The sequence below is a fragment of the Ambystoma mexicanum genome, chromosome 6q (genome assembly GCF_040938575.1).
Source record: "Ambystoma mexicanum isolate Mex_15411 chromosome 6q, UKY_AmexF1_1, whole genome shotgun sequence".
Classification (NCBI taxonomy): Eukaryota; Metazoa; Chordata; class Amphibia; order Caudata; family Ambystomatidae; genus Ambystoma; species Ambystoma mexicanum.
The window spans coordinates 1,639,031,019-1,639,175,197 of record NC_090937.1 but is presented as its reverse complement, the minus strand read 5'-3'; the positions used below and the strand labels follow the sequence as shown (position 1 = coordinate 1,639,175,197).

The 144,179-nt window shown below is 46.5% G+C and overlaps 2 protein-coding genes across 2 annotated transcripts in view; both read left to right on the top strand.

Annotated features, from left to right (window-relative positions):
* LOC138516940 (zinc finger protein 84-like) overlaps positions 1 to 7,717 on the top strand; it is a 19,417-nt gene extending 11,700 nt beyond the window's left edge. The window contains exon 2 of the mRNA XM_069632416.1: positions 481 to 7,717. Coding sequence (XP_069488517.1) covers positions 1,320 to 3,023 — 1,704 coding nt within the window. The 5' untranslated portion in view covers positions 481 to 1,319 and the 3' untranslated portion in view covers positions 3,024 to 7,717. The remainder of the gene's footprint in view (positions 1 to 480) is intronic.
* Positions 7,718 to 67,182: 59,465 nt separating this feature from the next.
* Positions 67,183 to 137,615, top strand: LOC138516939 (zinc finger protein 845-like). Its single transcript, XM_069632415.1, has 2 exons — positions 67,183 to 67,352; positions 134,751 to 137,615. The coding sequence occupies exon 2, from the start codon at positions 135,443 to 135,445 to the stop codon at positions 137,471 to 137,473; it is 2,031 nt and encodes a 676-aa protein (XP_069488516.1). The 5' UTR covers positions 67,183 to 67,352; positions 134,751 to 135,442; the 3' UTR covers positions 137,474 to 137,615.
* The last annotated feature ends 6,564 nt before the right edge of the window (positions 137,616 to 144,179 follow it).

Sequence of the window (144,179 nt, the reverse complement as noted above, 5' to 3'; positions counted from 1 at the left end):
CAGAAGGACCTGAAAGTCTCGTTCTTATGGAGTAATGAGATATCTTCCTAGCATACCATGTGCCCTGGTCTTTCTCCAAAGTAGCAACCAAACTGCCTTTTCACTTGGTCTCTTTCCCTGGCACTAAATCCATGAACCTGACTTTATTATAGGACACTGTGGTGAAAAGAAACAGTGGACCCTACCGTCACTCCAAACCCAGATAAGAGTGGCTAGAGACTGGCCGAGTCAATCCATGATGTGGCACAGTGGGTCACACTTAGCTTGGTGTGTGTGTTATACACGCTGTTGGAGTATGGGACACCAGCATGTTGACATGTGTATCAATTTGGGACATGTGCATGCTCACTGTGTCACATTATCTTTGTGCCTGCATTAATCCTAGTTGCATGTCAACGGGTCACAATAATTCTCTATTCTGCGTATGCCATCCACCATTTTAGTTTATGTAATTCTAAATTTCCTTTTTCACTTTCACAGGGCAAAAAAAGGAGCAAGAATCAAACAAAGCAAACTGCTTTATGAAAATGCCGGTCAAAGAATGTCCTCTCCATATCTGCATAAAGTCTTCTTTGCAGATTCCAAACTTAAAGATGAACGCACCAACACTGACTAACCTTTCATACAAAATACCCATTCAAGGCTACTCCATTGAGTCCACTCTGGGGCGAATGGAGAACGGGGATGACTTTGACTGCCACTTGGAGGTCCCATTGGAGTACCTACATTGAATGCACCTGTGCTGAAAGCCTTTGCCCCAAGTGAAGATCCTGGATCGCTGCATCATGTTGAAAGGTCCACAACACTTGGCTGATGTGGCTGCTGCAGTGCAAATCCTTTAGACTCAATGGTATCCCCGTTGCAGTCTTAGTCTGTTGGAAATGTTGATGATCCCACCGCTGCATCCAAAGACTCACAAGCCACAAGGCTGGAAATTGTGCCCCGAATATATGATGGTTAACAGGACTTTTTTATTACACCAACAGTGCTGTACATTATCCCGGCCTGCCCTGTAATCAATGTTCATTGTTGTCATTTAGTGTATGCCAACATGTCGGTCACACTGACCCAGGGCAAGACTGTATAGATTGAATTGTCCTACCACAACAGCTGCACACATATCTGGTGTGCCCACGTACCATACTACACTCACTCTACTGACTTGAACTGCGGTTCCCGAGGGTCTTCAACCTACCAGCGCTTTGAGGTCATTCCAATAATACATAAGGCACTATATAAATACCAAGTAACATAACATAACATATATGTACTTACCGTGAAAAGGATTTGCATCTAAGGAGCAATTATTCAAACATACTATGCTCAAAATGGAGAGTGAGTATGCATTGTCTGATCATGGCAAGGCTTTCAAGCAAAAGGTTCCACTATTGGTGCATCCGAGAAATTACACTGTGGAGAAACCATATAAATGTTCAGAATGTGAAATGGCATTCACTAGAAAGGGTGTTCTAATGGTTCATCAGCGAATTCACACTGGTGAGAAACCATATAAATGTTCAAAATGCGACAAGGCCTTCAAGCAAAAATGTCATCTGTCGCAACATGAGAGAATTCACACTGATGAAAAACCATATAAATGTTCAGAATGTGACAAGGCTTTCATTGCAAAAGGTCAGCTATTAATACATCAGAGAAATCACACTGGTGAGAAACCATATAAATGTTCACAATGTCATAAGGCTTACAAGCGAAAGGGACATCTGTCGCAACATGAGAGAATTCACAGTGGGGGGAAACCATATCAATGTTCAGAATGTGACAAGGCTTTCATTACAAAGGGTGAGTTATCAGTACATCAGAGAAATCACACTGGCGAGAAACCATATAGATGTGCAGAATGTGGCAAGGCTTTTGTTACGAAGCAAAACCTGGCACAACATCAAAGAACTCACACTGGCGAGAAATTATACAAATGTTCAGAATGTGACATGGCATTCATTAGAAAGGATGCTCTGTTGGTTCATCAACGAAATCACACTGGGGAGAAACCATATAAATGTTTATCATGTGATAAGGCTTTCAAGCAAAAAGGTCATCTGTTGCAACACAAGAGAATTCACAATGATGAGAAACCATACACATGTTCGGAATGTGTTAAGGCTTTCAAGCAAAAACATCATCTGTCACGACATGAGAGAATTCACACTGATGAGAAACCATATAAATGTTCAGAGTGTGACATGGCCTTCATTCAAAAGGGTGAACTATTGGTACATCAAAGAAAGCACACTGGTGAGAAACCATATAAATGTTCGGAATGTGACAAGGCTTTTAAGACAAAATGTAATATGTCTCAACATGAGAGAATTCACACTGATGAGAAACTATATAAATGTTCAGAGTGTGATAAGGCATTCATTCAAAAGGGTGATCTATTGGTACATCAAAGAAAGCACACTGGTGAGAACCCATATACATGTTCAGAATGTGACAAGGCTTTTAAGAGAAAATGTAATCTGTTGCAACATGAGAGAACTCACACTGGTGTGAAACCATATAAATGTTCAGAATGTGACAAGGCATTCATTACAAAGAGTGAGCTATCAATACATCAGAGAAATCACACTGGTGAGAAACCATATAAGTGTTCAGAGTGTGACAAGGCTTTTGTTGCAAAAAGTGAACTATCAGTACATCAGAGAAATCACACTGGTGTGAAACCTTATAAATGTTCAGAGTGTGACAAGGCATTCATTCAAAAGGGTGATCTATTGGTACATCAAAGAAAGCACACTGGCGAGAAACCATATAAATGTTCAGAATGTGACAAGGCTTTCAAGCGAAAAGATCACCTGTCGCAACACGAGAGAATTCACACTGGTGAGAAACCATATACATGTTCAGAATGTGACAAGTCTTACATGCAAAAGTGTGCTCTGTTGGTACATCAGAGACATCACACTGGTATGAAACCATATACATGTTATGAATGTGGGAAGGCTTTCATTACAAAGCGGGACCTATTGGTACATCGGAGATTTCACACTGGTGAAATCATTTAAATGTATAGATTGTATAGAATGTGACACAATGTGACAAGGCTCTCATTACAAAATGTGCTTCTTATGCACATCAGAGAAATTACACTGGTAGAAAACAATCTAAATGTTTTGAATGTGACAAGACTTGCATGCTTAAAATTGGTTTCTAGTATTACCAGGAAATGTACCCTAGTGAGTTACAACATACATGTCCACACTGTGACAAGACATTAATTGAAAAGGAAACACTGGTGCACCATTAGCTAAATCCCATTGATGAGAAAACATGAATAGTTTAAATGTAACAAGGGCTTTTTGTAGTCTGTTGGTAGACCAGGATAACTGCACTGATTTGAACCCATATACATATTTTAAGAAAATGTGAATCTATTTGTGCATCAGACACCTCATACTAGCGAGAAACCACATACATCTTCTTCATGTGAGAAGTGTTTCACGCCTAGAAATGCTCGCTTGTAGCATCAGAAAACTCATTCTAGTGAGAAGCCACATACATCTTCTTAATGGGACAAGCCCTTCACGCATAGTAATGCTCTTTTGTAGCATCTGATAACTCATTCTAGTGAGAAGCCATATAAATATTCTGAATGTCACAAGGCCTTCATTGTGAAGCAAATCATAGTACAGCAACAGAGAATTCACAGAGGTGGCAAACTTTTCAAAAGTTAATGTAACAAGGCTGTCAAGCAGAGAAGTACTGTCACATTGAGGACATCCTTGGTCAGCATCAGATAAATCATACTAAGGTGAAACCGGAACAAATAATCTAAATGTGACAGTGCGTTCATGCAAAATATTAGGACACACTCAGGAGAAACCACATATTGCAAATATTGCAGCATTAGAGGATTCACACTGGTGAGAGAGCACATACGTGAACTATTGCAGCATGAGAGGATTCACACTGGTGAGAGATCACAGAAAGGAACTATTGGGAACTATTGCAGCATGAGAGGATTCACACTGGTGAGAGATCACAGAAAGGAACTATTGGGAACTATTGCAGCATGAGAGGATTCACACTGGTGAGAGATCACAGAAAGGAACTATTGGGAACTATTGCAGCATGAGAGGATTCACACTGGTGAGAGATCACAGAAAGGAACTATTGGGAACTATTGCAGCATGAGAGGATTCACACTGGTGAGAGACCACATGAAGGAACTAATGCCACATGAGACGTTTCACACTGGTGAGAGACCACATAAAAGAACCATTGCAGCATGAGAAAATTCACACTGTTGAGAGACCACATAAAAGAACCATTGCAGCATGAGAAAATTCACACTGTTGAGAGACCACATAAAGGAAACATTGTGACATGAGGCGATTCACACTGGTGAAAGACCACATGAAGGAACTATTGCAGCATGAGAGGATTCAAACTGGTGAGAGACCACATAAAGGAACTATTGCAGCATGACAGGATTCACACTGGTTAGAAACTACATACAGGAACCATTGCAGCATGAGAGGATTCACACTGGTGAGAGACCACATAAAGGGACTATTGCAGCATGAGAGGACTCACACTGGTGAAAGACCACATAAAGGGACTATTGCAGCATGAGAGGATTCACACGGGTGAGAGACCACATAAAGGAACTATTGCAGCATGAGAGGATTCACACTGGTGAGAGACGACATAAAGGAACTATTGCAGCATGACAAAATTCACACTGTTGAGAGACCACATAAAGGAAACATTGTAACATGAGGCGATTCACACTGGTGAAAGTCCACATGAAGGAACTATTGCAGCATGAATGGATTCAAACGGGTGAGAGACCACATAAAGGAACTATTGCAGCATGACAGGATTCACACTGGTTTGAAACTACATACAGGAACCATTGCAACATGAGAGGATTCATACTGGTGAGAGACCACATAAAGGAACTATAGATGCATGAGAGGATTCACACTGGTGAGAGACCACATAAAGAAACTATTGCAGCATGAGAGGATTCACACTGGTGAGAGACCACATAAAGGGACTATTGCAGCATGAGAGGATTCACACTGGTGAGAGACCGCATAAAGGAACTATTGCAACATGAGAAGGTTCACACTGGTGAGAGACCACATAAAGGAACCATTGCAGCATGAGAGGATTCACATTGGTGAGAGACCACATAAAGGAACTATTGCAACATGAGAAGGTTCACACTGGTGAGAGACCGCATAAAGGAACCATTGCAGCATGAGAGGATTCACATTGGTGAGAGACCACATAAAGGAACCATTTCAGCATGAGAGGATTCACACTGGTGAGAGACCACATAAAGGAACTATTGCAGCATGAGAGGATTCACACTGGTGAGGGACCACATAAAGGAACCACATAAAGGAACTATTGCAACATGAGAAGGTTCACACTGGTGAGAGACCACATAAAGGAACTATTGCAGCATGAGAATATTCACACTGGTTAGAAACGACATAAAGGAACTATTGCAGCATGAGAAGATCCACACATTCTTTTTAATTCTTGAGGATCTCACCCCTGTCATGTCTGGCCTGTGGATGGGTCTTTGATTTCTTAATGAACCGAGCCTAAACAGTGTAATTAGGAGGCCAAGTATTCAAGTGCAAAGGCTGCATTAAGTACAGTTTGCTGCTGCCTGTCGGCTATCACAGAACCTGAATAGACGTCCTTTCTCACAAGTCATAGGATGAGTGCATTACATATAAAGCATGTTCCATCAGGCTTTCCATAACTCTGCTCCACCCATGCTTTTGAAGAGATAAACCAAGCCTGTCTCACTTACTGCCCACACATGTCATGTGGAGCGAGATGGGTGAAAGGGACCTCTGCTTTCAGGCCTTGCAACTGTGGAACTTGCATCCCCATCACCTGAGAAACATCTGGTGCAATCCTCTGTTGTACACATCATTATATACCTGGTCATTTAACCAATTAAAACCAGCATTCCAATTATGCCAATCAGCATCCGACAGCATTATGAGGTCATTAATTTAACCATAGTATGTTCCTGAAAATGTCATGCACCACTTTCTCACCTGGCGTCTTTGGCCCCGCTGCCGCTTACGGACTTCCTGATTTCCGTCACGCTCACGCTACGTTCACTAAGCGGTCTAGTCTTTTTCCGCTAGGGTGTCCGTAGCGTTATTTAACCACTCCTCTCCCATAGTCCAGCGCGTTGCAACCTTCCACGGTCAGCTGCTTTTCCTCGCGGCCGCGGTCTTGCTACACGCTGTTTTCCTCTTGCTCCTCGAGCCTTTCCTCTTTCACCTCTCTTACTCTTCACGGTCCTTCTCCGGTCCCGCCTTCTGTTCTCTCCCCCCTTTCCTACTTTCCCTCCTTCGTGCCCGGCTTACTGCCTTTGGTTTTGTTTACTTTCGCTTCCTGTGTACTGCTGGAGTTTACATTTCCTACTGGGTCCTGTTGCTGCCTTCTCCCATTGTTCATCTGCTTACACGCCCAGCTGCCATCCGCATACCTGCCGGTTCCAGGTTTTTTTTTGCCTATTCTGGCTTTTTTCCCCCTCTTTGTCCCTCCCGGGAGTGGGACACGGTCAGGGCGCATTTACACGCTCTCACTGTGGCTTCCTCTTGTGGGAGACACGCTCAGCCTCGGAAAAAAGAAAAGGACTACACGGCACATCGAGCGCTCAGCCCAGTTGAGGAGGATTTCGACTCCACAGGTGAGGAGGTTGAAGAGATAAAAAAGGGCACTACAACTGTATTTAAAGAGGGTGCTGACAGAAAACCCCAGACATATTAAAAATGTGCATCACCACACCTTCTAATGTTTAGCGTGAGTATGAGAAGAAACAAAGGCAGCCACAGATGGGAAACAGAGTGGAATTGCTCCTTCCAGTGCTGTTATTTTGGTGTCAGAATAAGGAATTATGTACATGCATCTTCCTGAATGTTTAAACAGATGCTTGCGTGCTACTGGTATGTTGATTTGCACAGTTCCTTCTGGCAAAGAAGGAATTTACTTTGACATAAGAATCCTTGTTGGTAAAAGGTCCCTTGCTTTAGAATTTTCTTTTAAAATGTCCCTTACTATTGTGATGAGCTGTTCATTGTTCACAAAATTAATAATTCCTAATAATTCCTAATGCTTCAACATACAGTTTTTCTTCCCACAAGGTATTTCTGTTAGTGCCACACTGGTTATGTCCTTATTCTTATGATGTGCTCCCAATTGTTCTTTCCTAATTTCTCTATCGGAAAACATGTATTTATTGGATATTTATACTGCACCATCTGTAATCCTGTCACTTCATTGGAATTAAATTGGAATAGTAGAAAGGAGAAGGACAAGATGGAGGGGGCTGGTCCTCGCAGCCTTGCAATATTAAAACCAGATAATTGCAAGAGAGGACGAAGGGGAACAGTAACCAAGACATTAGTGCAGGTAGGAGCAAAACCTGCAACACAATAAGAGTCCTTAAGTGCTAGGGTCTCTGGACATGTATGCTGGAAAGAGTACACATTCCTGATGCAGTCATGGGACATGGAGATGATGAGTAAGAGCAAGGCAGACTTCGGAGCCCAGAAGGCTGGCCCTGCCATTGTTATTTATCTAACAACTTTCTGTTTCTTTCATTTACACGCACAGAAAATGCTGTTTTTAACTATGAAAATATGTACCTTAAGACTGTGCATTGTGTTTTTTATATGTTGTAGACAAAGGCAAAATAAACACCTTTCAAAATGTGTGTTACTGCCACTTTATCAGGCCATTATTCATATTATTCATATCATACTGTTACCTATAAAACCTGCCTGATGGGTCTATCGTTTGCAGTAATGCTCGCCTGATGGACCATTGTTACCGATCTTGCAATATACATTTTTTAAATTCTTTTCATTGATATTTCATTCTGCAAGAAAACCCCAAAACAAACACACCAAAGTTGCCAATGTGTGATGGCAGTTTGGCATTTTAGAAAGGTGGCTACTCTTCTCATTTCCTCAATCTGGACCCGTTGATGACCCCTCATTTTGATTCCCTTGATGTTACATCTGAAGCCGGTGTCACATGACACGATGGGGTCCTAAAGAGGGTGACACAAGCATAGAGTTCTCAAAATTCTATGTTTATATAATAAAAGCAACAATGTTATTCCTCAACAACAAAATGGAAACGTCTTTTACAGGGTTATTCGGTCATGAAGCCTCAACTGTATAGTGTCTAGGGAGAGCCCTGTGTGTTTCACTAAGTCTTAATTTCTCTTCCTGTAAGTGCAGTCCAGCAACGTTTTTTAAAACATAGGTCCACTTTCCCAGGACTTTAGAGACTTTTGGTCTGAAAGAGCTTCCATGGCTCGGACAGGAGATTTTGTTCAGAATACAGGCCGAGAGGTGACCTATGGTCGGATTTAATGATGGAGCTATCTCTATCTGGCGAATGTATTCCAATAGCAGAGGACATAAGGAAGACGTGGCAATTTTCAGGGTATTTTTCTGGAGTAGAGGCCCTGAGGGGCAAAGCATTAGCACCATCAGGGAAACTGCCCATGTCCAAGGTCAGTCCTGGGAAGGTTTGGGCAGGATTAGACACAGAGAGTAAGGCTATGTCATGTTCAAAGCCTTTAGTAGAATTAGAAGGCAGTGAAGTTAGCTTGGCTTGAAGTCTCTGCCTTCTACGTAGGCTAAGGGCCAGTACCGCAGAAATGCGGTTCTTACTAGGTACGGGTGACATTTCAATAGTTGATGACATTTCAATAGCCTTTGAAATTGTGGAGCCCAATTTAAGGGACGTTGGAACATGTGAAGCTGAAATCCCAGGATGTGGCCTTGTGGACATTTAAAAATATGGAAAAGCAGAGAACACTGGTAACAGAAAAATAGAAAAATACTAGCATGTGTATCGGTTGATTGCTACAGCGGAAGGTACCTGACAACTGGCATTCTATCCTTCAGCCGAGTGCCACAGAGAAGACAGGCAAGGGCGCTGAACAGCACAATGATAGGGAAGTATAACAGCCAAAAGACTGGTGGGCCTGTTCCCCCAGGCAGCAGGGTATAGCAAAGGCAGTAGTGGCAGCCGCAAAATGGAGATCCGTCTTGTGCCGAAAGGTCCGAGCAGCCTGGAAAGGATTAGAGGAAAGGACCAACTGCCGAGCATTAGGAACGTCAGGCCGCACTGAAACATGTGGCGTTAAAGCCACCTCTGACATCCAAATGCCGTGTCTACTGTATGTTACGGTATGTTATCCATAGGGATCTCCTCCATTTGCGCTGATAAGCTCAAAAATACTCTCCTCCTTCTTCAATACAACTCTCACCAGTAACACTCGTCCTTCAATACAACTGTCTCTATATGACAACCATCCTCCTCCATTGCCTATCTATATGGTAACATCCCTTCCTTCAATACAACTCTCTGCCTCAATTCTTCAACAATCTCTTCCCAACTCTGCTCTCAATAACCCTATTGCTTTCCAGACACCTCCAAACACATTCCTCCAGCACCTTCTTGTACACCCTACACTTTCTGATTGAAAAGGTTGGCATATATAGTGTACCTGGAAGACCCCGCGGCCAGCCCATAGAGTCGGGGTTTGCTCCGCAGTACTTTAAGACGAGATAGCTGCACCTTTGAGATGGATGGGGGTGCAGGTATATTGCTCCAACACCAATCAATAAGGACAACTCAATAGTTTGGCAAAGGGGAGTCCGTTTAATGACAAGTACAAAAACGGGGAAACTTGGAAATCAACAGTGATGTGATAGTCCGTCTTGTTTCAATTCCCGCGAACTTCATACAAACAGTAACATTTATACCCAAAACTCGTCATCATTGACGTGTAACGCTCAAATGTTAATATGTAATTCTATTGGTCAGGAAAAGGTCACTTTACTATTGGTACTATATCTGTATGTGGTAACGGAGTGAGGGGATTGGATAAACACTATCAGGTGGGCGTCTAAGCCCTTCCTTCTAACATTACTCTTGTAGACGTCACTAAGAGTACGACCTCCCATTGGTTCTACTATCTATAGGACCCTAGATTATTTGGTCCATTGTGATTGGGTTTGCTTCAACCCCATGCATAAATCTCCACTTTACTTAGCAGCTCGCAGAATGGTCAACAGGTGCAGAGTGCCCCAAGATTCACGTGGCCTTCCTTTAATCCATCATTACTTTAGTGGCTATATGTCAATTAGTTGGCTGTGGTCGGCCTCGAAACTGTATCTTCTTGTCAGAAAAAGTTATGATATCTCTGTCTGGGCGTAGGTGTGAACCCATGCCTCTTCTTGCTCGGATGGTCACGTGCTGCTCACACCGTGAATCTGCCTAGTTTCCTTCAATTTGTGCATTTAATTCTTATTCGGCATGCCACCTGCCTACGCCTCCTTATCTCGGCCTTCCTGAGATAGGCTATTCTGGTCTTAAGTTTCGATTCCGCGAAGCTACTGTTCGCTCCTTCCATTGGTCTGACCTTGGCTCTTCATGACTCACGTTGCCTCTGCTAAGTTTTGATTCAGCCATCTCTTCTCGTTTTAGCTGGAATACAAATCCTGTCCTGTTTGACCTCTAGTAACCTGAGTTAATTCTGCTTTTGTGTAAAGTGGACTCACACTTGTATAGTGTGCTTTGTTGAGGTAGATATGTATAGGTGTCGCTTGCCGCGATCTATCTTCTACTAAGCATAGCAAGCCGCACTGTTTTCTCAGCTTTCTTGCGGTTTCAAGCATATGTACAGGCATTAGCTGGTTGAATGACTTCATCCTGCTTTATAGCTTAGGTTTCTTTATATTTCAACATCGTCTCTCCTTCTAGGTTCACGATATCCTTTTTCATGGCATTTCGTCTCTGTGTGTCATTTTTTGGTTCTGCACGTTAGTCCGGGCCCTCGTGACTTCACCATTTGTCTTCCATTAAGGCCTTTTGAGTTTCTTCCGGGACAGTGTTTAGGCTATCTTCATTTTGTCTTACTTGCTGGTAGGGTTTTCTCAACGGATACCTTACTGTCCATGGTTTTCTACGTATCGGTACTTCTACAGGTGTTGTTCACCCTACTGCGGCTCTCTGCTGGTTTATTTGCTCATCATACGTCACATATCTCGGTGTGAATGTTCCTGGTACTTCAAAATGGGCAACTAGAGTGCAGGCTTTGTTTGGGACATCCTCTACACTCCCTCCTCTGGTTGATTCATCAACCACTTCCGCTTCCTCTATTGGATTCATCTTATTTGGTTTTTCTGTATTCATCTTCACTTCATCTTCTGGGTTCATTCCTTCTTCATCTTCTGGGTTTGTACATGATGGTTAGAAGAAGTGTCTCTTTGGAGTCCATATTTGTATCACTCGTCTCAGGCTTCCTGCCGTTTTTACATGTTTGTCTTTATTCCATGCCATTAATTGGCATTGTCCATTTGGGCTGCAGTAAATCCGTTTCCCTTCATAATTTCTGCGTTTCCTGGGATAAAGAAACTTTGTACCTTCTGGTGCATGCTCGCTAGCCTTCACAAAGTCTCTAATTTCATCATCAGTTAGATCTCTAGGCCTCCATCCTGGCTTGACATCAATCATGATTTTCATCCCTACGGATTTCTTCGCAGTTTTCTGGCATTGCGAAATTATTGTCTTGATGACACAAAATCCTAGTAATATCATCAATAGCAGGGCTCCCAGAAACTTGAATATGTCGCCATACATTGCGGAACCCATGAAAACAGTGATCGATACCAGCTGTCATCATCAACTTCGTAAGTTTCATGTATCATCTGATTCTGTAGCTTCATCAGCATTCGTATGGCCTCTGTTAACGTTCAATTTTCTTCATTGTGAGAAGGTATAAATGTGCAACATGATTCTCCAATTTTTGCACAAACTCCTCCATCCATAGCTGTGATCATGTCAAGTACATATCTGTTCTGGAGAGTCATCAGTCGGATGGCTCTTAACTCTTCCTTGATTACATTGAATCCTTTTATTGTCGTGTTGATTGTCTGTAGCAATTCCCATCTGGTTATCTGCAACCATTTAGTCTTTACTCCAACTTGGATTCGTGGCATGAAAACCATTGTGAACACTGATGAGGTGAGGCTGAACAGCCTGTGTTCATTTGGGATTGCATGAAATGCTTCTTCTGCTTTGGCAGAGAAGTAATTCTCTCTCTTCATTCGAGTTATCAGTTCCACAGATCTCTTCTTCCTTAGGTAAGCATCTGCTTTCGGGAAACTGTCAATGTTCAGGTCGCTTTTCGGGATTCCTAATGCTGGAACGTGGACATTCACTATTGTGCATATGCCTCCCCAGTTTTTCGGCAGTCTGATGAATGCTTTGGGCCTGCATGCCCAATAATGATCCATGATCACTGCAGTCCTGTGATCCGTTCCTGGAGCATCAAAAATGTGTCCACAGTTCTGATTCTCTCCCATCTTTCTTGTGCCATTGTTCCTAAAGCACAATTTCTGACTTTCTAGTGGCACTATCTGCAAAGGTCCTCCTCTGTCTTCGACCCATGTCAGTAGTTTTGCAAGTTTTGGCCATACTGGCTTGCACAGTCTTTGTGAGTTTTTGATGGCTTCCTTGCAGGCTTCGAGGACCATCCATGCTCGGCAGATCACTACTTCTTGCTCCCATCCATTTGGTGAAAGTACTGTTCCCCAAATCTGCATTTGGCCTCTGTTTTTCCAAATTTGAGCCTCTTCTGGAGTTTTCCCTTGGACGTTCAGTCTCGGGTTTACTTCCCATCTTATTCCTGCTCCTTTAACCTCAGGTTTCTCGAATCTAATCACATGATTCCTATTGTGAGCTCTGTTTCTTGTTTTAATGTCCTGGACATAACATCTTCATCAGGATAAACTGTTTCAATTGCCCATATTAATGAGGTGTCACTTCCCATGAATTGGCCTCTGGTCTTGCACATTGCTATGTGTGAGAGACAGTGTGCTGTCGGGACATCAATTTCTACCGCTACGAAGATCTTGGACTTCCCCATGCTGTACGGTAGAAGTGCACAAACAAAGCATTCTCCTTCTGAATTTCGTCTTCCAATTTATTTCATGTGCTGGTACCAAATGTTGTTTTCCAGATGTGCTGTGCTGTCCAGTTAGTCGTTTAGTTCATTGTCATCTTCATGCATGCTTCTCTTGATTCTTAAGGTTTTCCTGTAGTTCGCTATAACTACATCTCTGAATGCCTTTGTATGGCTTTTTCTTGCTGGAGGATATTCAGGTATCCCGGTCCATGGTGCAGGTCTCCTCATCTGTGCCATTTGAGTGGACAAGAGTCTGGCAGCTCTTTCCTGGTCCTCATGCATCTTTTCTCTGCTGCGTGCAAATGCCCTTGCCAACAAGCCTGACACTGGTCCGGTATATGGCTGTATTGTACACCTAGTACTTGTCCCCTTTGTTAGAACATGTGTGCTTGGCAATACAGTCTCTGCTGTTTTGTCCTTCATTTCCTTTTTTAGTTTCCTTGCTCTGGCTATGTGCGGGAATAATAAGTCTACTATAATTTGTGTGCAGACAGTTTTTCCGAGTTGGCTTTTGTTTTCTCAAGAGTTTCTGATATGACTGTTTCTGTTGGTCTTTCTCTTAATTCTTCTTGTTTTCTCACACTATCTTCTGTGAAGGATTTTATGGCGTGCAGTCTCATCTTCTCTGCTGCTTTCGTTTGTGGTTCTGCGGTCACTGATACTAGGCCTGTTTCGTGTGCATTCAGTGTGTGTGTGCATGTAGTTGCCAGTGTTTTTCCTTCATTCATTTCATGCCGACCCTGTCTCTGGCTTTCCTGCTCATTCATTACCATAAGTGTGTGTATATCACTATTAATCACTTTCATTTCAAGTTCATTTACTCTATCATCAGATAGGGACTGGAATGACTATGGGTGCTTTTGTGGGTTTCATGCATGTATTATCAGGTGGGTGCACTGAAATTGAAACGCTTCGTGCACCAATAAAGAATGCAGTTCTGATCGTTAATGACAGAAAAATAATGACAAATATGATGCATAAGTACATTATGGTTCTATGGGCCTCATTCCGAGTATGGCAGTAAGGGATAGCGGCCACCGGTAACGAGACCGGTGGCGGTAATCCCTTACCGCCATACTCCGAGGTTCCCTTTGCGCACTCGCCCTTAACGCCTGCTTTGAGCAGGTGTTAAAGTCGAGGGCGCAAAGGGGCCTCCAAGCCAATAACGGTGACCGTAATGAACGGTCACCGTTATTTGCATCTTCCCCATTCCCATTGAGCCCTATGGGGGCTCATTTGGGAATGGGGAAGAGCCTTGGTGAATGGGGAATTACCGCCCTGCCAACCTTGGAATGGGGCGGTAATTCCGCCATCCACCAAGGCGCTGCCGGTCCGGGTACGGCGTCAACCAAGGCGTTAATAGCGCCATTGGTTAGCGCCGTACTCGGAATGAGGCCCTATGTGTTAGGCGACAGCATTTCCTTTCAGAGAAGCAAGGGTGCCTCTCTGCTTGTGGGAGGACCAGGTTGCTGCTCTGGACCCCATCTCGATTATTTGCCAAATTATCAAATTTTTTATATTCCCTTAACTAATATCGTCTTTCAGATTTTATCGTTATGAATGTCAGGTGCTTCACAAGTGTCCCCCTTTTTGTGAATGACAAATTGTCTCTTAATTCAAGATGCAGTTCCTTTGCTAGACTATGGGGAAAAATCAAATAAAATAATACTTCAGTAAGTCCCTTTGTCCCTTTACTGTGCATGTTCAAAGTAGATAAGCTCCCAGTCCACCCCTCAAATCTGCTTCAGTCCTGAGGACATATTGGACACTGATCAGCATGAAGAAATATGGAAAAAATAACAAGTATATCAAGTGAAGTTTTTGAATCTGCTCCTTCGATATGTGCCACGGCGGAAGGCTTTTTTAAAATCTCTGCAGATAATCTCTCTGATGGTTGGAGAGTTCCACATGGAGTATGATTCCATGCAGGAGCATTCCCATCTGTGCGACATTAGCTGGATCTCTGATGAAGGTGAGGACGTCAACCTCGATAGGTCTCCCCACAAGCTCTGGAAAGTCAGTGACTAGGCGAAAAAGGACATTGTGCGCCAATTTGCTGTTTTCTGGTGACAGGGACATCTGTCCTGTCTTGCTGGGTTCAGGATTATGTTTTTTCCTTGATGTAAACAATTGGCCTCATCACGACTTTGGCGGTAACCCTTAAATCCGGCGGTCGCGCTATTACCGCCGGATTTAAGGGTCCGCCAAATCAGGGCAACAGCGGATTTCGCCCCAGCTCTGAGCTGGGGGGAAATCCGCCGAAATTTCACGCTATTACCGCCGGCGGGCAATCCGCCGGCGGTAAGAGCGCGAAAATTCCCCATTGATCCCAATGGGGAATGGGGCATTCCCGAATGGGCTCAATGGGGAATGGGGATTAACATTACCGCCAAACTCGTGATCTGGCGCTATTAGCGCCGGGGAGTTTGGCGGTAGGGCTAATACTGCCAGCGGTAATACCGCCGGCGGTAACGCCTAAGTCGTGATGAGGCCCATTAATGACTGCACTGTCCGGTCGCGTGGAGTGCGACTAAAATGACAATCTTATTTAAAAGATAGCTTAAATGTTCAGTGCTTTCTGGGTCTCGAAGAAACGTGAGTGTGGGCCTCATCACGAGTTGGGCGGTAACGCCAGCGCTATTACAGCCGGTGCTATTAGCCCTATCGCCAAACCCCCCGGCGCTATTAGCGCCGGATCACGGTTTTGGCGGAACGGTTAGTGCCCATTCCCCATTGGGCTCATTCGGAAATTACTCATTCCCCATTGTGGCCAATGGGGAAAATTCACGCTATTACCACCGGTGGATTTCCCGCGGGTGGTCATAGCGCCGAAAATAGGCAAATTTGCTGCATATTTTCCCCCGGGTCAGAGCTGGGGGAAAATCCGCAAAGGCCATGATCTGGCGGACCCTTAAATGCGGCGGTAATAGCACTACCACCGCATTTAAGGGTTACTGCCAGACTCGTGAAGAGGCCCTGTGTCTGTTGTTCTTCCAATAAGAGTTGGACAATCTTTGATTATGAGAAAGAACAGTGTGTTGACAAGCTCATTTATTTCCGCCTGCGTTGGGAACATTTGATTCTTTCTCACTGTACTCGGGGAGTAGGATGAGTTGTTTGGCAATGACAGTGAGGAGTTGTCTTATTGTGTTTTTTGTTCGCAGGATCTTGTAAAAAGTCTGTGACACTGGTGAGCCTCCCTACCAGTGACGGGTATGACCTCAGTACTAAGTCGAAATAAGTGACTAGGTCCTTTGTGATGTCTCTACTGTGGGACACCATAAGTGATTCAGAATAAGGTCTCGGTACTGAATGAATCAGGATACTGTATGTGCTTCCAATGTAAATATCCTCGGTCAAAAATTGGCATAGTCTTTTTCTCATCAAGGCTTAAGTGTGCCTCAGTTCAAGGTTCAAATCAACAGAATATGTTGTGGCTTATACATGCAATTTTCCTCTTCACCCTGCAACTAGGATGCACAGAGTGTCCGTTTTTATGTCATTATCCCCTTTTTTGTTTAGAGGGAGTGTCCAAGTTAAGCCACAACTTTGCAAAAAGTTCTTTGGGCCTCATTACGACCCTGGCAGAAGACCATGGTCCTATTAGCACCATGGTCCATGCCGGTAAGTTAACGACTCCGCCATGGAGAAATGGGGGAATTACCACCCCATTACAAGGTTGGCGGGGCGGTAATTCCCCCTTCCTCCATGGAACTTCCCCATTCCCATTTTTGCCCCATAGGGCATAATGGGAATGGGGAAGGCGCTAAGTATGGTGCCGCAATTTGCACCAAGGTCTCTTAGCGGGTCTACACCAGCCGTTAAGGTCGGGCCCCGCAAAGGGACCTCGTAATAAGGCGCTAATAGGTTAACGGCACCGCAGACTTTTACGGTGCTGTTAACCCATTAGTGCCTGGGTCGTAATGAGGCCCTTTGTCTTTACTTTGCTGGTCATGCGTCCTTCTTCCTCATCATGGACCTCGTCTGTACGTGCTGTGGTTCTTCCCCGTCGCTCGTTGCTTCCTTTCATTGGGGTGAAGGTAGGGGGCCTTCTCCGATGTAGGGTTTGATATCACAGAGAAAAATCCATGCTCTCCTGCCCTGTAGCTTCACAGCGGATGGAGTGCAGTCCTCTATGGTAAAAGGACCGTTGAATCTTGGCTCGTCCCACCTTTTCCTTGTATGGATTTTCACGAAGACGGCGTCTCCAGGGAAGACGAGTGGAACACGTAGACCTTGAACCGAGTCTGATGCAGTGTCTCCTTCTGTGTTTTATGCTGCGCTGCACCCTTTTTGTCGTCGCTGCAGCTGGTCTGAAATTACAGTAAGGCAAGATGTCATGCAGTTCAGATAGTTTTGCATTTCAGACCCTAAAACCTCTCTTTTTGACTGGGCATCACATCTAGCTCTATCTCAGCGTGTTAGGGGAGTTCTCATTCTTCTTTCTGTGGCTATCTTGTGTGGCGTAAGATGATGGTCGGAGCCTGGTTGGTTCCGAAGTACATACAGTGCCAGTGGGAGGCAGTGCAACCATCCCCTCTTTAGAGTAAGCTTCAACTTGGCTATCCTTTTCTTCAACAAGCCGTTGAGCTTCTCACAGATCCCATTACCTTGTGGATGATAAGCCGACAAGAGCTTGTCCTTTATACCAAGCAGCAAGTTAATCTGTTCAAATACTGTATTAACAAAGTGAGGGCCATTATCTGATCTCATGACTTCGCATACCCCCCACCTTCCCTCACTAAAAATGTTCCCGCACAGGTAGCGTTTGGGTGTGTACATGGACCTGCCTCTATCCCTCTAGAGAATGGACACACCACAACAATTAAGTATCTGTACCCATTACATACTTGAATCATGTCTACTTAATCGACATGCAAGTACTGAAAAGGCCCATTTGGCCTGGGGATGACTCCTCTCATAACTTTTAATGTGTACCCAGCAGTGAATTGCTGGCAAATTATGCAGTTTACCATAAAGAATGCAACATGCTCAGCTAAATTTGGTATGAACCAGTCTTCCGCAAGCATTGCTGGTAGATTGTCATATGCGCCGGGTAATGTAACTGCTCCAGCGCTATTTTTAGTAGGGCTACAGGCATTACTGGTTTACCAGTGCTGTCTTGTTACCACAAGCTGTCAGAGGGGTTTAAAGAACACCCTCGACGTTTCCACAGGTTTTTCTCTTCCTGTGGTGCCTCCCCTTAGAGTTCCATTAGCTGCGTTTGCCTAAGATTGTGATAGGCTTCAGGTGTTGTTCGTGCAACCAACATTTTTTCATTGGTACAGGCAACTTCCACTTCCATAATCATCTCACTTTTGGATGCCATACGCTTGGCTTCCGTGTCTGCTGCTTGGTTTCTGCGTGAGACAAAATCTGTCCCCTTGGTGTGGGCGGTGCATTTCATGACCGCTATGCCCACTTGGAGCTGTAGTGCCTTAATCAGCCTGTCCAATAAGGCTGCGTGCTGCACTGGTGTACCGTCCGCTCTGAGGTAGGCCCTCCTTTTCCAGCGCGCTAGTCCTGCGTGCACTGTTGACGTCACATAGGCGGAATCATTGTACACTGTTACTTCCTGGTCTGCGTGATTCTCAATGGCGACTATCAATGCCAATAAATCTGCAGCCTGTGCTGAGTACTGAGATGGTATTCATGCACTAAGAAGCACTTGAAATTCTCCATTTGGTATGTGTTTTACCACAGCGACACCTGTGTATCTTTGCCCATCACTTTGGTCGATTCTAGAAGACCCGTCAATAAAGACGATCTCTCCTCCTGCCAAGGCATTTTCTTTCACCCTGGGGATTTCATCATAGAATTCTTCGTAATTTGCACAGTCATGTATCAGCTCTCCCTTAGTGACTGGCTCTGCGATGAACATAGCTGGGTTTACTATCTTACATCGGACTATTTTAATCGATGGGTTTGATATGATCACTTCGTAAACTGAAGCTCTCTGAGATGTCAATGTGCCTTTTGGTTTCTCTAGAATGGCAAATAGGGAGTTCTCGACGTACTACGTAATTGAGCATCCCATTACAATGGTTGTTGCCTTCTCTTTGGCGAAAAATTTTGTTCACATGGGAAGTGGCCTCTCATTACTGGGTCCAGAATCCCATTGTAATAAGTCAGGGGCTTGTACCCCAATGCGGTTCCTTGGGCGAGCACTGCCGTCATGACGCTGCCATTTGTGTGTGAAAACAGGTAAAATTCCTCTGCATAATTGGGGATCCCTAGAACTGGAGCTGTGCAAATAGCTCTTTTGAGTTCGGCAAACCCTTTCTCTATGGCCTCAGACCATTCAATCTTTTCTTTCATCACTTGGGCCTTCTTTAGAGCATGAAGTAAAGGCTTAGTGTAAGAGCTGTAGTCGAAGACAAATGCCCAACATAGTTGCATAGGCCTAAAAAGCTCTGCATCTGCTTTATCGTGTGTGGCTTAGCTGTGTTCAATGTGGCTTCTGCCCTTTCTGTGGTCACTTTCTTTCCTTCATGTGATATCAGCTGGCCTATGTATAGCACTTCCTGTTGACAATATTGTAACTTTTCCTTGTCAACTTTATATCCTTTCTCAGCTAGTAAAGTCAATAGCTGAATAGAATCGTGCCTGCATTGCTCTTCTGATGTGCTGCAGATTAGGATGTCATCGACATACTGCAGGACAACACTTTTTACTGAAATATTGCTTATGTCCATCTGCAGGACTCTGTTGAAAAAAGAAGGGGACTCACAGTACCCCAGTGATAGCCTTGTGCTTTTCAGACACATTTGTCTGAACGTGAATGACGTCAGATCTTGTGAGTCATGGTGCAACGGGATTGAGAAACATGCATTTTTCAAGTCAAACACTGTGAAATATTTTGCCTCAACAGGTATATTAAATAAAAATGTAGCCGGGTTAGGGACTAAAGGAAACTCGGCCTCAACAATATAATTTATTGGGCGTAAATCCTGAATTAAATGCCAAGACCCTCCCTTTGATCAGGATACACTACTATTACATGGTGACTCTGACGTCACTAAGATGCCCTGGTACATCATGGCGGAAATTGTCTTGAAAATCCCCTCATCTGCTTCTCTGGACATGGGATATTGTCGGGCTCTTGGTAAAATTGCTCCTGGTTTCAGTTGAATCCTTACTTCTCCAACCCCCTTCAGGAGACCCACGTCATAGGGTCCGGTAGTCCACACTGAAACAGGCACTTTAGCTATACCGTCATCAAAATATTCAGGACGTTTTAGTGCCAACATCATTCTCTGAGTTACTTCTCTTTTAATCATCTTTACCCAAAAGGTGAGACTTACTTTCACCATTGTCTCTCCCATTTCTGCTTGTTCTTCAAACAGATCGTCATCAGTGACGTCAATCACTCCATATCCTTCTTCAATGGCAATTATTGCGCACCATTGTCTTCCTTCATCATCATAACCATCAACCAAGACCACTTTCCCTCGCACTTCAGCTATGTGTATCATCAAGGGAAATACTTGTCCCTCCTCCTCATGCATAGGTATTCTTGGTCTGAAAAAAAACTCATCAGGGGTTCTCATGATCCTGCCTGTAAGGCTTGGCAATCCCGGCATAAGCACACGCATGCCATATGCGAAGATTTCTGGCTATGATGGTATGGCCCTCATGGCTATGTGTCCTGAGTATGCTCTAATCATTTCGCATACATTTGAATAGTGCATTCCTGGAGTGGAGCATACTATGCCCTCCTCCGTGAACGAAATTGTCATGTTCAACTTTGTCATTAAGTCTCGACCCAAAATGTTTACTGGGGTCTGACGTGAATATAATAAAGGTACATTCATTTCGCACTCCCCTATGGAGACTGGGAGTCCATTTGTAAAGGGAACTCGACTGTGAGCTCCTGTAAAACTCTTAGGGCCTCATTACACGGAAGGCGGTAATGGTTAACGGCCACCTTTAATGGTAACGGTGACCGTTAACCATTACCGCCTTACTACGAGGTCCCTTAGCGGGTTGGTGCTTTAACGACTGCTTTTTGCAGGCATTAAAAACCAACCCGTTAAGGGACCTCGGAGCTAATTACGGCACCGCAAAATTGCGGTGCCGTAATTAGCGCCTTCCCCATTCCCATAGAGCCCTATGGGGCAGAAATGGGAAAGGGGAAGGGCAATGGCGGAAGGGGGATTTACCGCCCCTCCAACCTTGGAATGGGGCGGTAAATCCCCTTTCCGCCAAGGCGGTGTCGGTATTTTACCGGCATGAGCCATGGCGCTAATAGCGCCATGGCTTACCGCCTTCCGTGTAATGAGGCCCTTAGTATCTATGGCCTCACCAGACAAGGAAAACTTGCCTTCACGTATGCACGAGCGTGTCGCACCCATGTCAACTAGGAAGGAATATTCTTTACCCCCTATAACGACATCCAGCCTAGGTTCCCTGTGAGGGTCTGATGTCACTGATAGGATAGAGCACATCAGGGCTCCCAGTGAGCTGTCCTAACTTATATATAAATTCGGCCCACCGTGTGCCGGTAGATTTCCCCCATTCCCATTGTTTCCTACCATTCCAGGGTTCATGGTCTGTGATAGTTGAGCGGTGCCCTTTGAGATTGTCCTTGTGGAAAATTCTGCATGCTTTGTGGTTGCACCCCTTGCTGCGCTCTTTGTGCTTGTTGTTGCACCGTGTGATTCTGTGCACCACGCTGCTGCAAACCTGCAGGTGGATTTGTCATGCCTGTTCCTGTTCCTTGGCCGTTCTGCATCATGCCTTGACTTCTGCATGTGTGCGCCAAATGCCCTGTCATTCCACACAGCCAACAAACTGTTGGTGGTCGGCCTATTTGCCCATTTGACGTATCTTGGTTACCATATTGCATGTTTTGGAAGCCTCCTTGATTATTTTGGAAACCTCCCTGATTGCTCTGCCATCCTCTTCCCCTAAATCCTATTGCCCTGGGATAGAATCCTGTATTGCCCTGATTATTTTTCTGTGGATTAGCCACCTGCTGCATGCCTGATTCAGCTGTGCTAGTTATCATGGCTCCCTCAAGAGCATACTTTGACAATTTCCTTTGCACCAACTTCGCTTCTTCACCCTTACGAGTCACTTCCTTTTTGCAGTTCTTTTCCTGCAACAGTCTACAATAATGTGCGATAGTCAACTGTATTTCAGCCCAAGGTTTAGCCTCAACTCCTACCAATTTCTTGAGTTGTTTCTACACCGGTTCTGGCAACCCTTGGCACAATGGGCCTCATCACGACTTAAATCTGGTGGTAGCGCTATTACCGCCGGATTTAAGGGTCCGCCAAATCAGGACTTCGGCAGATATTGCCCCAGCTCTGAGCTGGGGGAAATCTGCTGAAAATTTGCGCTCATACCGCCGGCGGGAAATCCGCCTGCGGTATTAGCGTGAAATTTCCCCATTGAGCCCAATGGGGAATGGGGATTAACATCACCGCCGAACTCGTGATTCGACGCTATTAGCGCCGGGGAGTTCGGCGGTAGGGCAGATAGTGCCGGCGCTAATAGCGCCGGCGTTACCGCCCAAGTCGTGATGAGACCCAATATATAGTAAAACACAGGTATTGATTTCTTCCAAGATTCATGCGTTTCGAGCACCCACGTTTCTTGGAAATTCTGTATATAAATTAACGGATCCTCAGAATCCTTCATTTTTCGAGTCAGTATAGCCCCCATATAAGAAGTATCTGGGTAAAGTACTCGTAGCGCTTTCCATACTGCGGCTCTACAATTGTTAAATGGAGCGCCATCACGCGAGGTATTAATTCTGGTTACACCAGGGTAACCTGCTCGTGCCCACACATCGTCTGCTCTCTCACCAAGTATGGCGATCAGGAGACCTTTGATGTCCCCTATAGCTAGCGTGTTGCCTCCTGTAATTTCTTCTAACTCATGTATCTATTTTCCGGCTCCAGATGTCAGCATTGGAAGCTTGTTTTTCAAATTTTCTGGATGCATGTCTGGCTATGGAATATATTGTGGTCTTACTCCCCCTTCTCTAGTAGCAGAAATTGGAATGCATAGCACTCTTTCTCTTCTCTCATTGTTCTTCTGTCTATTGCAGGGGTAATATTCCCGCATCGCCATCTACTTGTCCTTAGTCTTTCTACATAAGGTGGCGAAGACCCACCCCTCTGACCGTGAGATACTTTTTCATATCGGTCAGGCTGCGTGGCCGACTCTGATGCTCTTGGTGCAGACTCACTAGCGTCTGACCATCTTATTTCTTTTTCCCTTGGGAGTCGCCTTTCACTTTGCCTCCCTTCTTCATTTTCTTCAAGCTCTTCCCTTTCGGAGTCGGACATTGTCTGTCCCCAATTCACGCAACTTCTCGTATCCTCCTTGTTCCTGCTTATTTCTAATCTATCCAGGGATAGCTCTCTATTCCCACTACCTCGAGTGAGCTCCTCAGTGTCATACAGCTGAGTGCTTTCCTGGTGCTTGTCTTCCTCCTCCCCTTGGGGTATTTGTTCTAGCCCCATTTCATCATATATTCTATGGATCGTTTCTCCGATGCTTCTGGTGTCGAAGTCATCATCAATGTTTGCCCTAGATGTGCCTGGTACTGCATCGTACACAGGAAAGAATTCTTCGATGTCTTCCCAATCTACTACTGGAGCAGGTTTTTTAACCTCTCTCCCCAGATATTCAAGATCGCGTGCTCTCTGTCTTCGCTTACGTTCTACGTCATCAAATTCCTTGTGTTTCCTCGCCTCTTCTCTGACCCTATCTTCTTCCTTTCTCTTTTCATTTCTACATTCATCTGCCTTTTGAATTTCCTCATCTCTTAGGGCCTCATTACACGGAAGGCGGTGAGCCATGGCGCTATTAGCGCCATCGCTCATGCCGGTAAAATACCGGCACCGCCTTGGCAGAAAGGGGATTTACCGCCCCATTCCAAGGTTGGAGGGGCGGTAAATCCCCCTTTCGCCATTGCCCTTCCCCATTCCCATTGCTGCCCCATAGGGCTCTATGGGAATGGGGAAGGTGCTAATTACGGCACCGCAATTTTGCGGTGCTGTAATTAGCTCCGAGGTCCCTTAGCGGGTTGGTTTTTAACGGCTGCAAAAAGCAGGCGTTAAAGCACCAACCCGCTAAGGGACCTCGTAGTAAGGCGGTAATGGTTAACGGTCACCGTTACCATTAACGGTGGCCGTTAACCATTACCGCCTTCCGTGTAATGAGGCCCTTAGTCTCCTTATTCTTTTCTCACGTATGTTCTTCTAACCTTTGCTTTTTCTGTCTGTCTTGATCGTAGGCCGCTCTTGGGTTGCGATTGAGCTTTTTTCTTGCTCTTCGCGATATAGCTGTTCTTGCCTTTGTCTGTCTTTCCTTCTTATCCTTTCATCTCTTAACTCCTTCTCTTTCCCCTTTCTCCTTGTCTCATCTAACCTCTCCTTTTGTCTTGTGTCATCAATGCCTTTCCCATCGAGTTTCATTCAAATTTGTCCTCACATCCATTCGCCTTTTGCAAATGCTATCTCATTAGTTCTGTCTTCCTTCCCTTTCTATCGCGTCCCTTCTCTCTCCTTGTCGAGAGAAGCACTTGTCTGTGCCTGATCTTTCCTTTCATCATCGCGTCTCCCGTTGTCCCTTCGGACTGCGGAGATAATATTCTTGTCCTCATCTCTCCCTTGATTCTCATCACTACTATGTGTAGGTGACCCATATGTGGGGTTGCTGTACCCCGTGGCTGTTTTAAGTTCCCTTAACGGGTATAATTCCTCGTCCTTACTTTCTTCGATTTTCGTTTCTGTCGGGGCAGGTGGCCCGGTAGATGTCTCCCCCCACTCTGTCCATACATTAAGTATCCAATCTGTTGACGGCTCTTCCTCCTTTACCTGTTCGTACATTTTCCACAACTTGAGAACAGCAAGGCGTTTTTCTAACTTCTTTGCTGTATATGTGGCATGCAAATATGTCGTCATATGCTGTAAGACGGCTTTGGATAAAGACCCATTTTGTGCCACGACATAAACATGTGGGCGGTACCCTTAACCCACTTGGTACTATACTTCTTTAGTTTGGGTACGTGTTTTGGCAATTGCTTGCATAAGTGTGACAATGGAGTTATGTCTCCCATGCTTAAATCTGCTCCCTTTCCTCTTATATAAGACTTGTCAATGCTTTGTGTGGTTTAAACAGCTTCTAACGATATGAGCGAGCACCATATATCGCAAGCTCCAACCCAAACTTTCCACAAAAATTTTATACTACCGATTTGTTCAAAAAACATCAATTCATTTGCGATTCTGTCTCAGCTATCAAATTGCAAACATTTTTAAATCAGTTTTCTCAACAAAATGTTCAATACATATGTGTGATGTCACAACAGAGAAACATGTAAGACAGACACTTAACAGACTAGACGGACATCAGCTGGACACAAATATCTCTGCCTCTAATCATTACCCCCTCATGGAGTATAAACATACCCCTTTCATGATGTCTTTAAACGTTGTGGTAGCCTAGTCGTTCCCCATTATGTGGGACTCTGGGTACACGTTTCTTCTAGCCGCTATATTAAAGCACAGGAATAAGGTGAATCCTCTCTCTTCTCGGGTGTCTACCTCGGTAACCTCTCTCTTCTCGGGTGTCTACCCCGGTAACCTCTCATTTACCTTTTATTACTCTTGAGTCTTTATCCCCTTATATATATACAGTCTTCTCTACTTCTAACTATATTTTGTTTTCCCTCCTCCTTCCGTTACCTTTTCCTTTAACTTGTTCTAAGGCGTGCACTATTTGCCAAAGCATTACATTTTTTGCTTCACTCACCATTCGCATTGGTTCGTCTCTGGACCGTCGGGATCTCCGCCTTTGTTACCGCCTTGTTCAGCTTTTCGCTCGCTCGGCTGCCCATAGGATTGGGAAGGAAAGTGTGGTAAAACGGGTCCCTTCAGGCCCTTTCTGCAGACTCTTGCTTATGCTACCATTGTCTACGGGGAGCTTCATGGTCTACTCGGCCGAATGGCAAAGGACTCGCGATATTGCTGAAGACTTTGAGTTACTTTATGTCGACAGTCAATAGATGTCTTACTTTAGCCAAATAATCGATAGTCAATAATTATCAAATCTCTGCTACCAAGTGTACTTGGAAGACCACCGGCTGGCCCATAGAGTCACGGTTTGCTCCGCAGTACTTTAAGACGAGATAGCTGCACCTTTGAGATGGATGTGGGTGCAGGTATATTACTCCAACACCAATCAATAAGGACAACACAATGGTTTGGCAAAGGGGAGTCTGTTTAATGACAAGTACAAAAACAGGGAAACATGGAAATCAACAGTGATGCTATAGTCCGTCTCGCTTCAACTCCCGTGAACTTCATACAAACAGTAACATTTATACCCAAAACTCATCATCATTGACGTGCAACGCTCAAAAGTTAATATGAAATTCTATCGGTCAGGAAAAGGTAACTTTATTATAGGTACTATGGGCCTGATCACGACTTTGGCGAACTCGTGATCTGGCACTATTAGCGCCGGGGAGTTCAGCGGTAGGGCTAATACCGCTGGCGGTAATACCTCCGGCATTACCGCCAAAGTCGTGATCAGGCCCTATATCTGTATATGGTAACAGAGTGAGGGGATTGGATAAACACTATCAGGTGGGCGTCTAAGCCCTTCCTTCTAACATTACTCTTGTAGACGTCACTAAGAGTACGACGTCCCATTGGTTCTACTGTCTATAGGACCCTAGATTATTTGGTCCATTGTGATTGGGTTGGCTTCAACCCCATGCATAAATCTCCACTTTACTTTACTTTACAGCACGCAGAATGGTCAGCCAGGTGCAGAGTGCCCCAAGATTCACCCGGCCTTCCTTCAATCCATCATTACTTTAATGGCTATGTGTCAATTAGTTGGCTGTGGTCGGCCTCGAAACGGTATCTTCTTATCAGAAAAAGTTATGATATCTCTGTCTGGGCGACAGCCAGGCATAGGTGTGAACACGTGCTTCTTCTTGCTCAGATGGTCACGTGCTGCTCACACTGTGAATCTGCCTAGTTTCCTTCAATTTGTGCATTTAATTTTTATTCGGCTTGCCACCTGCCTACGCCTCCTTATCTCGGCCTTCCTGAGATTGGCTATTCTGTTCTTAAGTTTCAATTCCGCCAAGCTACTGTTCGCTCCTTCCACTGGTCTGACCTTGGCTCTTCCTGACTCACGTTGCCTCTGCTGAGTTTCGATTCAGCCGTCTCTTCTCGTTTTAGCTGGAATACGAATCCTGTCCTGTTTGACCTCTAGTAACCTGAGTTCATTCTGCTTTTGTGTAAAGTGGACTCGCACTTGTATAGTGTGCTTCGTTGAGGTAGATATGTATAGGTGGCGCTTGCCGCGGTCTATCTTCTACTAAGCATAGCAAGCCGCACTGTTTTCTCAGCTTTCTTGCAGTTTCAAGCATATATACAGGCGTTAGCTGGTTGAATGACTTCATCCTGCTTTATAGCTTAAGTTTTGCTATATTTCAACATCGTCTCTCCTTCTAGGTTCACGATATCCTTATTCATGGCATTTCATCTCTGTGTGTCATTTTTTGGTTCTGCACGTTTGTCCGGGCCCTCGTGACTTCACCATTCATCTTCCATTAAGGCCTTTTGAGTTTCTTACAGGACAGTGTTTAGGCTATCTTCATTTTGTCTTACTTGCTGGTAGGGTGTTCTCAATGGATACCTTACTGTCCATGGTTTTCTAGGTATCGGTACTTCTACAGGTGTTGTTCTCCTGATAGGCACTGGGCAGAGCCCTACTGATGCTCTCTGCTGGTTTATTTGCTCATCATACGTCACATATCTCGGTGTGAACGTTCCTGGTACTTCAAAATGGACGACTGGAGTGCAGGCTTTATTTGGGACCTCCTCTACAATAGCCTGGTCTCTCCTGCCCTTGGATTTGTTCTTGGGACATAAATATCTGCTGTGTAATGTAGGCTGGAATGGCTTGTGATTGGACCAGGTACCTGTGGTTATGTGCCCTGAAAGAGGGTTGACCTGATGTTATAGCAAAGGCTGTAGACATCGTTGATACCAAAAAAGGCACTGGACCTGTGTGTGATCTCCTTTTCTTACCTCTGGAGACGTGTTATGTTGTAATTTGTCCCCCTGAGCCCTTTCCTATGTTCAAGTGTGGAAATAGTGTGAGTGCTCCTGCGGTGTGTCTTTTTGCGATGACTCAGTGAGGATGGTTTGGAGATACCTCTTATACCTCCTGCAGCTCCAGCAGCAACTAGCTGGGGTGGCATCCAGTCCCTTTTACCACCCCCTTATTGGTACCCAAGGTTAGGCAAGGGACTTTGTCACACTGCCTACTTGCATTGGTACATTGCAAACCACCTCCCCATGTTTTCCCAAAATTAGACTTGGTAGCCATGTCTGTGGTATGCCACCTGTTCAATCCTCTCATCCATTGCTCCAAGGAAAGGCCATCAGCACTTGCCCAGTTCATCAGCATGTCTTGTTTCAAAACCATGGCACTGAATAAGATCAAAACCATTTTGTAACAGTTATGGTGTCAACCCATTATCTTTGAATGTCGAGTGTGACTTTGTTAACTCCCAGACTCCGAAGGATGGTTCAAGGTTTTTTATTGTACAAGTAGTAAAGGCTTGTTCAGTATGGGTCGGCTGTAGCAGGGGCACTCCCAGGGTGGACCATCTCTCTCTAGTATTCCCATGCAATCCCACCAACCTAGCCAAGTCACCCCTACACCGCACTATGGGCCTCATTAGGACTCTGGCGATAAACCATGGTGCTATTAGCACCATGGTCCATGCCGGAGTCCGCCATGGCGGAATGGGGAATTACCACCCCATTCCGAGGTTGGTGGGGTGGTAATTCCCGTGCCGCCATGGCCCTTCCCCATTCCCATTTTTGCCCAATAGGGCTCAATGGGAATGGGGAAGGTGCTAATAACGGTACCGCAAATTGCGGTACCGTAATTAGCACCAAGGTCCCTTTGCGGGTCCCTACTTTAACGGCTGGTAAAACCAGCCGTTAAGGTCGGGTCCCGCAAAGGGACCTTGTAATTAGGCGCTAGGTGTTTAACGGCGCCGCAGCCTTTTAAGGCGCCATTAAACACTTTGCGCCTGGGTCATAATGAGGCCCAATGACTTTGAGAGATCGCTAAGCCTTGCTGTCTAAACTACTCTGGTTATAAATGAGGGCCAATGCCGTATCTATCTTACTCTTAGTTTTCTAACGGTTCCTTAGCCTGTTAATTTTTCCCCAAAATTTCAAACATTTATGTAGTTTGGTATTGTGCTGGTATCAGACAACTTGCACTCTTCTCCCTCTCCACACGCTTTTTATTTTCCTGATCGTATTGTTTCTGTCCATTCCTACTACTCTAATCTAACTTAACACTTCTCCCCCTTTCTCCCCTTTCTGTCTGTTTCACACTCTCTCATCTTCTCTCTTCTTTTCTCTACTCACATCTCTCCTCATCACTCCTGCCCCCCCATACCTCTCCTCTACTCTCTAATCTCATCCTCCCACTTTCCTCTCACCCCCTCAACTCACTCCCAAACCCTGCTGCACTCACTATCCTCCCCAGTCTCACACTTACAAACCAGTACCACTCTCTTTCACAATCAATAATCTACATCAATATCTCCACAAGTTCCTTAACACTCTGCTACGCTGTCCTTTGACTACCTGGTATCTCGGTTTACCTCCACTGTGCCAGACCTCAACCAAACTCCTTTCACTCTTTTCACCTTCTACAGGTTTTTTAAACCGGTGACTTCTGGCGGTTTATAGTGATTGCATCGAAAACAAAGGGTCGACACACAAAAGCATCGAGAAAAAAGATCTAATGGCAAAGCATCGACAGTCTATCTTTATCATGGAAAAGTGCCTTTCCATCTAAACCAGTCCATCGAAAATATAAATGTTCTGGTTTCAATGGAAATGCACTTTTACATGTAAAAGATAGCATTTCAATGCATTTTTTGTAACCTTAAAACGTTACATGGAGCTGTCCAGTGCTGAAATTTCGGCACTGGTCAGCTCCTTGTAACGTTTTATTTTATTTTTGTATATTGGGGGGGGGGGGCTTGCCACCCAGCCCCCCAACCCCTGTAACCACCCCCTCACCCACCCTCACCCTAACGAAACCCTTAATCTAACCCTAGCCCCAACCCTAACCCTGAAGTAACGCTTAATCTAACACTAGCCCCAACCCTAACCCTAACCCTAATGTAACCCCAACCCTAATGTAACCCTAACCCTAACATAACCCATATTCTAACCCTAGCCCCAACCCTAACGCTAATGTAACCCTAACCCTAATGTAACCCTCAATCTAACCCTAGCCCCAACCTTAACCCTAATGTAACCCTTAATCTAACCCTAGCCCCAACCCCCACCAACCCTAACCCTAATGTAACCCTTAAGCTAACCCTAGCCCCAACCACAACCCTAACCCTAATGTAACCCTTAATCTAACCCTAGCCCCAACCCTAACCCTAATCTAACCCTAATCTAACCCCTAATCTTAACATTACATTTCGATGTATCCATCAAATTTTATTCAACGAAATGGCCATTCTATGGAATTGTATTTTGATATTTGTCGATGCAATGACTGGATACCCTTCTGGCACCTTCCTTTCTCTCCCCTTTCCAATGCTTAGATTGTTGACATGACTCTACAGGCCAATGTAGGTCTACTCCTGCCTCGAGGGCGTGTCACAATATGTAGAAACTTCAAGAACCCTTCTTAGCCCTGCCACCTTTCTGCATGTGGAAGCCAAATCAGTGTCTATGATACTGGCAGAGTGCTTGGTCAGTGTGCTGTCATCTCAAGTTCAAGCGTTTCACTGGATCTGGAAGACTCTAAATGTATATTAGTTCCAGCGGCATTGCTCTGCCATCCACCGTGTCTCTCAGTTACTGCATTGCCTTCTGGGACTGGTAGTTCTGAAACAAAACAAAAGGGCCCTTTGCCACAGTGCAGCAGGCATTGTGCGATTGCCATTGGTGCCACTTTCAGCAAGCCGGGCACATGTAGGCGACTGGGCAGAGATTATGGCACTCCCACCTGGGCAGGACTGGCTCTGGCAGATGCCCTGGTAGGCCTCCTGCCCCAGTTCAGGGGGCATCTTGGTTCCCCCCTGACAGGGTCCAGGCATTCACCCTGACACATACGCGAGGCACAAATTGAAGAATAGTTACTCTTTCTGTTTTCAAATCTAGGGCACATTGAGGTATCACAACTGCCTACATGGTTTACTTAGTCTTCCTCGTGTCATGTAACGACCCCAGTTCAGTCTTCCATTTAGCTCTTAACCTTTCTAAACCAACTCTCATGTGTGTAGCAACAACCCTGTATACATTCCAGTGGTTCCTTATGCATGTGTGCCCTTAGTGGCGAGGAATCTGGTACCACATGTTTTAATGAGAGCCGTGCTCTCGTCCTCTCTTTAATTCATACTTGTTTTTTATTTGTATCCACGCAGTATATCCAGTAAAGGTGTAAAGCCACGGTTTCCTTAAACTTGCCCCTGGACAGTGATTCCGTTACTCCACTTCTCCCGGAATCCCTGAAATAGGTTGATCTGCAGGAGCCAGTCCCTCTCATCAGTGGTACCTATGCTCTTATCTTCCCCTTCCATCCATCTTCAGTTACACTGCATGCCACCTGCAGCATAGGGAATTCAGGGCAGCTTCCATACAGCATCTGTAACACCACAGCAATCTAACTGCATCCTAATGTTATTTATTTTTACCCTTATAAAGCGCTCACACAGCCCGCAGGCATCGAGGCGCTGTTACAGAAATTGTTTGTTTTTCTTAGTTGCGTAATTGTGGTTTTTTTTTGTCTTAGTTACGTATTTATAACGCGCTTAAACACTCAGAGGTTTCTAAGCGCTCTAATGATTGGGTTATCGCCTCACCTTGACAACCAATAATCAGCAGTCATTCTTTGTCATTCAGAAATACTTGTGTATGTCAGGCTGGCTACATCTACACCCCAACACCGATGTACATGAAGTAGCCAGTGCTTCTCGTGATCTCTTGTATGAGCAGATCATGCTTCTCAGTATTCTTGATATCGTGTGGAAGTTGATGTGAGGTTTATGACTGGATATGTTCTGAACCAGGTACAACATCCTGGGAAGAATAATTATTTTGAGGGCCACCCTTCTCATAGGGCCTCATTCCGAGTATGGCGGTAAGGGATAGCGGCCACCGGTAACGAGACCGGTGGCGGTGATCTCTTACCGCCATACTCCGAGTTCCCTTTGCGCCCTCGCCCTTAACGCCTGCTTTGAGCAGGTGTTAAAGTCGAGGGCGCAAAGGGGCCTCCAAGCCAATAACGGTGACTGTAATGAACAGTCACCGTTATTTGCATCTTCCCCATTCCCATTGAGACCTATGGGGGCTCATTTGGGAATGGGGAAGAGCCTTGGTGAATGGGGAATTACCGCCCCGCCAACCTTGGAATGGGGCGGTAATTCCGCCATCCACCAAGGCGCTGCCGGTCCGGGTACGGCGTCAACCAGGGCGTTAATAGCGCCATTGGTTAGCGCCGTACTTGGAATGAGGCCCATAATATTCAATGGGAGAGCAGCCCAGGACCTAATGTTGTCCATGAAATGGGACAGAAAGTTAGTTTGAAATAAAACTGTACGTTTGGCTAATCAGCAGTATTCCGGTATCTAAAATGGCCTTCTGCTTCATAATTGAGATTTGGCAGTCTGCCTTCTGCCTCATAGTTTAGTTTAGTTTAGTTTATTTTTTATACCGCACACCGAACCCTGAGGTAACCGGGCGCCGGAGACTTAGAGGGGGTTACAGCAGAATATAGACATACAATATAAAAACAGTAAGTGCAGTTGACCGGGTTACATGGTCGTCGAGAGGCAGGACTTCACTTTAGCTCTGAAGGTCCAAGAGGAAGGTTCTGCTCTAATGTTCAGTGGTATAGCATTCCATTGTTTGGCGGCTAGGACCGGGAAGCTGGAGCCACCTGCTTTTTTTAGGTATAATTTGGGGATGGATAGACAGTGAGAGACAGTGTTTGACAAGGTTTGGGGGCTTCATTTGATAGGCATTTGTGGACGATGATGAGGGATCTAAGGGTGATTATGTCTCGTACAAGGAGCCAATGGGCATCTTGTCTGAAGCTGTAGATGTGTGAGTGCCGCGGGATACTGAGAGCTGCTCTGAGGGCATTATTCTGCAGCCCCTGCAGTTTGTTCAAATTGTGTTCTGAGGTGCCAAGAAAGAGAGTGTTGCAGTAGTCAATTTTTGAGAGGACTAGCGCTCTGGCTAGTGTAATGCAACTGGAAGGCGAGAGGAAAGGTTTGCAGGCATTGATGAGCTTATTAGTATAAACTGTGGAGGAGGCTGTGGCGTTCACCTGTTTTTTGAGCAAGAGTGTGGAATCTAGATAGACCCTTAGAGTTTTAATTTCTTTGGCCACGGTGATAAGGTCACTGTCTATGTTGATAGAAGCGTAACAGGGGTCCAGTTTGTTTAGACGTGGTTGGGAGCCAACGGGAAGGAGCTCAGTTTCCTCGTCGTTGAGGCATAGGCCGTGTTCTGCCATCCAGGCTTGGATCTCCAGGTAGAAGTTGTTGATCCCTATGGAATCTTCTTCATAGCAACCTGATAGGGTGATGAGAACCTGGGTATCGTCAGTATAATTTGTGTAATTGACACCCAGTTTATCAAGGCGGTCGAACAATAGCTTTGTGAAGATATTGTATAAGGTCGGCGAGACACACAAACCTTGTGGGACGCCACAGAGGATGGGGATGGGGTGGGCTGAAGCCCCAGTGAGAAGATCTGGGTGGTTTGGTCGGCTAGGAAGGATTGGACCCAGGCAGTCACCTGGCTAGAGAAAGCAGCTGAGGATGTCAGTTGTTCCGTGAGGATCTGATGGTCGACGAGGTCAAAGGCTGCCGAAAGTTCAAGCAACAGGAGAATGGCTAGATTGCCCTTATCCATTGCCTCGTCCATCTGGATTTTTAAGTCCAGGGGGACTATCTCTGTTCCATGCCTTGGTCTGAAGCCAGATTGTCTAAGGCCCAGGAGGTTATTCTCTTCCAGATGCTTCTGGATTTTCAGGTAGGCCACTCTGTCTAAAATCTTTAGGATGCAAGGGACGATGGTAATTGGCCTGTAGTTGTTTGGGTTGTTGGGGTCTAGGTTAGGTTTTTTTTAGAACGGGCATGACCCAGGCTTCTTTGAGGCTGCTAGGGAGTGAGCTTGTTTTGAAGGAGGCGTTGATAAGGGCTGTTATGAAAGGGGCCAGGTCGTTGGCGCCTTCCTGGATGATGGGAGCTGGGCAGGAGGTCCCTTGGCATCTGGAGGGCTTGAGGCCTTTGATGATGTTTTCCACTTCTTTTGTTGACACCGGGTGAAAGAGAAGGGGAGGCATGTTGGAATTTTTCGAGGAGGGTGGTAGTGGAAGGTTTTCTTTTTTGGCTAGGCTGAGCTTTTTCTGTTCAATTGTGGATTTCAGCATGGAAATTTTGTCTGCCAAGGCTTTCTGGATCCTCTCACACCAGTCTGCATCTTTTACGCAGCTTTCTGATGGTGTGGAGGGGAAGTCGAGTTCCCTGAGGATGGTGAAGAGCTCTTTTGTTCTAGATTTGGCGTTTTCAATTCTGTTCTCATAAGTCTCTTTTTTGGCCCTGAGGATAGAGGTTTTGTAGGTGGTGGCCGCTACCGTGAATAGTGTTTTGTTGGCCTGGTTGGGTGTTTCTCTCCAGGTGGCTTCTGCCGCTCATAGATTTGGCAGCTTGCCTTCTGCCTCATAATGGAGATTTGGCAGCTTGCCTACTGCCTCATAATGGAGATTTGGCAGCTTGCCTTCGGCCTCATAATGGAGATTTGGCAGCTTGCCTACTGCCTCATAACAGAGATCTGGCAGCTTGCCTACTGCTTCATAATGGAGATTTGGCAGCTTTCCTTCTGCATCATAATGGGGATTTGGCAGCTTGCCTTCTGCCTCATACTGGAGATTTTGCAGCTTGCCTTCTGCCTCATAATGGAGATTTGGCCCAGATGATTCAGAGGAAATAATGGTGCACATTTTCTTTGATAATATATATGACTATATGTTCTGATAGGCATATGTTGGTAAGAATGCATGTGCACAACTAGTCTCGATGTTACCCTCCATAGGTCTAACCAAATCTACTCCACATATTATCTCTGCTGAGTCCGGAGTTCCATCACCAATGAGAAAAGGGCCCCAGAAGAGGGTCCGTCTTGTCTGGCCCCCCTTCCCAATGGAACCAAGCTGGACACTAGGTCATTCACCGCAAATTGCACCTCCAACGCCTACATTATACTGGACAGGTAGGGCCATTCAACTACATCAAATGCCTTTATGGTATTTAGTGTCATTATCACTAAGGATATGTCCAGGTGCTAAGATCTAGGGCATTGTAGAATCTACCGAGATTATGTTGTGCAGATCTTTGGGGAGCAAATTCATTCTGATCCACATGTATTAAACCTGGAAACTCTCTCATGCGGAGCATATCCATTCTGACCCACGTGTATTAAACCTGGAAACTCTCTCATGGGGAGCATTTCCATTCTGATCCACGTGTATTATACCTTGCAACAACCTCATGGGTAGCATATCCATTTGGATCCGCATGTATTAAACCTGACAACTCTCTCATGGGGAGCATGTCCATTATGATACACATGTATTAAACCTGGCAGCCCTCTCATGGGTATCATATCCATTCCGATGCACATGTATTAAACCTGGCAACCCTCTCATGGGGAGCATGTCCATTCTGATCCACATGTATTAAACCTGGCAGCCCTCTCATGGGGAGCATGTCCATTCTGATAATATGTGTGAAACCTGGCAACTCTCTCATGGGGATCATATCCATTCTGATAACATGTGTGAAACCTGGCAACTCTCTCATGGGGATCATATCCATTCTGATAACATGTATTAAACCTGGCAACCATCTCATGGGGAACATATCCATTCTGATAACATGTGTGAAACCTGGCAACTCTCTCATGGGGATCATATCCATTCTGATAACATGTGTGAAACCTGGCAACTCTCTCATGGGGATCATATCCATTCTGATAACATGTGTGAAACCTGGCAACTCTCTCATGGGGATCATATCCATTCTGATAACATGTGTGAAACCTGGCAACTCTCTCATGGGGATCATATCCATTCTGATAACATGTGTGAAACCTGGCAACTCTCTCATGGGGAGCATATCCATCCAGATCCACAGGTATTGAACCTGGCAACTCTCTCTTGGGTAGCATATCTATTCTGATCCACATGTATTACAACTGGCAACTCTCTCATGGGGAGCATATCCATCCAGATCCACATGTATTAAACCTGGCAGCCCTCTCATGGGGAGCATGTCCATTCTGATCCACATGTATTAAACCTGGCAACTCTCTCATGGGGATCATATCCATTCTGATAACATGTGTGAAACCTGGCAACTCTCTCATGGGGATCATATCCATTCTGATAACATGTGTGAAACCTGGCAACTCTCTCATGGGGATCATATCCATTCTGATAACATGTATTAAACCTGGCAACCATCTCATGGGGATCATATCCATTCTGATAACATGTGTGAAACCTGGCAACTCTCTCATGGGGATCATATCCATTCTGATAACATGTGTGAAACCTGGCAACTCTCTCATGGGGATCATATCCATTCTGATAACATGTGTGAAACCTGGCAACTCTCTCATGGGGATCATATCCATTCTGATAACATGTGTGAAACCTGGCAACTCTCTCATGGGGATCATATCCATTCTGATAACATGTGTGAAACCTGGCAACTCTCTCATGGGTATCATATCCATTCTGATGCACACTTATTAAACCTGGCAACCCTCTCATGGGGAGCATATCCATTCTGATAACATGTGTGAAACCTGGCAACTCTCTCATGGGGATCATATCCATTCTGATAACATGTGTGAAACCTGGCAACTCTCTCATGGGGATCATATCCATTCTGATAACATGTGTGAAACCTGGCAACTCTCTCATGGGTATCATATCCATTCTGATGCACACTTATTAAACCTGGCAACCCTCTCATGGGGAGCATATCCATTCTGATAACATGTGTGAAACCTGGCAACTCTCTCATGGGGATCATATCCATTCTGATAACATGTGTGAAACCTGGCAACTCTCTCATGGGGATCATATCCATTCTGATAACATGTGTGAAACCTGGCAACTCTCTCATGGGGATCATATCCATTCTGATAACATGTGTGAAACCTGGCAACTCTCTCATGGGGATCATATCTATTCTGATAACATGTGTGAAACCTGGCAACTCTCTCATGGGTATCATATCCATTCTGATGCACACTTATTAAACCTGGAAACCCTCTCATGGGGAGCATATCCATTCTGATCCACATGTAATAAACCCGGCAACCCTCTCATGGGGAGCATATCCATTCTGATCCACATGTATTAAACCTGGCAGCCCTCTCATGGGGAGCATGTCCATTCTGATGCACATGTATTAAACCTGGCAGCCCTCTCATGGGGAGCATGTCCATTCTGATGCACACTTATTAAACCTGGCAACCCTCTCATGGGGAGCATATCCATTCTGATCCACATGTAATAAACCCGGCAACTCTCTCATGGGGAGCATATCCATTCTGATGCACATGTAATAAACCCGGCAACTCTCTCATGGGGAGCATATCCATTCTGATACACATGTAATAAACCTGGCCACTCTCTCATTCTGATGCACATGTATGAAACCTTGCATGGATCTCATGAGTTATTAGATTGGGCCTTTGATGGTACCTTAGTTGCGATATTAACTAGGGAAATTCGCTCATCATATATGACATGATATGATATGATATGGCATTCATAAAGCGCCTATACACAAGAGTTTTAAGGCGCGACGAGGTAAGGGCGGGGAACAAATGGAGGACGGACAACGATCCTACTAGGCCAGGTGTCATACAGATCGCGCAAGTGTGTGGGAAGGGCCAGGGACAGAGCAGTACATGGCAAAGATGATAACAATATGTAAGTAGCGGCCAGCATGTGGCAAGTGCATGGGTGAGTGCATGGGTGAGTGCAGACATCAGGTGTCAAGGGCTGGAGGGGGGACTGTAGGGATACAGAAACCGTCCCCAAGTGCGGAGTTACCAGGTGGGCTGGATTTTCCTGAGGATTCTCTTTCTTGTCCTGGACCACAAGTGGTGCCCGGTACAGTTGCCTCAAAGCTTAGTACAGTCCCTTTTTTATATCTTTTTTGACAATAGCTCAATGTTCAGTAGTTGTTTGAGATTTGTGCATAGTAAAGGTGTATCTATTTCCTCCTTGGTTTGTAGAGCAAACTCACCCTCTTCTTTTTTTAATGTTCTTTTTCATTAACATATTTACTACATCACAATACAGGACTAAGAAAAACAAACACAATATTGATTATCTACTTTATCAACCTCCCCCCACCTAAAACCCCTTTTCTCTCTGCACTATTCTCATTATTGTAATCAGTACAATTCGCTTTCGAGGTCATTAGGGCAATTCAACTATTGATTATGTTTGTGTGTCTCTCTCGAAGTGGCCCAATGTAATTGTATTTGATGTTGTTGAGGAATTGTGCACTAACCATCACCTTATTGCTTTAAGACCCAAAGGGCTAGGAATAGGAAATACTAATAATTTCAATCCATTCATAAAGCATGCCATGGTACAACCCCAGCAGAGAAGAGTTAAATGGCAGGAGGTGGATGGATATGTTATTGAAGAGCAGATTTTACAACCTAATCTCAGGCAGCTGTAGTTATTATATACTGGGCCGAATGACCACTTGGGGATGTTATCTATGAATCTATAATTGCTCAGATTTCAGATTCCTTTAATAGAAAATGCTACTGACAGGTCTGGCCCAAAGGAAATGGGTGGTTTAATGGAAAATATAGAGAGTCGGAATTGGACTTTCAGGTGCTGAAGGATGTCTCCAAAAATGACGATTGAAGACAGTTTTTAAATTATTATTATTTTCTCATTTTTGTATTATTGCATTATGGTTTATAATTAAACCTTTCACGATTCCAAACACATTTAGCAAAACACAATGAGCCTCATTACGGGTTTGGCGGTAGCCGTGCCTGTAAAAACGGCGTGGCTGCCGCCAAACTCGTGAATTTACCGGCACCCGGCAATGGGGACGAACATGGGCATTCTGACCTTGGCAGATCTGGTCCGTCCCCATTGCTGGGTGCCGGTATTCATTACACCTCATTCCCATTGAGCCCCATTGGGCTCAATGGGAATGGGGAGGTCGGATGCAGCGGCACCATTCATGAATGGTGCCGGTGCATCCGACGTCTTGTGCTCGCAGGTGCCTGTGTGCCCGCCAGGTCAGACTGGCGGGCACACAGGCACCCGTGAGCACAACTCGTAGTTTGCTGGTCCGGGAACTACAGTACTGGCAAGCTTACCGGTACCGTAGTTCACAGACTGGTAAACTCGTAATGAGGCCCAATGATTTTATTTAAATTAAAATACTACACATTGGCCCTCATTACGACCCAGGCGGTAAGGGGTTTACGCCGGCGTAAACATCGCCGACCCTTACCGCCTGAGTACGAGTTCCCTTAGCGCCATGGCGGATTTAACACCTGCTTTTAGCAGGTGTTAAAATCCATGGCGCTAAGGGACCTTGTTGTTAATTACGCCACCGTAATTTACGGTGGCGTAATTAACGCCTTCCCCACTCCCATTATGCCCTATGGGGCAAAAATGGGAATGGGGAAGGGTAAATGGGGATTGGGGACTTACCGCCCCGCCAAGGTCGGAATGGGGCGGTAAGTCCGCCAACCACCATGGCGGAGTTGGCAACTTAGCGCCATGGACCATGGTGCTAATAGCACCATGGTTCTCCGCCAAGGTCGTAATGAGGGACATTATTGTAGTCTTAAAAAAAAATGAACATTGCCCTAATACACACTTTGAACGATACAAGATATCAACATTAAAAGCATGTTATTATCAAAATACTTAAAAACAAAATTATCAGTGAAATCAACCATTGTAATACCCATTAATCTAATACTGCAGATAGATACAAAAAATGCAAAGAGGATTTCTCAATAAAAGAAAATGAGGTGAGAAGTCATGTCTTCTACACAAGAAAAAAACGGAACATTTATCTAAATTCTTGGACAATGAACTCAGAATGAGGCAGTAAATATTCCTGGCTAAAACACTCTGGGCCTCATTCCGAGTATGGCGGTAAGGGATAGCGGCCACCTCTAACGAGAGCGGTGGCGGTAATCCCTTACCGCCATACTCCGAGTTCCCTTTGCGCCATGGTGGTTTTAACACCTGCTTTTAGCAGGTGTTAAAAACCATGGCGCTAAGGGACCTTGATGTTAATTACGCCACCGTAATTTACGGTGGCGTAATTGACGCCTTCCCCACTCCCATTATGCCCTATGGGGCAAGAATGGGAATGGGGAAGGGTAAATGGGGATTGGGGAATTACCGCCCCGCCAACCTTGGAATGGGGCGGTAATTCCGCCATCCACCAAGGCGCTGCCGTTCCGGGTACGGCGTCAACCAAGGCGTTAATAGCGCCATTGGTTAGCGCCGTACTCGGAATGAGGCCCTCTGTTTTAGTTATACCTGGGAAGGTGTAGGTGCCAGAATATATGCTCAATACCAAACATAATATAGTCACAGAGCTGATCAAATAGTTAATGTGCAATCATGGCAATTACAGAACCCTAGTTCCTGATCTGGGCAATGTCAATCCTGTAAACTAATGAAAGGTCAGATAACCTGGGAATAGCCACTGATGGGCAGCTGCTTACATTCATCGATCTCCAGCAAAGAGATTGTGGAATAACAGCTGACGTCGAATTAATAAATCTTTCACAGAAAGACAATCTTCTATGTAGTAATAGACGACCTTCCAAGATCAAATGGCCAAGCGTTTCCAAATGATCTGACTCACAAATTCTACATGTCCGCCTTTCAGTAGGTAGTGCTTATCGTGTCCAAATTTAAGAGTATGGAGACAGTTGCGTCTAAATCTGGTGAACCACATCCTGGCCTGTAAACGTAGGCCATCAGCTACTCACTTCCTTAAAAGGAATTCATATATTCTTCATAGAGTTTCAAATGTGTGAAGTTTTCTCATTTGTTAGTATAATCCCAATCTCTTAACTTCTTCTGGATCAATGAAGGGTGAGACTCTGAATCAATGCCAGCCTCAACTAAAAATCTCACGCACGCCCTCAAACTCATTTAGTGAGTAGTCAACACCTAAATGGAAAAGTTCCCCTAGACAAGTAAATAGAAATTCCCCCTCTACCTATTTGGTCTTTCTGTAGAGAATCAGTTTTTTCCATTTATACGTATTCCACCATGGCTTTAACCCTAGCCATAAATGTATAATTGCTGTGGGCACTGAGGAGAGGAGACCCAAAACTGTACGCCAGATTTTTCGTTCAAATGCATTCAGCCAATTCCTGTTCTTGACCACTAATAACTCCAATTCCTAGGCGGCAGCAGATGCCACCTTAGGTTTGTAAAATTCTACTAAGGGACTCAAAGAGTAACAACAGAACTTGGCCTCGGTGATCTTCATTTGAGTAATGAAGGACTAAATCCTGGACAAGCTCCCTTAATAAACCCCAGTGTATTGTTATTAGCAAAAACAAACCCACATATACGAGGTGATCAACCTCTTCAATTCTGTTGCCATTTACAAACCACATAAAGGGCCTCATCACGAGTTGGGCGATAACGCCGGCGCTATTAGCGCTGCCGTATTAGCCCTACTGCCAAACCCCCGGCGCTATTACCGCCGGATCATGGGTTTGGCGGTAATGGAATTCCCCATTCCCCACTGAGCCCATTCGGGAATGCCCCATTCCCCATTGGGTTCAATGGGGAATTTTCACGCTCTTACCGCCGGCGGATTTCCCACTGGCGGTAATAGCGCAAATTTTCGGCATATTTCCCCCCAGCTCAGAGCTGGGGAGAAATCCGCCGAAGACCTGATTTGGCAGACCCTTAAATCCAGCGGTAATACCGCGACAGCCGGTTTTAAGTGTTACCGCCAAACTCGTGATGAGGCCCAAAATTGTTATACTTTATTCAAAACCAAAATACAAGACTTGTTCGGGTTGATCTCTAATCTATATTCTGCATAATTTCCCACATATTCTAAACTTATTTGTAACCCAATAGGGGTGGAATTAAGCAGGATCATATCATCAGCATAAGCCAACCAACCAACCTCAGGTGGTCCCAACTGGAAAGAGATTGCATTGCTGAAGTGTTTCCTAAAGATCCAAGATGTACGGGTTGAATAGGGAAGGGGCTAACGCACACACCTGTGTTCATCCTGATTAAACCGGTATGTCCCTAGAGAGCACCCCTTCTGAGTTCTCAAACTATTCTTAGTATGGAATAGCAGCAGCATAGTTAAAAGTGTAGTTTTAGCCATAGATGATCTTTGCCGACCTAATAAAATGCAGCAGACATGTCCAGACTGGCCGAATAGAGGGGCTGCCCCTTTGGTCTGTGTGCTTTTAGTTGGCATAAGGTATGTACTATGCCATTCAGTGCTGTCCCCATACCCCTGCAGAATCTGGTTATAAATGCTCAGTCTCTTTGTTCCTCTTTTTTCTTTCTATCCAGTTGCTCAAAACCTGCTAGCACCTTACAAGAGGTGTCTACTAGAGATATCAGTCCATAGCTCGAGGGTGGCATTCTGTCCCCCCTTTTGAAAATAGGTAAAATGATTGCCCTATGTCAGGATTCCAGATGGTTACAGCCTGTGCACTATGTGTTAACAATGTTAGCAAGATACCTGCCCACAGGTTTTTGTTTTCTTCTAAGACCATATTGGGACCACCGTCGGGAACACATGCCCTTGGATTTGTTTGTCTAGTTTAGGCTAACTCCCTGTCCTCTAAATCAATGTTCATCACCCAAGGGACTGAGGAAATCGCAATTGGGGCATAAGCCACTTCATCCCCTTTGATATAGAGATTATAAAAGAGCAGAAACCAGGCAGAATGCAAAATACAATTCGCTTGACTGGTCATTTGAATGTTTTCATGGCCATCCAATGCTCACCAGATTCCCCTATTATCATTATAAATTAATAATTTCATCATCTATTGGATCACTTTTATGTAGTTTTGAATTTTATGCAATTTGTGGCAGTTCTCATATTTGTGTTCCATCCACGGCAGTGCCTTCAGGGGCAGTGGCCCTCATTACAACTCAGGCGTTAAGGGTTAACGCCACTGTTAACCCTTAACGCCTGATTCCCACCTTAACGCCTGCTTTTTGCAGGCGTTAAGTTCCATGGTGCTAAGGCACCTTGGTGCTAATTACGGCACCGTAATTTACGGTGCCGTAATTAGCGCCTTCCCCACTCCCATTATGCCCTATGGGGCAAAAATGGGAATGGGGAAGGGAAAATGGGAAATGGGGATTTACCGCCCCACTCACCTTGTAATGGGGCGGTAAATCCGCCATCCACCATGGTGTAAACGTAGTTTACACCATGGTGGTAAAGTTGGTGCACTTAGCACCTCAGTTGTAATGAGGGCCAGTGTCTTATCCCAAGTCGTCGTCCTCAGTTTCAAGCGCATTTCTCTTTTATGATTTCCAGTAAACAAGTGTTCATGTACAGTGGTGAACAGCGCTGCTTCCAGCTCTTAAGAATCAAAGGGTACAGTTACCAATTATTTAGTGTATCAGGGAAGGATTTAGGAGGAAATCTACCAAATCTCTCTATTGCTGACCAACTTCTCCAACTCATGATTTAAACCTCTCGTGTTTTAAACGTCTCAGACTGCCTGCTCTCAGTATTATTAACCACACTATTTTTACATGTTGATCTCCCCAGTCTACTATGCCCAGAGTTCAGCCTAACTTGTAATTACAACATTGCGTGGTCACTATTAGTGCTTGTTGAAATCGTGAAAGAAGTAATACTGCTTAGGGAGGGATTTGAGACAAACATGAAGTCAATGGTTGAAGTAGACATTGGACCAAACCAACTAGGTTGGTTCCATTTACACCGGAACCTCACCCACAGGTGGCCCCAGGCCTCTCTCTTGTTGAGTGATGCAGCGGGATCATTTGACTGGAAGTGCGGATGCTACTTAGATCTTCAGTTGCACCGACTATGTCGGGGCAAAAACAATTTAAATCTCCTGCGCAGATAACCAAACGGTAGTGTGTAGGTTGAAACCCATTTCAGTAAAATCTTATTGAGGTCAGATGTTTCATGATCTTCACTTTCCATGCCTGTATTATTCAATACATGGTATTCTCTCTGCTCCCTAATTGATTACTCAGTTTTGCGACCAAGTGAAATCTGAGTTAGTTTTCAAACATTCCAAATCCACACCCAGATCATTTTTTTATAGTAATCAATTGCCCACCTGAAGGTCACGACCCACAAGCCCTTTTTAGCTTCCTTTGAAACCGTCAATAATAGGAATCTCTAGAAGGCATATTTCTATTCTGTATAAACAACAAACTCTTTAAAATTCTCTGGCCCTCATTACGACCCTGGCGGAGGTCCATGGTGCAATTTGCACCATGGACCATGGCGCAGAGCTGCCAACACCGCCATGGGGTTTGGCGGACTTACCGCCCCATTCCGAGGTTGGCGGGGCGGTAAGTCCCCAATCCCCATTTACCCTTCCCCATTCCCATTTTTGCCCCATAGGGTATAATGGGAGTGGGGAAGGCGTTAATTACGCCACCGTAAATTACGGTGGCGTAATTAACAACAAGTCCCGTAGCGCCATGGATTTTTCCGCCTGCAAAAAGCAGGCGTAAAAATCACCATGGCGCTACGGAATGTCGTAGTCTGGCGGAGAGGTACGCCATGCATTACGCTGGCGTAAACCCCTCTCCGCCAGGGTCGTAATGAGGGCCTCTGTAATTTAGGTATTTAAAAAACTATCAAAGCCTTGAGTGTTCCAAAATAAAAGGCATTGGGCCTCATTACGACCTTGGCGGGGGACCATGGCGCTATTAGCACCATGGTCCATGCCGCTAAGTTCCCAACTCCGCCATGGTGGATGGCGGACTTACCGCCCCATTCCGACCTTGGCGGGGCGGTAAGTCCCCAATCCCCATTTACCCTTCCCCATTCCCATTTTTGCCCCATAGGGCATAATGGGAGTGGTGAAGGCGTTAATTACGCCACCGTAAATTACGGTGGCGTAATTAACTCCATGGTCCCTTAGCGCCATGGATTTTAACACCTGCTAAAAGCAGGTGTTAAATCCGCCATGGCGCTAAGGGACCTCGTACTCAGGCGGTAAGGGTCGGCGCTGTTTACGCTGCCGTAAACCCCTTACCGCCTGGGTCGTAATGAGGCCCATAGTGCCTCATTACGATTTTGGTGGTAGCCATGCCGCTATTGACGGCATGGCTGCCGCCAAAATTGGGTCCAGGTCCGGGTTCCCAGAATGGGGAATTACCGGGCCATTCCGAGTTCAGAGGGCCCGGTAATTCCTCCCTCCGGGAACCCGGGCCCAGACCTTCCCCATTCCCATTTCAGCCCCCATAAGGCTGAATGGGAATGGGGGAGGGAGCAAACAAGGAGCAAACAACGGGCGGATTACGAGCGGCCCGTTGTTTGCTCCCTCTTCCCCTCGCGGGACCCGGTAAGCACGCCTGGTTTGACTAGTCGTTACTTACAGGGTCCCGCGAGGGGAGCATGTAATGAGGTGGAACGGGTTTAACAGGTCCGCCACCTTTAGCGGGTCCCGTTAACCTGTTCCGCCTCACTTGTAACGAGGCCCATAATGTTTCAAAATTAACATCCGGACGGACCAGTCACCAGTATATCTGTTGGTAGAGAGACCAGTCTGCGGCCATCAGTGTCAATTTTACAAACCATGTTGAAAAATGTACAAGTGCGATTACTCCTCTCTTTATCACAACAGTGTTGGAAATGTCTTCGTACAACCCAGACATGTTAGTATAGTATCCTCTTTGAAATAAAGATTCATGCGCGGAGCACATTGACACTCACGCAAGCCGCGAGTTAAAGTGCACTGTCCATCTGCTGAAACACCCAGCCTTGTGAAATTCAATCAATTTCAAATCCGATGAAGAGATAACAGACAAGAAGGGGGAACCTTTAAATACAGTCAAGATTCTTGATGGGTTTAAGGGATAATCCTGATCTCCCGAATGATGGATTCAAACCTAATACTAAAGTTGTTTACGTGACAAAGCTCTCTCCTCCTCTTTCATGTTCTTCCCGTCATCTCTCAAACTAGTAACAGACACCTCTTCAAACAGTTCAACGATAAGATCATCCAAAAGAGACCTGCATTTCCTCCCTATAGTCTGATCGTTACCCAGAATCACCAGGTCATATTCAGAACCATCTTATCGTGTTTGCAACATATTAGAGGGAAACGAGCCCCTTATATCCTTAGATTTTGGGGATATTTTCTTTCTCTTAAGCCTTGTCTTTGTTTCAACCTGGGACTACGACTAGAAACTGATTCCATCACTTTTACAAACTCTGGGAGTTGGGCGGTAACTCAAGGCGCAATCTGACTAGCCGGAATTATCACTACTTCCTGTTCTGGGCAAATATTAGAGTCAAAATGACAGTCATGATTAATAAGGGATTGAGACGCTTGTAATATGTTCCTTAAAAATGTTTTTGATCCTGGTCGTCTATAGGGTAGACAGATTTTCTGATTTTTTTTTTTTGGGATTGTGTATTTAGCGACCTATTCTTGTTTTGCTTACCTTTTTTTGGGTTTAAAATCGTATATTTTTAGTATCAACAAAAAGAGTAGAACAATTTCCAAATTTCCTACACTGGTGTCACCACTTCCAGAGTCAACACATAATTCGGGAAGGTCTCCCAACTACCTGTTCCCTCCCCAAGAATTTCTGCAACATTTCCCATGAATGAGTATCTGCTTTACAGTTTAAAGGAAAAACACAAAAGCTTTCCCTCCCTTCTCCCATGCCCCCAAACCAGAACCAGCATGCCTGCCATCCTCACTGTGCCCATCTCCAGTAGTCTACCCAGGTTAGGCTAATCTCCTGTCCTTCCTGACCATGTCTCTAGCTCCTGGAACACCCAGTTTGCTCTACCCATCTATCTCAGTCAGTCCCATCTCATATGTTTTGATATAAATGGCAACCATTCACTCTTACGGTTTCTAGGCTTATTAAAGGGATCCATGTATCCCACCGGTAATTTTTGGGGGATACCGGCAACCCTGGCCTACCGTCTGCGCTGCCGATATCCTGATATAAGTGGGATATTACAGGTGGCAGAATGACCGTAAGTTACCATTCCAATGAAGTCCATGGGCCTCATTACGAATCAGGCGTTAAGGGGTTAACGGCGCCGTAAACGGCGCCGACCCTTAACGCCTGATTCCGAGGTCCCTTAGCGCCATGGTGAGTTTAACGCCTGCTTTTTGCAGGCGTTAAAATCCATGGCGCTAAGGGACCATGGTGCTAATTACGCCACCGTAATTTACGGTGGCGTAATTAGCGCCTTCCCCACTCCCATTATGCCCTATGGGGCAAAAATGGGAATGGGGAAATGTAAAATGGGAAATGGGGATTTACCGCCCCACTCACCTTGGAATGGGGCGGTAAATCCGCCATCCACCATGGTGTAAACATAGTTTACACCATGGTGGTACGGGTACGACCCAGGCGGTAGGTGGTACGGGTACGACCCAGGCCCCATGGGATTTACTGAATCACTGGCAGAAGCATCACCGGTACCACTGATTCAGGCATTTATCTGCCAGCAGGGGCCTGATCTACCAGCAGGTCAGGCCTGCTGGGAGATCTGTGGCCCCCACCGGCAGACTTGTGCTTTGTTGGTCGAGAAAACATGTTGGTGCCGTAATTACACATATTTGTTTTGGAATTTATTTTGGCCCAGCAAAGTTGTAATGAGGCCCTTTGTGTGATGTCAGTTTTCCCATCGTAAAGATATGTCGCATCACATTCACCCATTCTTTCCTGGTGGGCAATCTCTCATTTTTCTACCCTTTAACAAGATGAACCTTTCTGCTAATAACAAATTGTGTATGGCCGGGGCTCTCGAACACACCATCTCTATTTTCCAGCCCAAACAATACCAACAGAGGGCCCATATCTCTCTCAATGCCATCCACCTCTTTAATCTAGGACATCACCTCATCCCAATACAAGCTGACACACCCACAGGCCCACCACATGTCCCAGTGTATACTGTCCTTTCCACATCCCCTGAAGCAGAGCTAACTGGTCTCTGGGAACTAGTCTAGCTGGTGGGTATTGCCAGCGGGGTAGTAGTTTAAATTCATGTTGCCAAGATTGTGTGGCTATGAACGTTTTGGCTACCCCCCAGCACATGCGGGCCCATTCATTGTCATCCACCTCTTGTTAAGCTGAGAATCACGGGAGAGTTGCGTACCTGAATTCCTGGTTGATCTCGACGGGGCAGCCAGACTGACGAGAAGATCATGTGACACAAGCAACCAGCCTCTCCACCACCCAGAATGGATACTGGGTAGAAGATGGGCCGACTCCCAACGCCACAAGCTGGTTTCAGTGACGTCTGTTCTGTGCAAGCACAGACCGGAGAAGTTGAAGGAGATAATCCTTGATGAGGCGAGGCTCCGAAGTTCAAAGATGTGAGAGCAGGACTCCAGAAGCTTAGCACTGGATGGTAGAGAAGTTGAGAGTCCCAAAGAGCGGGAGTCGTACTCCCGTAGCTGGCAATGGATGTTCTGGTGACGAGAGTCCCAAAGAGTGGGAGCCGTACTCCCGTAGCTGGCAATAGATACTGTGGTGACGAGAGTCCGAAGAAGTGGGAGCCTACTCCCGTAACTCACACTGATGCGGTGGTGATGAGAGTCCAAAGGTGTGGGAGCAGTACTCCCGTAGCTGACAATGGAGGCTGTGGTGATTAAAGGCCAAAGGCGTGGAATCCATGCTTCTCAAGCTGGTACCAGAGGCTGTGAAGAAGAGAGTCCAAGGTGTGGGAGCAGTACTCCCGTGGCTGACACTGGAGGCAGTAGAGATGAGAGACCAAAGGCGTTGAAACTGTCCCAAGGGAGTCACTGGAGAACCACTGAGAAGGGGTCTGGCCAGGGAGGAGAGGAAGGGGAAGGCAGGCAAGTAAACTAAGGCTGGCAAGGGAGAGGAACCAGGAATAGAAGGGAAAACTGGCTAGGAGCTGGGGAGAAGACCTGGAAGAGGACCAGAACAGGTCCTGGGAAAAAACCAAAATGGCAGCAGGCAGGAGGGGAAGGAGAGCTGAGGCAGAAGACTAGGGCTGGGCCGCACAGGGCGAAGCAAAGGAGAGAGAGGACACGATCCGGAACAGAACGCGTTGAGACGCGATCTGCTCCCGACCGCGCCTCCCCCTTTATGGGCCGCCGGCGCCCGCGAGGCCCGGAGCGCAAGCCTGATCGTTGCTAGGCGCCGGCGGACCCAGAACGAGGCTTGAGCAGCAAGCCGCTCCGAACCTGGGCAACCGCCCCACGGCGCATGCGCGGGACCGCGACCGCGGACTCGGATGCACACGCCGAGGAGCTGCAGTCCCTGTCCCCGGAACTCTCCTCCCGGCGCCTCCCCAAGCGCGAAAGCGCGAATAGAGGCGCCAGGGAGGAAGAGCGCGAGCAGCGAACCCCGGTCTCCCGGTAAGCGTGACACTATACTCCCTCCCAGGAAGGCCCGGAGCCCCGGGTTTCCAAGGAAACCGGTGATAGAACTCGGGCACAAGACGCGGAGCGTGCACCTGCCGAGAGGGTTCCCAAGTGCGATCACAGGCTGGGTACCCCTTCCAATCCACCAGGAAATGGAGCACCCCCCTGCGATAGCAGGCATCACAGATCTCATGAACTTCGAATTCCGGAACCCCCTGTACCAGAACAGGGGCTGGACAAGTACTGGCACGACCATAAGGGTCCACCACATAGGGCTTCAGAAGGGAAACATGAAAGACAGGATGAACATGCCACGAATGGGGCAGCTGGAGACGAAAAGCTACAGAGGACAGGCGTTTTATAATCCTAAATGGGCCAAAGTACCGAGGAGCCAATTTAACAGGTAAGTTGCGAAGAGGCAAATTCTTAGAGGACAGCCACACCCTATCTTCAACCTGTAAATCAGGTTCCACCCGCCTCCTACGGTCAGCCTGAGCCTTCATATGGTCACGAGCGGCCTTCAAGGAGTTACGTGCCAGTTCATGCTGCCGTTGAAACCAAGGCATCAGCGGAAGGAACCGTACTGGTCGGTACAGGGCGGAAAGGTATTAACTTGGGATGTTGACCCATAGAGCAATAAAAGGGGCTGGTCCCGATGGAAGAATGATGGAAGAATGAAATGAATTATTGTAGGACACCTCAGCTAGATCTAGACAGGCACTCCAATCTGTTTGCGTGGCATTTGCAAAACTACGGAGATATGTTTCCAGTGTCTGGTTCGTTCTCTCAGTGAGACCATTGGATTGTGGATGATAACCTGAGCTTAAGGCTCTATGAATACCAAGATGACCACAAACCTTACTCCAAAAGGAAGAGAGAAACTGAGCCCCTCGGTCAGAGATGATCTTTTCAGGAAGACCATGTAAACGATAGATTTCGTGGAGAAAAGCGGTGGCCATCTGGACCGCAGTAGGTATCTTCTTGAAAGGGATAAAATGGGCATACTTCGTAAAACTGTCCACAACGACCATAATACAAGTGTGCCCTCCAGAGGGAGGAAGGTCGACAATAAAGTCAGTGGCAATTGTGTGCCAAGGGTATGGCGGCAATTCAGCAGGAGAAAGCAACCCCAAAGGATGTTGTCTGGGATCCTTGGATTGAGCACAGATTGGACAGGTCTGTACATATTTCCGAACCTCCCCAGCCCAGCCAGGCCACCAAAATTGTCGTGATAGTAACTCTTGTGTTGCTCGAATCCCTCGATGGCCTCCAACAGGGTAATCATGGACACCGTGTAAAATGCCATCACGAATCACCCCTTCAGGGATGTACAGTCTTTTCCGAAAGAATAGGAGGCCATGATTTTCAGATATTGAGGGTCGATGAAGCAAAACTGACCTCCGAGAATCAGACCGGGTGGCATCTGATATTGACTGTAGGAGTGATGATAAAGTCGATAGGAAATGATGAGAAGAGATCAGTGGTTGAATCTGACTGGAGTTGTTCTCTTTCTTCTCAATCTCCAAGGACCGAGACAAGGCATCTGCTCTTAAATTCGAAGATCCGGGGATGTAAGTGATATGAAACACAAACGGAGAAAAGAAGAAGGCCCACCGAGCCTGCCTTGGTGTCCGACATTGCAACGAGCGCAAGTACTGCAGGTTACGGTGATCAGTACGGACTTCAACAGAGAAACGGGCTCCCAACAGGTGATGTCTCCATGCCTCAAACGCCGTCTTGATAGCCAACAGTTCCTTTTCAATGACTGCATAGTTCCTTTCACTAGGGTTCAGCTTGCGAGAGAAGTAAGCCACGGGATGTTCAACCGATGTAGCGGGATCCTTCTGTAAAAGCACAGCCCCAACAGCAAAGTCCGAAGCGTCCGCTTCAACGATGAAGGGCAAGTCATCCTGTGGGTGACGTAGGATCGGAGCGGCCATAAAGGCTGACTTCAAGACGTCAAAAGCTTGTGTGGCGGAAGAGTCCCACAGGAAAGCAATCTTGCTGCTCGTCAGTCTGGTTAGAGGTGCAGAGATCTCAGAGAAGCGAGGAATAAATTGCCTGTAAAAGTTAGCGAATCCCAAAAAGCGTTGCAAGGACCTTACATCATGAGGCTGTTGCCACTCTTGAATTGCCTGGACTTTCTTGGAATCCATCTCAATACCAGCCTGACTTATTACGAATCCTAGGAATTCTATCCTTGATTGATGAAAGGAACACTTCTCCGCCTTAACAAACAGATGATTGTGGAAAAGCCGATCAAGAACCTCTCGTACATGACTTATGTGTTACTCCCTTGATCTGGAAAAGATTAATATGTCATCCAGATAAATCCAGACAGAGATTCCAATTACGTCCACAAAGATATGATCCATGAGACGTTGGAAAACGTGTGCATTGCACAGGCCAAAAGGCATCACCCTGTATTCGAAGTGCCCAAACGGTGTCTTAAATGCTGTCTTCCATTCATCTCCACTCTTGATGCGGACCAGATGATAAGCCCCTCGAAGATCAAGCTTAGTAAAAATCCGAGCCTGATGTAGGGCCTCAAGGATACTTCGAATCAAAGGTAGCGGGTACCGGTCTTTGATGGTGATATCGTTTAACTGCCGGTAATCTACACAGGGTCTTAAAGTGCCTTCCTTCTTCTTTACGAAAAACAAAGGAAATCCAGCGGGAGATTTGGATGGTACTATGTACCCCTTACTCAAACAGTCCGATAAGTAATCCTGCAATACTCGTCTCTCCTCCCGAGACAAGGCGTACAGTCTGCCATGGGGAATCTCAACACCAGGAGACAGTTCTATGGCACAATCGAACGACCGATGAGGTGGTAGTGGTATGTTACTTGGTTCGGCAAAAACTTGTTCAAAGTCGGCATACTCTGGGGGAATCAGTAATGCGGAACAAAGGCTGGTCCCCTTGTCACGTAGTTCCAAAGTAGTCGAAGAAACCAGAGTCTGGACTGGCAAACTGCATTTCGGGGTACAAGAAGCGGAGGAAAAGGTCAAGGTGTGCGTCCTCCAGTTAATAACCGGATTGTGATGCTGGAGCCAAGGTAACCCCAAGACCAACTTGTAGGTAGGTGACCTGATCACGTCCAGAGCAAGCTTCTCCACATGCTCGGCGATCTGGAGACTCAATCCTATAGTGTGCAAACGAACTGGTCCGGAAGACAAAGGAGTACCATCGATAACCTCCACAGGAAGGGCTGAGTGTCTGGGCAAAAGTGGAATCCTGTGGCTGCTAGCAAAATCCTCGTCGATGTAATTACCAGACGCTCCACTATCCAATAGCCCAAAAACTTCAAGCGTCCGGCCGGGCAGTTGAATCTGAACCTTCAAGGTTAGAAGGATAGCAGGTTGCATGGGAAGAAGAATCGAGCAAAAGGTGGAAAGGTCTGAAAAAGGGGTGAGACCTGTCGTTGCCTTTCCTCCACACGACAGGTCCTCTAGTTTCCCGACTTCTTCTTCTGTGGCCGTAAAGGACACGTTCCCAAGTAGTGTCCGGCAGCACCACAGTAAAGACATAGGCGTAAAGTTCTTCTTCGCCTTCTTTCCTCATCAGATAACAGCCCTCTCACCGCTCCTAACTGCATAGGTTCAGGTCCTGATTCTGCCGAACCAAAAGCCCCGGCGGGTAGACTGGCTGTTCTGGGACTGACTCTCTCCAGCCGACGTCTCTCAGCCTTTCGTTCGGCTAGTCTCTGGTCAATACGAAGCACCTGATTGATTAAGAGTTGGAGACTCTCAGGTTCGGGGATGTGAAGTAGTTCATCTTTGTATTCCTCCCTCAACCCCCGGCGAAACAGGGTCTTTTGTGTGACTTCCGGCCATTGTGAATCCGTAGCCAGCAGGCGGAAGCGACTGATGTACGTTATTATGTCTGAACTACTACTACTATTTGTAGCCACAAAAGGTGTCGCCCAGGCTAGAGCATTCCCAGTCAGGTTTCCCAAGATATATCCGATCTTGGCCTTATCGTTATTGAAATAGGTAGATCTGAAAAGAAAATGGATACGACAGTGGTTGCAGAATTCCGCCACTCGACGTGGGTCTACATCGAACCTGATTGGGGCGGTATGGGCCAAAGAACTTTCAGCCTGTGGAGCGCTTCCTGTCCCCTGAGTAACCATCTGACGTAAAACTTGGTTTTCTTGGTGTAAGGCAGTCATCTCAGCTCTGAGGGCTTGCAACTCATTCCTCAGATCCTGTGTATCTTCCATTTCAAGATCGGAAGGTAGGCGTCTCAATCTGTTAAGCTGAGAATCACGGGAGAGTTGCGTACCTGAATTCCTGGTTGATCTCGACGGGGCAGCCAGACTGACGAGAAGATCATGTGACACAAGCAACCAGCCTCTCCACCACCCAGAATGGATACTGGGTAGAAGATGGGCCGACTCCCAACGCCACAATCTGGTTTCAGTGACGTCTGAGCTGTGCAAGCACAGACCGGAGACGTTAAAGGAGATAATCCTTGATGAGGCGAGGCTCCGGAGTTCAAAGATGTGAGAGCAGGACTCCAGAAGCTTAGCACTGGATGGTAGAGAAGTTGAGAGTCCCAAAGAGCGGGAGTCGTACTCCCGTAGCTGGCAATGGATGTTCTGGTGACGAGAGTCCCAAAGAGTGGGAGCCGTACTCCCGTAGCTGGCAATAGATACTGTGGTGACGAGAGTCCGAAGAAGTGGGAGCCTACTCCCGTAACTCACACTGATGCGGTGGTGATGAGAGTCCAAAGGTGTGGGAGCAGTACTCCCGTAGCTGACACTGGAGGCTGTGGTGATTAAAGGCCAAAGGCGTGGAATCCGTGCTTCTCAAGCTGGTACCAGAGGCTGTGAAGAAGAGAGTCCAAGGAGTGGGAGCAGTACTCCCGTGGCTGACACTGGAGGCAGTAGAGATGAGAGACCAAAGGCGTGGAAACTGTCCCAAGGGAGTCACTGGAGAACCACTGAGAAGGGGTCTGGCCAGGGAGGAGAGGAAGGGGAAGGCAGGCAAGTAAACTAAGGCTGGCAAGGGAGAGGAACCAGGAATAGAAGGGAAAACTGGCTAGGAGCTGGGGAGAAGACCTGGAAGAGGACCAGAACAGGTCCTGGGAAAAAACCAAAATGGCAGCAGGCAGGAGGGGAAGGAGAGCTGAGGCAGAAGACTAGGGCTGGGCCGCACAGGGCGAAGCAAAGGAGAGCGAGGACACGATCCGGAACAGAACGCGTTGAGACGCGATCTGCTCCCGACCGCGCCTCCCCCTTTATGGGCCGCCGGCGCCCGCGAGGCCCGGAGTGCAAGCCTGATCGTTGCTAGGCGCCGGCGGACCCAGAACGAGGCTTGAGCAGCAAGCCGCTCCGAACCTGGGCAACCGGCCCACGGCGCATGCGCGGGACCGCGACCGCGGACTCCGACGCACACGCCGAGGAGCTGCAGTCCCTGTCCCCGGAACTCTCCTCCCGGCGCCTCCCCAAGCGCGAAAGCGCGAATAGAGGCGCCAGGGAGGAAGAGCGCGAGCAGCGAACCCCGGTCTCCCGGTAAGCGTGACACCTCTAGCCCCAGGTTTCTTGCCACTGCCCCCTTGCTTTTAGTTCATTCAGTAGTTCAGCGAGGAATACAGCGCAAATATTGTTCCTTTGTGTCCTTTAAGAGATGTCTAGATTTTTTTGCTTATGAGTTTCATGCCCCATTTCCCATTCGTCCTTGTCCCTTTAAGCTGAAGGTAGTAAAACACTGAGAGTGGGCCTATTTGTAGCAGTTCCTCTAGCTGTCGCAGGGAAAGAAACTGATCTCTCACCCACATCTTCCCCACTCATTCCAACCCTGCCTCGTACCATTCCTGGAAGCAGGACGTAATATACATGCCGTCCCTAAGGGGGTGGGGGCATATGCCGCTAAGTGGCGAGGGCCAGGTAGACCGCCATCTCATGCCTGGATTCTCTCTCCAGAGTTCCCAGAGGACCTGCAGGACCAGACGTTTAATTCTGACATTTCATCCCTAGGAACCCACAGCCACTGCCCAAGGCCCACCATTCTCCAGATGCACCCATTGTTTAGTCATTTGAGGGACTAGATGATCTACTATGACCCTCAACTGTGTTGCTCTAAGGTGCACTTATAGGTTAGGGAACTCGACTCCTCCTAGGATTTTGGGCAGGACCAGTGTGGCATAAGTAACCCAGGGTTTAGTATTTCCCCAATAGAATAGCAGCATCTCCCTCTTTACAGCACCCAAGAAATCTTTTGGGAGCATCACAGGTAGAATCAGGAAGAGGTTGAGGAATGTGTGCACAGGTTCATCCTAAGGATGTTTACACAAGTCAGCCAGGAGAATGTTAATTTGGCCCACTTCTTCAAATTCACCTTACCCCCAGCTAATAGCTCTGGATTCATCTGTGAGAAGAGATTCTGTATGTCCCCAGTTAGATTAACCCACAGGTATAGGAGAAGCTGTTCCTCCAGTATAAATCCCTTTCAGTGATGACCCACATGACTTCCGGTGTTGTGCTTCACAGTGGCATAGCCAGGGATTTTGTATAGTTTATCTTGATGCCTGAGTGCTGCCATAGGCCTTATCTCCCCATAAATGTCGTCTGCAAAGAGCACCAGTTTATATTCCCTCCCACCAACCTTTATACCACCCGATTTCCTCTTGCTGCTGAACTTTGGTCTCCAGTGGCTCCAACACGAGTGTGTATAGCAGTGGCGAGAGAGGGCGTCTCTGTCGGGTTCCCCTTTCTGTGGGTATTATATCCAATCGGACCTCATTCACCATTGTCCTCACCATTGGTGTTGAGTATAACGTTCTTATCCATTTCATCCATCCATGGTAGCTCCCAAACCTACATTTTAGCAATACCTTCTGCAGGAAGACCAAACTGACCTTGTCAAAGGCCTTTTCAGTGTGCTTTGAAAGAAAGACAGAGGAATCTAGGTGCCTCTCTGTTAACAACATTACATTTAGAGTTTTCCACAGATTATACGCCCCTTGTCTGTTCTGACGGGTCCCGAAACACTGGAAAAATTGGCACTTTTGGAAAGCTGACAGTGGTGGGTGAGTTTTCAAAAAGCATAATACATCTATGTTCACCCTCGTCATCAAGTTTAAATAAAGTGGCTTTACTCTGTATCAAAGTTCCAGATTTGTATCGCCCACCGGACTGTAGATATGGCAGCTACTCATCTTGGTAGAAGTAACTTAACCAACCAGAATTCTAACCAGAATTCTAACATTTGCTCTCTCAGAGCCTCTTTATACAGATAGCCATAAAATGCCATTTACGACAGTAGACATTCGGGAACCTATGTTCAACTGCCATTAAATACACTAATGACAAGCCTGTAACTCTCACGGACAAATCGTATGAAGCCTTTCTGCAGCAGGCCACACCTTATAAATATCTATTGATCCGATCATGCGGTGATCTTAAATAAACAGAACGTCCTGTGTCTTCTGCATAAAATGATGTGCCTTCCGCTTCTATCCACTAAGGTTATTGAGAGAGTGTTTTTTGTTGACGATGCACAGACTGATTTGGTCCAACTTACAATCAACTCAAAAATCTTCACAAAAATCTTCATGAGAAATCATATTTCCTGGAAACCAGACGAGCCAAACGATTATATAAAAATTGCCTCTGAACGCATACATTTGAACACAGGAAAAAAGATGGCAGGCATAATTATGACTAATAACTCCTGAAACCTTTGGTCCTTTATCAAGGATAGAATTACAATTAGGAGAATCTTCAAACTAACGCTTTATGTGGAGAAGCATGGGCTAATCTCATCAGGAAACTGCATAGCCCGCCAGCTCAGACTCCCCCAGTAGTCTATGCAGACTGTCCATGGTTGCTTGTCTTCAAAGCCTTCAAGTTATTAATTAAGAAAGTTTCCACTTCCAACTCGGCAGCTCCTGCCTCTAGTGGACTGTGCAATAGCATATTGCCGACTGATTTTGTATTATGGACGGATGCCCTCACTCTGCTTTTTATGAATATAAAATAGGCAACAAATCTGATCTGGCTAGTTATCGCCCTATTACCTTACTTGCCACTGATAGCAAAATATATGCCACGTTAGTCCTATAAAGATTGAAGGAATGGGCTAACACCACTAAAAGTTTCAGTAAAATGCAAATGGGATTTCACAAGGTGATGGGCCTCATTCCGACCCAGGCGGTAAGGGGTTTACGGCAGCGTAAACAGCGCCGACCCTTACCGCCTGATTCCGAGGTCCCTTAGCGCCATGGAGGATTTAACACCTGCTTTTAGCAGGTGTTAAAATCCATGGCGCTAAGGGACCTTGTTGTTAGTTACGCCACCGTATTTTACGGTGGCGTAATTAACGCCTTCCCCACTCCCATTATGCCCTATGGGGCAAAAATGGGAATGGGGAAGGGTAAATGGGGATAGGGGACTTACCGCCCCGCCAACCACGGAATGGGGCGGTAAGTCCGCCAACCGCCATGGCGTAAACGTAGTTTACACCATGGTGGTAAAGGTACGACCCAGGCGGTAACTTACCGTCTGGGTCGGAATGAGGCCCGATGTGCACCTTGACAAACGTATATCTGCCTAATTATCTCCAAGAGAAAGCTTGCAGTATTGAGGGAATTCCCATTAACTTTGCTGCTATCAATAAATGTCTCACAGCCATTCGACACCATCAACCAAGCACGCCTGATTATCTACTAACAATTTTCGTAAAAAGCCATGAGAATACATCAGTGCAGGTGAGGTTTAATGGGCAATGTAACCTGGCGGGATCTCTGGTGACCCATCAGGGTCTTCACCAGGTGTGCGTTTTGGCTCACTGCCTATTCAATCTTTACCTATCGGACCTGGAGCTATTCTTGGAATCTGTGGCCTTCGCACATACACAAATTGGTGACTTAGTCACAAACTGGATGTCATACACTGATGACGTTATTCTGTTGGACAAAACGGACATAGGACTTTACCGTCTGATTAACGCCACTATTGAATATGCTTCGATAGTGAACTGATTATGAACAGTAGAAATACCAACATAATTCGACTAAGAGTAATAGAAAGCCTTATGTTTTTACTTGGACGCTTGAAGATTCTATAGTTGTCCCTACGAATGAGACCAGATATTTAGGGCTCAACATTGATTTGCACTGTAATAAACTAGCCCTGTAAATTGGCTGAAAAATAAGGCTATTCAAAATGCTGCTCAGCGTAAATGGATTAGCAAAAGATATTGGCGCTTTATCATCTCTCGATTTCTTGAATATTATAAACTTAAAATCATCCCATCTTTAGTGAATGGACAGGAATTGAATTTACTCTCAGAAGAAAAGACTGGTACTTCCTAGATTCAATTTTTGGAAGAAAGCACTCGGTTTACGCACCTGTATTCCCATCACAGGTTTGCGATTTGAGCTTGAGCTAGTGCAACTCAGAGGTAATATTTGATCATTTTATAGAAAACCCTTAGCTCCCCCAAATGGTCACCACTCTCCAATTTACGCTCTGACATTATTATTAAGAAACAGGCTAACCCTATCGACTGTTTCTGCTTATATGCAGAATCTATACTGTATGCTAATTCTGATTGAGGCTAAAAGTACTTTATTTGAAGTGGACTGGATGAACACAATCACTAGAATGAGAACATATGCTCCATATAATAGCCTGACTCGGTGGGATAAAATATTAGGGGTCCTACTGAAATATCTGACTACATTTCCTAATCCGTGCAGGCAGATGCAATTTCTCCGATTCAGGGTGAATGTAATCCCAACGGGAGAGGTTACTTTCATCTGTTCTGATAAGACCTCGGCCATTAATGAATGCTCCCTGTGCTATGAAAAGGATATTACTACAGAGATCGCATATTATTGGAATGTTCAGCACTTCAGAATACAAGGACTCTCCCGTTCAGTAGATTTGTTCATGATGGGTCATGGTTAGCAACTGAAGAACTTTAGGACCGGGCAGTCAGTGGCCATGAAACTTCCCAGACGATTGCCTTTCTAACCCTTTAGGTACTACATGTCTGATGAAGAGTTTTATCAAAAGTAAGTCTTGGTTTGAAATGTATACTTGATTTTCATTTGGATAATCTTGTATAAGTATGTTTAGGTCTTTATTTCTACATTGTGAAGTTTTCTTATGAGGTTTTGTAAATGTAAGTACAGACATTATGATGTTATACAGATATGATGAATTTTATATGGTATATTTACTGTTTAAGGTACTTGTATTTTATTTAAGGCTTACTTGGATTAGCTAATTCATAAAATTAAAAATTAAAAAAATGCACACAGTGTTAGGAGATCTTAAAGGGGTATAATTAGTCAGGGGCGGGGGGAGGCTTTACAAGGCAAAGGTCTCATTGCACTAGCTCAGACTGCATGCTACTGTAATCCCCCCAACACCTTGTTTCTCCCTCTTTCTCTCTCTCTTTTTCCTTCAGATATTTTACATCCCTTGTAAAGTAAAACAATCCATTTTGAGCTGGTAGATGTGGGGAAGGGGCAGGTTGGTTCAGAGAAAGGCTCTTTGAAATGTGAGGGCACAGTCACCAACGTAACCTTCAATCCACACTCTTACAGGCTCAGTACGCTGGCTGGCAAGCTGAGAGATGCCTCAATCCACACTCTTACAGGCTCAGCACGCTGGCTGGCAGGCTGAGAGAAGCCTCAATCCACACTCTTACAGGCTCAGATGCTGCGTTCAGTGGCCTGCTGGGAATTCTGCCCGTCAAGGGTAGAGCCTCACTTAGCAGAGCAAGATAGAGGTCTGCCCTGCTGTCTCCTGCAACACCCAAAACTCTTGCCACCATGCCAAAAAGACATTCCCCACCCCTAACTCAGCATGTTTTCTGAGGGCACCAGACCTTCAGTGTCAGAGTGATGCTGCAACCAGTAGTGGGTTCTACACGAGGATATGAGGGGCAGAAAAGACAGAAGGTGCTGTGCAGAGTCCTTGTAAGCGCAGCCTCTTGCAATGCTACTGCCAGTGCTTGTCTATTCTGTATGGAAAAGCCACAAGATATTCGGTACCGGCCCAAAATACTTACTGGTAACCTTTGTTACTTCAAGTGCAAGTCTTCTTCTTCCAAATCCAGTATTAATGAGGGCCACGGGCCAGGGCAGGTCCTTTACAAGCCATAGCTTTCTTTTCTTGACTGTATGCCTAGCCCACACCTTCCAAGGGGGTCCATTTAGTGCCCATCTGCTGTGGGCACTTCCTGATCATACTAAACCCAATCTTAGTTCAGTCATGATGCCAGGGAAGGTGACTGGGAAGAGGCAGACTTGGACTTGGTGTAATGAGGATTACGGGTAGGGAATCATGGCATTACCTCCTTGTTTTCATCTTTTTCGTCCCAGTCCAGTACTAATGAGGGTAGCTGGCACCGAGCAGACCTTTTATAAGCCAACACTTTCGATGCCTGGCTGATTACCTAGCCCTGCTCCCTCCAGGGCGGGCTATTGGGCTCCCGTCTGCCACTGGAACATCCTGAACATACCAAGCCAGATGTAAGTTCATGCAACAGAGTGAGGGGGAAGGCAAATGGGAAGAGGAAGAATTGGACTTGATGCGAGGATGTGAACTGCAAATAAATCACACATAACTCAAAGATGGACTTGCACAGTGACAAGACACTTTTGGGGTATGCAGTGGAACAGCGAGGGGGCAAAAAATGAACTTTCAAGGGCAATGCTGACAAGATAGAATGTGAAGGGCCATGAATGCCACATTGTAAACGACAGCCTATCAAGAAATGAATGCATGCTAGAGAATCCCGAAATGTGACACATTATATAACCCTCCTCTAAACCTTTCTTACAGGTCCCTTTCCAGGAACATCCTACCAATAACTGCACACATAGAGCAAATGTATATGTATGTCCCTCATACCTGCCTACATTCTAAAATGAAAAACCCGGAGACCTATGTCAAAGGAATGCCCTGGCCACACGTTCACAAGGCCACGTGTAGAGATATTGCGAGAGCTACGAACTATCGCGAGATCTCGCCCGCGGCCGGAAGGGCCGCCCCCGCGCGCTCGGCGCGGATTACGTAGCGGCAGAGGACGCGAGCAGGACGTCTCCTGTGAGCTCCTCTTCGAGACAGGCCTTGGGCCTAGAAAGAGACAGAACAATTTCACAGCTGCACTTTAACAATCAAGAGGCCTGTTGCCCAGCCACAATTCTTCATGGTGCAGACATATATTCAGTAGATGTCAGTTGTTAAATAAAGGACATCATACAAATGAAGATGCCTCCTGTCATCTATACAAGTATTATACAACATAATTGGCGACGAGGATCACCGCTGAAACCCGCGTGGAACCATGCAAGGTGCGACACCACCACCGCCCTTCCTGCAAACTCCAGGTAGACCCGCCATCCCATGGCCGCAATGGCAACCCATATTTACGACGTACGTAGAGGCTGTGGGTGGTGCAGGATTCTCGGCAGGACGGCGCAAGGCTATGTTACTTAATGCCCTAGGTGTGGAAGGGCAGAGGGTGTTTGAAAGTCTCACCCCGAGCCCGGTGGTTGGTGACAACGACGACGTCTTCAAGGAGGCCGTAAGGAGGATTGTCAAAAGGTTTGCCAGCAAAGAGAATATGGTCCTGCACAGAATACGTTTCTATAGCCGCAAGCAGGAAGCCTCGGAACCCGTTGACGACTATGTTACCAAGCTGCGGGAACCGGCGGTACTGTGCAGCTTTGGTAACAATGCCGAGAGCCTCATCTGCGACATGTTGGTTGTCCACACCAACAGCAGGGAAGTACAAGATAAAGTCATTCTGGAGAAGGAACTGCTACTGGATAAAGCGATTGAGATTGCTAGAGCGGTCGAGGAAACGGCCGGGAGGAGGAAAGAACTCGCAGGAAGCCACAGTTCTGCTGAAATACAAGCAGTGGCGTTTCACCCGAAGAAAGAGAGACAGGTATCTGACACGAGAGAAGGGAAATGGAGCAAGAAAGAACCATTGAAATGCCACAGGTGCACAAGCACGAAGCATTTAGCGTTCGACAGAGAGTGCCCAGCCAGAGACAAAGAGTGCTCTATATGCAAACGAATTGGCCATTTCTCGATTGTGTGCCGGTGGCGAAACAAGAAAGTCACGAGTGTCAACACGGATCGCAACACGGAGAGGGAATCGTCCTCCAAAGATGAAGGGAGACCCATAGTCATCATGGTGAACAGTCCACGGACTAGAAGAGAAAAACCCCATTGCATAATCAAAATTGACAGGGTGGAAACAAAAGTCATGGCTGATTCAGGTTCTGACCTCACCATAATACCCCTGCGCACATACAAAGAAATGTTGGGGACAGAAAAAGTTTGAGTGCTCACCACACGGCACAAGCCCACGGTTTTTGGTGAGGCGTCAGTAGACCTACTGGGCTACATCGAAGGGAAGGTGGAGTTTAAAGGAAGAGAAACCACCACCAGAGTATATTTCAGCCAAGTAGGCCCGGCAGTATTAGGGTGGGACGACCAAGATAAACTGAAAATCAAACTGGACCCCAGCGCAGAAGAGCAGGTACTGTCTGTCTACGGGAGGAGTGGGCCAGTAGCCAAAAGTGATTATCCAAAACTTTTCTCGGAGGAGCCGGGACATATCAAGGGCTTCGTCCACAAAATATTGCTCAAAACGAATGCGGTCCCAGTCACACATCGAGTGAGGCCAGTACCAGCAACTGCGAGAGACACACTCAGAGGTCAACTGGACAAAATGAGGATGGATGGCGTCATCAAACAAATTGAAGCTTCGGAGTGGCTGAGCCCAGTCGTACTTATAAAGAAACCAAACTCACAAGAGCTAAGAGTTTGCATTGACCTTCGTAGTCTAAACTTGGAAGTCATTACTGACAGCTACCCGCTGCCGAGCATAAATGAACTGATTCTAATGATGAAAGAAGCCAAAATATTCTCTAAACTGGATATGAGGAACGCGTACCACCAAATACAATTGCACAAGGAGTCCAAACCCCTCAAAGCATTCATCACTCCGTTTGGCACGTACCAGTTCACCAAGATGCCATTCGGCTTATCGTCAGCCGCCTCTGCGTTTCAACGAATGATGGATGCCCTACTACGGAAGGTCAAAAACGTGGCCTATTTTCAGGATGACATCCTCGTCTATGCAAGGGATGAACAGACACACGATGCTACATTGAGAACAGTTCTCACCAAGCTGCAAGAAGCAGGGGTGATATTACGGTACGAGAAATGTGTATTCAAGGCGAAAGAAGTTGAGTATTTGGGGTACAGAATATCAGAGCAAGGGATTAGTCCCAAACAAAATGTAATGCAAGCCATAATTAAAGCATCGGACCCCACCAGCAAAGATGAAGTAAGGTCATTCCTTGGGTTGCCGGAGTACTACGCCAAATTTATCCCCAAGTTCTCAGAAACCTCAGCACCCCTCCGCGAACTCCTCAAAAAGGGATCAGAGTACCCGTGGCAAGAACCCCAAAGGAAAGCAGTAGAGAGCATAAAACGCTACATAGTGGAAGCGCCGTGTTTACAACCATTCAACCCTGAGTGGGGTACAGTCATCACTACAGACGCCAGTGCGTACGGACTAGGAGCTGTCTTAACGCAGAAGAAAGGTGACACGGAACATGTAGTAGCCTTTGCCTCGAAAGCCTTATCATCGGCCGAACAGAACTACTCCACCATAGAGAAGGAGATGTTAGCGTGTGCATGGGCAGTAGAACATTTCAGAACATATGTGTGGGGCACAAAATTTAAGTTGGTGACCGACCATAAACCCCTCATCCACATGCTCAGCCCAGGAGGCACAAAAGTGTCAACGCCCAGGTTGGCACGGATAGCAGCCAAACTGCAGGAATACACGTTTGAGGTACAACACATATCATGATGGAAGAATTCGCAGGCGGACTGCATGTCAAGATTACCAGAGGGCAAGGACAAGGCCACCACTTTCCTACAAGAGGAATGCATTGTGGCATCCATCACAGATCTCAAAGCGCCAGACTACCTAGAACTCAGTGAGAAACACTGGTTGGAAGAAGACGGAAAGGATCCGACCATAGCGAGAATCCGAGAGTGGATCAGGAAAGGGTGGCCGAATGAAAAGGCGGTGCAAGAAGGTATGAGACCTTATTGGAAAGTGGCAGATGAGATATCAGAAACCGACGGAATAATAATGAAAACGGACCAGATAATCCCACCCATAGGTATGAGGAAGATCATTCTCTGCAGAGCCCATGCGGGCCACCTGGGGAACACCATGACCCGTCGAAGAGTGAGAGAAGCCTACTGGTGGCCGTCCATGGATCAAGAGATTCGCACCATGATCGAGAGATGTCATGAATGTCTCAACAGTGACAAGCGCCTAAAGATCAGACAGGCGCCCCTGATCCCCACAGAAGTCCCAGAAGCGGTGTGGTCAAAAGTAGGTCTAGACTTTATAGGACCCTTGGAGGCGATGGCGCCCGAACATCGCTACGGCATAGTGCTGGTGGACTACTTATCAAAGTGGGTCGAGCCGAGTTCGTTCCAATCATCACTACCGCGACAGTAATAGAGGTCATCACCGAAATCTTCAGAGGGAAGGACTCCCCTATGAGTTAGTAACGGACAATGGAGTACAACTGATTTCCAGGGACATGGAACTATTCCTGAAAAAGCACCACATACACCAGAAGAAAGCAGCTTTGTATCATCCCCAAGCCAATGGGCTTGTCGAGAGAGCCAACAGGTTCATAAAAGGTGCTATTCAACTAGCAACTGCTTCTGGGATGGACCCGCTCAAAACAACAAAAGAGGCCATAGCGGCCCACAGGCTTACTCCCAATGGGATCACTCAAATATCCCCGTTTCGCATGTTGAGAGGGAGGAGAGCGGCCTCCACGCTAGTGCCACCATGGTTGGTCAAAGTAAGAGAAGATGAAGAAGTAGACATGTCGGAAGTGGTGTGGAGAATAGGAAACAGCAAAGCATGCATGAAAATATGGAGTGACAGAAGAAGAAGGACCAAACAACCGGCAGACGTTAGAGAAGGAGATTGGATCAAAATACGTCTACCGACCAAGGATCACATCACGGGCTCTCGGTTCAGCAGACCCATAAAAGTGATTCACCGAGGAACCAACCATGCCCGCACCGAAGACGGGCGCACATGGAACATGGAAAGAGTAGCCTTATTTGAGAAGAGACAAGAGAGAGCTAAGACCCTGGAAAGATCAGAAGCCGAAGTAGAAATGGACTACGAGCGAGGAGAAGAATGTGAGCCAGAGACCGATGGCAGAGAAAGGGAAGCAACGGAGTTGGAACCGGATGCACCCACAGTAGAGCGAGAAGTGGAACAGCAGGATGTGCACAGCGAGAAAGGTGACCGGCCAAGAAGAGACCACAGAAGACCGGTGAGATACAATGATTATGTCTTGCAATTAACTGCCTTTGCATTACCAGGGGGAGGTGTGTAGAGATATCGCGAGAGCTACGAACTCTCGCAAGATCTCGCCCGCGGCCGGAAGGGCCGCCCCCGCGCGCTCGGCGCGGATTACATAGCAGCAGAGGACGCGAGCAGGACGTCTCCTCTTCGAGACAGGCCTTGGGCCTAGAAAGAGACAGGACAATTTCACAGCTGCACTTTCACAATCAAGACGCCTGTTGCCCAGCCTCAATTCTTCATGGTGCAGACATATATTCAGTAGATGTCAGTTGTTAAATAAAGGACATCATACAAATCAAGACGCCTCCTGTCATCTATACAAATATTATACAACACCACGCCCACACATCACAATATATTTAAGTTTGTACCATATGTGTTTAATAAACTCACAGGATTGTAATAATCACAAAATGTGCAAAAGATATTAAAAGATCCATCACAAATATATAAATACTTGAATTTGAACGCAATTGTAAACTGAGCGCATTATCAACGTGATAATGAAATCTCAATAGTTATTTTTTTTTTTTTATCCCCATGAGGCAAAGCACGTGTCCGCCATAGTCGAGGCCGTAATGTGTGCCTTTCATTACAGTTAACTCGCTCTGAAGGCAAACATGAGTGCATTTTTATGGGGAGGAGTAGCAAAGAAACAGGTAATTTCCCGTGACCTCAATTCTGTCTCCTTCTTGCGCATGCTCCATTAAACACGCCTAATCCGAGCATGAAGTGTTGATTTCTGTCTTTCCTGAGCAGGCCCGTGAATCTGTCTTTCTTGTGCGCATGCTCTAGTAAGAAGTGTCTTTCCTGCGCATGCTCCTGCAATGGTTGTCTTTCGTGCGCATGCTCTAGTAATGAGTGTCTTCCTTGCGCATGCTCTATTCGCATGAACCAGCAAATGGTCTGTTCTCTGCACATGTTCTAGTAATGAGTTTCTATTCTGCGCACGCTTCATTTATTGTTTATTTATTGCCCATGCTTCAACGACTGTATCTTTTCAATGCTCAAACTCCGAGGGCTCCCGTTTTTCGGCGCATGCGCTGTTTATTATCGGTGCGTCTGTACCTTGTGCAGCAGAAATGCTCGGAGACCTCTTCCCAGCTGAGGCTGGTTTAACGATGGCTGATTAGAGACCGGGCCTCTGTCTGTCTGGGCTTTTTCTGCCCCACCCCCTCGCTGCTCAGCTGCAGGGCAAGTCTTACACGTGTGCATGCAGCATGCACCAGGGAGGCATTTCATGATTAGGTAAGTGTAAATAGTTATTCGGCTCCTTTACTGTTTTCATGCTCCCTTCATCCCTGTGAGGCTGATGCAACCGTACAACTGAATTTGGCATTACCTTCAATTATTATAGCAGTTAGGTCACATTTCGATTTTTGTTGACAGAGGATGCTTTTATTTTCTAACAAGAAAGGAAAATATTCTTCTTGTAACATGACATTTTCAAATAAATTAAATCGCTATTTCTGTAATTGCAAAATAGGGACATTTAAAATTTTAAGATATATTACATTTTTTCTAAGTAATAATGTATGTGGTGTGCTTCACCTTTAAGTAATAACGAGTCCCTGCTAAGGGCTTGTGGTGGTGTCACATGTCTGAGCACCATGTGACTAAACCAATAAAAGGGACGGCAGTTTCCCATTGCCAGTCACGACTGACTCCTGCCTGCTGTGTCGTTCCTTGCATCACGATGCTGGCGCTGCGCTTGGCAACACTGTCCCTGATGTCTCCCATATGTAGCAGAGCCCTGCCGGGCAACTCTAATGGTGTTCCGGTGCCCCTACTGGGCTACTCTGGCTGCCATGGAAGTGCCTTTATGACTACGGGCTGACAGGGTGCTCCCTGTCCTTGTGTGTCAGCTGGGTGCCCCAAGCACTGATGAGCCTGGACCACGGTGCCCTGGGGGTCCAGACACAACATTGGTGATGAAGAGTTTTGGGACCCTGTGCCCCATACTGTATGACAGTGGCACCCGCTGTCGTGTGAAGGAGGAGAACACGCAACTGCTGTGGCTGCCTGGCTGTCTGCTAAGCCCTGCGAGGAGTCTGCACTGCGCTCCATGTGTGTCGGTTCGTTGGTGGTGTAGGAATGAAGGAGGCCGCTCACATACGAGCGAGCTGATTGTGGAGCCCATGAAGCTCTGTGTCGTAACCGGTGAGGATGGTTAGTGTGCGGCCCGCCACTCCCCCGCTGCAAGCAGCGGTGTGAGCCTGCGGTATTCAGCCGAGGCCCCGGAAAGATCCCGGGCCCCAGCTGGAGGTGAGCGGCATCTCCGATATCAGACGTGTGGCAAGGAAGTGGGGAGAAGTCCTGCGGTGCGCTCAAGTAGACCGGGCCCCGCAGGCAGGGAATATTTATATGCTTCGTATAGGAGCAGAATGAATAGTACAGCGCTCCATGCTCGGCGCCCCACCCAGCATTTTCCTGCGCCAGCTGGTGGAGTATATATCGGAAGCTCCCTGGTGCTGCAGGGATGAAAAGAGGAAAGCATTGCTGCGCATTGGCGCATTGAAAGTAAGAGGGCATGTGCGCCGCCCAGCTGCTAGCCCACATGTTGCCAGAAGGCACAGGGAGATCCCGGGCACACCGGCGATGAGTGTCAGAAGCGCTCCGGGGTCAGAGTGGTAAGAATAAGAGGCCCACACAGTGCAGGTGACTGTTGCCTGCAGGTCCTGGGGCAGCCGGCCATGAATATTGATATGCTTCACGTCAGAGCATGGGAAGAAAAAAAAAATTCAAATGAGCCCCAAGAATGTGTATGATCACCTGCGCTATACCGATATAATTGTCATATGGAAAGGCTCAATTCAAGAAGCAGAAGAGTTCCTTCAATGGCTGAACCAACATAATCGCCATTTACAGTTCACCAGGACCATTAATAAAGATAACATCAATTTCTTGGATTTAACGATCTTCCACCACGAGGGAGTACTCCTCGTGAAACCTTATCGTACTGATAGAAAGTCATTACTGCATTACAAGAGCCATCACGTGAAACATTTAAAAGACAATTTACCGTATGGACAGTTTTTACGGTTAAAAAGGTATAGTAGCATAGTAGCCTACGAGAAGGAAGCAAGAGTACTGTCAGAGAAACTGAAAGAGGGAGACTATCCCAAAAAACGGATACGCCAAGCCTCAAAAAGAGCTTATAATAATAATCGAAAAATCGCTCTTGGAAGACAAAATTGAAAAACTTGTAGACGACTGCATAGTAAGTGTGAAAACCTTCACTCATTTAGTCCTAACTATTACCGACATTGTTAGAAAACAGTGGAAAATCTTTGAGAAGTCAACAGTGAAACTACCTTGCCCACTTTTCACCTGTAGAAAATCCACCACCATTGGTAACCACATTTGTAGCAGTAAACTAAAAACTAGCCAGAAACAAACCGAAACACTAACTCAAAGTTGGGGTTTGAGTCCTTTTAATAGGACACCATCCGTGTGGACACTGCATAGGGTGCAAATACACTACTAAATCTTAAGAAATCGAGATAGGCCTAAATAAAAAATGCCTACAAACCAAGTTCTCTAATTGCAATACTGAATTTGTGATCTATATGATCACTTGTCCATGTATCAATAGGAAAAACAAACAAGAAAATAAAAACCTGAATTATAGAACATCAGAGGTGTTTAAAGTATTAATAGCACCTATGGTTAAACATTATATAGACAATAATCACACCAGCGAAGATCTAAATTGGACAGTACTCTTTACCATGACAGGCCCAGACATTAATAAAAAGAAAAAAAGCCCTATTAGAGAAAGAACAAAGACTCATTTTCTAAACTAAAAGTGATAAGGAAGGTTTGAATGAAGCAATTGAATGGTGTAAAATATAATCCTCGAGAGGCTCTATTTCTTAGCGAGGCCCAGAGGACACTAAATACTTCAGTAGTCTTCTCTTCATAACTCTAGCACAGAGGAAAGCTATAAATGTAACCTTGTACATCGACTTGGAACTCACTGAAGAATAGAAGTTTCATTTTAGAATACTCTAATATTAGGAATTGCACCTATTTAGTGTATTCCAGTAGTTTTTGGGACGTTACCTCCCACGAAGCAAGTATTTGGAATCTCTCTGTGAATCTCTTTTTTCAAAATCTCTACTTAATCAATTAATGAGGCTTTATTTTAGCCAAGTAATAGCACTATATTACTATTTATCGACCACTTCAGAACAAACTCCTGGGACTCGGCCAATCTGGTTTCCGCCCCAGACACGGTACTGAAACCGCCCTACTTGACCTGAAAAATCAGATGGATGATGCCAGAGACTTGAGTAAACCAGCACTCCTCCTACTTCTTGACCTATCCGCTCCCTTCGACCTCGTAGATCATGGCGTCCTATGCATCACCTCTCCTCCACTGCCAAATTCTCCCCAGAAGCCACTGCATGGATCACCTCCTTCTTACAAGACAGAACCATGCAAGTATTCTCCGTCCTAGCCTCTGCCTCACTAACCATCATACTCTGTGGTGTGCCCCAAGGCTGCTGCCTCTCCCCCACCCTCTACAACATCTTAACTCGACCCCTCTTCCTCATCCTCGACGCTATGGTCATTTTCTACACCAACTACGCCGACGACACCCAAATCTTCCTCACCCTCACTGGCAACTATGACACTGACTCCCTGACCCTCAACAACCTCTACAACACCATCGAAGCCTTGATGGCAGACAATGGACTATGCCTCAACTCCGACAAGACTGAACTCCTCCTGGTAGGTTCCCCCGACACGCTAAATAATCTAGATTCCCAATTCAGCCACTTCACCATCGTCACCATTAAAATACCTGTCTCAGATTCTGTCAAAACTCTTGGAGTCTACCTGGACTCCAGCCTATCCATGGATAGGCAAGTCAACGCAATAGCCTCCGCAGCTGCATATCATGCTAAACTAATCAACGCAGTCAGGCCCTTTCCCTCCAAAGAGAACTGCACTAACATAGCCAAAGCCATCACTGGCTCTAGGCTGGATTATTGCAATGTACTCTTTCTAGAAACCTCCAATAAAAACCTAGAGAGACTACAAGTCATACAGAATAATACTCTCCGGGCAGCCCAAGGCATTGCTAAAAGAGAACACATTTCTGAGGCCAGAAAATTAGCCCACTGGCTCCCAATAATGGAAAGGGTCGTCTTGAAAGCTCTAACACTGGCCCACAAGTGCATTCACCTCACTGCTCCTGCCTACCTCTCACAAAGGATCCACCCCGTCTCCACTACAAGGCCAACCAGATCACCGTATACCAACATGCTCTCTGTGCCACTAGTAAAAAGAGCCAGAGCGGGCGGATCCAGCTTCCCTTATCTCGCACCCACTCACTGGAATGCCCTACCTCCCACAATCCGAGATGAGGCCTCCCTCATCGCCTTCTGCAAAGCTATCAAAACCATCCTCTTCACATAAGGTCCTTCACATCAGCATAAATACTTAACATATGACCTACTGCATAAACTGTAATATAGTGACCAAATGCAATATCTGTAACAACAGTATTATGTTTTGTAGTATTCATAATGTGTCGGCGACTGCTACCATACCTGTGTAACTAAGCTCCTGCAAGTAACAGCGCCTCAATGCCCCTGGGCTGCTTGCGCGCTATATAAATATAAATAAATAAATAATGTCCTGTTATTCTGAACTCCTACCTCATTCTACACCCACTTTAGTTACTTAGTGGATAGTCTTTTGAGCACTAAGTTTGTTTGTTTGTTTGTTTTATTTATTTATATAGCGCTCCAGACCCAGAGGTAGAAGGGCGCTTAAGGAAGCGGTTACATAGTGTGATATATACATTTTCATTAGACAAACAATTTACACAATTTACAAGCATAGTTGAGCAAACGGCAGTATTCTCAGATATTTGAGAGAGGAGGTAAGTGCTACTATTTGTTCAGTAGCCATCCAATAACATGTTTCCTAAAAATCTGAAAGAACTCAATAGTTTTAAAGTTACGTGGTAAGGTGTTCCAGAGTTGGGAGGCAAGCACTGTGAAGCTGGCACCTCCAGCTCTTTTTAAGTTAAATCTAGGCACTGTCAGGCATAAGGTATTGGTGGATCTGGTCATTCTGGTGGTGGGTTTCATGGTAAATTTATTAGTGAGATACGGTGGGGCTAGGTGGTTTAAGGCCTTGTATGTGAGACAAATGGTTTTCAAGTCAATTTTTTGTTGTATAGAGAGCCATTTGCTCGATTTCCTGGTAGTGGAGATGAGCTCTTGCCTGGGGATGTTAAGTGCTGCATGTAGTGCATTATTTTGGAGTACCTGAAGTTTGTTAATTATAGATTGGTTAGCGCCTAGGTACAGGCTATTGCAGTAGTCCAATTTGGACTGTATGAGGGCCCTGGCGAGTGTAAGGCAGCTATTAGAGGATAGGAAGGGTCTGCTGGCCCTGATCAGCTTGCCAGTGTAGGCAGTGGCTGAGGCGGTCATGTGGATTTATTTGGAGAGGTTGGTGTTATCATCAAGGTAAAAGCCAAGGGTTTTCACACTTTTAACAATGAGGATGGTGTTACCATCGATGATAATGTTATTGTAGTTAGGGCTAAGTTTAGACAAGTTACTGGGAGAGCCGACAAGGAGAAGCACCGTCTTCTCATCATTCAGGCATAGGCCGTGTGAGACCATCCATGCCTGAATGATGGAGAAGATTTCGTTGATCCGGGTGACGTCCGTGTTGTAGTTGCCAGAGATGGTGAGGAGTATCTGGGTGTCGTCAGGATAGTTGGTGTAGGTGACACCCAGACGGTCCAGTTTGTCGAATAGTGGCTTTGTAAATATGTTATACAAAGTGGGAGAGACACAGGAGCCTCGTGGGACTCCACAGGTGATGGGGATAGGGTCTGCTGCTGCTATTGTTGAGAAAACCCTCATAGTTCTGTTTGCCAAAAAGGATTGTATCCATGTGATGGCAGAGGAGGAGAAGTGAGCTGCGGTTGATAGGTGGTTGCAGAGGATTTTGTAATCGACCAGATCGAAGGCCGCTGAGAGGTCTAAAAAGAGTAGGATGGCGGCATTACCTTTATCTTTGATTTCATCAATCTGACTTTTGAGGTCAACAAGGGCAGTTTCTGTTCCATGTTGAGGTCTAAAGCCAGATTGATGTATTCCTAGCAGTTGGTTGGATTCCAGATACTCCTGAATTTGGAGGTAAGCGACTCTGTCAAAGATTTTGAACAGGAATGGGACTGTGGTGATGGGTCTATAATTGGTGGGTATGGCTGGGTCTAGTGATTGTTTTTTTAAGAGTGGGAGAACCCAGGATTGTTTTAGGTTGCTGGGGACTGAATTATTAGCGAAAGACATGTTAATTAGTTTGGCGATGAAAGGGAATAGATCTCTGGCTGCGTCTTTTATGATCTGGGCGGGACAGCTGTCCCCTTTGCAGTTGGAAGGTTTTAAGGAGGTGATGATTTTTTTGAACTTCCAATATAGTTACATTCTTAAATGTGAAGCCTGCATTGGCTTCGATGGGCGTTGGTGAGCTTGGGCTGGTATACTTGCTGCTGGAGAGTTGTTGATGCTTGTCTTCAATTTTGGTTTGGAGTCCTGTGATTTTGTTGTTAAGGGCGTTCTGGATGCTGGTGCACCAGGATTTGTCTTTCGTGCAAGTGTCTATGGGTGGATTGGGATTTTCTAGTTCCTTTAGTATTTTAAATAGTTCTTTGGTGTAGGAACCTGCCTGATCTATCCTAACGTTATAGGCATCTTTTTTAGTGCAAATTATCTCCCTTTTATATAATGAGGATATATTCGTAAGATTGGATTTGTTTTCAGTTGATGGATTTGTTTTCCATAGAAGTTCTAACTTAGCTTTCTTTTTTCTGAGTAGTTTGAATTCGGGGGTGTACCAAGAGTTGAGATGAGCTCTTGGTTTACCTTTGCGCAATTTCAGTGGGGCGATAGTATCAATGGCATTGGCCATGGAGTCGTTGAAAGTGTCGATCAATAGGTTTAGATCAGCATTGGCCGGTAGTGCGTTGAGGGTGGGGAGGATCAGAGGTAATAGGGCCTCAGCAGTAATGTTACGTTTATTTCTGGTCAGACAGGCTGGTGCCATGGGGCACTTTTTAGGTGCTACATAATTGATGTTAATTTTAAGAGGGATGAGGTAGTGGTCAGTCCATGCGAGAGGTTGGGTTTCCTTGCAGGTGGTGTTGCAGTTGAGAGCTGCTACCCAGTTGATAAATCTGCCTTTCTGGTGAAACGGCGCCCTCAGCCCCATAGAATGGATCCGCAGTTATGCTGCTCCACCCACTCCCTGGAACCCATGCCCACTGAAAGACAGAAATCTGAGACTCGGTTCTCGGTCCATTACCCCCAGGACACCCACCAAAAAACACACCCCTCTTCCCACACACAACCAAGATCAAGCTAACGCCAAACAAATCTTGAATAACACCTCCAAACAGCCACTGATCAAGGGCGCCCTCATCAATGCCCGCTCCATGGTCGCCCATGCGCTAGATATCGCAGACTTCATATCCTCCAACAACTGCATTTCTTGGCTATCACTGAAACCTGGCTACACCAAGCAGCAGGCCCAGCTCTTTCCATCGCCATCCCAGAAGGTTACTCAATACTGAGGAAAGACCGGGACACAGGTAAAGGAGGAGGAGTAGCCTTCATTGCCAAAACATCCCTTGGCCTTAGACTAACCCCTTCGCCCAGCCTCAGGTCTGCAGAACTTCTGTCAGCCAAGCTTCAACTCTCTGCTACACAAACCGTACTGCTACACCTCCTTTACAGACCCCCAGGCCCCATCGCCAATTTGGTCAGGAGGTCAGAAATATCTGACCTCCTGACGACCAATACCAAAACGGGATCTCAAATCATCCTACTAGGTGACCTCAACCTCGGTCTCAGTGATCCAAATGATGCCAATGCGATCTCCCTGCAAAACACCATCTCCCAACTAGGGTTCCAGCTCAGAATCACAGACCCTACCCACAACAAAGGTAGAACCCTGGACTGGTTAGCTGATCTCAATTGCTCCACGGCCATCCTTAAAAACGAGCAAATTGCATGGTCTGACCACCACACCATCTCCTTCTCCATCCAAGGGAAGTCACAACCAAACACCCCCACCAACATCATCCCGCAAACCCTCACCAGGAATAACCGCAACATCACCCTGCAAAACCTCCACCCACTTATAGACAACATCCTTACCCCCGCAAACTACACCAATCTAGATGTAGAGAAACTTGCTGACCTCTACAATAAAACGCTAGAATCAGCAGTAGATATCATCCCTCCCGTCAAATCCACCAAAGCCAAACCAGCAGCCCACATGAACAAATGGTTCACACCGGAGCTAAAAATCCTCCGGAACTCCAAACGAGCTGCAGAAGCCACCTGGAGAAAAACACCAAACCAAACCAACAAAACACAATTTTCGATAGCAGCCACCTCCTACAAAACTGCCATCCTCAAGGCCAAAAAAAAGACATACGACATCAGAATTGAGAGCGCCAAATCCAAAACAAAAGAACTCTTCAACATCCTCAGGGAACTCGAATCCCCCCCTACACTGGCAGAAACCTGCGTGAAAGATGCAGACTGGTGTGAGAGGATCCAAAAAGCCCTGGCAGACAAAATCACCATGTTACAATCCAAAATCGAACAGAAAAAACTTAATCTATCCAAAAAAACTAACCATCCACCACCCCCCAAAACACACACCTGCCCCCCATTTACCTTCTCCCCAGTATCCACTAAAGAGGTAACATCATCAAGGGCCTCAAACCCTCCAAATGCCAAGGGGACTCATGCCCAGCTCCCATCATCCAGGAAGGCGCCAACAATCTGGCCCCTTTCATAACAGCCCTTATCAACGCATCCTTCAAATCAAGCTCAGTCCCCAGCAGCCTTAAGGAGGCCTGGGTCATGGCACTACTCAAAAAACCCAATCTAGACCCCAACAACCAACTACAGGCCAATCACCACCGTCCCCTACATCCTAAAGATCTTAGACAGAGTGGCCTACTTGCAAATTCAGAAGCACCTGGAAGACAACAACCTCTTGGGCCTCAGACAATCCGGCTTCAGGCCAAGGCACGGAACAGAGTCGGCCCTACTGGACCTAAAAATCCAGATGGACGAGGCAAAGGACAACGGTAATCTAGCCATTCTCTTACTGCTAGATCTATCAGCAGCCTTTGACCTCGTCGACCATCAGATCCTCACGGAACATCTGTCGACCTCAGCGGCCTTCTCTAACCAGGCGACTGCCTGGATCCAGTACTTCCTAGCCAACCAAACCACCCGGGTCTTCTCCCCGGGGGCCTCAGCACTCCCCATCCACATCACTTGTGGCGTCCCTCAAGGCTCGTGCGTCTCGCATATCTTCACTAAGCTATTGTTTGACCGCCTAGATAACCTGGGTGTCACATATACAAACTATGCTGACGACACCCAGGTTCTCATCACCCTATCAGGGTGTTATGATGAGGACTCCATCAGGATCAACAACCTATACTTGGAGATCCAAGCCTGGATGGCAGAGCATGGCCTATGCCTCAACAATGAGAAAACGGAGCTCCTCCTTGTCGGCTCCCAACCACGGCTAAACAAACTGGACCCCCGTTATGCTTCTATCAACATAGACGGTAACCTAATCACTGTAGCCAAAGAAATCAAAACCCTTGGGGTCTATCTAGACTCCACTCTCTCGCTCAAAAGACAGGTGAACGCCACAGCCTCATCCACAGCTTATACAAATAAGCTTATCAACGCCTGCAAACCCTTCCTATCACCCTCCAGTTGCATTACACTAGCCAGAGCGCTAGTGCTCTCAAAAATTGACTACTGTAATACTCTCTTTCTCGGCACGTCAGAACACAATCTGAACAAACTACAGGTACTGCAAAATGATGCCCTCAGAGCCGCCCTGAGTATCCCACGACACGCCCACATCTCCAGCATCACACAAGATGCACACTGGCTCCCTGTACGAGATAGAATCACTCTCAGATCCCTCGTCATCGTCCATAAATGCCACTCCAAGGACGCACCCAAATACCTGGCAGACTAGTTCCACAATCACACATCAACCGACCAACTAGAACTCCATATTCACACTGCCTATCCGTCCCCAAATTCTCCCTAAAAAAAGCAGGGGATTCCAGCTTTCCGGTCCTAGCTGCCAAACTATGGAACGCTATGGCATTGAACCTTAGAGCAGAACCTTCCTTCTGGACTTTTAGAGCCAAAACAAAAACATGGCTCTCCAACAGAAATTCTGCTTAATGTACTTCTTTTCCTCACACCGTTGTCGACCATCTTGTAACCCGGTCTACTGCACTTACTGCTGTTATATTTGTCAGTACTGTATGTTTTACTATGCTGTAACCTTCTCTAAGTCTCTGGCGCCGAGTTACCCCAGGTTTCGGCGCGCGGTACAAATAAAGAAACTAAACTAAACTAAACACTGAGTTATGCGAAGCCATGCTCAGTTAGGGCGTTGGCTAAGGATGAAGCTGGGGAGTTATTGGGGTCGTAACCAAGATTGAAATCTCTGAGGATGATAATTTGTGCTAGTGGCTTGGAATTTTCAGCAATGAGCTAGGTGATGTCTTCTTCAAAGACTCTTGGGGGACCTGGGGTCTATATATAAGGTGAAAGCAGATTGTGCTTTTGGGAGAAGTTTGCAGCTTGACTGTGAGTAGCTCGCAGGATTTGAGTGATAAGGAGGAGACTGATCTGCAGTCTAATGATGATTAAAGATGATCGCTACGCCTCCTCTCCTAGCATAGGGTCTGTCAGCTCCGAGGAGAGAATATTTATCAGGAATAGCTAGCGATAAGTATGGTCCTGACGCTTCATGTAACCAGGTTTCAGTTATGGCAAGGAAGTCAAGATTGCTAGTTAGAATGGTGTCTGCGATTTCTGTGGGGTGGGCAGCAAGGGATCTGACATTAAGGCTCCTTTTAGTGGGAGTAGTTTGGGCTTGTTGGGGGCCATATGTTTCTTATTGGTTTTGGTGTTGAGTTTGACAGAAGGCCTACTAGTTGTGAGGTGGAGTCTAGTGCCTAGTCTATTGTTACGGGCTGTGAGGTTGGGGTTGACTGAGCGTATAGGTCCTGGAGGCTTGGGTGTGGAGGGGGGCTTGGTGTGGAGTTTGGTGTAGTTGGGCTTAGTACTGGGAGAGGCACTACCTGGAGCACTGGGTCTAAGGTGATCGAGGGTTTTGTTAGAGATAATATTGGCTAGGAGGCCGTTGTCTTTGGAAGAGGTATGGCCCCATACGCCCCATTTATCACAGCTTTTGTAAACGCATCCTTCACCACAGGCATTGTACCCTCCTCCCTCAAGGAAGCCTGGGTCAGGCCACTCATAAAAAAAACCACACTTGACCCCACCTCTCCCAACAACTACAGACCCATCACCCCGTCCCCTTCCTTCTTAAAATTCTGGACAAAGCAGCCTACCTGCAAGTCCAACACTTCATCGAAGAGAACCAACTCCTAGGCCTGAGACAATCTGGTTTCCGCCCAAAACACGGAACCGAGACCGCCTTACTGGATTTAAAAAACCAGATGGACGATGCCAGAGACATGGGCAAACCCGTCCTGCTCCTCCTCCTCGATCTCTCTGCTGCGTTTGACCTCGTGGATCACGACGTCTTATGCCACCACCTAACCTCCACTGCTAACTTCTCAGCCCACGCTAGTGCCTGGATCACCTCCTTCCTACATGGAAGGACCATGCAGGTCTTCTCTGATCTAGCTACGGCATCCCCAACCATTATGCTGTGTGGTGTCCCTCAAGGCTCCTGCCTCTCTCCTACCCTCTACAACATATTCACTCGCCCTCTCTTCCTCATCCTTGACGCCATGGGGATCTCGTACACAAATTACGCGGACGACACGCAGATCCTCGTAACCCTGACAGGTGACTATGAGACTGATTCCAAGGCTCTTAACACCATCTATAACGCAATCCAAACTTGGATGGCCGCCAACAGTCTCTGTCTCAACTCTGACAAAACTGAAATCCTACTTGTAGGCTCCCCTGACACCCTTAAAAAACTTGACGCTCAGTTCTCCCACTTCACCATTGACTCTATCACCATTCCAGTATCTGAGTCAGTGAAAACCCTAGGCGTCTACCTGGACTCCAATTTGTCTATGACTAGACAGGTGAATGCCATTGCCTCCTCAGCTGCCTACCAGGCCAAACTCCTCAATGCAGTTAGACCCTACCTCTCCAGCGACACCTGCACAAACATAGCTAGGGCTATCACTGGATCTCGGTTGGACTACTGTAATGTCCTCTTCCTAGGGACCTCCACTAAAAACCTTGAGAAACTGCAAGTTACTCAAAACAACGCCTTACGCGCAGCACAAGGCATCCCCAAAAGAGAACATATATCTACTGCAAGAAGAGCCTCCCACTGGCTACCTATAAAAGAGAGGATCATCTTCAAAACCTTGACCCTCACCCACAAATGTATCCACTCTGCAGCCCCAGCCTACCTTGCACAAAGGATCCACCCGGCCATATCCGCAAGACCAACCAGGACCCCTTATACCAACCTACTCACGGTACCCATGATAAAAAAATCAAGAGCAGGGGGTTCTAGCTTCCCCTACCTTGCGGCTCTACACTGGAATGCCCTCCCCACTGCCCTGCGAGCTGAACCTTCCCTGACCACCTTCCGCAAAACCTTGAAAACCACCCTGTTTGCTTGATTCCCTACCGTCTATCACCTACACTCGCCACATGTATACCTGATCTTTTGTACGCCTCCATGCATAATATCTGTTACACCTAAATGTCAATGCCAAATGATGTAACCTATGCATAATGTAACTAAGCTGTCTGCAAGTAACAGCGCCAAAATGCCCCTGGGCTGCCTGCGCGCTATACAAATGTAAAAAATAAAATAAAAATAAATGGTGAGAGTGGTAGCTAAGGTGGGAAGGGTGGCAGAGATGATAGGAAGGGCGTGGGGCAGGCGATGGGGTAGTGTCTTGGACATCCAAGTTTGGCTAGGCCATCCTTGAATGCTATGCAGTTATTGCCTCTGCAAGGTACATTGTCCTGTATGACACAGAAGGGGAACATTATAAGAGTGAACCAGGTGATCATGGTCTGGCTACGAGGTTACGCAGTGCAGGTGGTCTGAGTTGTAGAGCTAGTGAGGGTAGATATATCTTTGGCTAAATTCTCATGGGTGAACAACACAGGCTAGAGGCTCACATGTAGCCAGCTGTAACCTCGGCTAGAGGTAGGCCTATAAGGTTATCTTAGTCATGGCTAAGAGTGGCATCTGCGTATGGTAAGACATCACCTAGATTTGAGGTAACATTCTCGGCTAAAATTTAGTGAGGCAACCCCTAAATTTGAAGTAGCACTCTAAGCTAGAATACAGTGAGGCAGCACCTAAATTTGAAGTAACAGTCTTAGGCTAAATACAGTGAGGCAACACCTAGAAAAGTCAGTATCACTTTAGGCTAAAATACAGTGAGGCAACACCTAAATTTGAAGTAGCACTCTAGGCTCAAATACAGTGAGTTAACACCTAAATTTGAATTAACACTCTTATGCTAAAGTACCGTGAGGCAACACCTAAATTTGAAGTAACACTCTTAGGCTAAAGTACAATGAGGCAACACCTAGAAAAGACAGTGGGCCTCATTACACGGAAGGCGGTAAGGGTTAACGGTCACCGGTAATGGTAAAGGTGACCGTTAACCCTTACCGCCTTATACGAGGTCCCTTTGCGGGACCCGACATTAACGGCTGGTGTAGACCAGCCGTTAAATTAGGGACCCGCAAAGGGACCAGGGTGCTAATTACGGTACCGCAATTTGCGGTACCGTAATTAGCACCTTACCCATTCCCATAATGCACTATGGAGCAAAAATGGGAATGGGGAAGGGCAATGGAGGAAGGGGGAATTACCGCCATGCCAACCTTGGAATAGGGCGGTAATTCCCCTTTCCTCCAAGGCAGTACTGGTAATTTACCGGCATGGTTTACCGCCTTCCGTGTAATGAGGCCCAGTATCACTTTAGGCTAAAATACGGTAAGGCAGTACTTAAATTTGAAATAACATTCACACACTAGGCTAGGAATATAGTATAGTAGCGTCTAGCTTATAATGCAGAATTACAGTTCTGATGTGCGCCGGCTAGCAGTTCGGTTTTAACTGGCAGAGGCGCAGAGGCAAGGATCGGACAAAAGCGTGCAGGCGGGAGCCGCATTGTGTTGCAGCTGGGACAGGATAATGGAGGTGGCCAGTAAGGTAGGGAGGAGGGCCTGGATTATTGCGCCATAGGTTAGTGGTAGGCACCGTAGGTTCAGTTCAGGTAGCGAGCAGTGTAGATGTGGCACAGCTATATAGTGTGCTATATAGTGTGCTATGGAGATGTATCCCGCTGGGTACTGGCCAGTAGGACCAGGCAAGTGCAGTAGATAGTAATAATATAATATAGATTACCTACAGTGGAGCTTGGGCCTGGGTGCAGGATTGGATATATATGGGTACATGTATGCAGTGGTAATTCAATAAACGTGTTTACAATACATGTGTGCCAATAGAGTCTAATGAAAGTTCAGTGTAGTTCCATCAGGCATGCAGATCGTAGAGCCGCACTTCTTTCACCTAAGCGATTTTCGTGTTACTCACAGTTCGTATTCTCGGATGTCGTAGGTGTCGTAGGTCTCAGTAGACATCTAAGTGGCCAAATTTGCAGCGGGAACCTGCGAGCAGCGCTCGTGTTGGAGGGGGCAAGGAGACAACCAAGCAGGGTTTTAGGGCCTGGGCTCTGGCAGCCTCTGGTCAGGCTCAGGTCAGGAGCCTTAGTGAATGCCTTGTGGGAGTGCCGGCATCGCCTGCAGGCGCTCTCTTATAGGACACTGAAATACCACAGTAGCCAATAAATGCTGGCGGCGTCAGGGGCCTGGGGCCAGGGAAGTTAGTAGATTATGGTGGCTGCCATCTTGGAAAGTAAAAAACCTTGTGGCTTGTTTGGCAATTCGGCGAAGAATGGTGTTCTTGCAGCAATGTTGGAGGTTAGACACCCAGCAAAATAATAGCTAAGATTTATAACACAGAGCTACGGGCTCGACGCGCACAAAGGCAGCGGGATGCGGGCATGCAGGCACACTAAGGTACTCGGAGTAGACATGCTCTTATTATAGCAGGAGCCCTTTCTCTATCTCACACGGATCACGGAAGCATAATGGTAACTAAGAGACGGCTACTAGCCGCGCTTTCTATCCATCCAAGATGGCGTCCGCACTTCCGGTATAACAATACGATAGAGCGTAAGTTTGCCGCGTTTGGTTTTCGAATTGGAGTACACGAGAGAAGGAGAGAACGCCCTACCTTGAAGGTAAGCGAGGGAGAGACTCCCTTTGAGACTATCAGGTACCTTCTAGACATAGGGCCTCATTAGGACTCTGGCGCTAAACCATGGTGCTATTAGCACCATGGTCCATGCCGGAGTCCGCCATGGCGGAATGGGGAATTACCACCCCATTCCGAGGTTGGTGGGGCGGTAATTCCCCATGCCGCCATGGCCCTTCCCCATTCCCATTTTTGCCCCATAGGCCGCAAAAGGACCTCGTAGTAAGGCGCTAAGTGTTTAACGGCGCCGCAGCCTTTTACGGCGCCATTAAACACTTAGCGTCTGGGTCATAATGAGGCCCATAGAGATTTACGATCATATGAGTACCATGCACTCTAGCCTAAACAGTGAGGGAACAGTCCCCCTAATCTAGCAGATGAGTAAAGGTTTTTTCTACTTCTATACCTACAGATATATCAGGGCTTATCGCAAATAGAAGCACCCCATTTAGAGACCCGACGACCTCTAAAAATACCCGTTCCCATGGGATTCATCCTCTTAACTAGGATTACTCAGGTAAGAGGATGAATAGAGTGAACTAGATCGTGTTTTCAGGAGAGTAAATGTTAACAGATGAATGACCGAATGGAATTGAAACCTTTCCCCTTTTGTGTCTCATTTGTTTTTGACTTTTAGAGCTTCTACCGAGGATAGTAACTACCTACAGCTATCAAGCAGTATCTCCTATTGCAAAGTAGTTTGACTCCATACCACTAAATTTGGAATTCCAACTCTACTAAATTCATAGGTAATTTTATTTTCTAGTATTATAATCCAATGAAGTAAATCCAAAAGTGAGCACTCCTAAACACAATCCCTTGGAAACTAAATAGATGCAAATATTTGTGCAGGTCTATTATCCCTAATTTAAGGGAACTTCGTAAAAGAGAAGACACACCTTGCTTTACTCAAGATTGCCTTCTCATTTGACTCCATGGATTAGACCAGGTAATTTAACCTATAGGCCTAATCGTAGATTATTAAGTGAATCTCAGAGATAAAAAGAAGCAATCACGGCTTACTTTCTCTTTTGTTTTGTCTTTATCAACAGTTACAATGGTTTTTATAGATATTTTAAAAAAGCAATAGCGTCCACACTGTCTGCAAGACGTTGGAGGATTCTCCAGCAGAATACATTAACAGTATGGGCCTCATTACGACCCAGGCGGTAAGTTACCGCCTGGGCCGTGACTTTACCACCATAGCGTAAACTACGTTTACGCCATGGTGGTTGGCGGACTTACCGCCCCATTCCGAGTTTGGCGGGGCGGTAAGTCCCCAATCCCCATTTACCCTTCCCCATTCCCATTTTTGCCCCATAGGGCATAATGGGAGTGGGGAAGGCGTTAATTACGCCACCGTAAATTACGGTGGCGTAATTAAATCCATGGTCCCTTAGCGCCATGGATTTTAACACCTGCTAAAAGCAGGTGTTAAATCCGCCATGGCACTAAGGGACCTCGTACTCAGGCGGTAAGGGTCGGCGCTGTTTACAGCGCCGTAAACCCCTTACCGCCTGAGTTGTAAAGAGGCCCTATATCTTGTATTATTGTAAGAAAGTCGAGTGACATTACTCCTGAAGAAAGTTCCGAAAACAATAGAAGAGAACTGAAACATGTCGAGTGCATGAAAGTGGCTAATATAATAACCATTTAGACTTTAAATATGTCAATTTGCGGACATTTTTGGACACTGTGTCGCCAAATATAGCCTCGTTTGTGAAAACAAATCCGATCTATCTAGATCATCACCTAGTCTAAAAGGCGCTGCATGTCACATTTTTGAATTGTATTTTTATACAGGGCATCATTAGGACTCCGGCGCTAAACCATGGTGCTATTAGCACCATGGTCCATGCCGGAGTCCGCAATGGCGGAATGGGGAATTACTACCCCATTCCGAGGTTGGCGGGGTGGTAATTCCCCATGCCGCCATGGCCCTTCCCCATTCCCATTTTTGCCCGATAGGGCTCAATGGGAATGGGGAAGGCGCTAAGTACGGTACCGCAAATTGTGGTACCGTACTTAGCACCAAGGTCCCTTTGCGGGTCCCTACTTTAACGGCTGGTGTAGATCAGCCGTTAAGGTCGAGACCCGCAAAGGGACCTCGTAATCAGGCGCTAATGGGTTAACGGCGCCGCAGCCTTTTACGGCGCCGTTAACCCATTAGTGCCAGGGTCGTAATGAGGCCCACAGTGTTTTAACCTTTTAATGTGTATTATGATATAAGTGTATTTTTTATATGTTAAATTTGGAATAAATCTTATATGTTCCATGAATAAAAGTTAATGTTAGTAACTGTTGATAAGAGCTATCTATCTCTTGTCTAAATTATGATCACCAACACTCACCATATAGGATCGCCCCCCACGCCAGCGACCATGCACGCCTGCATCTACCATGTTTGTGCTAGCACTGCATCCCCAGGGCTAGCGGCAGTAACTGCCAAAAGAATAATGAAAAGGGGAAAGGAAGGTTGGGATCAGCATGTGAGGGTTGCAGCTCTTATGAGTGCATGTGCGACTTCATATGCCAACAGTACTCCTGTCTGGGGGAACTGAATAAGGAATAGGTGGCCTCGGATACCCTGTAACCAGTGTCTTCTTGCCTGCCCCACTATCCATGGACTGGGTCGACATGACCCCTGGTGCCCCAAGTGCAGTTTTGCCAGCCCCTGAACTGTGGTGTAGGGGCATCCTGAACAGATACTAATGCAAGTTGAACTGGTCTCCTGCAGCCCCGTAAGTGCTTAAAATTGATTTAGTAACAATCCATCTTAATGTTGTGAGCCTACAGAGATGTTTAAAGTGGCCTCAGCTAGACAGTATGTGAAGCTGAGCTCCTGCAGAGTGTTGGCCTGGTTTATATGAGGCCAGGAGCTAACAGTGGTTTCATTCAGGAGCTTAAGTTCCACTCACCCAGTGTGATAAAGGGTCATTTATTTTGAATGTGGAATTTCCAGCGTGTCACCTGTAGTCCACCAAACCTGGCTGTCACCTGCAAATATGTACCAAGGCTCAGTATATGTGTTATGTGAGAAACTATCAAAGTATGCTTGTAGGTAGTGATTGTCGCACTTGAGTCTCAATGTAGGTGATTCTTTTTTGCACCCATGATTCCAAGTATTGCTGTTTGTGACTGCCAAGTCATTTTGTGACCAGTGCTGTTTGTCATTGTTTCATTTTTGTTATGGAAAAGGAGGAGTGTGGTGTGCTTCCCCTTTAAGTAATGAGTCCTTGCTAAGGGCTTGTGCTGGTGTCACATGTCGTGTGACTAAACCAATAAAAGGGATGAGCAGTTTCCCGCTCGCCAGTCACGGCCAACTGACTCCTACCTGCTGTGTCGTTCCTTGAGGCGCAAATCTGGCGCTGCGCAGCAGGCTGAGGACCTGCCCTGCAGGGCTCTCCAACAGGACAGTGCCACTGCTAGGCAACACTGTGCCTGATAGCTCCCATATGTAGCAGAGCCCCTGTCGGGAAACTCTGCAATGGTGTGCCGGTGCCCCTACTGGGCAACTGTGGCTGCGTTGGCTGTGATGGCGTGGGTGCCCCCAGGCCATTGAAGTGACCATACGACTACAGGCTGACAGGGTGCTCCCTATCCTTGTGTGTCGGCTGGTTGAATCCAGCACTGATGAGCCCGAACCTCAGTGCCCTGGGGTTCCAGGCACAACATTGTTGGCTTATTTCTAGAGAATTTATTTATCACTCTCTCACACACACACACATACACACACAGCTTCTCATACAGAATTCACTGACCCACCCTGCCCACAAGAACCTGATCCTCAAAACTCCTCATACTGGAAGCATAGGCCCACCCTGGCCACAAGCACCTGAACCTCCGCACTCCTCATACAAGTAGCACATACCCACCCTGGCCATGAGCACCTGCCTGCCCTTAGTCTTCTCACAGATATCACAGGGCCACACTGGACACAAGTACCAGACCACTAAATACCACACACAATAGACCATGCTGGGCCACCATCACCTGACAGCCACACTACTCACACATGTAGAACAGACATAACCTGACTCCACACATGTAGAACAGATGCAACCTGACCAGAAGTACCTGGCCCTCCTCACTTCTTACACAGAAATAACAGATCCAGCCTGGCCACAGCCACTTGACCCACCTCTGCCCTCACACAGGAGTCAAAGACCCACACTGGCCTTAAGCACCTGACCCTACGGACTCCTCACACAGAGTCACAGGCTCATGACCACACACACTTGCCCCTCGTGACCCCTCACACAGTTAGCACAGACCCACTCTTGCCACAGCAACATGCCCCTCCTCACTACTCACACAGGTAGAACAGATCCAACACTGGCACATGCACCTGACCTCCACATTCCTCATACAGGAAGCACACTGTTAGGTATGAATTGGTGAAGTCACACTGTGTGAGCAGGGGTGGATTTTGACCTTCCCTCTTCAGTCCCCCCTCTGGTCGACTTTTCGACCACATCATGAAAGAACCGCTTGTCTTCTATTAGTCACCATATCTTTGTCACCCCTCCGAGGTGTCTATAATAGTTCACATGATCATCGAAGGACCAGTATAGGTAAGCGCACACACCTTCTGGGTTGCACCAAACCCACTTGCCATCATACTTCCTTGGGTTACGAGGATTGTCTACCTTTGTTCCTGCCAGAAATAGGTTACACATCGCTATTCTCTCCCTTAGCCTGTCTCTTTCTCTCACAATGTCCTCCATTGCTCCTCCACCGTTCACATCCATCAGTATTTGCATCCCTATTGCTTCTTCTGCTGTTTTCTTGCACCTTCCATTACAAATCATTTTCCCCACATGGATGCTGCTCCTAGTGCTCCAACTATCACCTTTAGTCCGTCTGCCAGCCATGATGACATCCACGACCATAGATATGCTAGCCAGCTCTTGTCCTTTCCCATTCCACATGCTTTGTCCTCCATCTTCGTGTGAATCTGAGCCAATTGTGCAACTGCATCTGAGAGAGTTACGTTATCTTCATCGTTGGCAGGTATGAGTGTGCAACATGAGCTCCATATTTTTGCACAAACTCCTCCCTCCATGCTGTGAGGAGATCCAAGATGTACCTATTCTGGAGTGCCACCAATCTTATTGCCCTGAGCTCTTCCTGTATGGCATTGAACCCATTCACTGTCAAATGTATGGTAACCATCAACTCCCAACGAGTGATTTGTAACCACTTGGCATTTGCGTGTGTCTGTACTCATGAGATTAGTGACGCAAAGAGCATTTGTGTTCTGCTAAACCGTCTGTGCATTGGTGGTACTTCGTCCAATGCGATTTCCGATTGGCCTGAGAATTCATTTCTTCCTCTTTTCACTCTGCTCAGTCCTCGTTCTTCGTGAACTTGCTCTATCTGGGCAGCTGCTGTTTCCTCTAGTGACCTCTTCTTCCGCTAATTATTTTCCATCTACATGAAGTCATCAAGCATCACATCTTTCTTGGGTACTGCCAATGACGGAATGTTGATGTGTACTAGGGAGCATATTCCTCCCCAATCTGGTGGCACTTTATTATTTTTTTTTTATTTTTTTTTATTGATTTAGCTGATATCTCAACTTTTCAATTTACACAGAAATATATAAATTACAGTAAAATCATACTTGTTATCTTACAATAATATCATGGTTTTCTTATTTTGACAATGTCAGAAATACAAAAATACCAAAATTCAAAACAGCAAATTGTAATTAGAAGGAGAAATGGAACTTAACAGAAAAATAGCGATGATATTGATTATTATGGTTTTACAGTCTTTACAATTTGTCTGGCTAAATGTATATACTGTCGCGATATCTTTTTCTTCGCAATGGACACTCAGGATCTGAAATAGAGTATTTTGCATCATAATTGCTGATTGTATACACATTTATGTAAATGTAGATTGATAGTTGCATTATACTGATCATAATGATGTAGTTAACTAGTGATTATTACTTATCTGCAGTATTGTTATCAGTCAAATGTAATGCGTTAAGAAAATTGATCGTGGCAATACAAAAACTCATGTTTCGTGATGCTACTATCATGGCCCATCTATATTCATAGGACACATTTGCAATCTGAAATGTTCTTTACAAAATGTTTAGATCTCAAATCAATCAATGGTGTACACTCTGTTCAAGAGTCTCTTTGATTAACACATCGGCACAGAATCGACAGTAATTTTCCTCATGACTGATCTGTTTCCGTTGTGCCATGACATCACGGGTTAACCATAAATTCTCTCAAGATGGCAAAACATATTTGCAGATTCAGAGCTTTACACAAATATAGCTCTATGGCACCGAATTTCTTTTCACCAAAGTGTTGCTGATTAAAGTGTTTATAAGTTTATAGGTTAGACAAGTTGTTTGTTTATCTATCCATTCTTGTAAGAAGATCTTCTTTTTGGCTCTGTCAGGATTCGTAATGAAAGTCTCCAGTAACACGTCAGCTATTGCCATGATTTCCATAACGTGTCTAGTTCATTCTTATACGAATTTATGTCTGGATGAAAACATATATTTTGCCACTGTTGTTAGCACTGTGTCAGTTTTAGAATATACAAGGCATTTGCGAAACAGCGCACATAATTGCCAGTGGTATTTGGCTTGTAAAGACATGAGTCCCAGCCCATATCTCAGCCAGGGTCCCAGAGTGCATTGAGGGACACCTAAAATTTGTCGCCAATATTTGGCTTCAAGTTTGTTAAAGTAATTGGCCCTCATTCCGAGTTAGGACTACACCATGGAGTAAATAGCTCCATGGTTGGCAACCATGGAGCTATTTACTCCATGGAATACCGGCATGGTGAATGGAGTAATTTCCGGTCCATTCCAAGGTTGGATGGACTGGTAATTCCCCATTCACCATAGCCCTTCCCCATTTCTGCCCCCATAGGGCTCAATGGGAATGGGGAAGGAGGTAATTACGGCACCGTAAATTACGGTGCCGTAATTTACTCCAAGGTCACTTTGCGGGTCCCGTAATTTACTCCTGCTAAAAGCAGGAGGTAAAGAGGGACCCGCAAAGGGAACTCGGAATACGGAGGTAAGGGATTACCGCCATCAGTGCCCTTACAGGCGCCGGTAATCCCTTACCTCCAACCTCGGAATGACCCCCATTGCCTTTTGATGATTTTTCTTGTTTCGAGGCCATACAACAAAGTTGGGGTGATTTTCTGTCGCCAGAACAAAATCGCTGGGCCAATTGAAAATTTACCAAATTTATACAAAATCAACTCAGTCTGAGATACAGCTGGGATCACCTTATTTTCTATAATAGTCATTTATGAGTTGTCAGTTGACATACCATCAAAAGCAAGACCTAAATATGTGTAATTGGGTACAATTTCTAAGTTCACATTTTAAATTTTCTATTCCATCCTATTTCTGGCTGAGCATTTAGGGGCATACAAAACAATTTGAGATTTTTTTAAGTTAATGACAAGTTCATTGTTGTCAAAATATTTCGTAATGGCTAAGAGTAATTTCTCATATGCACTTTCTCGTATGCTTTAGATCCGCAAGCCCAATAATGACCCATCAGTACTGCTGTTCATGCTCCCATAGCCGGGATAGTCTTGATATTCTGTCACCCCACATTCTCGCCAACCTCTGCACTCCATTGTGCTGGTAACATAGATCTGGTGTCTTCAGGGGAATTATTGGCATTGGTCCAGCTTCGTTCTCTACCCATGGTACCAACTTTGCACTCCTGTCCCATTTCTTCAGGCGCTTGTCATTCTCTTCCTGCCCCTTGCTCACTGGTGAATTTCCTAGTGTCAGTACCTTGCTTCCCACCACTCCATCTTCCCAGCCATCGTTGGTATACACACATCCATAGATCAATATCTGTGGCCTCTCCCAGCAGCCGGATACTCCTGTTCTTTTACTCTCGTCTATGGGCATGGCAAATCCTTTAGTGGGATTGTCTTTGTTTCTCCTTTCTCCGGCCCCTTAGTTATGTACTGCAATCCTTCATCTTGCTGCCAGTAAGTGTTCACCATGTCTAGTGTTTTAAATTAATTATCGTCAAAAGGAAATGTTCCCTGAGACATCCATCTTAACGTTGCCGTCTTCCCTTGGAATCGCCCCGAGTTTGGACCGAGGTACATCAAGCACTGTGCTTTAGCTCCTGGTATTTCTGTTGCAATGAACGTTCTGAAGGCACTCATGGCATAGGGGATTAAGGTGTCTAGATATCACCACCTTCTTTTGGAGATACCATATGGTGTTGTGGAGGGGCCACAACAGGTCAGGTCGACCGGTTTCGATGGTTATATACGGTTGAAAACCATCTTCTTCAGGACAGTAGATTACTTCATATGGTGGCGCAGTCACTCGCTATCCACAGGGGTAGGGCAGCGTGCACAGCCTGAGAAGGCTACACAGGATCCTGTTGTAGTGCAGAATGCGCGAGCTGCAGAAGCCGTGGGGAGGCTTCTGGAACACGGCGGGGTGCCGCGGTGCTGGTGCGTGTGCGTTGGTCGATGCGGCGAAGGCTGTGGCGTAATTCTGTGTAGCCTTCTAGACACTAAAGACCATGACCCAGTATCTAATGGGTTTCCAGCACCTCAAGTGCGGACACAGTGACTTTGTTTTCTCTGAACAACCTTCTTGTGTGAATACTTTTGATCACCCTTGCTTTTATTGAACGTTTTTTAACCGAGACTGCCACCCACATGAAAAGGATTTCGAGACATTTGGGTCAATAAAGGAAGCATATGAAAATCCCAATGCCCCTGCACCATTCATGTCAGTTACAAGGCGCTTGAGTCATCATAACGAGAGAGCTTTTTTTCCCCTCTCTAAGCAACCTATGATCTGATGGGTGATAGTCACTTGGCAGAACATTTTTTCAATCTAGCGTCCCCGTTGGACTTTAGAAATTTGACTACCTATTGAGGGCAATCCCGCCTATTGAATACTTGTTTCCCCACACAACCGTCCTTTGTATAGGGGATTAAGGAGCAGACGTAACAGCTCTACCCTGTGGTGTCTCTACCTACTTTATACATGTGTTTGTACCACATGTTATTTGTTACCCGTGTGGTGTCTTTGAGCTAGGTTTCAACTCCTTTCATGTCTGCATCAACACTGCACTTACCTCTCCTTACCTTATCCGCAGTGTCTCCTCTTCCAACTGACATTTTAGTTCCCTCTGCTTGGGTCGGGCAAATGTTAGTAGCGGATACAGCAGTAGCATGCATTGCGAAAAAGAGCTGCCATACTATAATGCCCAACACTCCAGTGGCAATCAATAAACACAGGAGAGTTAAAACGAAGTGTATTTTCTCTGACATGACCACTTACGCTGCTTAGTCCGTGCAGCTGATGAAGTGATGAAGTTGCCCACCTGAAAATTTCAAGAAAAGCTTTATTCTTTTAGTATTCGTCATAACCTTCAAGCTCTGCAAACTATCAGGCCGATTCATGGAATAATTAGCGCGGCCCAAGTTGGCAAAAACGTGCGAATCGCAGTGGAATAGCGAAAATCGCAGTGCAAGTGCGAAAATCGCACGAAAAGCAGCGCACATCGATTCATGGAAGTCCGTGCGAGAGAAAACCAGCGGATGTGCGATAAAGTGCGCGGCGCACGTTGGCGCACAGGCCATCTAACAGCGTGCGCCAGGTCACAGCGAAATTCGCACAGGCCACAGCGAAATTCGCACATAGCGCGGCGCACGCAACGAAAGTAGGCGGAACACGGGCGTAACACTCGGAATGGGGAACAACTTGCCAAAACGTGGGCGTCACGGGGGAAGTACAGGGCACAAGTGCGCGGAACGCCCACACGCTCGCCTACAACACGTATTCATGGAATAGAATAGGGGAAAAAAGCGCACGCTCAAACCAGCGCACAGGCAGAAACACGACCGCCACATTAAAGCAGGCGGTAGCGTCTCTGCGGCTGTAAGAAATGTGCGCCAAAAGGTGCGCCAACAAATAGCACCTATATACTGCCATGATGAATGTCCTATACTGTGGCCCTCCAGGACAAATGACGTGCAAAGGGGTACCCACAAACACGGACACCCGCTGACAAAAAATATGTGTGCGTGTATACCGGGGTGCGTGGGAAGTCTCACACGCGATTTCAGCAGGGTTTGTGTATTTCAGGGGTGCGCAGGAAGTTCCACACGCAATTTCATCAGGGTACGTGTATTTCAGGGGTGCGCGGGAATTTCCACACGCGATTTCAGCAGGGTACGTGTATTTCAGGGCTGCGCGGGAAGTTCCACACGCGATTTCATCAGGGTACGTGTATTTCAGGGGTTCTCGTGAAGTTTTTCACGCGATCGGGCCTGGGGGAGCGTGCTACGTGTATTACAGGGGTTCGCGTGAAGTTTTTCATGCGATCGGGCCTGGGGGAGCGGGCCACGTGTATTTCAGGGGTTCGCGTGAAGTTTCTCACGCGATCGGGCCTGGGGGAGCGTGCTACGTATATTTCAGGGGTTCGCGTGAAGTTTTTCACGCGAAGCGGGGTACCACTCACCGTCTGCCTTGCGTGTAGAAGAACGCGTAGCCAACACCCGCTGTGAAGTAATAGCGTGTGAACCCCAACGGATGGAAAACACACGCACTGCACGAAAAGCACGTACAGAACATAAAGGCACGCGGGATCACCAAGCCCTGCCAGGGCAACGCCCGTGCGCAAAACGTCACAGACGCGCTTACGCTGTAAGGGCCTTTGGTCCAATGAAATCGCGTACGCGTGCTGACGCGCTTACGCGCTAAGGGCCTTTCCTCGATTGTCACGCTGACGTGCAGGATTTTCACGTGCCAAATCACTCCGTATCAAGCTGGCCACGCAAAAACACACGGAAGACCACGCTCCTGCCCAGAAGGCCGAATTACTGCCCCCCAGTGCCCCGAGCAGCCTCCCACGTGCCATCTGCTGCTGCCTGCCTGCCTGCCTGCTGCCACCGTGCCCTGCCATTTGGTGCCTGCACATCAGCCATCTGCAGGTGTCCAGTTGCTGTGTCCACCCCTGCTGGAACAGAAGACTCCCGACTCGGATAACATCGCTCCACAGCCCAGCCCCAGGACCCAGTTGCCCACCCACTCCTGCCCCTGGGGTTGCCATGTTGGGCACATCAACATCTGGCACCAGTGGCAACCTCCAGCCAGAGGGGCAGAGGGGCACCAGCTTCACTGCCACCGAAGTTGGTGTCCTGGTGGAGCAAGTCCTGGGGCAGTATGATGCCCTCTTCGGATCGTCCCGCGCCAACAAGGAAGGACGGGACAGGATCTGGGCCGACTGTGTGGTTGCCATCAACGCAGAGGAGGTGGCAACCCGCACCATCCAGAAGGTCAAGAAGCGCTGGGAAGACTTGAGGTCCAGGACCCTCATGAAGGCCCGGCGCCTCGTGGAGGGGGGCCGGGGCCGCATGAGTTCCATCCAGTTGAGGGTCCTGGAACGCGCACACCTAGCGCTCCACGCCCAGGTCATTGAGAGGGAGACCCGTCTGGAGTTGAGCGGTAAGTGGCCAAGCATTGCTGTGTGAGACAGGGCATGTTGCAGTGTGCTGGTTGTATGATACTTGCCTGCATGTGTGACATAGGCCATGTACGCATGTATGTGTGCAGGGACATCATGGGAATGCAGGTGCGACCTGTAATGTGTGAACCGCACGATTGTTGCATGTGTTTGAATGCGACATGGGGAGCCCTGTGCAGATTGCACACATGAGAGCATGGCAGTCTCTGTTCCTGGACATGGGTGGGGGCGAGGGATGGGTGCTGATGCCAGATACATATGTGGTATCCATGTCTGTGTGCCTGACCTGCGTGTCTGTGACTTGTGAGTGCCATGGATGCATGACACATGTCTGTGACAATGTACAGATTCACTGATGCAGCCTAGTCATCCTTGTATGCACTGTGATTGGGGTGTACGGGGCCAGATGGATGTGACTGAGGTGAAGTGTGTGCATGTGATAGGCATGACCCATGATGCATGTGAGTCCCATTACATTGTATGATTCGAGAGTCCATTGGACATGCATTGAAATGTCCATGGCACGCACCATGACTGTCACTGTGTGTGTTTTGCCTGGACTGACACATGTGTTGTGGTGTGACATGATGGAAGTGTACTTTGACAGTGGCACTCATCTGCTATTGCTTCCTGTCTAGGGGACCATTATACAGTACCCTGATGCTTGTGTTCTATGTCTCCCTCTACGCAGCGGCTAGTGAAGGAGAGGGCGGAGAAGGCGCTGTGGAGCAAGGCGGCGGGGATGCCCCCACGGCTGCAGCGGAAGGGGTGGGTGAGCCCCCACAGGGGCCTGCTACGGCGGTAGACGGCCAGGAGCCATCCAGGTTGGTGGTTTCCACAGAGGAGGAGGAGGCCGCCACTGAGGCGCACATGGGGCCTGGTGGGGGCATTCCTGCTGGTGCAAGTGGTGCAGTCCAGGGGCAGGGGCAGGAGGCAGCACAGGTCACCGTGGAGGGGCCTGTGCATGTCGCTGTCCCTGAACCTGTGGGTGCACCACCTTGCACCAGCAGGGATGCCCCGTCCCAGGCCCGTCCGCAGGTAGAGGGGATGTCCATGTCATCTGACTCCCCTCCATCTGCGGACGAGGGGACCCCTGGCCGTGTGGAGAAGGTCCTGATTGATGTTGATGTGCCCAACATGGCAACCCCAGACAACACAGCAACTGGACCCCAGCGGATGGAGGATGTGACGGCATCATCGGGCAGGGCACGTGCACGACGGCGTCGGTGGTTTCCATCATCCTGGATGCCGTAGTGCTGGCAGAGGCAGTGGCGTCGGAGGCAGCAGCAGGCTCGACGTGGGAGGCATCATGGCTCGGGGCCATCAAGATCAGAGGGGCAGGCATCGGCCGGAGGGCAGGAGAACCCTGGGATGGTAGTGTCTTCCGTGTGGGAGCAGTTGGTCCAGCGGATAGGTGCGGAGCGGCAGCGGGCGGAAGAGGAGCGGCTCACCATGGTCAGGGCGGAGTTCTCCATGTGTCGGGCGTTGAGGCGGGCTGAGTGCCTCGAGGAAGCTCGCAGGGAGTTTGAGGTGAACATGGGGTTATCCCTGCGAGACCTCGGGGCCAGGACAGAGTCCCGCCTCCAGGACATCGACATGGAGTTCGATGATGCCCTGGCCGGCAACATCACAGAGTGAGCCGCAGGACTTGCCCGCTGCCATTGTATATAGTTCTTTAGTTAGTTAGTGTTAGGTTTCCTTTATTTTATGATATTTTTTTGGACCGCTCGGACAATGGCCACTTTTCTGTATATAGTTTTTTTATTAGGTAGTAGTAGGTTTCATTTATAGTATTGGGCTCATGGACCCTGGAATATTCTTGTGCATAGTTGGATTTTTTAAAATACATTTTTTTGATTTACATTTGTGTTCACCATGAGGCAATGGTTTTTCCTTATTTGTTTTCACCATGATTTTGCTTTGGACAACATTAGTTTTTGGATTCCTTTGTTTTTTTGATTTTTACATTACTTATCGGACAAGGACAATTTATTTTGTTATCCCCATTGTTGTATGTTTGATTAGTTTACTTCATTTTCTTCGAGAATACATGTTTTTATAACTTTCTTTTGTGGTATTTTGTCATTGGTTTCATGCATGTCATGATATGGGTTTTGACATTCACTTGCACCCATTGTGTATGTGTGTGTGACGGACATGTGTTCATTTACATACTTGCCATTGGGGTTGTATCATGTAATTGCATTTGCTATGTGGGTGGATGCAATCCTTGGCTGGGTGTTTGTGCTGGATATGCTGCCCATTACTGCCATGATTGTGTATCGTCAGGACCTGGGGGCAGGGGGACATGGTTGGGGGCCTGCTGGCAGGTGCCCCACAGTGCTGGGGGGTGGGGGTGGTGGGGAACATGAGTTGGACATGGGTGGGGGCCTGCTGGCAGGTGCCCCACAGTGCTGGGGGGTGGGGGTGGTGGGAGACATGAGTGGACATGGGTGGGGGCCTGGTGGAGGCTGCCCCTGGTGACTGGGGGGGTGGGGGTGGTGGGAGGCATGAGTGGGGGCCTGGTGGAGGGTGCCCCTGGTGGCTGGGTGGTGGGGGTGGTGGGAGACATGAGTTGGACATGGGTGGGGGCCTGGTGGAGGCTGCCCCTGGTGACTGGGGGGGTGGGGGTGGTGGGAGACATGAGTGGGGGCCTGGTGGAGGGTGCCCCTGGTGGCTGGGGGGTGGGGGTGGTGGGAGAAATGAGTGGGGGCCTGGTGGAGGGGGCCCCTGGTGGCTGGGTGGTGGGGGTGGTGGGAGACATGAGTGGGGGCCTGGTGGAGGGTGCCCCTGCACTGCTTGGGGGTGGGGTGGTGGGAGACATGAGTGGGGGCCTGGTGGAGGGTGCCCATGCACTGCTGGGGGGTGGGGGTGCAGGGGGACATGAGTGGGGGCCTGGTGGAGGGTGCCCATGCACTGCTGGGGGTGGGGGTGCAGGGGGACATGAGTGGGGGCCTGGTGGGGGCTGCCCATGGTGGCAGGGGGGTGGGGGTGGGTGGGAGACATGAGTGGGGCCCTGGTGGAGGGTGCCCCTGGTGGCTGGGTGGTGGGGGTGGTGGGAGACATGAGTGGGGGCCTGGTGGAGGGTGGCCCTGGTGGCTGGGGGGTGGGGGTGGTGGGAGACATGAGTGGGGGCCTGGTGGAGGGTGCCCCTGGTGGCTGGGTGGTGGGGGTGGTGGGAGACATGAGTGGGGGCCTGGTGGAGGGTGCCCCTGCACTGCTTGGGGGTGGGGTGGTGCGAGACATGAGTGGGGGCCTGGTGGAGGGTGCCCATGCACTGCTGGGGGGTGGGGGTGCAGGGGGACATGAGTGGGGGCCTGGTGGGGGCTGCCCATGGTGGATGGGCTGCCTGCGGGACATGAGCATGGGTGCAGGGTAGTCCCCCGTGGTGTGGGCTGCCTGCAGGGGCCGTGGAGGTTGTGGAGCATACACCTGGGAGGACCCACACGGCCAATTCACGTGTAGTACTCCCCAGAACCCCTGAAATACACATACCCTGCTGAAATCGCGTGTGGAACTTCCCGCGCACCCCTGATATACACGTACCCTGCTGAAATCGCGTGTGGAACTTCCCGCGCACCCCTGAAATACACGTACCCTGCTGGAATCGCGTGTGGAACTTCCCGCGCACCCCTGAAATACATGTACCCTGCTGGAATCGCGTGTGGAACTTCCCGCGCACCCCTGAAATACACGTACCCTGCTGGAATCGCGTGTGGAACTTCCCGCGCACCCCTGAAATACACGTACCCTGCTGGAATCGCGTGTGGAACTTCCCGCTCACCCCTGAAATACACGTACCCTGCTGGAATCGCGTGTGGAACTTCCCGCGCACCCCTGAAATACACGTACCCTGCTGGAATCGCGTGTGGAACTTCCCGCGCACCCCTGAAATACACGTACCCTGCTGGAATCGCGTGTGGAACTTCCCGCGCACCCCTGAAATACACGTACCCTGCTGAAATCGCGTGTGGAACTTCCCGCGCACCCCTGAAATACACGTACCCTGCTGAAATGGCGTGTGCAACTTCCCGCGCACCCCTGAAATTCACGTCCCTGCTCGCACTGGGACTATCGCGTGTGGAACTTCCCGCGCACCCCTGAAATACACGTACCCTGCTCGCACTGGGCCAATCGCGTGTGTAACTTCCCGCGCACCCCTCAAATACACGTACCCTGCAGTAATCGCGTGTGCAACTTCCCGCGCACCCCTGAAATTCACGTACCCTGCTTGCACGGGGCCAGTCGCGTGTGGAACTTCCCGCACACCCCTCAAATACACGTACCCTGCAGTAATCGCGTGTGCAACTTCCCGCGCACCCCTGAAATTCACGTACCCTGCTTGCACGGGGCCAGTCGCGTGTGGAACTTCCCGCGCACCCCTGCAATACACGTTCCCCGCTTGCCGTTTGCTGTTTGCCAGCCCGGTGAACTGGTCCAGGGTTAGCGCAGCCCTTTGCGATGATTTAGCGATTTGGATGGCTTTTCCTTGCGCGAGGGCGTTCTTGGGGGCGTTACTGGCGCTGCTGCAGGGTCGCTGCGATTCTCTGCGCCACGGCTGGTTTGGAAGCCTGAAATCCATGAATACGCTGTGCACGGAAATCGGTTTTAGCGCACGTGCCTGGCGCAGTCAATCGCACGCGGACACTCTGCGCCAGCCGCTTGCGACACTTTTCTGTGAAATTCTATGAATTACCCTGTAAGTAGTCACTTATTGCAAAAGCAAATACTTCCTCCCAGAACCTTTCTTAAGGATGAATCTCTTAATGTGGGCAGTACCGGGTATGCACTGTCTTCTAGTTGTGGATATGCTTGGACTAAATATTCTATGAACACCAGGAAGTATACTTCAGGGGATCGGGCTCTAAATCGTTTTCCTAGACAGTTCTAATAACATTGGCATCTACCTGCATGTGCGGGGAAAAAAGAGAAAACAGTGTTTCAGCTGTCAAACACACATAAGTATTCCGGTGGCTACTGCACACCCTGCATGTGCGAAGGAAAAGAGAAGCAAATAATGTATTTCTGCTGTCAGTTTGCACAAGTACGGCAGTGGCTACTTCAGCTGCTTGGGAGCGCCAGACCATGGAGTGGTCAGGCCTCCCTAACTCAGAAGGATTTTTGCTTTCTTGTAGTTCGCCGGGATCCGTGACGTTGGCTCTGTTTGTTCCTGTCACTGCGTTGCTAGGCAAGGCCACCGCTTTGTAGGGCTTGATGTCCTGGATGTTATTCTAAACACTTTTCCCTTTCAATCAAACAGCTCAGTCAGTAACAGCCTCTACTATGTGAGGTCCAGTAAACCTAGGCATGTTCCAGCGCTGAGTAAAGTTTTTTAGAAGAACCAAGTCTCCCACTTGCACTAAATGTTTCATTGCAGTCTCTGGTTCTGTGCCATCTGAATTCACTTGTTTGTTGTCTTCAGACCTGCCCTGTGTCCGATGTGTCTGGCGAGAGATAAAAGAAGCGCTATAAACCAGGGAAGTGACATATTGTAGGTTTTCTGACCCAATATCTATGCACTATTCTCACAATCCCTCAATTCCCTAGTGGGAGGAGACAGTGGGAGATGCATATGCCGTCCTATCACCACCTCGTGCAGCGTTAAATGGTGCTCGGACCCTGGCTTGTTGCTCAATTCGAAGAGTGCCAGAGGCAAGCAGTGAAGCCTATTTTTCTTTGTGCTCTGCTGAGTTTTGCAATGCTCTCCTTCAGGAGGCCATTGAGGCGTTCACACACTCCATTTTCTTGCGGGTGATACGCACATGTGAATTTGTTTTTCATTCTTAGCAGGGTTGTGATGCGTTCAAACATTGGCGAAGTGAGGGCCATTGTCAGACCACAGGACCTCACAGATCCCCCATCTTGGGAATACTTCCCAGACCAGACGTTTGGCTGCCCTGAGGGCATCAGCATGTGAACAGGGCCTAGCCTCTAACCATCTGGAGAAAGGGCAATCAACCACTATAATGTAGCGCTATCCTTGACATACCTGGATCATAACTATGTAATCCACATAGAGATGCAAAAATGGGCTTTCGGGTCTTGGTATGGCTCCTCTCTCATCAGGGTGTGTCTAGCTGTAAATTGCTGGCAAGTCAGGCAATTACTAATGAAATTAGCTACATGTTCATTCAAATTTTGCCAAAACCATGTTTCTCCAATTTGCATAGCAATGGCCTTCTTTCCTGTGTGTATTGGGTAGTGCGACTGTGCTCGTGCTGTTTTCAATAGTGCACGTGGCGTGACCGCCTTTCCTGTGCTGTTCTGCCACCATAGGGCTTCTGTTGGGGACATGGAACATTCTTTCTTCACCAATAGCTCCTCCAAAATTTGTCTTTCTGGTATGTTGTTGTAGCCCTCCCTCATCCCCATGTTTCTTACTCCTACTGGGGCATTTTGTCTCTCATTCAGTTTCCACAGTTCTCATTTCCCCTTGAAAGTGCGTCTTTCGCTTTTGTGTGTGCCTTGCACTTCACTAGTGCTAGTGTTTGTGCCCACCCTGTCTCACACGTGTAAGAAAAAATAAAAGACACTCCCCAGACAGGGAATAAGGCAAAGAGAGCAGGCTTGCGAGAGTTCAAGGAAAAGTTTATCTAGATCTCTGAGAGCGCTCTGACCAAATCATTGTTACAGTACATTATATATAGGAACAAGGGGTGTCTAACATATGATGCTATGTTGGATCCGGATTGGTCACCCGAGGTGGTGCTTTAGGTGTGGGCATCATCTCGTCTTCCTGGTTGGTTGGTCGGTTGGCGGGAGGATGAACGTCAGCCATCTGTACTCTGAATGGGTGAAGGTCAGGTCGCCGTGAAGAAGAGTGGTCACTATCTAAGCTAATAAAACTCATTCTAAATTATGCATGCACTAAATAATGACAATTTAAAGCATGTTTATAGTGAGGTCTGGTCACCAAGATGGAGTCGAAAGGGGGTACAAAAATGGATGCCCTGTGCCTGCTCAGTGGTCCCATCTACGCGAATGTCACCCAAAGTTAACATCGCATAAGGGCAAGGGGCGTACCCACTACTGGAGGCACTGGGTCCGAGTTTTGTACTGGGACGTGAAGGTTGGAGGGGCCTACTGGCACCTCGCTCCCACACATTCCCCCCTTTCGTTACATCTAAAGTAACGAATATTCATTTTTTATTCTTTTCATTCTCGCTTGGGTAGTACTAAGCCTCTGCAATTGCCTCGTCCCAAGCTGGGGTGCCCTTTATTGGCATCCATGCTCTGCATACACGTCTTAGGCTATTCCCTCTTCTTGCATATTCATCTGGTGTGCATGTCGTCATATAAATTCCACCATATCCGTCCAAATCCACCCATACTTCTCTATACCATTGTAATTCTGTTGGTTCTTTTATTGTTGTGTGGTGCAAATTATCAACCCTGTCCCCATACTGCCTGTAAATGGCTGTCATTCTGTATTGTGGTGTAGTATATTCCCCAGTTTGTATTTGTGCATCTATCATAGTAGCTACCGTTGTCGGTCGACCCATTGTTACCATCATCATAGCTGAGGTAGGCATGCTTTTTTCACAGCACCGGAGTCCCAGTTGACACACACAGAAGAATAGCAGTAAAAAGACGATAATAGAGATGAGTATTTTCATGGCCACATTTACCCATGATGGTATCCAGCTGAACATATTGCCGAACCATGTGCTTTCCTCTGCTCCTCCTTCAGTTTTCATCATCCTCCTTCAGTTTTCATCCTCTCTCCTAAATTATGCACTGCTGTGATCACATGTGAGAGTGTCCCGTTATCAGCATCTTCAGTTGGCACAAATGTGCAACAGGCCCCCCTGATTTTTCCGCAAACAACACCGTCCATTGCCGTGAGAAGATCTAAGACATATCTGTTTTGCATTGTCATCAGGCGAAGTGCGCGGAGCTCTATTTTTATAACGTTGAACCCTTCTTCAGTGTCGTTAGCTAGTTGGATGAGCTCCCAGCGCACGATCTGTAAAAATTTGGCGTTTGTTCGTGCTTGGAGTCCTGGAACGATGAGCGATGCGAAAAATGTCTCTGCAGATGAAAAGAGCTTGTACTTCTGTGGAATTTCAGCAAGGAGTTTTGAGTATTCTGACGAGATGTAATTGGAGGATCTTTTACTTTGCGTTAGTTTTTTTCTTCAGTTAATCTTCTGACAATAGTTCATACTCCGGAGCTTTTGTTATCATCAGTTGGGGCGCTGTCGATGGTTCAGCCGATTGCCCTGCTGCCGATATGCCAGCCGATTTTCCCATTGTTCCTTGGAGGTGACTTTCTGGTATTATCATCAGAGCTGTGTGGAGGGTGGCCAGAGCGCACGTTCCTTTCCATGATGCGGGGAGGTGCAAGTAAGCTTGTTTGCAGCAAATCCAATACATGTCCATTAGTGCTGCAGTACCTTTCTTCATGACAGGTATAATCACCGTCTTGTTGCACTTGCTTACCTCCCCCATGTTTATTTTCCCGTCCCCACGGAAGCATAGTTCATGTGGCACTTCTTTCTGTATTTTTATTGGTTTTTCCAGTGCTGTAACCCATGTTAGCTTAGTTACATGCTGGGACCAGATAGGGGTGCATATGTCTCTCATCCATTGGAGTGTGTCGCCAGGTAGGCCCCGCAGTGCTTCTGCCTTGCATTCGATAGTTTCATCGTGCCACTTATTTTCTGCATACCAAGTTCCTTTGATGATAAGAAAGGGTTCTTTGATGCAAATTACTCCTTGAGGTCTGCTTGTGCACGTTCTGTCGTTTTCCAGCCTTTCCATTGTAACAGTGTGTGCCTGGAACGTGCTCTTTACCCTTCACAAAACCAAATGAATCAAACATTGGGCCTCCGACAAGGGCACTTCCTGTGGTACCAGCATTTTCGGTGTTCCTGATGCATGCGGAATCAGTGAACAGACGTAACGGCTTTCGTTTGTTGCTTCTTTCGCCGTGGCACTCATGTCCTAATACCATTTTTTTGATTGATCTGGGTGGCGGGGGGTCTTCTATTTCATCTAAGCCCAAGTCATGATAAATATTATATCTTTCCCCTTTGACCCCCCCTTTTCCTTCTCCTGTTTCTCCCAGTTTTGCTTCTTTCCACCCTTTGGTAACGTATTGGAAACATCCCAGCCCAGGCAGTATCATTATTATTCAATGTGGCATGTATATGTTTGTCAGTAGCAGCAGCATAATATGAGGTAGGGTCTATGGTTGTCTGTGCATAAATACTTGTGTTAATTACATCATTTGGCCAATAATAGTCGCCATCATACATGTTCTATTCAAACTTATTTATAATCGGCTGTATCGCAGAAACATTTGTTGGATCAATTGTGGCTGTCTCAGAAGGTTGCATTATACCAGTACCATTAATATCATTGTCATATGTTTCTTTCCACATCGTCTTCATTCCAGTCCATATTAAGTAGGAACCTTCTCGTATCTGAGCCCCGCTCCCCTCATGTGCATGTCATTAACCTAGGATAAGAGCGTGTAATACCACGCCGCAAAAAACAGCATTACTGAAAATAAAACAGCAGCACATTTTAAAACACATTCAACATTACTAAACCTATTAGCCCTAATGGCATCCCTATCACTATCTAGCATTAACTGGTTCTCCGCAAATGTTGCTCGTTGGTCCACTTGTTACCTAAACGGACGATACAAATTTGTTAAGTCATCACAATATATACATATGTTTACATTTTTGGCTTTTAGACATTATTTTCACTTTTCTCATGCTTGTTTATTATTTACATGTTCATTTCAGCTACGTTTGTTGCACATGTAAGAAAGAAAGAAAGAAACCCCAACGGAAAAATAGGAAGAGGGAAAGGACGGGAATAGAGAGATAGGGAGACGGGCTGAGGGAGAGAGAGAGATAGAAATATCCAGAGCAAGAGAGATGGAGTGGGAGATGGAGAAAGAGTAAAGAGAAAGAGAAATATATTTCTACTAAAGAACAAGAGGAAGTATAAATGAAAAGAGAGCATGAGATGAGTCATGCAGAACCGGAGACACATCATAACTTTTGTCTCTTCATTTTACATTTATTGACAGTTTTATTATTCTTTTTCAACCTCGTTTGTGGTGCCTGTTGCACCGTCTTTCTCATCTTTGGGGATTGTACTATCGCGTGCCCTCCTCACATTGGACAAGTGCACCCAATACTTCAATCCCTTCACCTTCACTGCAGTGGGTGTACTATATACGACCTCATAAGGGCCGTGAAACCTGGGTGAATTCCACCTCCTTACAAAACTTCTAATATACACTTGTGCTCCTGGCATCAGTGGCCCGCTTGGGCTGTCTCTGGCTGGTGTGGTAGTATCAGTTGCCACATTTTCAGTAAAAGGCGATGCTATTTGTCACGCTATGCTGCGTACTGCGCGCGTTAGCTGGGTTAGGTATTCCTTGAACTCTTCCCCCCAGCACTATGGCAGCCCTGTGCGCATATGAAGCTCTCCTAATTGGAGATACTGGCGTATGTATTCGCTTCGCTCCCAGTGACAATTTGGTGGGGACTTAAATGGTGGTCCTTGCATGGCTGCGTTCTGAGTTGCAACAGTGCTAAGGGAAAGCAATACACCCAATTCTTCTTCAATGTATTCCACAATTTGGATAGCTTACTCTTCAGTAATCCGTTGATCTTTTCTACCAACTTATTCGCCATCGGATGATAAATGGAACAAAGTTTGTGTTTCACCCCCAAAAGTAATGTTACTTCTTTGAAGAGGTCATTCACAAAGTGCGTGCCGTTGTCTGATCTAATCACGTTGCATATTCCCCATCGGGAAAACACTTCCCGAGCAAGGAATTTTGCCACACACTTCGCATCTGGGTGGGGACATGGACCCGCTTCCACCCATCTTTAAAAGGGACATACCACCGCAATCAGATATTTTGCTCCGTTACATCGCTCTCCCATGTCGGCATAATCTATGTGTAATTCTCTGGTGTCCAGTCATATTTTCGAATACAATATTTTCGAAAGTCAAAATGTCGAAAATATTTATTCGAAAATAATAATGTCGAAATACAAAAAAATCGAATTCATGTTTTAATAAATATTGTATTAAACATTTTTTTAAAATAATTAAAGGTATATCCATGGGGTGTGGGGGGGATGGTGAGGGGGGGTTGGGGTAGGGGTTTGGGATGGGTTTTTTTAATAATGAATTAATGTTTTATTAAATATTTTTTTAAATAATTAAAGGTATATCCATGGGGGTGGGGAGGATGGGGAGGAGGGGGGGTTGTGGTAGGGGTTTGGGATGGGGGGTTGGGGGAGAACCCCCCCATAAAAAACGTTAGTATTTGTGACATTTTACATTGTTATTTTAGCATTGGTTTTTCGATTTTTTTTTTTTTTCTCGACATTTTATTTTCGAATTAATGACTTTTTCTATTATATGTGTGTGATTTGGACATTTTTGAATTCAACATTATTTTTTCGATTTTATTTTTTGCTGTTCGATTTTATTTTTTCGACTTTTTGTCTATAAACCTAATTCTCTAAATGGTCCTATTGGTCTAGGCAGTGTACCTCGTAATGTTCTTAAAGTCATTCCTGAATTGTATGTTTGACATGTGGTGCATTCAACAACGTATTTTGACAAGTGTTCTTGTAAACTGGGGACGAACCAGTGTTCTTGGATGTCGGCTGCAATGTGTTGTTTTGCCACGTGACCTGAAAAGTGTAATTGTTGGAATGCTACCTCTAATAATTCTACTGGCATAACCACCTTTCCTGTTGTCTCCTGCCTACAAATAAGGTCTGTGGCTGATTGTTTACATCCCCGTTTGCTCCACAGTTCTTGTTCTTCTTGTGGTGCTCTTCTTTGTAATTCTATTATTTGCGCTATTGGTGTGTTACTGTAAGCTTCTTCTAGTGGCTCTGTGATGGTTGCTTTTACAACGCCTTCGAGTGTTCGCGCTAAATTGAAATACGAGGCCTCCTGCGCCGCTGTGTCGGATGCCGCGTTTCCCAATGAGATTGCATCTGTGTTGTTGGTATGGGCTTGGCATTTCACCACTGCCACTACCGATGGTATTGCCAGTGCATCTATGAGTTTGTTCAATAGTTTGGCATGTTAATGTTAATGTTAAAGGACATTTGTACCGCGCTCTATCACCACCAAAGTGGTCCCCTGGCGCTCTGGCGGCTCTGAAAAAGGGGAGGAGAGGGGGTAGGTTAGTGGGAATAAGCTGGAAAAGTGCAAGAGAGCAGTGATGTGCTGTTGGCAGCCTCAGCCCAGTGGGTCCGTCGGCTGGGCTTGGGGTGTTTTATGGTCCGTAGTTGTCGTGTGCTGTTGTGCAAGTCTATGTGTGGTTTGTTTTGTTGTTGCATTGTTGTGAAGTTTGTGCGGATTGCTGCGTTTAAGGCTTGGTTGGTTAGTTGGCATTGCTGTCCTTGCAATTGTGGGATTCCATCTAGGTCCGGTACATGCTAACAGTCACATTTCTATCTAGATGCCGCGCAAGCTAGGTTCATAATTCTAATTGTTGTGGATGCTAAGAATCACATATGTTAACAATTACATTTCTGAAAATCCATCTAGGTGTGGTATTTGCTAACAATCATATTTCTATCTAGATGCGACGCGGGCTAAGGTTGAGAATTCCATCTAAGTGTGGCATATGCTAACAATCACATTTCTGAGATTCGATCTGAGTGTGGCACATGCTAACAATCACTTTTCTGAAATACGATCCGAGTGTGGCATATGTTATACAAAAGGTAGCAGGCGCTCCTCTCCAGAGAAAACATGGCATGATAACCAGTTCTAAGATGAGAGTTTGCAGCACACGCTTTTTGCTCACTGTGCTTTTCACAGATGGGAAATATCCATTTGCATATCAGTCTTTGTCCCGCCCACATGGGAAGTCCAGCACCAAAATACTATGGCAATCCTCTCTGAACAAGAGTACCGACAGCAACCCCATACACGTGTTTCAGCCTTGTTGGGCCTCATCAGTGAGGTGAAGCTGTGCCTCTCTGAGTACAGTGAGCAGGGAGACCACGTCTGGTTGCCCCCAGGTAACTTAGGGTGACCAACCCTAAGTTCCTTACAAATATTATACAAAAGGTAGCAGGCGCTCCTCTCCAGAGAAAACATGGCATGATAACCAGTTCTAAGCCGAGTGTGGCATATGCTAACAATCATATTTCTATCTAGATGCAACGCGGGCTAAGCTTGAGAATTCCATCTAAGTGTGGCACATGCCAACAATCACATTTCTGCCTAGATTTGGCACAAACTAAACTTGAGGATTTCATCCAAGTGCGGCACATGCCAACAATCACATCCCTGTCTAGACTTGGCGCAGACCAAGCCTGAGAACTCCATCTAAGTGTGGCACATGCCAGCAATCACATTTCTGAAATTCCATCTAAGTGTGGCACATGCTAACAATCACATTTCTGTCTAGATTTGGCCAGACTAAGCTTGAGAATTCCATCTAAGTGTGGCATATGCTAACAATCAAATTTCTGAAATTCATTTCTGTCTAGGTTTGGCGCAGGCTAATCTTTGTGGTTCTCTCAGGGTATGGTACTGGTTAACATTATACTGCAGGCAGTGTTTGCTGTACAGCCATGACTAGGTTTGGGCTGGTGGTCACATATCTCTCTAATAATGGATGGTGCAGGTCTGTAGCAGTCTAGGCCATTGAAAGGTAAGTTAGAGTGGCAGGAGCTTTCTGGAGTAGAGTAGTCGCTCTACCCCCCACCCCTGCCAGCACTTACAGTTTTGTCGGTGTCTGGTGGCTTCATTGGCTTCCCCTGCGGACACCTGCAGACACATCTTGGGGCCGTCCTTTGCCTCGGGGTCCTTCGCCGCAGGGCTGCCGGGCAGAGGGCTGCCCTTGGATGTCCCTGAAGTGGGGTATGGGGACCAATCCGGATGGAGTGGGCGTGTTGGGAGGCGGGCACAGGGGAACCAGGAAGCGGGTGGCCTGGGGAGAGGGACCACGCGCCTAGTGGGCTATGGTGCTTTTAAGCACCTATGCAATATTACATTGCAGGGTTTGGGGAGGGGGGGGTCAGGAGACTCCTTACCTTGGCCTGGGTCACTGCAAATGGCGGCTGCAGACCCTCGCCACGGCCTCATTTTTTTTTTCTTTTTTTCTTTTTTTATAAAAAAAAGGACAAATCGGGACAGTGGGGAGGCGGGCACAGGGGAACCAGGAAGCGGGTGGCCTGGGGAGAGGGACCACGCACCGAGTGCGCTTTGGTGCTTTTAAGCACTTATGCAATATTACATTGCAGGGTTTGGGGAGGGAGGTGGTCAGGAGACTCCTTACCTTGGCCTGGGTCACTGCATGCTGTACCGGGGAGCCATCTGCCCGTCTAAATCCTCTTCTACGCCACCGGGATAACCCAGAATGAACTGTGGTGGTTACATATGCTGAATCTGAGTATATTGTTACTGTGCATCCTTTAGCTGTGTGTAATGCTTCAATCAGTGCAGTCAGCTCAGCTGCCTGTGCCGAGTAATGGGACGGGAGGCGCTTCTGAACCATCGTTTCGTAGCCATCTTCCTCCATGCACACTACCGCCATTGCTACGTGTTTTTCCCCTGTTTCTGGGTTTATCGATGTTGACCCGTCTATGAAATATATCTCCCCCTACTTCAGAGCGTTTTCACTTGCTTTTGGAATGTCATCACCCTCCCCCTCATAGGTGGCACAATCATGTTCTTGTATGTCTTCTGTTGTGCATGGCTCTGCGATGAATGTTGCCGGGTTTACTGTCTTGCATCTAACAACATGTACATTGGGGCTAGAAATCATTATTTCATATGCGGTTGTCCTCTGTGTTGTTAATGTTGATTTTGATCGCTCAAGAATAGCGAATAAGGAATGCTCCGCATATAGCATTACCAAACATTCCATCACAATGGTGGAGCTCTTTTCTAATGCGAAGGCCGCAGCTGCGAGGGCCTGTTCGCACGCGAAGTGACCTTGCATCACTGGATCTAATGTCCCGCTATAGTAAGCCAATGGTTTATGGCCCAGTGATGTTTTTTGCGTCAGTACTGCTGTCATCAATGTTCCGTTACAGTGTGAGAACAAGAAAAATTCCCTCTCATAATCTGGGTTCGCGAGAACTGGGGCATTAGCAATGAGGTCTTTTAATTTAAAATATTGAGTCATCATTTCATGTGTCCATTTTATTGTGGCCCTGTTTTTCTGCGCTTCTTTTAATGCTTGTAGCAATGGACGCGTGTAGGCTGCGTAATCGAGGATCCATGCTCGGCAATAGTTACAGATGCCAAGAAACTTTTGCATGTCTTTCACTGTTTTAGGAATGATTATGTTGCGTATGGCAGCTGCTCTGTCTGGGAGTATTCGTTTTCCATTTTTTGATATTAGCTGTCCAAGGTATATGACCTCGGCGAGGCAGTGCTGTAATTTTCCTTTATCCACCTTGTACCCCTTGGTGGCCAACACATTTAATAGTGTTATCGAGTCTTCCCTGCAATTTTCTTCTGTGGGACTGCAGACGAGTAAATCGTCTATGTATTGAATAATGGTGCTCTCTACATCTATGTTTTCAATGTCTTCATGCACCACCCTGTGGGAGTCTGCGATGTTCATATCTGTTGTTCACCAATGTGAACGCTGTCAAGTATTGAGATCCTGGGTCAAGTGGTATGGAGAAGAAGGCATTTTTCAGATCAATTACAGTAAAGCATGTCGATTCTTTTGGTATACTACACAATATTGACGCCGGATTAGGCACTAATGGCAACTCTTTTTGAATGACATCATTGAGTGGGCGGAGATCTTGAATCATCCTCCACGCCCCTCCTTTTGCTTTTTTGATCGGGAGAATAGCCATATTACATGGAGAGTTTGATGGCACTATGATACCTTGTTTCAGGAGTGCGTCTATGGTCTCCCTGATCCCCTCCTCTGCTTCTCTGGATATGGGATATTGTTTCACTCTTGGCGGTATGGTGCCTGGCTTATGTTTTATCTTTATCGGTGTCACTTCATGTAATAACCCTACAACGTGGGGTCCTGTAGTCCAAATTTCAGGTGCTACCTTTGTCATGTCCTCCTCAAATATTGTCGGTGGGTCATTAACACTAGCCATGAGTGGGTTGTGTATCTCTCTGAACTGAATCATGATTTCACATGGTATACTTATTTCCATTATTATTTCTCCATCATCTTCATTGTCAGTAAATAATTCCTCATCAGTTATGTCTCTTAACATTGTGTTTGGGTCTATGCATAACACAGTTCTCCATTCACACCCATGCGCGTCCAATCCTATGACCCCAATACGTTTACTTGATACTTGAACTGCCTCAATGTCTATGGACATTATCGTGCCTGGCACGACATCTGTGTGTGCAATCGGGCGGAATATAAAATCTGATGGTGTTCTCCACTCTTTTCTTTTCTTGTTATCTCTGGTACTACTCTGGCTAGCACCTTAATGCCATAAATAAACATGTCTACATCAATGGGTATCCCTCGCACTAATACTTCGTTCATCATTGTACTGATCATCAACATAGCTCGTACTGGGCACACTCCTGGGGTTGAACATACTATTCCTTGTTCAGTAAATGAAATGGTCATATTTAACTTGCTTAACAAATATCTCCCCAGTTGATTGATCGGTGCGTCTTCGTGGTACAGTAAGGGTGCGCGCACTGTTTTTCCCCCCACCTTTATATCAAGATCTTTAGTGTAAGGAACTTTTAAAATAGCTTCCATAAGACATGATTTCTCTGCTCCTGAGTCTACCATAAAGATAAACTGTTTATTTCCTATCTCTGCCCCCACTAGTGGTTCCACTTCTGCACGTAGTGTGGTGGATAGGACTGGACACGCAAGTGTTCCCTGTGGGCTGTCCTAGTCTGCATGTCTTTCTTGTCCTGGTACTGAAAAGACATTGGGCCTCATTATAACTCGCCCGGTATGGAAACAACGGTGGCGGTGAACCCGCCGCCACTGTTGTTTCCATGCCGGGCGATCACAACTCCTGCAGGCGGGAGGTGATGTTCCTGCCAGGTCTGACCTGGCGGGTTTAACACCGCCCGCCTGCAGGGGGGCGAGGAAACACCGGCGGCATTACGAAATGCTGCCGGTGTTTCCATGATCCCCATTCCCATTGAGTCCTAAAGGACTCAATGGGAATGGGGATTAACACCATTCCGCCTCCGTGATTCCCGGGAAACCGGGGTTGTAATGCCCCGGTAATTCCGGGAATCACGGAGGCGGAATGGTAATACGAGTCCGGCGGTAACCAGGCAGTTTTACTGCTGCGGTTACTGCCGCGGTTACTGCCGGACTCGTAATGAGGCCCATTGTCTCCAACCACTGTTACCCACGGAATGGTGCGGGTGCACCATTTGCAGCCGTTGCGAAACAATTGTTATTCGCGTTTCCTACTGTGTTTTGTCTTACCATGGGTTGTGGCGGTGGCTGCTGTCTTTGCTGCATTTGCAGTTCATTATAGCACTGGTCTTGCTGCCCCCCTCCTCCCATTGGTAGTCCATAGGGTCTACCTGGGTGTGGGTACCCCCATCCTTGTTCGTTCTCTATGGCCTGCTGCCATGGGAAATACCCGGAAGGCCACATTCTGCAATCTCTTGAATAGTGTCCCCATCTCCCACAGTTCCAACAAGACCCCTCTTGTCGGCCTCTCATTCCTTGCCCACCAAATCCTCTATTCCCATACCTCCAAACCCTCCTCTCTGGCCACGGTACCCACCTCTTCCTCTTGCCTGTCTTTTTTGCCACTGTTGTCCTCCGTATGGCTCTTCTTGATTCCACGGTCCTTGTCCTCCTGCTACCCGCAGTGCTGCTATTGTAACTTGTCTGTTTCCTGCTCCTTCATCCCCTCGTTTTCTCTATCTGTGGCTACGCTGGCGTTTACGGCAGCGACCTTCACTAGTTTGTTCTGTACTAACTTCGCCTCGTCTGCCAGCCTTTTCTCTCTCTTTGATCCTCCTGCAATGGTGCCCAATTATACTCTGAATTTCAAGCCAACCCTTGGCTTCTATCCAAGCTATTTTATCCAAGGCCTTCTGCACCTCCTTTGGGAGCCCTTTTTTGATGATAAAATAGAACAAGGCAGTGGACTGGTTCCACACCGTACCATTTTCGCTTCTCCACAAATCCTGCACCAGCAGTATGAATTGCGTTGGATCCTAATTCTCCTCCATTGTACACTGCATTACTAAATGTAGATCTGGAATATCTGGAAACGTGCGCCGCAATGCATCCCATACTTGTGCTCGAACGTTGTTGAACGCTGACCCATCATGGCGATCACAACTCATTGTTACTCCGGGGAATCCGGCCTTTTCCCACACTGCGTCTGCTTGGTCACCAATTGCTGACACTAATAAACTTTTCGCATCCCCTATTGCTAGTGGCACCCCTGCCGTTTTTTTCTCAAACACGTGTATCCATTTCCCAGCCCCTCCCGACAACGGGGGGGTGCACTTTCAGCAAGTTGTTTTTATCCATTTGAGCCCACGGTATGTAGTGTGGCCTTCCCGCACCTTTTTGTATCAATGGCATCTGCAACTTGTGTTTCTTTCCTACTTTACTTACCGTTCCTTTCCTTATTTTACTTACCATCATAGTCCCTCCTCGCTGTCTTAATCTACTCTGCCATAGTGGTGGTGAGGGTGTATCTGGGTAACGGTGGTTTGGCAATGGGGACCCTACCGCAGCGGCTGCCTCTTCATATTCGTCTAAGTCACTCCATACTTCTTCTATTTCTGATTCTTGCTCATTGTTTTCCCCGTATCCTTCTTCTTTCTCATTCTCCGTGGTGGGTGGGCGTATAATCCTTACTGGTTTATCATTTAGATGAAACAGGAACTCCCCTGACTGCCACTCTTTCTCTCGCTCTTTCGGTATGTGTGTCCCCTGGGATGATATTGATCGTGCTGGCTCTGAAATTGCTGGCGCCACTTCTCCTGCTGTGCTTAATGATAGCGTGAGATCTGTCATAGACAATGGTGGTACCTCTGCTCCCCCCGGCATCATCTGCTTCTATCCCACAATGCTCGCAGCGTGTTATTTCCATCTGTGCATGCGCTAGCTGGCGGTCTAATTCTCCGGTTAAGTGTGCCAAATTCACAGGGGTGCACTTGTCGGGCCGTACAACCCTCCTTTATCATACAGCGGCGGTGCTGTAGCTACCGCTCCATTTGAGGCCTCTCCACCCACTCGTTCCTCCTTCTAGATCAACAATATACCACGTGCTTCTCAATTACTGGTAATCTGCATGTATATATGTACATCAATATGTATCAATATTCAATGTTATTGTAATTATTGCATTTTCAAATTCAACAGCTTACTTTTCGCATGTTTTACCATATCAATTACAATACTTGGATATCTTTGACAAAAATAGACAGAACACAAAAACATATAACACATATCATGCACATGCACTACCTGCGCGCTTTTGTTTCCCGCTTGTTCCCGTTACCAAAACCTTTCCCCGTTTCACCTACTCTTCTCAATCACTCCTCACCTCTTACACCCTTTTACTCTGTCTCAAGAATTCTTACTTACACGGAAAAAGAATATTCTAAATAACTACTACGAGTCTACTCAATATACGAGACTCCTACTATTTTCTCTTTATCTTCACTTATTTATTCTGCACTGGACGAGACAATGCAACGTGGCGCCGCCTTCGACCCCGTTCGGGCTAGGAGACCACTTCTCTTCTTCTTCTCACTTTTCACAAAACCTAATGGCCATATAAAGGATAGATCAGGAAAGCCTCAACATCACTCATACATACCCTATTCTTGTTTGATACCCCACTGTCCCTTGTTCCCTTCTTCCCTTATAGCCCCCTTACCTTTCCTTGGGAACCTTCGCAACCGGCACTCACGTGTTGAGTCAGGTACTCCGAGGGTCACTGCTCACGGTCTGACCCCAGTTGGGTCCGCACCCCAACCAAGCCATGGCCCGCCTCGGCGAGCAGCTTTTCGATCGGGTATTCGTCAACCGAGAACCCTTGACCCTTCTTCATGGTGTGCACAGGCTGGTCGACCGCGTAGGCAATGGTTTTGCTGTGGGGCGTCCTGGATCTCGCCGCACGGTCCCGCCTTCGAGGCACCTCTCCGAATCACGTCACAGGGGGTCACCAAATGTTTGTGCCCACCCTGTCTCACACGTGTAAGAAAAAATAAAAGACACTCCCCAGACAGGGAATAAGGCAAACAGAGCAGGCTTGCGAGAGTTCAAGGAAAAGTTTATCTAAATCTCTGAGAGTGCTCTGACCAAATCATTGTTACAGTACATTATATATAGGACAAGGGGTGTCTAACATATGATGCTACATTGGATCCGGATTGGTCACCCGAGGTGGTGCTTTAGGTGTGGCCATCATCTCGTCCTCCTGGTTGGTTGGTCGGTTGTCGGGAGGATGAACGTCAGCCATCTGTACTCCGAATGGGTGAAGATCAGGTCGCCGTGAAGAAGAGTGGTCACTATCTAAGCTAATAAAACTCATTCTAAATTATGCATGCACTAAATAATGACAATTCGAAGCATGTTTATATAAACTTTACACCACACAGGTATGTCTATTATCTTATAACCCTTTTGGATTATATAAGTTATAGGTTAGGGTCTTGACCACTATAATACAATGACCCGAGAGTAGGCTTATGCATACAGGAATTTCAGATATGTGGCATTTGTTTGCATTGGACACGATATACTGCAGCAGAGGTTTAGTGTTAGTCGGGGGTCTGCTGGGTGGTCATTATGGCATTGTCAAGGGTCTGGCACAGGCAAGGAATACTTTGCAGGGACACAGGGTCGGAATGGCAGTAAGTTTCCACTGGCAAGGGTGTGGGGGTAAGGACACATTTGTGATGATGGATGGTTGTGGCATTAGCTCATGCCGGTTCACATGCAGGGCAGTGATCTCAGAGGAAGAGTGATGTGCTACATTTATTAGTTGTTGCAAATACCTCCGGCTTCAGCGTGAGAATGGAGCTGCAGAGTTTTCCAGTCAGAGTGGGAACGAGGGTGGGGGCCATGTGCTCTGTGCGCTTGACCATTGTGAAAGGGAGAGATGCATTTTGTACTATCGCAGTGAGGCCTGGTCACCAAGATGGTGTCGAAAGGGGGTACAAAAATGGATGCCCTGTGTCATGCTCAGTGGTCCCATCTACGCAAATGTCACCCAAAGTTAACATTGCATAAGGGCAAGGGTCGTACCCACTACTGGAGGCACTTGGTCCGAGTCTTGTACTGGGACATGAAGGTTGGAGGGGCCTACTGGCCCCTCGCTCCCACACACTAGCTCCCATGGATATGTAATCACGTCAATCAGTTTGCCTAGCAAAATAGCATGCTGTACTGGGGTGCCATCTGTCCTCCTGAACCCTCTCCTTAGCCATCCCAACAATCCTGAATGTACTGTTGATGTGACATAAGCACTGTCAAAATAGATCACATTTTTCTCCACGCTGTGCTCTAGCGCCACAATGAGAGCCACTAGTTCTGCTGCTTGCGCTGCGTAATGAGATGAGAATCGTGCACTCACAACCACCACACCTGTCCAGTTCTTCTTCAGTCTTACTACAGCAGTTCCAGTCCTTCTGATCCCATCAGTTGGATCAATAGTTGATGAACCATCAATGTATAATACGGCTTCCCCATGAAGCGCATCTTACTCCACCTTGCGTGTTTCACTGAATTGCTCTATGTTCTTGGTGCAGTCATGATCGTAGTCTTCTGGCGTGCAAGCATCTGCCAAAAATAATGCTAGTTTCACCGTCTTATATCTCACTATCTTCAACCCGACATTTGACAGCATGACCTCATACCCTGATGCTCTCTGTGTTGTCAGCGTGCTCGTTGGCTTATGCAGTATCGCAAACAGGGTGTGCTCCACGTAAAGAGTGGTGGTGCATCCCATTGCCATTGTTGATGCCCTTTCAACTGCAAAGGCTGCAGCTGCCAAGGATTGTTTGCACGGGTAATGTCCTTTCATCACTGGATCAAGTTGTCCACTGTAGAAAGCAATTGGCTTATGGCCCATGCTTGTTTTCTGTGTCAGTACTGCCTTTATCACTACGCCGTCAGTGTGGGAGAACAGAAATAATTATTTTCTGTAGTCAGGGGTCCCTAACACTGGAGTGCGACATATGGCCAACTTCAGATCCACACAAGTGTCAGTCATTTCTGTTGTCCATTGTAGTGTCTTTGTTCCTCTTTAGGCTTCTTTCAGTGCTGTCAGGAGTGGCCTGGTGTAGGTGCTATAGTCACAAACCCATGCTCTGCAGTAATTGCACAACCCCAAGAATTGTTGCATTTCCCTAACTGTTTTGGGCTGTGGTGTGGCAAATATTGTTCCTGTTCTCTTTGGGGCAATGTGCTTGCCATCTTTCGATATCACTTGTGCAATGTATAACACTTCCTTCTGACAATATTGCAATTTGGCCTTTTCCACCTTGTACCCCCTGCGAGCTAACACTGTCAGCATGTGCCCTGAGTCTCGCCTGCATTCATCTATGGTTTTATTGCAAATCAAAATGTCGTCAACATAATGTAGGACTGTGCCCTCTGTTTCTATGGTGCTGTCGGGGGGAAATTCTGCCGGGGTCGGCCGGGCCGTCCGCAGACCTCCGGGCAGGGAGGCCCCAACTCCTCCCGTATATCCCAGATGAGATAGAGTATGAGACACACACACAAGGAGCAAGGCGACTCTGCTGTTTATTATGCAAACGGCAGGGATGGGTCAAGGAGCGCACGCGTTCGTCCTGACACACACAATTGTGGGGCTCGCAGGCCCTTTTTACTGCATTATGACGCGCTACTTGCGTCACTTCAGAAAGTTAACAAAAAAACCTATCGCCACTCTTAATTGGTTGCTCGAGTGGTAGGGTTAGTATAGTACACATATAGAGAATGATATTAGTGGTCAAGGTGTAGTCAGGTGGTATATCTGGGTTGTCCCTATAATTAGATACATAAGAATTGTTACATGAAGACCTCTGAGGATTGGCTAATGTTACTGACGTCTGAGATAAGAGCCCTATGTTCTGATTGGTGCATCCGTGAGCTCCCCAGCCTGGGACCACCGTTGTTCCCAGCTCTCGGTGTACCTGTGTTTGCAACAATGTTTCAATATGGGTACGTGCAGACAATGTGAGGATTTATTCATAGGTGGAAGGCTGACCGCTCCCACTGTAGCAGGTGTTCATTGAGCCTTTCACGTGTCTCGGCCTGTGTCTCGTAGTGAGGGACCCAGACGCCTTTTCTCTCCTGGGTTTTGGCATCTCGTCAGGTTCGGCTTGGTCACGTGGGGCGGGACCGTGTTTGAGGCACAATTCTGCACAATTAATATTGCTTTTCCACTGTGTGTCTGGTTTCATTTGTAGATATGACTTTAACGTTGGTATGCGGAGTGCGAGGTTGCAACATCGTGCCTTTGATGATTTGTTCTTGGATGTGGGTTTGCAACATTGCGACCTTGGCTGATTTCTCCACCAGGCTCATTCTGCAGGATCAGCAACCTGACTTTTGCTTTGTTAATGTCCACGGGAACTCTTGCTTGAGGCCTACTTGGGCCTGGTGTATAGTGATCCATTTCGGACATGGGTGCTTTAGGTCATAGTGGCATATATTTCCATGACCAGTATCGTGTTTCTATTATACCTCTCATGGTGGTAACGGGTTTCAAGAGAAGCGTGAGCAAGCAGCGTTATAGATGAGTTCATGATGCATCTTGCGTTTCTGCATTCTGAAAGCCTATGTAAAAATAATAAAGATGTACGTCCGTGAGTATGTCTGTCGCCTATGTCAGAGCACTGAGTATGTTCTTCGTGTAGATTGGTGTGGAAATGTTAAGTGTGTATATTTGTACAGATGTGCTTCCCGTCGTCTAGGTCGTCATGGCATCTCTAACGACGTGTGGTTTTTAGTCTAGCTGATCCGAGCCGCAGGTGTCGGCATGGCCAGTGCGGACTGCTGGGCAGGCAGGTGGACACATCCGTATGTTCCTGTACCAGGGTACCTGGTCGTCTGGTAACTGGACAAACTCTACTCGCGGCGGGTGTCTGGGCCGTGACCCTCTAGGCCAAGCGCGAGAGGTGAAGGACGGGAGCCTGGTCTTCCATTCTCCCACTTCAGTCCCCCCTCTGGTCGACTTGTCGACCACAAACATATCCTTCTCGTTATCTCCTCTTACTCTCCATATCTTAGTTATCCCTCCGAGATGTCCATAATGGTTCACATGATCTTCAAATGACCAATACATGTATTCACATGTTCCTCCAGGAGTACAGTATACCCATCTTCCTATGTAGCTCCTGGGGTTCCTTGGATTCTCGATCTTCACTGATGGTGGGTCTAGATGATTGGTGATGATTTGGGAGCGCAACTTCTCCCTTTCTTGTATTATCACACCTGTATTCTGGCCGTCATCTGCTGGCATTAAGGGGTGCATTCCCACCATTTCCAGCAACTCGTCAGTCGTGCGTGCCTTCCGGGCCTTCCAAAATCTAATTATGATCAGGGCAGCTCCAGCCAAAATAGCACATCCCACTATTATTTTCAGTCCATCTGACAGCCAAGATGGCATCCATGACCATAATAGTGAAAACCAGCTCTTATCCTTGTTTACACCGTTACTGTCGTCCATCATTTTGTAGTGCATCTGGGCCAGTTGTGAAACTGCTTCTGTCAGTGTACCATTGTCAGCATCGTTGGCAGGTATGAACGTGCAGCAAGATTGTCCTATCTTTGCACAAACTCCTCCTTCCATTGCTGTGAGAAGGTCCAATACATATCTGTTCTGGAGTGCTACCATCCTGACAGCTCGCAGCTCCTCTTTAATTGCGTTGAACCCATTTACTGTTGAATTGATGGTCATCATTAGTTCCCACCTGGTTATTTGGAGCCATTTTGCGTTTGCGTATGCCTGCAGTCCCGGATGTATTATTGAGGAGAAGAACATTGCTGCTCTGCTGAATAGTCTGTGTTCTGGCGGTATTGATGTTAGTTCCGTTTCCGACCTTCCCCACAGGTAATTTCCTGTCAATGGCTCTCCTTGTCTTTTTATCCTATTTAGGACAGTGTCATTGCTGTTGGTCCTGTTTCCTTGCTCCTTCTGAAGTGGTGCAGATCTCTTTCTTCTCTTATCTCCTTCATCCATTTTAGGAAATTTCGCCACATCGACATGCTTCTTAGGTACCACTAGTGATGGTACGTTGACGTGTACCATTGTGCACACACCATTCCACAGGGGAGGCAGTGTATGATATGCCTTTTCTCCACAGGCCCAATAATGGTCCATTATTACTGCTGTTCCCGCTCCCCCCTCAGGTAACTCCATCAGGCTTGCACAATTGGTGTTATATCCTACGTCCACCTCTCCTTTATGCTGGTAGCATACTTTGGGCGCAGTCAATGGTAGTATAGTTATCGGGTCTTCATCTTCTTCTACCCACGTGAGCATTGGTACATATTTGATCCACGTCGTCCAACATCGATGATTGTGTGTCTCGATAGTTGAGATAGTTTCTTTTGTTACCATGTTGCTGCCAATTACTCCTATCTCCCAGTTGTTGCCCAGGTACACCTTTCCTGTTATCGTCAGTAGCGGCCTTTCCCAACATCCTTGTTTACCCGGAACTTCAGTGGCGTACCAATCACATGGTAGATACTGCAGTGTTACCTTCTTTGTTTCTCCTTTTGCAGGGCCACTTGTTATGTACCTGAATGCTTCAGCATGTAAACTGGTCTTGTGATAACTCAGATAGGTCTTGAGGAAGTTGTTTTCATATGGGTATGAGTCTCGTGTCTTCCATGTCATGTGCACTACTGTTCCTTGAAACCTTCCTTTCGTTTGGAACAGGGCCAAATATATTATGCACTGTGCTGTTTTTTCATCTATTTCTGTGGCAACAAATGTTCGTGAAGCGCTCATGGCGTATGGTATTAATGAGCAAACGTAACAGCTATCCTCAGTTGTCTGCTTACCAATGCGGGTCATGTGCTGGTACCATATGTTGTTTGTGACGTGTGCTGAATCTTGTACATAATTATCAATACCTTTATTGTCTGAGTATGTGCTGCGTTTAACTCTATTTTGCTTGGGTGCGATGTTACTATTACCACCTGACGTAACACCTGTTGCAGCAGAGGACGGGGGTATATTAAGTTTGGGTGCAGCAATAAAATCGATAGCATAGCTGTACTGCCAGACAGAGGCAGCCAAGAACCCGGTGATCATAAAAATCCCTATTATTTTTATTACATATGCTAATTTCACCGGCATTTTGCTCTTACCTTGCTGCGGTCCTGGCAGCTTATTCTTGCGACGTTACAGTTGCCCGCCTAAAAATTCTCAAAAGTGTTCGTTATTAAATGTTAGTTTTAAGCTCTTCCTATCAAGTAGTCATTCAGTGCCCAGGCGAAGAGCTGCTCCCACGCTACTCTAAGTGATGGGTCTCTTAAGACCGGCAAGTATGGGCGGAGGTGGGGCATGTGATATTCTATGGCCAGCAGGAAGGCTGTGTACCCTTCTCCTTTTTAAGTATGTTGGCCTCTTTATTTCGTATACAAATTGGTGTGACAATTCCTCTGGGTAGTTATCGTCTGGCAGCACCATCTACACCTGCACACTGAATTTGTTAATTAGCTTTTCTTAACAATACAATATTACGCAGTTCCTGTATGTGCGAGAGAAAAAGAGAACATTCACGTGTTTACATGTGTATTAGTGCAAGCATGTCCTTCAGTTTTAGCTACACCTGTACTTAGCAGTCAATGGGGGGGGTTTGTGCTCAAATGGCGGAAGTATTTTTACTCTTTGAGCGAGTGATCATGGGGTGGGCAGCATGGGGATCACCCCCTTCTTCGTAAGTTATTGTTTCCGAGGGAACAATTGGGTCGTTGTCTGTGGTGGAACTTTCTTCCGCTGTCGGGGATGTTGTTGCTGTTCTTTCAATGGACCTCTCGTTGGCGCTGGGGCGGGTCTGCAGTTTGTAAATCTTTACGTCATGTAGGTGGTTCCAGGCACGCTTATCCTTTAGTTTTACTGCTCTTGTTGATACGTCCTCTACCAGGTGGGGGCCAGTGAACCTCTTTTGGTTCCACTTTCTATTGAAATTGCGAAGTAGTACGTGGTCACCTTTGGCAAGTTTGCACGAGTTCTCCTTTCCCAATTCCGTACTTTCGTCTTTTTCTTGATTGCTGGTAGACCCGCCCCGTGTGCGCTCGAGCTGTTGAGACACAAACACGACACTAGTAATCAAAGAAGACACATATTGATACATTTCATCACCTAACACATTCGCTGAACTTTCGTGGTCGGTGAATGCCCTTGATGTTGGTGTTAGGGGAAGGCGCATTTGTCGTCCAGTTACCACTTCGTGAGGGGTGAGGTGGTGGTCGGACCCTGGCCTGTTTCTAAGCTCAAATAATGCTAACGGAAGGCAATACAACCAACTTTTCTTTGTTGTTTGTTGTATTTTAGCAATTGCCTCCTTCAATAAGCCATTCAGGCGTTCACATACACCATTAGCCTGTGGGTGGTATGCACATGCAAATTTGTGTTTAATGTTCAGCAGGGATGTGATATGCTGGAACATTTTGTTTGCGAAATGGGGGCCATTGTCTGATCTTAGCACCTCGCACACTCCCCATCTGGGGAAGACCTCCCTTACTATGAATTTGGCTGCTCTAAACGCATCAGGGTGTGAACAGGGCCCTGCTTCAATCCATCTAGAAAATGGGCATACTACTACAATCATATACCTATTGCCTTGACAGATGTTGATCATATCAACATAGTCAATGTGAAGGTGCCGAAAAGGTCCTTCTGGCCGGGGTATGGTACCTCTTATCACTTTTAGAGTATGACCGGCCGTAAACTGTTGACATGTTAGGCAATTGCTGATAAAATTTGACACATGGGAGGTTAACTCGGGACAAAACCAATCTTCTCGAATTCGTGCTGCAATTATTTCCTTGCCTGTATGGGCAGGGTGGTGTAATTGGCTCAAGGCGGTATTTAATAGTGTCAACGGTATTACAACTTTCCCAGTGCCACCCTGGCGCCATAGTGCGTCGGTTGGTGACATTGTGCATCCTCTTTTCACCCATACTTCTTTTTCGGCCATTGGTGCAGCCGCTTGTAGTTCCATAATCTGTGTGGCTGGGAGATGGGTGTACCCTTCTCTTATTAACATCTCCCTAGCTATTCCCCTCCCTCTCCCTCTCTGTGAGTCTGTGGGGTTCCATTTCTCACCAAAATATGCAGCATATTTCGCATGTGCGTCTGCTGCTGCATTTCCTTTTGAGACGTAGTCTTCTCCATTGGTGTGTGCGGTGCATTTTACTAGGGCTAATTCTTGGGGGTCGTTTATTACTTCAATTAGTTCAGCCAACAAGAGGGCATGTTGTACTGGAGTGCCATCAGCTCTCCTAAACCCTCTTCTTCTCCATTTTGATAGCCCTGAGTGGACAGTGGATGTAACATATGCACTGTCAGAATATATAGTTACTCTTTTATTAAAACTTTCCTTTAATGCCAATATTAGTGCAACGAGTTCCGCGGCTTGAGCAGAGTAATGCTGTGGTAGTTGTACACACTTCATAGCCACACACACCGGTGCCTCCATCATTTTTACTACTGCTGCCCCAGTCCTTCGTATCCCATCTCCTTGATCAATAGTTGATGACCCATCAATAAACAAAAGCTCACCTCCCTCTAGTGCGTTTTCTTCAACTTTCCTAGCACATGAGTACATTTCAGTTACTTGGGTGCAGTCGTGGGCGTAATCTCCCTCTTCAATTACTTCTGCTAGGAACCTTGCAGGGTTAACCGTGCTACATCTAACAATTGCTAGTTCAGCTTTAGACAAAATAATCTCATAACCTGATGCCCTCTGTGTCGTTAGTGTGGACTTAGGTTTATTCAATATCGCAAATAATGCATGTTCCACAAATAGTGTAGTTGGACACCCCATAGTTATTGCTGACGCTTTTTCTACTGCAAAAGCAGCTGCAGCAAGACCTTGTTCACAAGAGAAGTGACCTAACATTATAGGGTCTAAGTGACCGCTGTAAAATGCTACTGGTTTATAGCCCATGCTAGTTTTTTGGGCCAACACTGCTTTCATCACTGCTGAGTCACAATGTGAAAATATAAAGAAGCGCCGCTCATAGTCTGGGGATGCCAGTACTGGAGCAGTTGATATCGCGTCTTTTAATTCGTCAAATGCCTCCCTCATTTCCATAGTCCATCCCAACTTTTTCTCCCCTTTATTTGCTTCCTTCAAACCCTCAAGCAGGGGTCCTATGTATGAGCTATAATCAAATACCCATGCTCTACAGTAGTTGCACAGCCCCAGAAATTGCTGCAGTTCTCTCACAGTCTGTGGCACGGGAGTGCTTGAGATGGCCTGTGCTCTTTGTGGTGCAATCCTTCTTCCATGTTGGGATATCAGTTGGCCAATGTAAAGTACCTGTTCCTGACAGTATTGTATCTTTTCCATGTCTACCTTGTACCCCTTTTCAGCCAATATTATCAACATTTTTAGGGAGTCCTCTCTACATTTGCTTTCGTTTGCACTGCAAATTATTATGTCATCCACATACTGTAACACTGTGCTTTCCACCTCAACGTTACCCAAATCCATCTGTATTACTCTATTGAAAATTGAGGGTGATTCACAATACCCCTGTGGTAATCTGGTATGTTTCCACTTTGTATTTCGGTAAGTGAAGCTTGTCAAATCTTGTGAGTCTGGGTGTAATGGTATTGAGAAAAAAGCATTTTTAAGGTCAATCACTGTAAATCGTGATGCTTCTGCTGGGATGCCACACAATATTGTGGCCGGGTTTGCTGTTACTGGATACTCTGCTTCTACTATGTTGTTCAAGGGTCTGAGGTCCTGTATGAAGCGCCAAGACCCCCCTTTAGCTTTGCGCACCGGGTACACAGCTGTGTTACATGGTGATTCTGAGGGGACCAATATGCCATTGTTTATAAGGGCCGTTATGGTTTCATATATGCCCTCATCTGCCTCTTTTGACAATGGGTACTGTTTCACTCTTGGCAGTATGGCACCTTTTTTCAATTTTATCCTTACACCCCCTATGCTTTTTATGCATCCCACGTCATAAGGGCTAATAGTCCATAATGATTTGGGCACCTTTGACATATCCTCCTTAAAAAATGGGACTGGGGTGCCTGCGGGTGCCTCAAGTGCCATTGCAATTTTCTGTGCTACTTGTTTGTGAGCCACTCTTAGCCATATTTCTACACTCATCATGAACACCATTTCATTTTCTTCCTTTTCTTCTGAGAACAGCTCTTCATCTGACACCTGGGTCAGCCTACATCCTTCTGCTAGTGCTATCACCGCCCTCCATGCTCTCCCTTCTTTATCTTGGGCGTGCACAGCAACATAATCAGCTGTTGCAATAATGCTCTCAATGTCCACTACAAACACCTTCCCTTCTAGTTCATTACCTGGTGTTTCTGGTCGGAATAGATAGGCTGCTGGTCTCCTCCATATTTTCCCTTCTATCCCTGGCATCCATGCAAATGCCATGTCTGTGCCATATTGGAATATTTCGCCATCTACTGGCTCCGCCCTAATCGCTGTCTGTCCACAGTATGCTTGCAAAATCTGTCGTGCTGCGAGCATGTTAATCCCTGGAGTAGAGCAAATTATGCCATCCTCTGTAAAGGAGATCGTCATGTTCAACCTGTTCATTATGTCCCTCCCCAGTATATTTACTGGTGAGGCACTATAATACAAAAGTGGAACTGAAAGATCATAATCTCCAATAGATAAGGGAATGTTATCAGTAAATGGAACCAACCCTTTAGCCCCAGAAAATCCTTGGGTGTTCATGGCTTCGCCTGACATCTTAAATTTACCTTCCCTTATGCAAGACCGAGTTGCCCCGGTGTCAACAAGAAATGATAATTTTTTGTCACCTATCGTTACCTCTATGCGTGGTTCCTCCGCACTATTAGGTGTTACTGACAGGATGGGACACACCAAGGCCGTCTGTGGGCTGGCCTATTGGGGGTACAATGATTGGCCATTCCCTGTGTAAGGGTTGTGTCCCAACACCGTCACCCCACCCAATTGTGTTCGTTCAGTTTGGGGTGGTGGTTGTATTAACGCCACTTGTTGTTGAGGCAGTGAATAGGTTTGTGGCTGTCGTGTTTGTTGTTGTTGGTCACTCCCTTGTTGTGACATCTGCTGTTGTTGTATGCCCTGCTGTTCTTGTGATGTCCTAGGTTGTGCTTGTTCATTCCATGCTGGTGTTCCTGGCCTGACCCTACATGTACGTGACATGTGTCCTAATAGTCCGCAGCTCCAACACACGGGTGGTTCCCTGTTTTGCCATGGGAAGCTCCCTGTGTTGTCCTGGTATACGGGTTGCCCTGTGGGGTAGTAATTTCTAAGTCCCCCAGCCTGTTGCTGGGTATTATATCCATATCCTCTCCCCCTCATAAACCCTCCTCTCCCTCTGTTATAACTATAATACCCAGTTCCTTGCATTGGGTACCCTCCTCCCATGTTTGGTGCGTGTAATTGCAGAGGCGGCACTTGCTGTATTACACCTTGTGGAGGCGTTATTTGAGCTGGATCTTGTGCAGCCACTACTTGCGTTGGGCTTTGGGCCATTGGTGTGGGCGTAGTTATTAGTGCCCCTTCCATTGTATATTTAGTAAGTTTTTTCTGTACTAATTTGGCCTCTTCTGTTTTCCTGTCCTCCTCCTTTTGTTTCATTTTTCCTTGCCATGTCCTGCAGTGATGTACTATAGTCAGTTGTATTTCTGGCCATGGTTTTGCTTCCATTCCCACTACTTTCTTTAGTTGTTTCTGAACTCCTTCTGGGAGCCCTTGTACTAGTATATGATAAAATATGGCTGGTGTTTTGTCCCATTGTTCTCTAGTTTCCATGCGCCACTTCTCTTGAATATCCTGGATATAATCAACAGGATCCTCATTTTCACCCATCTTACGGGAAGTAATGGCTCCTATGTCTGATGTGTCTGGGTACTGCACTCTCAGTGCCTGCCATAGCGCATGTCTGCAGTTTGCAAATGGTGCCCCATCATGCGATGTGTTTGTTATTGTTACCCCATGGAATCCCGCTCTTTTCCAAATGTCATCCGCTCTATCCCCTAATATTGATATTAACAGGCCCTTCACATCTCCTACTGCCAGTTTCTGTCCTGCGGTGTGTTTTTCCATTTCATATATCCACTTACCCGCACCTCCACTTAGTGATGGGAGCCTACATTTTATATTTTCCTTATCCGTATGTTTCCAAGGTACATACTGTGGTCTAACCCCTCCTCTCTCCAGCAGTGGCATTAAATTCTGTCTTGTGTCACCCTTTACGCTCCATGAGATTGAGTCTTCACACCCCTCCTCTTCCCCCATTTCTTTTACTACTTCAAATTCTTCCTTACTACCTCTGCCCCTACCTCCCTCTTCTTCCTTCCCCCTTCTTTCATCATTTCCTGTGTTCAATATGGGTATGTTTATTTGTCTTTCTTGCCTGCGACTAGGGAGGTCCCTAAGCCGACATGCATAGGGTGTAAGTTCGTTCATGAAGGGTGCGAGCTTTATTCTTTGCAGAGAGCGTGCGGTGGTTGAACATGTAGGTAGTGACGTGGGAGGGCGGCGTGATGGGGATGTGGGTGGCGTGGTTTCATTGGTTTGTGTTTCCCCTATTCTTTTCACTTCCTCCTTACTTCTCTCCAGCTCCTCCCATCTTCTACTTATCCAGGGCGAATCTATGTTTGTTCTAGTGAGGTACAGTTTATCTAAGCTTTCCCTTTCACTCTTTCTTCCATCCTTCTCCACTCCTCCTTCCTCCTCACTGCAAAAATCATTCATAAATGGCACCCCCCACTCTGCCTTTTTTCCTTTTATTGTTACCGTTTTCAAATCTATTATGTCTCTTTCTCCCCTTTCGTTGTTAACAACTGTCCCCCCTAGTGCTGATGTCGTTGCTACCTCCCTACTTTTATATACATCTCCCCATCTTTCACTCTCCCTACCCCTCCCTTCTCTTCCTTCTTCACTTCTCTCCTCCATTTCCCTACTATTTTCCTCCCTTTTCCTTTTCAGTTCCTCCATTACTTCGTTGCTCATCTGTTCCAATATCCTTTCATCCTCTCTCTTCCTTTCCCATTTCACCCTTTCTCTTTCTACTATACTCTCTATTACCTTCCCTTCTTCATATTTCTTAGCTGTCTCCGATATTATCCTCCTCCTCCATAATTCCATTTCCTTTTCCTTTTCTTCTTCTTCCTTCTTCTTCTCTCTCAGTACTACTCTTGATACCCTATCTGCTGCTGCTTTTACCCTTTCAGCTTCTCTCTTTTGCTCCTCACTTCGTTCCCTTAATTTTTCCAATTCGTCCTTACCTTCTTTCCTTTTCCTCACTCTCTCTCTTTCCTCCCTCTCAAGTTGTTTGATCAGTTCATTCTGCTCATCCCTTAGTTTTGCTAATCTTTCCTCCAAAATCTCTTCCTTCTGCCGTAGTAGCTCCTCTCCCCTCATTTCACTCTCTCTGGCACTATCCTCGTTTGTTCTCTTTACCGCCTCCCTTTCTTCTCCAGTTAGTGAGCCTCGTAATTTCAACAATATCTGTGCAGCTACCCACTCATCGTTTCCTATCTCTACAGTCTGCTCTTCTCTAATCCTCCCTTCCCCCATTGGTATCTTCCCATGAGCCACATATGGTGGAGGGCTGTATGCCGGGTTTGAGTATCCTTCAGCCGCCCTTAACTGTCCTTCTATTTCTCCTAATTCTCTTAAAGGGTACAACCCTCCTCCCTCTGTTTTTACTCCCGGTGTTATGGGTATCTCATTGCTCAGTTCCTTTTTTATGTCGTCCGATTTATCAACCTTTTCTCCTCCCTGTCTTTCGTTCCCCGTATTCTTTGTACTTTCGCACACCTTTTCCCCACCCGTTCCTTCTTTCTTAATCTCCTTTTCTTCCGGTGTTTCCCCCATAGTGAACATTCCATTTGGTCCTGGTCGAGACCCCTGGAACATCCTCCATAAGTTAAACACCTCCACATGGTTTGCCAACTTCTTCCCCTTGTATGTATTGTGCAGATGGTTTAGTAGTGAATGTTGGGCATATGGATCGAAACTACCATTAGGCGGCCATGGTGTTAACATTTTGTTGTCTGTCCCCTGGGTCCACTCTATGCTGTACTTAATTAACTTCTCCCTGTGTGGTGGCAATGTGGTGCATATGTGCTGTAGTGGGGTAGTGAGGGTGTTCCCCCACCCTCCCGACCCTCTCCCGTATGACATAGTTGCACTCCCCTTGTTACCCTTCCCCTTACTAGCAGTTTATAATGTACAACCTTGTATTGCTTACCTCGCCCCGCAAGTGTGGGGACTTACGACAATCCTTTGACAAATTATGCAATAATAATAAATATGATGTTATATTATATTCCTTCCCCTACAGCCCCCTGCGGCCGAAGCGCACGCAGCCCCCTGCGGCTGCGTACCCCTTACGACGATCTTATACAGTCGTCCTGTTTCTCCGTTCTCCTCCCCCTTTTACACTCGCCGTGGCCGGCGTTCTCCGTGCGCAGCCACGCCCCTTTCCCCTTCTTCTTTCGATCCACTGGTTTATAGTTTATCTCCGTATCAGCTCCTTTATCATGCTTCTCTTCCCCACCATTCTCAAACCCAAAATTCCTTGTGCTCGCGATATCCTATTAAATCCCTACTGGTGACGTCACCGATTTCTTCGAGCTACTGGTATATTCTTGTTATGTTCTTTAAGTTCAAAATACACTTGCAATCTACCCCGCTAACCCTACAGCTGTCTTCCTGTCTCTCCTGGAACAAGGTAATCTCATCAATAATATAACCGGACTGCGCACGCTGCGTCGCCTCGCGTGTGATACGCCCCTCAACAGGAGGGCTTAACCAGCCAATTATCTTCCGTTTTGGGCAACTATGTAGCTAGCTACCTGCCACAGGGAAACGTCATCTACCTATCGAGTTTCTTGCTCGAACAATAGGGAACCTCATCTACTCATTGATCAATAAATGTCAAGTCGTAGGAAACCACACACACCCACCCTCATACTTAGTCGCACTTTAAGCCATCAGTTTCTTACGAGCGGCTGCACGTGATGTTTTCGTGCCCCGCCCCCTCTTTCGCGTAACGTTAGCTGACTGTTACGAGCGGCTGCACGTGATGTTTTCGTGCCCCGCCCCCTCTTTCGCGTAACGTTAGCCGACTGTTCTCGCACTCGTTTCACTACCATTCATTCCATTAGCAACGCTCAGTTAAACCTTCACCGCACATCTGTACAATACCTCCCCCCTCCCTTATTTACTTCCTCCCCCTCCCTCACAATTTCGCATTGCTTGTTGCGCGTGTCATGCTCACCAAGTTCTCTCGATGCAGGGCCGCTCGACTGCGTGCACCCTCCAAGCGGCTCGCCACCTCCCCTCGTCTGGACCACGTCTGGACACTCGCCGACCGCGGGCGGGATACTTCTCAACCGGCTCCCGAGGGCCAATATCCGGATTGCGCTGTCCGGTCTTCTCGCGGCTCCGCGATGGTCCTGTAGTCCTCAGAAGGGGGCAACGGCAGAGGGGGCCGCGCCGCCGGGCCTCCTCGCAACGGGAGTGCCTGGAAAAACTAAAAAATAAAAGTTGATCTTAAACAGATCTCAGCAGTGCCTCCAACTTGTCGGGGGGAAATTCTGCCGGGGTCGGCCGGGCCGTCCGCAGACCTCCGGGCAGGGAGGCCCCAACTCCTCCCGTATATCCCAGATGAGATAGAGTATGAGACACACACACAAGGAGCAAGGCGACTCTGCTGTTTATTATGCAAACGGCAGGGATGGGTCAAGGAGCGCACGCGTTCGTCCTGACACACACAATTGTGGGGCTCGCAGGCCCTTTTTACTGCATTATGACGCGCTACTTGCGTCACTTCAGAAAGTTAACAAAAAAACCTATCGCCACTCTTAATTGGTTGCTCGAGTGGTAGGGTTAGTATAGTACACATATAGAGAATGATATTAGTGGTCAAGGTGTAGTCAGGTGGTATATCTGGGTTGTCCCTATAATTAGATACATAAGAATTGTTACATGAAGACCTCTGAGGATTGGCTAATGTTACTGACGTCTGAGATAAGAGCCCTATGTTCTGATTGGTGCATCCGTGAGCTCCCCAGCCTGGGACCACCGTTGTTCCCAGCTCTCGGTGTACCTGTGTTTGCAACAATGTTTCAATATGAGTACGTGCAGACAATGTGAGGATTTATTCATAGGTGGAAGGCTGACCGCTCCCACTGTAGCAGGTGTTCATTGAGCCTTTCACGTGTCTCGGCCTGTGTCTCGTAGTGAGGGACCCAGACGCCTTTTCTCTCCTGGGTTTTGGCATCTCGTCAGGTTCGGCTTGGTCACGTGGGGCGGGACCGTGTTTGAGGCACAATTCTGCACAATTAATATTGCTTTTCCACTGTGTGTCTGGTTTAATTTGTAGATATGACTTTAACGTTGGTATGCGGAGTGCGAGGTTGCAACATCCTGCCTTTGATGATTTGTTCTTGGATGTGGGTTTGCAACATTGCGACCTTGGCTGATTTCTCCACCAGGCTCATTCTGCAGGATCAGCAACCTGACTTTTGCTTTGTTAATGTCCACGGGAACTCTTGCTTGAGGCCTACTTGGGCCTGGTGTATAGTGATCCATTTCGGACATGGGTGCTTTAGGTCATAGTGGCATATATTTCCATGACCAGTATCGTGTTTCTATTATACCTCTCATGGTGGTAACGGGTTTCAAGAGAAGCGTGAGCAAGCGGCGTTATAGATGAGTTCATGATGCATCTTGCGTTTCTGCATTCTGAAAGCCTATGTAAAAATAATAAAGATGTACGTCCGTGAGTATGTCTGTCGCCTATGTCAGAGCACTGAGTATGTTCTTCGTGTAGATTGGTGTGGAAATGTTAAGTGTGTATATTTGTACAGATGTGCTTCCCGTCGTCTAGGTCGTCATGGCATCTCTAACGACGTGTGGTTTTTAGTCTAGCTGATCCGAGCCGCAGGTGTCGGCATGGCCAGTGCGGACTGCTGGGCAGGCAGGTGGACACATCCGTATGTTCCTGTACCAGGGTACCTGGTCGTCTGGTAACTGGACAAACTCTTCTCGCGGCGGGTGTCTGGGCCGTGACCCTCTAGGCCAAGCGCGAGAGGTGAAGGACGGGAGCCTGGTCTTCCATTCTCCCACTTCAGTGCCTAGATCCATCTGAATCACTCTGTTGAAGATAGATGGTTACTCGCAGTACTCTTGTGGCAAACAAGTATGTTTCCACTTCTAGTTGCGGTACATAAAGCTGGTGAGATCTTGTGATTCTGTGTGTAGTGGCACTGAAAAGAATGCATACTTGCGATCACTAACTGTGATGCAGGTGGATTCCACTGGAATGCCACACAAGATTGTCACTGGATTGGCTGCAACTAGATATTCTGCTTCTACAGTATGATTAAGGGTTCTTAAATCCTGAATGAAACGCCACGACCCCCCGTTAGCCTTGCGCACAGGGTACACTGCTGTGTTGCATGGTGATTCTGATGGCACCAGAATGCCTCTCTCAATGAGGGCGTTGATTGTTTCAAAAATGCCCTCATCCGCTTATTGGTTAGGTGGTACTGTTTTACTCTTGGCAAAATGCTCCCGGTTTAAGCTTGATCTTTGTTCCCTCTAATGCACCATATGTCATAAGGGCTTGTGGTCCATAAGCTGCCAGGTACCTTGGCCGGGTCATCTCCCAGAATGTGGGTTGCGCCTCCAGCACCATCGCCATTCTCTGTGGGACCTCTCTGTAATGAATCTGTAACCAGAACGTTACTCTCATTTCAAACACCATCTACATCTCTTGTCTCTCTTCCCCAAAGAGCTCCTCATCTGTCACTGTTGTTAGTCTGCACCCTTCTGCCCCTGCAATTATTGCTCTCCACACCTTGCCTATGTCATCTGTGGCGTGCACTGCAAACCAATCCTCTCTTGCCAATACTCCCTTAATTTCTATGGACACTATTGTCCTTCTGGCTCATCCATGGTTTCTCTGGTCTGAATAGGTACTCGCCTGCAACTCTCCATACTTTCCCTGTGATGCCTAGCATTCATGCAGTGGCGATGTATGTCTCATACTGGAATATCTCTGGGTCCACTGGCACCCCCTCTGTAATGTGCTCCCACAATATGCTTGGACAATCTGTCTTGCATACAACATGTGTATGCCTGGTGTGGAGCACACTATGCCTTTGTCTGTGAATCAAATTGTCATGTTAAGTCTGCTCATGATGTTGCATCCCAATATGTTTACAGGAGCCTGTCGAGAGTAAAGCAAAGGTAATGATAACTTTTCTCTATCTATAAGCGATCACAACTTATCAGTAAAAGGAACCACTTCCCGAGCCCCAGAGAATCCTTGAGTGTTCATGACATCGCCTGACAACGAAAATGTCCATTCCTGGATGCATGACCTAGTCGCCCCAGTTTCATCAAGATATGAACATGTTTTACACCTATCACCACCCCTATGCGAGGATCCTCCGCAGGTTAAGGTTTGACTGACAGGATGGGACACAACAAGTTTGTCTGTGGGCTGTCCTATTGAGGGTATAGTGATAAATCGTTTCCTGTAAAGAGGTTGTTCCCCACCATGGTAACCCCTACCACTCTCCTAACGGACATGGTTGCCATGGTGTCCATGGGTTCTGCTGTGTTGGTGTCTTGCAGTTGTGCTAGCTGATGTGTGTTTCCCCTGATCTGTGGTGTCTGTAAATACTGTGGTAGCAGTGCTGCCATTTGCGGTGCTTGTGTCTGTACCTGTGGTGGTACTTGCACCTGTGCTTGTGCCATTTGTTGGTAGGTGCCCTGTATTTGTCCCTGTTGCTGTTTACCCTGAGCATAATAACCCTCTTGTCCCGTGTGGTAGTTCTGCTGCCCTTGGTCTCCCCAATCTTGCTGTGCCCCTCTAAATCGGCAAGCCTGTGAAATGTGCCCTAGCGGACCACAGGGGGGAAACACCCCTGTGAAGTCTCTTGGTCCCTGCTGCATCTGTTGCCCATACCTCCGAAACCCTCCATGGTTGTGGTGTGTTTGTGGTCCAAAGCCACGCCCCGCTGGAAACCTCCCCTCCCTCGGGACCCTGGATTCTACCCTGGCCCATATACCCTTCTCCCATGTGCGGTGCCTACTGTTGGGGTTGCTGGTACTGCTGCTGTGCTGCTGGTGCTTGTGCTTGCGGGGTTGTACAAACCCACCCTAACCCTCCTCACCCCTGAGACAGGTGACATAGTCACAACCTGACCATGAGTACTTACCCTCACACAAGAAGGCCCCTCTCAATGCTTCAGATCACATGACCACTCCTGTCTTGGAAGCGGCTACTAGCAGTGCGGATTGTGAACAGGCATGCTGGTGCTCCCCTCGCAATTGCTTGGTGAAGGACTGGCACTACTGCTGCTCATCTCTTATTGCTTGTTGATGAGCCGTCAAGCAAAATTGAACCACACAGATCTATTTCAGGACGATCTTAAACATCTAGGTTTTGATTCAAAAGTGCAGGCATGGGATGAGGCTTTATTGTGGCAGGTTTAGGGAAATAGAACATAGAGGCTTATTATTGGGTTATTCTCCAATTCTAAAATACAAGTTTTATTAGATCATGAGAGTAACCTGCCACTGAATATACCCACTACCAGAGGTGTAAGTCAAACCTGCGTATGCGTGCCATGTTTGTTTAAGTTGTATTTGAGTGACATTGGCGAGTACCAAAATCCATCAGTCCTAGTTACCCCGAAAATGCAACATATGAAACTAGTTTGGTTAGCTTATGCTGATGATTTTTTTGAATTTTGATCTGACCCCAATTGCCTTACAGCATCTTTTGTCAGCCTTTTGTAAATTTGCAGATGTTCTTAAATTGAAGACCAAAAACTTAAATTATGCACTGTACCGGCAAACCTAAATCTAATTCTTTTGTTTGACAAATTGGTCATGTGTCCCTAGAGAAAGTGAAGGATTTTGTATACTTGGGTTTCCCTATTTCGAACAAACAGAAACTAACATTTATAGCAACTGAGTGCTATATACAAAAGTACCTATGTAATATTAACTCTGCATTTGTGGGAATGTGTTGAAACACATGGTGCTAGTGTGCTATTTTATAAAGCCTATAGCATGTTATGCTTCAAGTCTGGTTAGTTGTGAATAATTTGTGTTTGCTCATTCTCCAGTACTATTCTTCTTCTGAAGGCCCTGAAAGTCTCGTTATCACAGACTAATGAGCTATTTTCCTAGCCTACTGTGTGCCCTGGTCTGTCCTAAAATTAGCAACCAAACTGCTCATCACTTGTTGATCTTTATCCCTGCCAATGAATCCCTGAGCCTGTCTTTATTATAGACACTGCGTTGGAAGGAAAGAGTAGACCCTACCGTCACTCCAAATCTCAACCAAGAACCCAGATAAGTGCGGCTATTGCCTGTCTGAGTCAATCCATGATGAGGATTAGTGTGTCACACTTATCTTGATGTCTGTGCTTACACATACTGTTAGAGTATGGGATGCCAGAATTGTGACATATGTACCTTGGTGTCTGCATTAATCCTAGATGCATGTCAACAAGTCACAATTATTCTCGATTCTGCATATGCATTGTGCCATTTTATTTTATGTCGTACTCATTCTAAATTTCCCTTTTCAGTCCCACAGTGCAAGAATGGAACAAAGCAAACTGCTTTATGAACATGCCGGTCAAAGAACATCCTCCTTATGATAGCAGTGGAAAGTCTTGCCTACAGATTCCAAACTGAAAGACAAGTGCACCAACACTGACACATCTTTCATACAAAATGCTCATTCAAGGCTACACCATTGAGTCCCTGCTGGGGTGAATGGAGAGCGGGGATGACTTGGACTGCCACTTGGAAGTCCCATTGGAGTACCTTCAATGAAGGCACCTGTGCTGAAAGCCTTTGCCTAAAGTGAAGATCCTGGATCACCACATCAGCTTGAAAGGTCCACAACACTTGGTTAATGCGGCTGCTACAGTGCAAATCCTTCAGAATCAATGGTATCCCTGTTACAGTCTTAGCCTGTTGGAAATATTGATGATCCCACAGCTGCAACCACAGATAGACTCCCAAAGACTCACAAGCCACAAGGCTGGAAATTGTGCACTGAATATATGAATGTTAAAAGGACTTACTTTAGTACACCCATAGTGCTGTACGTTATCCCAGTCTGCCCAGTAATAGTTTATGCATAAATGTACCTATGCTGGTGACACTGACCCAGGGAAAGACTGTATAGATTGAATTGTCATATATATATATGTACTGAATGTAAAAATGATTTGCATCTAAGGAGCAATTATTCAAACATACTGTGCACACAATGGAGAGTGAGTATGCATTGTCTGATCATGGCAAGGTTTTCAAGCAAAAGATTCCACTATTGGTACATTCGAGAATTTACACTGTGGAGAAACCATATAAATGTTCAGAATGTGACTTGGCATTTATTAGAAAGCATGTTCTATTGGTTCATCAACAAATTCACACTGATGAAAATCCATATAAATGTTCAGAATGCGAGAAGAAATTTATTATAAAGGGTCAGCTATTAATACATCAGAGAAATCACACTGGCGAGAAACCATATAAATGTTCAGAATGTGATAAGGCTTTCAAGCGAAAAAATCATCTATCACAACATAAGAGAATTCACACAGAGGAGAAACCATATGAATGTTCAAAGTGTGACAAAGCATTAATTCAAAAGGGTGGACTATTGGTACATCAAAGGAAGCACACTGGCGAGAAACCATATAAATGTTCGGAATGTGACAAGGCCTTTGTTACGAAGCAAAACCTGGCACAACATCAGAGAACTCACACTGGCGAGAAACTGTACAAATGTTCAGAATGTGACAGCGCATTCATCAGAAAGGGTGATCTATTGGTACATCAAAGAAAGCACACTGGTGAGAAACCATATAAATGTTCAGAATGTGACAAGGCTTTTAAGTCAAAATGTTATCTGTCGAAACATGAGAGAATTCACACTGATGAGAAACTATATAAATGTTCAGAGTGTGACAAGGCATTCATTCAAAAGTGTGATCTATTGGTACATCAAAGAAAACACACTGGTGAGAAACCATATACATGTTCAGAATGTGACATGGCATTCATTCAAAAGGGTGAACTATTGGTACATCAAAGAAAGCACACTGGTGAGAAACCATATAAATGTTCGGAATGTGACAAGGCTTTTAAGACAAAATGTAATTTGTTGCAACATGAGAGAATTCACACTGATGAGAAACTATATAAATGTTCAGAATGTGACAAGGCCTTCAAGCAAAAATGTCATCTGTCGCAACATGAGAGAATTCACACTGATGAGAAACCATATAAATGTTCCGAATGTGACAAGGCTTTCAAGCATAAACATGATCTGTCACGACATGAGAGAAATCACACTGGCGAGAAACCATATAAATGTTCAGAATGTGACAAGGCTTTCAAGCAAAAACATGATCTGTCACGACATGAGAGAGTTCACACTGGTGAGAAACCATATAAATGTACAGAGTGTGACAAGGCATTCATTGCAAAGGGTGAGTTAGTAATACATCAGAGAAATCACACTGGTGAGAATCCATATAAATGTTCAGAATGTGACAAGGCTTTCAAGCAAAGAAGTCATCTGTCGCAACATGAGAGAATTCACACTGATGAGAAACCATATAAATGTTCAGAATGTGACAAGGCTTTCATTGCAAAGGGTCCGTTATTAATACATCAGAGGAATCACACTGGTGTGAAACCATACAAATGTTCTGAATGTGACAAGGCTTTCAAGCAAAAATGTAATCTCTCGCAACATGAGAGAATTCACACTGATGAGAAACCATATAAATGTTCAGAATGTGACAAGGCTTTCATTGCAAAGGTTCAGCTATTAATACATCAGAGAAATCACACTGGAGAGCAACCATATAAATGTTCGCAATGTCATAAGGCTTACAAGCGAAAATATGATCTGTCAAGACATGAGAGAATTCACACTGATGAAAAACCATATAAATGTTCAGAATGTGTCAAGGCTTTCATTGCAAAGGTTCAGCTATTAATACATCAGAGAAATCACACTGGTGTGAAACTATATAAATGTTCGCAATGTCATAAGGCTTACAAGCGAAAACATCATCTGTCACGACATGAGAGAATTCACACTGATGAGAAACCATATAAATGTTCAGAATGTAACAAGGCTTTCAAGCAAAAACAAGATCTGTCACAACATGAGAGAATTCACACTGGTGAGAAACCATATAAATGTTCACAATGTGGTAAGGCTTTCAAGCGAAAGCATCATCTGTCAGAACATGAAAGAATTCACACTGATGCAAAACCATAAACATGTTCACAATGTGACAAGGCTTTCATTGCAAAGGGTGAGATATCCTTACATCATAGAAATGACACTGGTTTGAAACTATATAGATGTGCAGAATGTGACAAGACCATCATTTTGAAACAAAAACTCAGAGAATGCTCATTGGTGACAAACTATACAAATGTTCTGACTGTGTCAAGGCTTTCAAGATCAATCTACTAGTGCATCAGAGAAGTCACACTGGTGAAAAACCATATACGTGTTAAGAATGTGGCAGGGCTTTCAAGCGAAGGCTAGATATATCAAAACATCGGAGATATCACACTGGTGTTAAACCATACACATGTTCAGATTGTGACAAAGTCTACATGCAAGAGTGTGCTCTGTTGGTACATCAGAGACATCACACTGTTGAAAAACCAAATAAATGTTCTGATTTGGGAAGGCTGTCATCACAAAGTGAGACCTAGTGGTAGATCAGAGAATTCACACGGCAGGGAAACCACATAAAGGAACTATTGCAATATGAGAGAGAGCAGATCCATACTGTTTACAAACAATCTAAAGGCACTCTTGCAGCATGAGAGGATTCATGCTGAGGAGAAACCAAATAAAAGATGTTAAACAATATTTGAGAATTCACATTGGGGCAAAACCCCATAAAAGAACCATTGCAACATGAGAGGATTCACGCTGGTGAGAGATCACATAAAGCAACTATTGCTGCATGAGATGATTCACACTGGTGAGAGACCACATAAAGGAACTATTGGTGCATGAGAGGATTCACACTGGTTAGAAACTACATAAATGTATTATTGCAGCATGAGAGGATTCACACTGTGGGAAACCACTTAAATGAACTGTTGCAGCATGAAAGGATTCTCATTTAGATGCACTAACTATGTCTCAACCACAAAAAATGTTCAAATCCTTCAGGATGTCACATCTGTCATGTCTAGGGAGTGAATGGGCCAAAACAGTGTATTTGGGATGCCAAGTGTTCAACTGCAAAGTCTGCATCCACTACAGCTTACTGCTGCCTGCCGGCTATCAAAGGAAATGAATAGACATCCTCTCTCCCAAATCAAAGGATGAGTGCATTGCATATAAAGCATGTTCCATCAGGCTTTCCATAACTCTGCTCCACCCATGCTTGGAAAGAGATTAAACAAGTCTGTCTCACCTACTTGCCTCTCACCCACCCGAGGTAACTTTAATGTACCTCCTTTATGTTCCTGGTCACTGTGCATGTCATGTGTAGCAAGATGGATCAATGGGACTTCTCCTTCCAGGCCCTGCAACTGTGGAACTTGCATCCATATAACCTGAGGAACATCTGGTGCAATCCTCTGTTCTACACATCATTATATAGCTGGTCATTTAACCAATGAAATATGGCATTCCCATTATGCCAATCAGTATCCGACAGCATTATGAGGTAATTAATTTAACCATAGTGTGTTCCTCAACATCCCAGACATATTAAAACATGTGCATCTCCACCTCACCTTCTAATGTTTAGCGTGAGTATGAGAAGAAACAAAGGGGGCCACAGATGGGAAACAGAGTGAAACTGTTCTTTTCAGTGCTGTTATTTTGGTGTCAGAATAAGGAATTATGTACATGCACCTTCCTGAATGTTTAAACAGATGCTTACGTGCTACTGGTATGTTGATTTGCACAGTTCCTTCTGACAAAGAAGGAATTGACTTTGACATAAGAATCCTTGTTGGTAAAATTTCTCTTGCTTCAGCATTTTCCTCTGAAATGTCCTATAATATTGGATGAGCTACTCCTTGTTCACAAAACTAATAATTCCTAATAATTCCTTATGCTTCAACATACAGTTTTACTTCCCGCAAGGTGTTTCTGTTTGCCACACTTAGAATATCCTTATTCTTAAGATGTTCCCCACTTGTTCTTACACAAGTTCTCTATGAGAAAACATGTATTTATTGGATATTCATACTGCACCATTGGTAATCCTGTCACTTCATAGGGGTTGCATTGGAACAGAAGAAGGGAGAGGCACCAGGTGGAGGGGGTGGTCCTCGCAGCCTTGCAATACTCAGATCAGATAAGTGCAAGGGAGGGCAAAGGGGAGACGTGTGAAGGAACAGTAACCAAGGCATTAGTGCAGGTAGGAGCAACACCTGCAACACAACAAGAATCCTTAAATGCTAGGGTCTCCGAACATATATGCTGGAAAGAGTACACATTCCTGATGCACTCATGGCACTTGGAGATGGTGATCAACAGCAAGTCCCGGGAAGACAGCACAGAGGCAACGTGCTCGTCTTGGAAGCAAGACCACATGGAGCAACACAGGTTCGATCCCCGGGTCCGTGATTGGAAACCTCTTGGTATTAAGCACGTTATAAATAACCTATGAAGGAAGACGTCAGACCCCAGAAGGTTTGCACTGTAATGTTGATCTATTTCAGCGATCTCTTTCTTTTAATACCTGGTCGTGATAAGTGTGTATTGTGTTTATAATATTTTTTAGACAAAGGCCAAATAAACATCTGTCTAAATGTGCGTTACTGCCCTATTTATCAGACCATTATTAATCATACTGTTAAATATAAAACCTACCTGATGGGTCTATTGTATGCAATAATGCCTGCCTGATGAACCACTGTTGCCAATCATGCAATGTACATTTTTTCAATTATTTGTATTGATATTTCGTTATGCAATAAAGCAAACATCCACTTTACAGTATAAAGGAAGAACACAGAAGCTTACCCCCTTCCCTCTTGTCCCAAACCAGAACCAGCATCCTTGCCATCCTCACTGTGCCCGGCTTCACCAGTCGGCCCGGGCGAGGCTCAACTTCCGTCCTTCCTGACCATGTCTCCAGCTCCCAAACCATCCAGTTTACTCTGCTCATCTATCTCTGGACAGTCCATCCTCATATGATTGACTTATTTAGAGGGCATTCAGTATTAAGAAAGGAAAACATACGGCATCCCCCAGAAACCGGATTTTCACACCATCAGGACCAAAACATAGAACAATAATCCACATCAGATCTAGAGACACCCGTGACGTAGTGAAAACTACATCACAACAGCTCCTCATCCTCTGTTGTGAAAATACAGTGAACGTACAGTGCATACTCATAAGAGTCCAACATCACATTCAGTAGTTTTCAATACGTCAGGGGCATCTGTAGACCTGGTGTAGACACAGAAGATTATTGTGCTTGATATAAATGGGAACCATTCGCTCTCAAGGTTTTGTTTGGGGTCATTGAGCATCAGGGTACATTTTTCCATCATAAAGATCTCTCACAACACATTTGCCTAGTCTTTCTTGGTAGGAAATCTTTCATTCTTCCAACCTTTAACAAGATGACCTCTTTCTGTCAATAACAAATTGTGTACCATATCACCCGCCCTCTCAAAAACACAATCTCTATTTTACGGCCCAAACAATACCAACAGAGAGTCCGTATGTCCCTCAGTGCCATCCACCTCTTTAATCAAGGACAGTATCTCTTCCCAATACAAGCTGAAATCCCCAGAGGCCCACCACATGTGCTAGCATGTACCGTCCTTTCCACATCTCCTCCAGCAGTGCGGAGTAATCTCTGGAAACATGTGTGGTAGCCTAGCCAGAGGGTATTGCCAGCGGTGTAGTAGTTTAAACACTTGTAGCCTATTTTGTGTGCTTATGGACATTTTGGCTACCCACTTACACATGCAGACCCCCACTTTGTCATCTAACTCTAACCCCAGTTCCTCTTGCCAGTGGTACCTTGCTTTTAGTACATTTGGTGGTTCAGCTAGGAGGATGTCCTTGTAAAGCCTGGATATCGTTCCTTTGTCTCCTCTAAGAGATATCAAGCTTTTTTGGCAACCTCTGCCAGCAGCTAAAGTCTAACTCGGCCTGGCCAATGTTGAAGCATTCTTGGGACCGCACTGAACTGAAGCACTTGAACAACCACCATTCAACTACACTGAACACCCTCATTCAACCCTGCTCAATGCCCGCTTTCTGGCAGGGCCTGAGTGATCCGACGTGCCGGACTGCGCCTGATTAGCTCGCATCGATGTTCAACCCGGGTCTGATGCGTCAGTCCACCAAGAACTGAATTCAATTTCTGCGACACTACCTTCTCCCTCCTCCATCCCCCGATCCACTTGGGCCCTAGAGAGTGGCTAGGTCACAATTGTCCCTGTCTTTACCCAGACATCCTTTTTGGTAGTACCTAATATACCACCACTAAGGGAGAAGTGCTACTTTCTCCAGTCCGTTACATCATCTCTGTATTTCTCCTGAGCGGGTTTCTGTACAGTAATCTCCATTCTACTTTCAAATGGTGTGTTTTATTAAAGTGTTTATCATTTTATTGAACCTTGATTGGACATTCCCTTTATTTTGGACGGTGATACTGTGTTGTCTGGTTCACTACTGGTTAACCTTCACACTCATCTTGGGGAAATAGCCTGCACTCGGCCCACGTTACCACAAAAGGTGAAGGATGTATATCTCTTAACTGTCCCTGTTTTACCTTTCTGATTGAGTTGTGTTTTTGTTCTTACACTCAGGCCATATTACCCTTTTCCACCAATAGGTAATCAATCCTTGATGATGATTTATGCACATTGGAGTATCGGGGTTGGACTCTCACAAAACAATATTTAAGCAAGCAGTCACCCAAACCCATGCTGTCTTGGACCCCTACCTACGGGTCTCCCACGACCTTCACCAATGTATCCAACACTGGGTGGAGAAGCATGTATAGATCCCCTCCTACTATTCTATCACCTTAGGCCCATTGTTCAATAGCATGGAATGCGGAATCTACAAATTGGAGCTGACGCGCATTTGGAGCATGAAGCACGACCAACGTGATATTCTGCCCGCCCACCTTCCACCTGACCATGAGGACCCTACCTTCCAGATCTTTCTTTATCAGTACCTCTTTAATCAGAAGGTCAGGGGTTCCCAGGATACCCACCACCCTTGGTTGGGCCCGACGACCCAAACATATGGGGCATTTTATTTGTCAGTAGTCTCCGCTCCTTTCCCTTTTCATAGTGAGTTTCCTGAATTAACATAATATTCACTTTGTGCCTAGACATTTCTCTGGCCAGGAGTGACCTCTTGGTCATCGTGTTGAGTCCTTTTACATTTAGTGAGACTAACCTAAGCATCCGGCCCTTGGTGCTATCCATTGGGTTGCTTCTGACCTTTACCTCTATGCTGCGCTTTCTCTGCCAGGAGACCGCACTGAGCTGTACACACACCTCGCATCTTTAAGCAACTTGCCTGGTTCTGGTATTGTACCCCACAACCTCACCTATCCCTTCCCACCCACTTCTCTCTATCATCAACCATGACTTGGAATGTAATCAACTGTGTAACAACCAGCCAACTCTGGTCAACTCTTGAGATGCCTGAACCGAACCAGGCCACCATCTGTGGCGTTGCTCCCTGCTGCCCGCCCCCTAGCCCTCAAATCACTCCTTTGTGGGTTTGCTCCCTGCTGCCCGCCCCCAGCCCCAAAATCACTCCTTGGCAAACTATGCTTAGCCACTGCAGCCCTTTAATCCACATTTTGTCCCTGCGCCCCGACTGCCAATTACCTCAACAGCAGCGCACACCCAGCCCCAGTCAGCATATGAGTGCCACCCCCTCTCTCTCAACCCACACCTCAGTCGAAAAGAATTCAGTGCTCAAATCCCAAAGGAATCATTTCTTTCGCCCATGTCACTTGGGCCTTGGAGACATCTGGTCTGTCTTTCTGATTGTTCACATTTCCACCAGCTTTTTCAGTGTCTTCCCTCTGGTGAACGTCTTAAGGAACCTGTCCTCATTCTCCTCATAATACGGTACAAACGTTGCGGGTCCCTTTCCTTGCAACTCCTCCAACAGCTGTGGAATTTCCTCTGGGGCTACCAGCCTGTAATCGGTCCCACCATATTCAAAAGATGGCGCAAAGGGGAAACCCCACCTATATGTGCATTCCCTTTCTGTCAGACAAGTGGTCAAAGGGTTGCATTGGCATCTGCGCTGTAGCGTGTCAACCGGCAGGTCCTGGTATATTCACGCTCCAGACCCTTCCAATGCAATGGTCCCGTCTTTTCTTGCCTGGTCAAGGTGTAAACTCTGACACTGAAATAGTGGCATTTCACCCCTACTGACCTCGGCTTTCCTGATGGGCCTCCAGCTTTATATAAACGGCTGAACTAGGCAGGATTCCCTGCGCCATCTTTCTACAGAGTCTGCAGCATCCACTTCACTTTGTCTTCTAGCTCTGCCATATCTCCCCATCCTTGTGAGGAACCCCAAAGAGGCATAGGTTTTCCACCTTTCCTAATGTTCTAGGTCCTCTGTCTTCATGCTGACCTCTTACCATTGTGTTCGAACGCCTTCAATCTGCCATCCAGGGATAGCTCAAGTACTTCCACAAATACGTGGTTGCTCTCCAGGGCCTCTATTCTTGCCTTTTCCTTCTCGACTCTGCCCCTCACCTCCAATATCGAAGCTTGGATGTCAGTCCTCAAGGCCTTCACCTCCTGCAGATGCTTAGAATATCACATTTTCTAGCCATCTCCACTTTGGTGGAAGCGCGTGTCATGACATTCTGTCATGTCTGTGGGGGAGCGCTCACTACCCTTATCTAGAGTGATGGACTGTAGCTTGCGTGGCAGACATCCTAACCCTCCTTCCACATGGTCTGCTGATGTCACCACTCACCTGGTTTGAGGGG

What these genes read in the sequence shown, in the direction of transcription:
- LOC138516939 (XM_069632415.1), top strand. Translation starts at nt 135,443, where the DNA reads ATGGAGAGTGAGTATGCATTGTCTGATCATGGCAAGGTTTTCAAGCAA.